The sequence below is a fragment of the Notamacropus eugenii genome, chromosome 3 (genome assembly GCF_028372415.1).
Source record: "Notamacropus eugenii isolate mMacEug1 chromosome 3, mMacEug1.pri_v2, whole genome shotgun sequence".
Classification (NCBI taxonomy): Eukaryota; Metazoa; Chordata; class Mammalia; order Diprotodontia; family Macropodidae; genus Notamacropus; species Notamacropus eugenii.
In genome coordinates, this window is record NC_092874.1 from 309744039 (window position 1) to 309886408 (window position 142370).

Consider the following 142370-nt stretch of genomic DNA (forward strand, 5'->3'; position numbering starts at 1 on the left):
GGGTAAGATGGTGAAGGGCCATAGGGCCCTCCTGTCCCTCCCAGAGGAGAGAGGTTGGGTATAACCTATGACTGTGGGCTTGGGAGGGACCCCAGACCTTCTCTGGAGCCCACAGGAACACAGCTAACTCTAGAAGGGAGGGAGCTCAAAGGTCTGTTAGGCAACCCCTTCAAATGACAGAGGAGGAAAGGAGATCACAGAGACCTAGACTGGCTAAGGTTGGCTGGGGCAGAGATGGGCTATTCATGGTGACATTCCTATTCCAAATGCCTTTCCTTGTAACTATTGTGTATAAAGGGTGAAAAGGGTGAGATGGCTTGGGAACCTCCCTCCCTCCAACATTCTCTGTTCTAAGGCCTCTCCCAGTTCCAACATTCTGTGTTCTCTGTTCTAAGACCTCTCTCAGCTCGGATTTTTCCTTTTCTAAGCCCCCTCCCCCTCCCACCTTTCCCCAGCTCTGACATATTCTTCTCTTAGATCTTCTTCTGCTCAAATAATCTCCCATGTAAGAGCCTTCCCAGCTCCGTCAGTCTGTTTTGTGACCTGAAGTTCCTTCCAGGTATGTCTCACTGTGATTCTTTGGGGTTGGGGAGGAAAAGGGGTGGTAAGGAGGACTCAAAGGGTTTAAGGGGATTAGGGAGGGATCAAGCAGCTCCAGCCATGAGCTGGCTGGGGGTGGGCGTGGGCCCTGGGAGGGGGAGAGGGAGAGGGATTCCTTTGTGGGGCCAGAGCTTCTTCCAGTTCTCAAACCTAAAGAGAAAGTGGTTGGAGGGTGGGGGTGGAGGGAGGAATGTTGGGGGAAAAGGATTCAGTCAGCTGGATCCTGGGCAAGAAGACTTTCCTCTTGTTGGGCACACACACACTCACACAGACATACACATCGACTCAGAAACAATCTCTCTCTCTCTCTCTCCCTCCCTCCCTCCCTCTCTCTTCTCTCTCTCTCTCTCTCTCTCTCTCTCTCTCTCTCTCTCTCTCTCTCTCTCTCAGCTGAGGATGAAACTTCTCTACAGGGGTTCTGAGCTCCGTTCCCTCCCCAAAGACAAAGGGCTTTTCAAATCAATTCAGTTGTGGTGAGTTCGCTTCAATTCAGTTCCATCCAAAGCAGCCGCCTCATTCAACTGAGTTCAGTTGCCCTATTCCATTGCCCTATACCCCATTTGTCTTTATTGGCCCCCCTCTGTGAGCCCAGGGCTTTCTGGGGGTGGGGTTGGAGAGACAGGAGAAGAGACAGTGCCTATTCTCCTTTTTCTCCTAATCTCTTTTTGGAGGGGGAGAGGGTGGGGCTGGGGCTGGGACACCCTCCCACTGGAGACTGAGGCATTCATTGCAATATGAATTGGAAGGAGCCTGATCAGCTAGAATCCCTGCACCCCAGGCAAGCTCCTCTTCAGCTGCAGGGCCCAGGTTCCCCCTATGGCACAGGGGATCTTTGCTAGGATTGGAGTCAGGCAACCTAAGGCCAACTGAGGTTGAAAGTTCCTGGAAGAAAGGCCTGCTGTCTGTGTTTTGGTCTGTGTACCAATACCTAGCCCAGCTCTCAGCACCCAGTAGGGATGGATGGATGGATGGATGGATGGATGGATGGATGGATGGATGAATGGAAGAGTCCTGCCTCAGATGGTAGCAACTGTATGACTACATGAATGACATGACTGTGATTTAGAGGAGGGTGAAAGGAGGGAGGGACAGACACAGAGAGACAGAGAGATGGAGATAGGGAGAGATAGATTTAGTTTAGTCAGTAAAATGGGGCCAATAATACCTTCATAATAATATCAAAACCTTGCTGTGAGGTTCAGCTGAGACTGCATGTAAAGGGTGTTACTAGCTTCATTGTAGTAATTGTTATCACGTTTAAAATGCTCATTGTAATTGTTATCATGTTTAAAATGGAGGCTCCACTTTCTGGGCTGTCAGAGTAGCCAGGTTATGAGTACATCCAGAAGGAGATGTACAGAACTGTTCATGGAGATCCAGAAAACCTGGTTTCCAGGAGGGGCTCTGGTCCTTCCTAGCCTAAGAACCTTGGAGCATGACATTACCCTCAGTGGACCTCGGTTTTCTCATTTGTAAAATAAGCACCGGCACTACCACTACCACCGCCACCACTACCTGCTACTACTGAATTCCTGATAAATGCTACTACCTCTATTATTATAATGGCGATTCCCTCTCCACCTCACCCCCCTGAAGATGTGGCCCCCTGGCCGGGGAGATCAAAGAGAGCTGAGCCTATGGGTATGGAGCAGAAGAGAGACACTCCCCCGCCACACACACACACCTAGGTCCTGGGTAGGGGGACCAGGGAAAGCTGTGGAGCTGGCCTGCCGAGGCCGTCACCCTCCCTCACTGGTTGGTGTGGTTCTGAGCCCGACCTGATAAGGAGGGAGATGGGAGGGTGGGGATGGAAGGGAGAGAGGGAGGGAAGGAGGCTGGGCACGCGGAGGGACGGGAGAGGGGGATCCTCCTTCCCCCGGGAGCCAGCGAACAGTGAAACCTCTCCAGCTGCCAAGTCCTCCCTCCACCCCTCTCCTACCCCCCAACCCGCCTGCCCGGCCGCCCTCCCTGGGCTCCCCTCCAGCCTCTAAGGAGGTGGGGCCCCTTCCGCAGGTGTCCTCCCCCCTCCCTCCCCCTTCCTCCCTCCCTCTTTTTCTACCTCCACTCGCCTCCTTCCTGCTCCCCCATCCCCTCACACCCTATTTTCCCACTCACATCTGCCTCCTTCCCTCTCCCTGCCCCCATCCTACCCTACTCATCATAAGAGACCGAGATTGAGGCCGAGGACTGGGATACTTAAGGCACAGGGCAAGCAGAAGCCCCTGAGGGAGAATTATTTAGGACGTTGAATCTAGGAAACTAGGGGAGAAAAGGAAGAAAGGGAGAGAAGAGAGAGGAGGGAGGGAGAGACACAGAGAGACAGAGATAGAGAGAGATAGAGAGCCGCTTCTACCTGCGGCCGCAGAGCTTGGCAGGCAGCTCCTCCCCAAAGAGAGTGCGCTCCTTCCTTCCCTCCCTCCCTCCCTCCCTTGTTCCCTCCCTCCCTCGCTCGCTCGCTCTCCCCTTGGGCAGCAGGAAGACAGTCGGGCGGGCCGGCAGACAAGTAAAGGCACATGGGAGGGAAAGAGACTGGGGCCGGGACTCCAGAGCGCTGAGGAGCCGCAACCACGGCCCTGAGCTGCGCGCTGCCATTAGCGCTGGGCTCTGGCCGAGTCCCTGTCCCTGTTCTCCATCCCAGTTCCCATTCCTGTCCCACTGCCCACCCCCAACCCCAGGCGCTTCCTTGGGGGCTCGGGGCCGGTTCTCGCTGCCCCTCCTCCTAACCTCCCCCCCTGGCTGCTCCCACTACCGGGGTCCCGGTTCTGCTCTGCAGCCAGTTGAGCAAATTATCCTGGGACCCCTCCCCGCCTGCCAGGGAGACGCCCTCCCCCCCCCCCCGCCCCCGTCAGTCTCTCCCCCCCCCCCTGCCCCGCCCCCGGGCCAGTTGACTGCTCTGTAACCGGGGCGGGCTGGCCTCAGGATGCCGCGGGCAGGCTCACCATGGTGGTAGGGCGCGTCCAGCGCCCGCCTGTGCCGGTCCTCGTAGCTGCCGCTGTCGCTGTCCTGTTTCCCAGCGCGGGGCTCCAGCCCGCCGCTGCCTAGCCCGAGCCCGAGCCCCGCTCCACACCTCGGGGCGCTTCCCCCCGCCCCCGCCCCAGCCCGGCCTCCCTCCCCCGCCCCAGCTGTTTATGGCTCAGTCTATCTTCCTGGATCATGCACAGAAACTTTCGCAAGTGGATTTTCTACGTGTTTCTCTGCTTTGGCGTCCTCTACGTGAAGCTGGGGTGAGTGATCCGGACCAGGGGCCCGGCGCCTGGGGGATGAGGGTGGGTCTCAGGAGATTCCCTTGTGGAATGTTCTGGGGTTTTAGCACCATCCCGAAATAAAACGCTCGCTGGTGGCCAGAGAACGCGCGGGTCAGGGGATAGAACGCTCTGGTCCGGGATGGCACGCGCCGACACTGGGATAGAACGCCGGCCCGGGGATGGAACGCGGGCCCCAGGATGGAACGCACAGCCCTGGGGATGGTACGCGGGCCCGGGGACAGAATGGGTCGGTCCGGGATGGAACGTGGACTCGGGAATGGAACGGGCCAGTCTGGGATGGAACGTAGTCACCTTAGGTACATTACCCTCTGCACTTCCCCCCACCTCTTCCCCCCCCCCCCCACTCTCTGCGTCCCGTCATGTTCTCGGGTCCACATCTCTACTAGCAGAATGAGGTGCTCCTCACCCTGGGAGAATCGGGGGGAGGAAGAGAAGCCTCCTGGACCGAGTTAGAAGCAGCCTCGTATTCGGGAGCTGGTCTAGATCGGCTTATCGCTCCCGGGGAGCTGCCAGGGTGGGTTCACTCAGTTGGATCCGTCTGCTTAGGACTACGTAGCAGGCGGCGGTGTCTGATCCTGCATCTCTCTCTGTCTCTGATCCAACCTGGAACCAGAGTCGTTCCACTGTGGCGGCGACCGCAGCCGAGCCTGGGGTTCCCCGGGGAACTGTGGGCCCTTTCACGGGGGACTGAGAGGCAGAATACTAGCCCTAGATCCGGAGACCTACCCATGGATCGAGCAGGAGAAGAGGGCTCTCAGAGAGGCTAGGGAGGTGGAGCTGTGCTTGTTACACGAGGCAGTGTGAGTGTTATTATGAGTGTATGTAAGGTGCTGCAGGCCTAGACACCATCCGCGTCTCTATCCATCATTCAGACGTGTTGAAATTACCTTGACAACTCGTCGGTCTGGCTTGGGGATGAGAGGCGCGCGGGCCACCTCCTCAGGCGGGGTCTCCTCAGCCTGGACGCCTGGGTCCCCCGAGCGATCTCCGCCCCCTGCCACTGGATCTCTCCCTCTGGTCCCCGGGATGGCCTCTCTGGGTCCTGGGATGGCCTCTCTGGTCCCCCAATGGCTTCTCTGGTCCCCGAGATGGCCTCTCTGCGTCCTGGGATGGCCTCTCTGGTCCTCGGGATGGCCTCTCCGGTCCGTGGGTGCCTGACTTTGTCCCTGCGGATCTTTCCCGGTGCTGGACTCAGGCTTGGAGTTTGTGTGGCTCTCCCCATCTCTCCCTTCCCCGGGCGGGCGCCCTCATTAATATTGCTTGTTGCACTAGGCTACGCCGACGAGTCGTATTTCCACATTCCTGAGCCCAGCCGAGTCCTTACCTGTTGAACGGCAGGGAGCTCCTTTTCGCCAGATTCGGCCTCGCTGCTGGAGGGGGAGGGGGTGCAGAGAGGGAGAAAAACAGAGAGGCTCGCCGCACGAAGATCTCGAGACCCGGAGGGAAAGAGAGAGATCAAGAGAAAGAGAGAAACAGAGAGAAAGAGAGGACCAGGGGAGGGAGCGAGGAGAGAGAGTAGAGCCGAAGAAGAGAGGAAGAGAAAAGCTCAGAGGGCGAGAGAGGGAGAGAAAAGGAGATCAGAGTCTGACTGAGCGAAGCGCTCTCCTGGGTGGGGGCGGGGGAGGGGGGGCTGCGATCACATCCATACTCCCTAGGCTTGTCAACAAATCACAGTTCCCAAGAACCCCAAGAAATGGAAAGGAAAAGAGGAGGAAGAAAAAGGGGACAGATAAAGGAAAAGAGAGACAGACAGTGAAGAGAGAAAAAGAGAGGGACAAAAAGGAAACCAGAGACAAAATGCCCATGTAAATGACCTCGGGCAAACCTTGCATAAGATCTAGCTGCTAAGGTACGCCCCTGGAGCAGGGCTGGATGGTAAGGGGCTGTGACAGATGGAGAGGCCTGGGACCACTGTTCCAGGGAGGTCCCTTATTCGGGAACAAATGAGAGTGGTCACCCAGAGATAATACCCTAGAGACCCCTGAGGACAGGAGATTGTCCTGGAGAGTCTTGTGTGGGAGGATTCTCCCCAGGGGAGTCTATTTGTCTGTTTGGTTGTCTGAGTGCCCTTGGTTCCTGTGGTCTCTGTCCACCAATGGCTGAGCCAGTCTGGCCAGTTGAAGAATCCTGGAGAAAGTGGGGTGGGGGCAGGGTTTGCCAGGACAGGCCTCCTGACCCAAGATTCCCAGGGTAAGAAGACTGGAGCTTCTCAGACTTCTAAGAAGCTGACCTCTGGGACCTCTAGCTTTCAAGCTCCAAGTCTTCTGACCTTGGAGGAGCATGGCACTCTGCCTCCTCTTACAGTGGAGTGGGGATCTGGGACACTTGCACGACCTTAGTTCTGCTCTTTCTTCCACATGTGACAAGAAAGCACTTGCTAAAACTCCAAGTCTCTAGCCATACAGGATGATAGGAGCTTCCTCTTGGAGAGATTATGGAGAGAGGGGGAGTTGGAGGCCCTGGAAGGACACACTGCTGAAGGACCCTCAATGAGAATGCCCTCCATCTTAGAGAAGATCTGCATCAGGGGATTTGGGGGAGTAGGGAGAGAGAAAGAGAGATATGGCAGACTGAAGGCCAGAGAGAATCCTAGAATCCCAGCATCTCCACCTGTGCTCTAAGGACCCTTGGAGGACATCTGGTTCAACCTTTATCTGCCACGCCCCCCCCCCCCCCCCCCCCGCCCCTGCCATGGCAGGCTTACAATACTGAGGAATTCCCTATCTATTTTCACCTCAGGCAGCCTTTCCTGGCACAGAGAACAGTAAGACATCAGAGAGATGAATATAGACAAAGGGGAAGAGACAGAGATGGAGAAGGGGAAGGAAGAGCATGGAGAAAGAGAAATACAATGGTCAGAGAAAATAAAAAGAGAAAAAAGAGTGAGACAAACAGGAAAGAGAAGAGATCAACAGAAGGAGAGTGGTAGAGACACGGAAAAAGAGAAGAGAGATGTAGAAAGAGGAGACAGGAGGGGTGGGAGAGGAAAGAGAGAAGTGACTGTCTAGGGGATACCCTGGCAGGCTTGTTCTTAGGTGTGTGGGCAAACGTGTGTGTGTGTCTCTGTGAGTCGGAGGAGGTGTATGAGATAGAGCCGAGGAGGAGTTGGGGGAAAGCTCGGACCAGGAGTACCCCCCAGTAAGCCACCTTTGTGCAGAGTTCTTCCAGACCCCGAGATCTCCGAGGTGGCTTGGCCAGTGGAGCTCCGACCTTAGGAAGACAAGTCAGCCTCAGACACTCACTAGCCCCGTGACTCTGGGCTAGTCACTGGGCTGCTCCTCTTTGCTCTGTAAAAGAAATCCAAACAGCGACTGGTTTACAGCAGGTCTAATTGGGAGAGTCAAAGGAGGTAACACATTTAAAGTGTTATCGAGCTGTTAGTGGCAACGAGGATGATCATGGTCCAGGGGGTTCAGTCCACCCTATTTATAACAGCAGCTTAGTGACTCCAGACTGGTTTAGGGAAAATCCTGCTTCTAGGATGGCCTCTGCTGGCTCCCTGAGTACTCAGGGAATGAAAAGGCATGGAGTCCTAGGCCAGACTGAGTCATATGGGCCAGGGTCCAAGCATGGACTCCAAGCTCAGGGAGAAGATGGGGGGGGGGGGGGGCGGGTTAGACAGGTGTCACGAAGAGAGGAAGGACTTTGGGAAACATGGTGATTCAGCATACATCCATACCATGCACACATGGCCACAACACACACACACACACACACACACAGAATTAGGATGTCCCAGTGGGAAGGGACCTCAAAGGCGTCCAACCATCTGGAACCGGACCAGGGATCCTTTTTACAGCATGCCTGAAAAATGGGCATGCAGCCTTTGATTGAAGACTCCCAGTGAGGATGGCCACCTCCACTCCATCTGGGTGAATTCAAACACATATTCACAGGACAATGCATCAATACAGACTCGAATAGACACATGCAAACCTGTCAGGAAGGAAGCTGGTGGAGCAAACACAGTCCCTGAGTCAGGAGAGTCGAGTTTTTGTCTTTGTCCTGCTTCTCCTTCACTGTGTGACCTGAGGCAAGTCATTTTCCCTCACTGACCCTCAGTTTCCTGCTTTATAAAGTGTGATGGTGTGAACAACTGATCCACAACTTCTCAGCTCTGATACTGCCTGTTCTGAGCTCTGATGTTTGAGTGTATTGTAAAAATGACTGAATTTAGAGGTAAGAGTTCAGTCCAAATCGTTGGCTCACGCCCCTCCTCTGTCTAGGTCTCATTTCCTCACCCATGTCAGGCAGAGAAGTTCAATTGACCCTGTTTCCCTGATCTCTGGTACTCTCTGTCCCAATGTTCCTTCCAAGTTCTTATGGGCAGGTGAACCCTGTAGTTTTTCCAGCTTCTATTCTCATTTCCTAGCATCATGACTTGAACATAAGAAATATTTTATACCTATTTGTCTTAATTTGAATGTTCTGTGAGTCTCAGCCAAGACTCACCCTGTCAGGCTGGGGGTTACCTTTCCTTGGGTTTCTTTTCTTCCTTTCCTGACTGCCTCTTCCACAAAAGACCAGACTAGGTTTCTCCTCTCTGGGAACCCTGGAGCCATCTTTCCACTGGAAATCTCCTGGATATCAACCCTTCAGATCTGCCTACCATCCATCCATCTAATTATCCATTCATTGCTGGATCAGGCCAAGGAAGGAACCCAGATGGCAGCTTGTCATTCTATATGCTCAATCCAAAGGAAACCCCAACATGTAAACTTGAAGTACTTCTGGAAAGCCTGGTGGTTTGGGGTTGTTGTTTAAGCTGGGCCTGGAGAATGAAGGTTATCCCTCTAAGTTCTGGTGAAGTGAGTGGAAGGAACACAGTTACCAAGTTAGCTGTGTGTCATAGCCAAGTCATTTATCTGAGACCCTGAAGAGTCTACAAAAATATCTGTTAAATGGGAAGGCTGTCTTTTGCAGTTTTCATTGATGAAAAGGCTTGGTCCCATGCTATAGAGATGGGAGCTGTGGTGGTTTCCTAAGGAAGTCCTCCTTAAAAAAAAATGAATGAATATATAAATGAATGAATGAATAGATGACCCATTCCTTCCTGCTCCAGAACAGGAGGACAGTGGGAGAAGAGGCTTACCTCACTCTAGCTTATAGGAGGGGACCTGGGCTTTTAGGGAGCTGGGTCTGAAGGGACCTAGTAAAGTCAAGACCCTAAGAACTGGAAAGGGAAAGGGGAGAGACACGGCCCTGCAGGGCTAACCACCTATCCAGTGGTTGCCCTCTCTGTCCAGTTCCCTGGATCATTTTCTCTCCAGTCCTTTAGATTAAGGGAGATGTGGCCAGACAAAACATGCCAGAGGTTTTAGAGGATCCCGTAGTCCCTGCTTCTCCCCTCTGAGCCTCACTTTCTCCATTTGTAAAGTGGAGGAATTGGGAGTAATCCTTGTGCTCCCTCTTGCTGAGTCACCAGGAGCAAAGTGTTCTGAGCACTTTAAAGTCTTAGAGAAATGAAGGTTAATGCTGTGGCTTTAGCCAGACTCTGAGAGATACCTGAGCTCAGCCTAGAGCTGGTTTCCCAGAGGACATCCAGAAAAGATCTATCTGAGATTTAGGAGGGTGGGATTTTATTGCTTTAGTCATGTGTCTGCGTGACCTGCACAGAGTTTTTTCCCCTTTCTGGGGGAACATGCCTCTGAGAATACTTAGTGAATCTGGCCTAGGTAGGCAGAGTTTTACCTGCACATTTACTTCTGCCTATTTTGCTGGGTAAGTTGAGGCTTGTTTCTGAGTGAACCTGACTTCTGCTCACCCAGAGACTGAGAGAAAGGTAGGCTGCCATGTCAGAGGAGAGGCAGCCATGACAGATGCCCCCTATCCCAGGGTACTGCTCTGCAGCCTGGGTGCTTCCATGACCCTGGGCCCTTCCCTAGGGCCTGGGGAAAGTTTAGGGTACTGTAGTGTGACATACATAGAATTTAGAGACTGCAGGGTTATCACATCCATTCACCCTTTCTAGCAGTAGGGAAACAGATCAATTGATGGAAAAGTGACTCACAAAATGTTGCAGCTTACTCTGTAGGGGAGATGGGGTTGAGCCGTAATCTGAAGGATTTCCCTTATTTGGGCCCCAAAAGGTTATAAGGGGCCTCGATTTGAAAATATCTGTAGGCTAGGAGTTAAGAGGCTGTAAGAGGGAAATCTAATTCGAACCCCTCCCTTCTAGTCCCAATTTTTCACAATGTGATTTTCATTTCCAGAGTCCTCTTTTCTGTCTGGGCTTTAATTTCACAGTCATTTTATGGATGAGAGGCAAAGGTTGACAACCTATGTCTTCTTTTGCCATGACCTGCAGTGGGGAGCCAGGGAAAGGAAGGGAAAAAACTTTGGATGGTCTGGAACCCAAGGGCAAGGATTTGGGATGCGGGCAGCCTTCCAGCTTGGCCTGACTGGACCCTGGGCTGGGATGGAAGAAAAGTCCCTGAGCCCAGGCCTCTCCAGGGCCTCAAGTGGCCCACCAGACACTGCCTGGAGCCTCCCAGACATGCCACTTTCCTGGACCTCTTCTTCTCGGACACGTGCGGGGGAGGGGGTAGGGGGATTGCAGTTAGGTGCCAGAATCCAGCCAGCCTTGTCCCCAAGGAGTCAAGGGCACCCGGGGATCTCGGGGGGGGGGGGGGGGGGGAGGCGGTGCGGAAGGGTTGCGAGCGTGACTCCATCCCTGTTTCTCCATTGTCACCCACCGTTCCTTTAAAAAGACATTTGAGAGAATGAACAGACCTGGAGGATTGGCTCCATCCCTCGAGGCTAAAGGCAGCTCCCTCTAAACCTGAAAAGACTGAAAGTAGAGGGCGGAGGGAGAGAGACACGGAGAGGACAGAAACAGACAGAAACAGACATAAAGACAGAGAAGAAAAGGAAAAGGCACGAGAGAGTGAGAGAGATAGAGAGGCAACAGAGATAGGGGAGGCAGGGAGGAGACGGGAGAAATCCTGCCTGTCACACTCGCACGCGCAGATACAGACAAACAAGCGCCCCAGCACAAGCATATAGGCCGGTGCACTTGGCAGCGGGGCCAGCGTCCGGTCCTTCTCTGGCGCGGTGGGAGGGAGTGAGCAGGGAATCGTCTTGCTCCGAGTCCGGGTCGGGCCTGACCGCGGCAACGGCGGCAGCGGCGGCAGAAGCAGCAGCGTGTCAGGGACTGCCCCTGCAGCCCAGGCGCTCCGCCTCCCCGCGCCCAAGCGCCACGGGCGCAGCGCTATCCCTCTCCCTGTCCCGGTCCCCGTCCAAGTCCCTGGGGGCGCAGCGGCCAGGCCCAGTAGCTGTCCCTCTTCCTCAGGCCCGTGGGGGGTGTTGGTCCCACGGGCGCTCCCGGACAGCGATCGCTAGTTGGGGCCTGGCCGGGCCCCGAATGCCTGGCCCAGGGCAGCCCCTAGGGCTACTGGAGCCTCCGCTGCCCTGCCCCTCCCCCCCGCACCACTCATCCCTCCCCTCCCCGCACACCTCGAGCCGGGAGCTCTGCGCTGAACCGGGGACCGGGAGAGCCTGGGATCTGGGCAGCCCGGGAGCCGGGGAGCCGCGGAGCCGGGGAGCCGGGGCGCCGGCCGCCTGAGCCCGCCATGCTCCCGGTCTGCCCGCACAGCGCTCTCTTCTCCATCTACTATCCGCAGATCTTCCTCACTCTTACCAGTGGCAGCTACCTGTAAGTCTCGGCCTTTGCATCTCCCGCGCCCTCCTAACCTCCCTTTCCCCTCCTCGGGTCCCCAGGATTTCGCAGGGGGCCCCCACTGATAGCTCGCACCTATGCCTTTCCCAGGCTGTCCTGGCGCGGGGAGCAGCGCTCAGAGATGGTTGCTTCTCCAGGGTCAGCAGGTACAGGTCTTTGAGGTGGGGTAGGGGGGATTGGGCTCAGGAGACCGAGCAATCGAACCTCCCCCCCACCCTCTGCTCCCGCTTAATAAGCTTTTCCCTTCAAAGGTTCTCCTCTGGCCCGAGTAAATGAAGAGAAGCCGAAGCAGCCCAGGAGTGGGGGGCTCAGGAGCGTGCAGGGTCTTGTCTCTGAAAAGGGCAGTGTTAGTGTGTGTGTGTGTGGGGGGGGCGCCTAGGCCCTTTCTGGTCCTCGGTTTCCCAGGATGGGAACTGAGCGCGGACCCCATCCCCTCCCTTCCCCCTATCGCTTCGGGTGCGGGGTCAGGGAGGCAAGGACCAATCGGAGGCGTAGCCCTGTCCTGGAGCGCAGGTGAGCCAAGGAAATCAGGCACTTATTTATGGTCCCTTCTCACTGTGAACGGTCTAGGTTTGGGGTAGGTGGGGAGCCAGGTAGGCAGAAACGGCAAGGCACCGGTCAGTAAAGGGGACGGGGAGACAGGGCTCTCCCGACAGAGCAGAAACCACCCCTTTCCCCACCTAGAGGAAGCAGCGTCACCTGTGGTCCGTCAAGGAGGGGACTTCTGTCCAGTCAGTCAGCCCAGCAGCCCAGCTTCCCGGGGACCCTGTCGTGTCAGTCGCGGGGAGAGGCGAAGCTCTTTCTCCGACCAGAATAGGGCAGAGGGTCTGCACGGGGCCAGGGGCCGCAGCGCCTCCCTCCTCGGAACACTTGGTAATGAAGCGCACGTGGCTGGCCCGGCCTTTCCAAGACGTTTGATTGATGGAACCTTAGTTGGCCAGGATGGGAATGGGGATGAAGATGAGGAAGGGGAGGAGGGCGGCAACCGCCGAAAGGGTTGGACTTTAGTGGCACAGTCTTGATTAAACAAACAAAGCCCACCCGGTAGGTTCTTGCCTCAGTCTCCTGACTTTGTCTCTCCGGTCTGGGCTAGCTCTCCGAGCTCTGCACTCTGGAGCCTCTAGAATGTCTGCTTTGCGTTGCCTCTGTCTCTCCCTGGGGTTCTTACTCTTTCTAGGTCATTGGCTCAGCCCTCCTTCTCGGTCTCTGTCTCTCTTCTCTCTGACTCTTTCTGGTTGTCTCTGGGTCACTGTCTCTCAGGGTCTCTCTCTGGGGTCTCTTTCTGTCTCCTGGGTCTTCCTCTTTCTCTCCTGGGGTCGCTCTGGGCTTCAGACTCCTTAGTCTCTAAAACAGGAGTCTGAGGGAGGGGGTTGGAACTAACCCTTTGCCCTAGGAGGTGGGCAATGGACTGAATGCCTAATAACTCCCCCTCCCCCACTCTAAACCGGGACCATTTTCCCCCTCCAACCCCTACGAAATTACTATCCTACCAAGTTTTCCTTCTATAAATAGTCACAAATCTTGAAACAAAAGTTTTCAACCGCACACCAGATGCTGGGAGGCTGCGGTTTCCCTTGCTGTGTGACATAATTATAAGGTCCGAAATCGGTGCCCCAGCCCCAAGGCCCAGTGGCAGAGGCAGAAGCCCAGGGCCTTGCAGCTCTGGCTGGGGGCAGGGCAGGGCCACTAAGGAGGTGACAGCTGGGGACTTGGAGGATGAGGGGGTGGGGCAGAGCGCCAGGATCAGCCCTGGGACCAGGGAGGCTTGGAGCTCATCAGCCCTGACATCATGGAGAGGCTCTCAGGCCAGTAGAGCTGGAAGAGACTTCAGAAGTGGGTCTAGGCCAGTTCTCTCATCTTACAGATGAGGAAACAGAGGCTTGGTTGGAAAAGCTCTGCCCAAGGTGAGCCAGGCCATGGCAAAGTCAGACCTTGGGCCAGAGGATGAGTGTTCTTTTCACTGCTTGGAGTCTCAAAGCTCTGGGTTCAAATCCAGCTTCTGATATTCCCAGCACAGTGTAGTCTTAGACAAACTACTTCCTCCCTTTGTAAATCAGAGGGCCTATCTCTCAAGAGATTATGGAAGTCTGGGCTAGATTCTCACTCAAGCCTGGGGTGGAAGAATCTCCTTCCATCCCCAGCATGGACGTCTATTCCCTCCTCCAAACAGGAAATCAATCCACCCCAGGCTCTTCTTTTGCTCCTTAATATTTCTCTGAGACATAGGCACTTGGAATTAAAGTCCCTCTTCTGAGCCCACTCTGGGTCTGCCCCAATGACTGCTCCTTCAGCCTCACAGACTTGCCCAGAGTGGCTAGGACACACAAGCTCTGCCTCTCCCTGGAGCCTTTGTAGATTCTAATTTTTGAGAGTCAGTTTCCCCACCAATAAAATGAGCAAGTTAGAATACATGACATCTTACAGTTCTGTGTTCTCTGTTCCCTCCCAGCTCTGACATTCTACGGTCAAAGGTCTTTTCCCACTCAAGCATCCTCTGACTCCCCAGCCCCTCATCAACATCTGTACGTTTTCAACTCTTACACTCCCCCACCTCCACTCCCAGCAAACCAGAAGAACATGGCAAATAAGCAGGCTGTCCAGGCCTGAGGGCAGGGTCCCCACCATGCCCCAGCCAGGCCTGAATGGCTTTCCTGGGAGAGTCCTAGCCCACTGCCTACCTAGATGGTCCATTTGGTCAAAGCCCTTCCTACCCATGGAGGGAGGGAGCTTGTTCAGGGTCCCAAAGGGAGCAGTTGTCAGAGGCAAAAGTGCAGCCAATGATCTGGAGTCTTCTGAGTCCAGGGCCATGGTTCTTCTCACTTCATCACATTGCCTGAGGGAACCTTATATAGTTAGAATTGTTCTCTTGATGTACACATGGGGAAACTGAGACTGAGGCTGGGGATATACTTTTCTAACTTAAAATGTCAAAGCTGGGAGGGATGTAGAGCCATATAACTCTAATCCCCTAATTTGACATTTGGGAAAATTCAGGCGAGCCTAGAGAGGGGGAGGCTCTTGGCCAGGTCCCCTTGGGATGCTTCACTCAACCCCTGCTGGCCCTCTGGGCTCTAGTCCTGGACAAAGTCCACCTGTGGGGAGTGTGGGAAAAATCTCCAGGCTCCATGAAGGGAGGCCAGCACTCTGCAGTAACCCAAGAAGCCTGCCCAGAATGTAGGACGGAATTCTAGAGCTGAGAGGAATCTTCGAGGCTGCCTAGTCCAAGCTCCACATTTTACAAGCACAGAAACTGAGACCCAGACAGAGGACAAGAGTGCTCCAAAGTCAGGGAGCATCAGGGGTGGAGCCTGAACCCTCCTTGCTGATTCTAAGAACTCTGTTAGCAAAGCTATTTTGTCCCTTCCTCAGATTCAATGATGCCAATCATCAGTTATGAGCAACTAAGTGGTATGATAAAATTTAGATGAGTGAGATATGGTTCCTGCCCTCTGACAGTCCCCAAGGGAGGGGCATATGATATCCACTTAGGGAGAAGTCCTAAGTGCATCCAAGAATCCTGAAAATGGGCCCGGGTGAGGCACTTACCAGTAGGAAAGTGTCTTCTCTCCCTCAGCTTATATGAGCCTTATATGAGCAACCTTTGTATCTATGGAAATCAATGGAACAAAACACTTATTCTGGTTGGCTATAAAGAGAGGGAGACAGCAAGAGTGAGCAGCCTTGGGAGGTAGTGAGCTACTTGTCACTGAAGGGATTCAAGCCCACTGGGCAGGACCACCTGTTAGGAATTCTTTAGAATGAATGGGCAGGGGGGTTCAATTGAGAGAAGCAAGGCAAAGCATGTTTTAGATTGTAAAATTTCATATAAATGCCAGTCCCAGCCTGAGCTTGTATGATTCTAAGATTAATTGTAAGATTCCCTTAGGAACATGGACTGTCCAAATGCAGATGCCCTTTGGTATGTTAAAACCTGCTTTATTTGGATTTCTCTGTCACACACTATTGAATGTCCAGGGACTTGGTCCAATCTCCTTTTGTTATTCATTTTTCTTTTTCTCTGTTCTCTGGGCTCTTTTTCTTCCCTTTTCTGGGTACCTAGTGTTCAGTTACTGCAGAATCAGAGTCTGAGTATCAAATCTTAATTTTTGAGATAGGTTACAATAGGGGCTTGGACTGGGAGATGTGGATCTCTATGGTTCTATCTCCCCTTGGTGGAGACTGATTGGGGATTTGTCCAGTTATGTCTTGAGTGGATGTCCCCTGAGCTCAGAGAAATAGTCTGCCTGTCTCTGAGTAGATAAAGAGAAGAATGGTTCCTCAGGAAGATTGTTTGGCAGAGTCTGAGGAAGGCAAAGTTGTGGGCATGAGATCTGATTCCAAGGCCCCTCCCCACTCTAGCATTTTCAGTCCCCAGTTCTAAGGTTATTCACAAATCTGGCATTTTCTGTCTTCTGTTCCAAGGATCCTCCCAGCCCTGACTTCCCTATGATAAGGCCCTTCCTAGCTCTGTCAGTTTGGGTCCCTTTCTCTGATCCTGTGATTGCCCGCTGGAACCGACTGACTCATTGGGCTGACAGGATGGTTACTCATTGACCACCTGGGCGCTTGAGAAGTGGCTCAGAGTCAAGGGGCAACCTCCTCCTGTTACTGTCTCTGAAGCTGCGGCTTTATTTGTCATCGGGAACTGGGACTGGCAAGGAGCTCTCTTGGCAGCAAACTCCAGTGGACAGAGCCTGTCCTGGGAGGCAGGAGAGCTGCCCTTACTCTGTTGTGTACTAGCAGGGGGACCTGGAGCAAATCCTTTTTACTCTACTCCATGGACATGCTCCCTCTTCTGCCCAATGAGGAGGTTTGAATTAGATGAGTCTCTTTAATGTGCTCTGATCTTCTCTGTTCTCCTCTCTCTCCCAGTTCTAACGCTCAGGGCTATATGTTCTTGGCTCCTTCTAGCTTTGAGATTCTGTTGTGAGCTGCTTCCCAGCATAGACATTCTCTGTTCTCTCCTTGGTCCCTCCCAACTGACAGCTGGTGTCTTTGCCTTGACATTTTTCACTGGTTGTCCCTCCATCATCACTTAAGAAATGTTGCTGTTTTTGAATCATTTCAGTCATGTCTGACTCTTTGTGACCCCATTTGGGGTTTTCTTGGCAAAGATTCTGGAAGGTTTGCCATCCTGGTTTCCCCAGTACCCAGTGCCCTTCCATCCCTACCTACAGCTATACATGCTAGGAGGGGTTGAGAACAGAGAATGACCGGCCTGTGAAGGGAATTCAGAGATCACCCAATCCATGCCCCTCACATGACACATCGTAGGAGCTAAGTAAATGCTTGTCAATTCATTCATGGATGCAATCGAGGCCCAAGGTGGCAGTAAACTCCCAGGAAAGAGGGGTGCTCTTGGGGATCCAGGCTCAGAGACTTCTAGACACACAGAGAGATCAGCGCTCCAGCAGAGGAAAAGCCCTGGACTTGGAGGTTGAAGAGTGACCCTAGTTGTCACTCACCTGTCACTCTCTGAAAATCAACAGCTGCTCTCCTCCTGTCCCTCCATCTCCCTGTCCCTCTCTCCTTGGATGCTTATGAGCACAGTGCTTTTATATCTTAAAACACAATGGGAATGTTGGCAGGGGCATCTGAGCTGGGCAGGGAGGGATGGGTAGAGATGGGAGGGAGTGTGAACACAAGGTGCAGGGCAGGGGAGGGGAGTGGTTAGTCCTCCAGGCTGGAGCATCAGTCAGATCTGTGAATGAAAACAATGGGAGACAAGGCTGGAGAAATAGGGTGGGACCAGATTGGGGAGGTCGTGGCAATTTAGTTGGGTTCCTCTAGTTCCTGTGTGACCTTGGCCAAGTCCCTTCCTCCATCAGATCCTCAGTTTCCTCCTTTGTAAAATGATTAGGAAAGATGGCCTTTGAGGTCACTTCTATAGGGCTGGGATCTTATGGAGCCCTGCACTTCCTCCTCTACAGGATGAGGGGAGGGGAGTAAGCAGCCTCTGGGATCTCTTTCATGTCCAGAGCTAGTGTGATATACTCTCTTCCTCAGTGGCTTTATGCCTTAGAAGAATTTCAACCCAACTTCTTCCATCTATTACTTCTTAGGTAGGTGGCATTGCTCTGTGTGCTGGGAGTCAGGAGACTGGGGACTGTGCTCATATTTGCCTCGAACTCTCCAAGTGCCTTGAGTCAAGTGACTTGACCTCTTGGACCTTAGATTCCTTCTCTGGAAAATGGGGACCAGAGCCCTTGTCTTGCTTCTATCACAGGGTGATTTTGAAGATCCAAAGTGGGAAATGGATTGGAAAGATTTGCAGAGTGCAGTTCACTCATTCAATTCAATAAACATTTATTAAGCACTTCTATGTTCCAGGCACTGTGCTAAGCTGCTGAGGCTACACAAAAAGGCAAAAAAAACCAGTCCTTGCCCTTGATGAGCTTATTGTAAGTTCATAGTGTAAATGTCATAGATGAGGATGGTGAGACTGATAATGATGACAATGTCAGTCCTTTTCTCACTCAGAAAGGACCTTTGTGTTATGTGTGACCTCATCATAACATCATCATCTCTTCCTCTTTCTTCCTTCTCCTAATCTAGTGATGTTCTGGGAACTATTTCTGAGCTGGATGAAATGACTTCCTCTTGTAGTTGAGTAGAAGAATCAGGATGTAAGCTCACTGGGGCAGTTCTTTTTTTTCTTCCAAATTTATTAACTTATTTGCTTTCAATTTTCAACAGTCACTTCCATAAATTCTAAATTTTCTCTCCCACCTCCCCCACACTCCCCAAGACAGCATGTGATATTATAGGAGTTCTACACATACATTCCTATTAAACATATTTTCATAATAGTCTTATTGCATAGAAGAATTAAAACAAGTGGGAGAATCCATGAGAAAAACAAAAAATAAAAAAAGGAGAAAATAGTTGCTTCATTCTGCGTTCCAACTCCATAGTCCTTTCTCTGGATGTGGATGGCATTTTGGGGATGTTTTAGGTTTTAGGTTTTAGGTCCTTGCTTTGCTGTGAAAGGCTAAGTCTATCAGAAACAGTCCTCACACACTGTGGCTGTTACTGAGTATAATGTTCTCACAGTTCTCATTTCACTCAGCATCAGTTCATATAAGTCTTTCCGGTTTTTCTGAAGTCCAGCTGTTTGTCATTTCTTATGGCAAAATAGTATTCCATTACGTTCATATACCATAATTTCTTCAGCCATTCCCTGATTGATGGGCATTCCCTCAATTTCCAGGTTTTGGCCACCACAAAAAGAGGTGCTATAAATATTTTTGTATATGTGGGGCCTTTTCTCACTGGGACAGTTATTGCAGCACACAGGTTGGGAGTAATGTTTGTCTCATCTCGTTCACATCTCATGATTTTGGTTTCTTTTGTTAGATCTCTGTATTTTAAACGCTTTTCATTTTGTGTAGCTTGAAGATTCTCAGTATTTGGATGACAAAACTTTATGAAAAGCATTGTTAGATCTCCATGGATTAACATGATGCTGTCCAATTGGGGGCAACCAGGTGTCATCATGCTTTTGTCCCAGTTCAGTTTGCTGGTGGATTTCTCCAATATATTTTGGGGCTTGTACTTTCTTCTGAGTTGCAGCTTCTCTTCTATTCACACAGGAAAGATTGCTACAGCTTTCAAATGGCTCATTCTTGGCACAGGCTCATGTCTTGTTAGCTGTTTGGTAGATGAGAAGTTTTAGCCACTCACAGTGATGGATTGCCTGTTTTCCACTATTTCCTTCCCTAATCCACATTGACCAGTAAGTCTGGGCTCCTCAGTGAGGAGCTTTCTGTAATTCCCAGTGTTTATGACCTGATCCTGAATCACTATCAGAAAAAGCAGATCTCAGGGTCTCGTTGTTCAGGCCTTCTTTGTCGATAGGATTCATTGAGTTCATGTGGATGTTACCCTTTAATTCTTCTCTTGGTTATTTCATAGGTTCTAATGGGAGGTAAAACTGTGGTCTCAATTTGACAAATGAAAGTAAATCAAGAAGTATTATTTCTTAAATTCTATGATAAGTGCTGGGGGACATACACTAAAAGATGGACAGCTCCTTCTCTATCAGAGAGTTTATGTTCTACTAGAAGGGCCTAAAGGAAGTCTCCCACCCCTCCCCCACTGCCAGCAGCCTTTGCTCCTGCTCAGGCTCATATCTCTTCATTCCAGTGCTACTTTTTATAAGTTTATCACGTGATCTTACAACATCTCTCCATCCTCTCTCTTTTTCTAGCTATCTTAGGGTACAGACTCCTATGTTGCATTAATCTTGAATGTGGTTTGGGGACAGTACTCTTCAAATCTGTTACGGCTCTTTCAACAGTTGGGCATTTTGGAGAGTCTGTGTCAAGACTGGTATTTTGTAGGTGATAATCGCTTTAAGTGGGATCTTCAAATTTAGCTTATTATTATGTTCTTTTGTTTTGGGATCCTAATTTCATTGGGGTAAGGAATTCCCCCTGACAGTTTCCTGGGGCACTGAGAAGTTGTGACTTGCCCAGGGTCTCACAGCCATAGTGAGTTAAAGGTTGGACTTGAATCTGTATCTTTCCAATGATGAGGATAGCTTCCCAACTGACAAAAAAGTCTAGGCTCAGAATGGGAAGGTGACTTGTCCTTGGGCACACACCTAGATCTTGGGTTCAAGCCCTAGTCTTCTGACTCCACATCCATTGCTCTTTTTACTCTGCTGCCTCAGGTGGAAGAAAGAACCATCTCAGAAGCATTCTTGACTGATGGTCAGGCAGCCCCCAAACTGGGACTCAGAGAGGGGAAGAGTCTTGCCCAAGGTGTCACAGCTCCTCAAAAACAGGACTGGGATTCGAACCCAGGATCTGGGGTGCTCAGTCCATTCTACACACATATGTGCTCTTAGGATCAGAGAAGGGCCATCACCTTCCTCCTCCTCATCTCCTTCCCAGACAGAGCTGGGAGTAGAAGGGAGGGCCCCGTCCCTCCGTGGTCCTAGACCAATGTCAGACTCCTCTGGACAACATCCCTGGCAGGTGGTCATCTTCTGTTATAGGGAGCTCACTAGGACGTCCCCATCCACCACTGGACATCTCTGATCATTACATCCAGTGGGAAAGGGCCTCCCCGAGGTGGTTCCCTCTTCTGCCTCCTGGGCCAACAGGAGCAAGTCAATCTCTCCTCTATAGTCTGGCCTGTCAAGAACTTGGAGATGTCCACATCCCCATCCTCCCTTTGGCCCTGATTTTCTTCCAGGCTGAACAAACCCAGTCCATCTGCAGAAGATGACAGTCTCAAGGCCTTCCCCTGTTGGTCGCTCTTCTCTAGCCCCATTTCCTATTCATCTCTTCCTGCCTGAGCCAGGCCTGACATTTTGTGGCTCCTGGGTCCTTTCCACAGCCCCCTCCCTCCCTTGTCAGATGAGACCCAGAGAAGGGGTTCCAACCTGATGAAAGGGTCATTGTGAGGCTGGGCCAGGCAGCTCCATGAGGACAAAAACATCATTTGTCTTATCCAGGAGCTATGGAGGAGTCTCCACTCTGGGCCTCCCAGAGCCTGAGGTCTGGAAGACCTAGTGGGGGGTAAGGGGAGTGTAGTCTGCTGGTCTAAGTAAGGAGAGGAGGCACCAGCCTGTTCCTCTGGTCGCAGCCCAGTCACTCCAGCAGGACCTAGGGCAGGCCTTGGGAAGCCTCTGCTCTACAGGAACAAGGTCACTGGAAGAAACAATCAGACTGGGCCAGAACTGGAAGGAACACCACAGTCCAGGACCTAGGAAAGGTGGGTGAGCAGAAACATGGTTTCACTCCTGGGGTAACCTCAAATGAATCACATAGTCATAAGAGACTTTAGGCTTTGGTTTCCCCATTTGCACAATGCGGGAGTGGCACCAGGTGATTGCTTAGGACCTTTCCAGCTTTGACTTTGTATATTCTCAGGCCCTTCCCAGTACTGGCATTCCCTATCCTTAGGCCCTCCCAGTCCCAGCTCTGCCATCCTGTGTTCTAAGTCCTCTTCCCCCTCTGATATCCCCTGTTCTCAGGTCCATCCCACCTCTGACCTTTCCAGTTTTGAGGCTCCTCCAAATTCTGAAATTCTTTCTTCTAAGCTCATTCATAGATCTGATAGTCTTTGGTTTATATCCTGAGGCTGCTCCCATCTCTGGTTTATTAGAACATAAACAAGTTCTAAGGCTCTCCCATCGCTGACATTGTATGTTCTATATTCTAAGGCCCTCCCACCTCTGGCTGCTCTAGATGATACTAGAGCCCTCTCCACCAGTGAGGGGCCAGGAGGGAGGTTCAGCCTTAGGGTTCAGGAACCTGATCTAGGAGGAAGGTGCTGCTGCATTTACCAGAGATGGCCTTTGTAGTTTCCCTAACCTGATGAGTCACCCAGGCCACTCTGTAGAGCACTCAGAACTAGGCAGAGGCCAGCAGAGAGGGTGGGGGTCATGGCCATGATCCAGTGTGCTGGTGGAGCTGAGCTGAGAAGACTCTGCTCTAGGGGGTGAGACATGACTTTCTAAGAGATAGAGTCATCCCATGATGACAGGGGAGATATCAAGCCCCTGCCATAAGAAGGGGTTCAGCAAAGGTTGCCTGGCCAATTGTCGGTGACCTTGGGAAGGAGATTCCCAGCCCAGGTCAGACTACACTCCAATGAACCATCATTTAGTGGTACCTAGTATGGGCACATGGAAGGATGGGGCAGGTGCTGGGGCTGCAAATTGAGGAGAAATATTGAGAGGAACTTAAGGAACCATAGAGTGTGGCTGAAACATAGTGTGTGGGACAAGACAGGGAGAATTGGACTCCATCAGGGAGAGCCTTCCCAGCCAGGCTGAGCAGCAGGCACTGAGAAGGAGCCCTAAGGGCTGTGAGCAGGGGGTGGATAGGGTCAGATCTGTGTTTCAGGCAGATGTACAGAGGATGGGTGGAATGTAAGAGAAGAGATTGAGGGTGGGAAGGCCAATTAGACTCAATTACAATAACATCAGAAAAGGTGATGAGTCCTGAAGTAGCATGATGACTTGGATGGTAGAACTGACAAAACTTAGCATCAAGGGAACCTGAGAATCATGTCTCTAGTAGAAACCCTCATTTTACTGATGGGGAAACTGAAATCCAGAAGTGAGGCAGCTTCCTCACACAGAGATGGGGCCATGGGGTGAGGGAGAGCAGCACTGAAACTGGGTCCATCAACAGAAACTGGAGAATTGGGGGAGAGCTGGGTTTGGGGAAAGGATGATGTGTTCAGTCATGGACCTGGTCAGTGTGAAGGGTCATTGGCTGGAGCCTGCCTTCAGGCAGTCTGGAATTGGTATAGGGGAGAGGTCCCCCAGAGAGATAGAGGCAGGAGTGTGCTGATGAAATGTATGACAACAAGGGCGTGTGTGTATGTGTGCTTGCATGTGCATGTGTGTAATATATGCAGTAACACACTTGGAAGCTTCATCTGCATCATTAATAATAATCAAATAAAATACAAAATAATCAATTGAGCTCAGCTCTGTAGCAATTGCTGATTCCTGAACTATAAATGCTCCTGCTGCAAAACTGAACAATGGCTCCTGGCAAGGTGGTCACATCTGTTCCCAGCGCACCCCTCACTGCAGGTCTGTTCATTTGATCAGTTCGGCCACTGGAGAAGATGAGGCTGGAGAGAGCAGAAGGAGAGTCTCAGGGCAGAGCCTTGGGGCATCCCCTCTTGTCCTCCACAGACACAGAGGGCACAAACTAAGCAGCAGTGGGCAGAGAGGTAGGAGAGCAGTGGCACCCAAGCCAATAGGAATTTGTTTTGTGCTTCCTGTGGGCATGGTGGGGAGGGGTGTGTGCATGCTCTTTCTGGTTCTGGTTCTGGTTCTGTTTCCTGTGCCTTGCATCAGTCACATGAAATCTCCTCAGGTTCTTCTCTGAGTCCTTCCTAGTCTTATGGTGCAGGCCTATGTCCAGTGGCACTAACAATGCAGATTGGACACACCTGGGACTACCAATGACACATTTTCTCCAATCCCCAGTGCCCCGAGCAGGTTGGTGGCTTTTCCATGTCAGAGTGCAGAGAATCACTGAATTACTGCCTTCTACAACAGCTCAACCTTTCTCTCTCTCTCTCTCTCTCTCTCTCTCTCTCTCTCTCTCTCTCTCTCTCTCTCTCTCTCTCTCTCTGTCTCTGTCTCTCTCCACATTCCTGCCCCCCCCTCTGAAATCTGATTTTCCTAACACAGAGTCAACCCTCTTCCCCTAATTTTACAGAGAATAAAACTGAGGTCCAGACTTGACCAAAGTTGTTATAAAAGACACACCTTGAGATTTGGTGGAAAGGGTGTGGAGCACTGGAGTGTGAATCCTGGCTCTATCTTCTAACATCTGGTGGATTTCTGTTCACTTCTCTGGGGCTCAGTTTCCCCATCTGTAAAACAACTCAATGGGTAACCCATAAAGTCCCTTCCAGCTTGAAATCCATGCTTCTCCTATTCAGTGTTATAGAGGGATTCTTGGTTGGCCTTGGTGATTTCTGGAGTTCTTCCCAACTCTGAGGTTCCTTGATGTCATCTATGACTTTGGGCCAGTCTTCCCACCTCTCTGAGTCCCATTCCGCTCATCCTTAAAATGGGGGTGACTCTATCTCTACTTCCTGGGCAGTTATGAAGAAAGTTCTGAATCAGAAGGCCTGCAGAATGGGACCAGAGTCTGCCCCTTGGCTGGGCCTGGCTAGGCAAGTGCCAGAGGCTGAGGGCAGCCCCACTAGCCCAGGAGGCCTGGCAGGGCCTCTGATCTGCAATGGTGGTTTCCTGTGATGTGGACGCTTGTCCCCTGGGAACCAGTGTATGGCCACCAGCCCTGAGCCCAGAGCCACAGGACAGGCTTGCTGCCAAGGGAAACCACCCTCAGTGATGGGGTTGGACATTGAGGCCAGGACCAGAGGACTTCCCAACCAGCCCAGGCCAGCTCCCCAATTCCCAGATGAAAGGCTAGGTGGCCCACAAGCCTGTCCACCCTCCCCCCAGATCAGGGTGCTGTCAGAGAGGCCAAGCAGCACATGTGAGATCCCTCTGCTGAGGTCATGTGGAGCACTGGGAAGTGGCCTTTGGGGACCAGGCTTCCATCCAAGGAATGTCTCTTACTAATTAAGCAAGTCAGTTCTCTACTTGAAGAGTCTGTTCCTTCTTCATAAAATCATCAGATGCATCCTTCACTGGATTTTTGTGTGGATCTCAGGATGCTGTCAGAAACTGGGACCCCTCCTGCAGCTGCTGTTTTTACCATGATCATCACTAACTGGTAATAGCTACAATCACTGTTATTATCGCTGTGATTATTTGAATTCCTGTTCCCAGAAAACAGACTGGCTGAGCCAAGGAAGCTTTTTTCCCTTCTTGCTCTGTCTGCTTTCCTAGACTCCCAGGCCCTCAGTTTCCCCCAGATCTCTCTTGGTCTTTACCATTAAAGCCTCCAGTATATCATGGATAGAGGGATGGTCACGGTGTCAGGAAGCCTTGGGTTCTAATTCTACCTCAGACATCTCCTGGCTGTGTGACTCTGGATGGATCACTTCTGTCCACATCTGGGCAGCCCTCTGAGACTCCAAGTTATGGAGTAGGTGCTTCCTCCCTAGCACTTCCCAATCCCAATGCAGGACTAAAAGTATGAGGCATTTATCTGGCAATGGGCATCTGCCAAATGCTTCACAAATTTGTACTAATACAGTTGAAACCCAGAACAATAATAAGGCAAAATAAGAGAAGTGATAATCCCTTACATCTGCATAATACCTGAAGGGAGTAAAGGCATGTCCACCTCCATTGTCTTCTCTGACCCTTCCCCAGCACATTCCAGAAACATCAAATCAGTGATTTTTCCATCCTTGCCTGGAATATTTCAGAATGAATTATTAAAGGGATGGTTTGTGAGTATTTAGAAAAAGAAGCAGTGATTGTCAGGAGTCAGCCTGGCTTCGTCAAGCACAGGTCATGCCAGATTGCACTCATTTCCTTGTGGAACAAAGTAACTAGACTGGAGTGTGTTTGTCCTTCGTTGTTGAAGAAGACCATGCCATGGGAGAAAGAATAACATGACTTGTACTTGACTTTGTTTTGAGTGAGGGAGGGCTGTGCAGGTCACCAGCCTCACTTCTCTTCCAGAGCCATCTGAATCCAGTGACCAGGTATTCATCAGGATGACTGGAGATGACCCAGGATGAGGCAATTGGAGTTAAGTGACTTGCCCAAGGTCACACAGCTAGTGAGTGTCAAGTGTCTGAGGTGAAATTTGAACTCAGGTCCTCCTGACTCCTGCACTGGTGCTATATCCACTGTACCATCTAGCTCCTTAGAGAGACAGTCTGGCGAAACTGACATCCAACAAGGGGAAGAGATTCGAGGCAATGGGAGGACAGCCAAGCCAGACTGGAGACTTCTGGCCTCTGGCTCCAAGGCGACCACTAGGAGAAGGAAGGTGCCTTCCCTTGGGTCAATGAATGATTCCCTGGGACCCAGAAGAGAAACTTCCTGGAAGAGGCCTCAGAGAGCTCCAAAGCCCTCTCTGGCCCACTCAGTCCCTTGCCAGCCTCATGTCCAAAGCCTTCTCTGGTGCACACAGCCCTCACCAGCATCATGTCCCTATCCATCCTTTTTGAAGAATGAAGGACGAACAACAGCAAGCCTGCCCTCTTACCAACAGCCCTGAGCAAAAGTGATCATCCCCATTTTACAGAAGAGAAAAATGAGGTTTAACCAAGAGGTGAAGCTGCTCGCCCAGAGCCACAGAACCTCAGCCTTCTGGCAATGTCCATGTTCAGTTGCAGCTCATCACCATCATGAGAAGCTCTCCATTAGTCCAACATCAAGTGTTTAAAGATTAAACAACTGCTGTGTTTGGTCCAGTGCTAGGCACTGTGGGGGGAAACAAAGAAATAGGATCATAAAATCATCAGTAACACATTCAGACACGGGGGTTGGGTTCAGTTCTGGGAGCCACAGTTCAGGATGGAATCTGGTTCCATCCAATACAGGTTTCACCACCTGTATTGAGCTCTCTTGAGCTACTTTTCTCCATCAAAGGGCCCAGCATGGGAGGGATGCTCCACGAATGTGTGTTGAACCACTTGGATGAATCTAGCTGGGGAGACAGGACACAAGCCAATGAGCCCCAGAGGGAGGGGGCACACCCTGGGAAACATAGTTTGAATCCTGCCTCAGATAGTTTACTGGATAAAGTAATTCATCTCTCTGAGCCTCAGTTACTGAATCTGTAAAATGGGAGTGCCAAGGCCACCTGTCTTCCAGGACTGGTGGGAAAGTCCAAAACAATCTGTAACTTGCCAGAGGAATGTGAATCATCATTCTCAGTGCTGTTTATTGTTACTGCCCATGGCAGAGCCAGGAGAGACCTTGGAATGAAGAGAAGAGACTTGAGTTCCCAGGACAGTATCAAGCTATCAAACAGTCAAACTAGACTGGAGATGGGGGAATGAATGGCCCAGTCACAGTATACCTGGATTTCAGCAAAATATCTGAAGAATTCTTTTAGGCTTCTGTGGTGAACAAAATAGAGAGGTGTACTCTGAAGATAGTAAAGTTAGATGGATTTGAAACTGGTTGGGTTGATGTCAACTTGGAGGAAGGTCTGCAGCAGCATGTGTCAATGCTCTGTGCACCTGGCTTACCATTATGCAGTCTAACACTTTTATTAATGATCTGGATGCAGGCATGGTTTGTATTCAGATGACACAAGGCCGGGAGGGAGGGAAATCAGTGACCACACTGGACCATGGAATCTGGATCCCAATGGATTTGTACAGACTGGAATTAAAGAGGAAGGATAGTAAAGATAAACATGAACTCTTTATACTTATGAGCTTTAGAAATCTAAGCTAAGGAGGGAGTGGGATGCAGTGATTTTAGTTTGCCTGAAAAGTGCTTAGGGGTTTCAGAAGACTGCTAGCTCACTGTGAGCCAATAGCAAATCATGGTGGCCAGCAGAGTCAACAAAATGAGGAGTGCCATTGAGAGGCAGTGTTTGGTGTTGGGGAGGTGAGAGCATGCCTCTGTTCTCTGGCTCTGTCATACTCACAGTGATGGTCAGACCCTAATTCTTGGGGTTGGGTTCAGTTCTGGGAGCCACAGTTCAGGATGGAATCTGATATGGTGAGCAGGTCCACAGGTTAGCAGCTGGTATGAAGACAAGACCCATGCTTTGGGTGAAATTGGGCTGAACTAAATGAAGTTGTTTATCCTGGAAAACAAGATGTAGTGGGCATGAGGCTGGGACATGATAGTGATCTTTCACCAGATGAAGGGTGACCAAGGAGAAGAAAGAGTCAGCTTGTTTGGTTTGACCCCTGGCAGCCTAACAATGAGAGACAGATGCAAGTTATAGGATGGCAGATTTCAGAATAACCCAAGGTAATATTTCCCACAGGGCAGAGACATGAACCGTCTCAGGAGACAGCACGGCTGCCCATCCTTGGAAGTCTGCTCTATAATCAGAACCTGGGAAGCTGGAGGGTGGGTTAGATGGTACCTAAGGGTCCCTCCAGCTCAGAAACTGAATCTGTGATCATAAGGGATAGCAGGAGACAGATGATGGTCTTCATTTAAGAGTGAAGAAAACATTCCAGAGAGGGGAATGATGACTTGCCCCCAGTCCTGAGATAATTAGTGGTATATCCAGGTTGTCCACCTAACTATACCATTCTCTAGTGTCCATCACTCCATGTCTCCTGACTTCTAAGTTGTGGCTCTTTGGGGAGGGAGGAGAGAGAGGGAATAAGCATTTATATCACACCTACTGTATGCTGGGCCCTGTGCTAAGCCCTACACAAAAATCTCATTTTATTTGGCTCGTGCTGACATGAAACTCTAGGATTCTTCGAAGGGGAAGCAAGAACTGAATAGGGTATGAGTCAGTGAGCATGGCCTTCAAGACCTAGCTACCTGGTTTGAGTTGCTGCTGATTCTAGGGGTAGGTCTGCACTAAGCCTTAGAAAGAACCTCCTCTTGTGTGCAGGGAAGACAGGATCCAGGAAGATGGTCAGCTTGGAGAAGGGGAAGGTAGCTGGGCTTAAAGACTGACTTGGTGTGGTCTCAGATGGGAAGCTCTTGGTCCATGGAATTGAGGCCGGTTCATAGACTGGGCAGGGAAGGGCAATTGAGGAAACTTAGTGGGCTTTGTCATTGTCTGTGAGCTAGGTCTCACTCATAGAGCTTCATTCTTTGGCAGGAGGGGTTGGGAATTTCCAGGGCTGTTGACATACCTCTATTCTCACCTGAAGTACAAACACTGATTCTAAAATCAGAGTGCTTTCTCTCTGGGGTGGCCCTGGTGATCCTGGGTCCCAAAGAGGTCAAAGTGAGCAGGACCAGCCACATTCCCTCTCCTGTGAAGGGCCTCCTACTCACTAGCTCTTTTCCTAAGGAAGCAACCAGCTCTCCTCTCTTCACCCTCCCTTGGTTTTCCTGCTGTCTAAAGTTGCTTTCCTTGACTGACATCTACTCAGTGGCCTTCCACTCACACATTCAATTAAGATTGATGGTTGTTTTCTAAGTTATCAAGCACCTTCTGTGGGCAGAGCTTAGGACCAGGACTGGAGGAGATCCAAGGCTTATATAAGAGATAGTCCCTACCTTTATAATCTAGCAAAGGCAAAAGTCAGCAACAGAACTCACTAGAATGCATGTTATATGCTAAATGTGCCAGAGAGGAGCAAACCAAAGGCTGAGCAAGGTCTACTAGCTAAGGTCATGACTAAGCCAGGGGATCAGGAAGGAAGAGAATTCAACAAATAGAAATGGGAGGGCAGAGCAACACAGCAAAGAAGAGCCTGTATGGTGAGAGAAGGGCATCTAGTTTGACTGGGATGGTCATTGTGTAGCAGGGAGTCACAGAGGGTACAGCTAGAAAGGTTGGGCAGGGCCTGAAATGCCAGGCAGAGGATTCGAACATTGCCCCAATCTCCCCTCCTCCCTGAAGTGGCTTCCTCCGCTTTTTGCTTAATCTGTTTCTAGTATTCTCTGTCTTAGCTGCCACCCTCTCTGGGCTCTACCGCTCACCCTTAAAGGTCCAACTTGAGCCTGTGTCCTCCTCCATGGAATCCTTCAGGACTATCCCACCACAATCATCTATTCTCCTTTCTCTCTACCCCCCTGAGGGAGCATGTCATCAGCCAGGTAGTATTTTGGCCCCAAATAGTAGAAAGAGTCTTCTATTTTAGAATCAGAGAGTTTGGGTTCCAATCTTCACCTTTCTACTTCCTTAATGAGTCAGTCACCTTGGGTAAGTCCCTTCACCTGGGCAAGTCCCTTTATCTGGGCAAGTCCCTGGACCTCTCCAGATCTCATTCTCCTCCTTTTAAAACATATTTATAATTGGGCTTTATCTCTTACTTCTCTTTTAGCTTTAAATTCATGAATCTAGTCTTTCCAGATCAATTGGGAGCCTTATGAAAATAGGGTAATGACACGTTATCCCATGGTGCCTAGCAATTGATCCATCAATGGGGAAGCAAATATTTATTCAGCACCTACTATGTTCGTGGCACCATCCAAAGTGAAGATTGGTGCTCAAGAATGTCCCCTGGATCAATGAGTCAGTCGCCATTACTGGACACACTCTCTGAGGGTTGAACATATGGGAAAGTTATAGACTTTTAAGACTGGATGGGAATGTGGGAGACCAGATCTTATTCAACCCCTGGTCTCTTGCTCCACAAAGCTCTGGCCCCAGAGCCTTAGAGATGGAAGACTTTCCTAAAAAAGACTCCCAAGGCACTGGGGATCAGGTAACATCTTGCGGTTCCAGGGTAAACTGGAGGTAAGCTTGGGGCTGGGGGGCAGTCAAGGGATGCTGAATGGGAGACCCTGAGCAAGAGTACAGATAGCGTCTGATCCACTTTGAGCATCTGGCATGGGGTAGAGTGGATTGTCTCTGTATTACAGAAGCAGCTGAAGAGAAGCAGATCAAGACATGCCTCCAGAGTCAGGAAGCCTGGGTTCAAATCCTGCCTCTGACATATTCTGGTTGAGTGTCCCCAAGCAAGTCACTCAACCCCTGGAAATGCTAAGATTATTCATTGCAGAGCAGGTGCCAATTTGCATTGGTGGAACACCTCATCTTGAAGTTCCCAATATAATGAAATCGGGCTCTGGACAAAAAACAAACAAAAAGTCAGGGATAAAGATCCCAGTGTCACCAGGGCTATGGTGGGGGCCAAGGGAGAGGATGGAGGAGAGGCATTTGCTAAGCTAGAAACTCTCTCTGACCACTCTGACTCTCACAGTCTCTCTTAGATCTCAGAGACAGAGACATGTAGAGTCCCCTGAGAAGCTGTGGAGGCCAACCCACTCATTTCACAGGTGGGGAGACTGAGGCCCAGGGCAGAGAAGGGACTGGCCAACAAGCCCCAGGGAGCCTGTGGGAGAGCTGGCTGCCCGTCTCCCAGGCCTGAGCTTATTCCGTTTGGTGGAGATTCCTTTGATCCCAGACAGTGCTGCCTTTCTGCCTCTCTTGTTCAGTTCACCACTTTTCTGCTTCCTTACCTCTTTTGTCCACATTCCCAGCATCTGGGATTAGAGCTGAATGGCTCCTGTTATCATAGCCACTTTCCCCCATCACCTCTTGGAGTCACTGAGCCTCAGCCCTGGGAGGGACCTCAGGGACCTGTTAGTACAATTTCCCAGACTGGCCTGGGAAACAGCACTCAGCCATCTAGTGGGACTTGTAAGTGACCTCTAAAGGTTAAGCCTTTCCCCTCTCCAATTGGGCTTGGCCCATACTGGCATTGGCTGGGCTCTCAGCCCTTGTCTGCTAGGGATTGGAGGATTTGCTACGAGTAAGGGGCTAATCCATCATGCTGGGGAATGGTGGCCCTCCAGCACTGGTCAATGGTAAGAATTAACAAGGCAGATAGAGAGATGACTTAAAGCTGAGCTTTCACACAGAAAGAGCCAGGTACTTGCCTTACTCCTTGGGACAGAGAGTAAGGCAGAGGGAAGCAGAAGTTGTGGGGAAGAGCTTGGAAGAACTAAAGACAAAACCCTCTTTCCTCCTTCTCACTGGGAAAGACAATGAGGCAGCTGACTTCCTCAGAGAGGTGCTGCTTTAGCAGAGCTGGGGAGCCCTGGAAAGATGGGAGATTCTCCTGAGTCAGATTCCCCTGCTTTGATCTCATTGTTGGGCTGGAAGGGCAGCTCGCTCATCCACGTTCCCACCTTTGGTGCAAGAATTCTATTTCAGATCAGGGCCTCTGTAGATTCATTCTTTGGCCCCTCCTTCATTCAGAGAATATTTAAATGCCGGCATGGGGGTGGGGAGGGGGGAAGGAAGCAGGGGAAGTTGTCCATTATCAGACACAGACTCCTCCTTGCCTGGTGGGGGAGGATGAGGCATGAATACATAACTTCTGCCCAAGAACACAGGCTGGCACACTAGAGGCACAATGTGCTCTGTGGCGGGAGAGAGCATTACCAAATTAGGCCATCAGGGGAGGCTTCCCAGAAGAGGTGGTCTTTAAGTTGGGCTGTAAAGGCTGTGTAATAATTCAACAGGTGTAGAGAGTGAGGCATAACTTTCTAGGACTTAGAGACAAACCTCCAACATATGAGAACACAGGATCAGCTTGGAAGAGTTGTCCAGCTTGCCTGGAGCTTAGAAGATGCTATGGGAGTGCAAGGAGATGTGATTGGCAAGTCAGGGGGCCTTGAATGTCAGGCAGAGGAGCTGGAATCTTACTCACATCAACAGGGCAGTTTCTGTGCAGATGAGTGACACTCGATCTATATGTAAGGAAGATCATTCTGGCCATCACCTGAGGGGCAGATTGGATGAGGGAGGGTAGCAGTGAGATGATCAGACTGAAGGAGACTGGAACACCCTATATGGGTGTGATGAAGGCCTGGAGGAAATTGATGGCAATGGGAATAGAGTAGGGGACCAGGAACATCACTGAAAGGGTTGGAATGGATTTAGACTATCCCTGGGCAGAAACCTGCCTGTCACTGGCAAGGCTGGTCAGGTGGGGCCTCTCCTTCCCATTCAGTGGGTTCTAGTAAAGACCAATGGGTGGGTGAGTGAAATGTGCTTGTGAAGAGCATGAGGGAGTGGAAGAGAGAGGTTACCCTGCAAGGTACAGATCTGGAGTCTTGGGGTGGGGTCTGGCAGCTGGCAAAACAAATGGTTCTCCTAATGGGAATTGTCAGCCAGTGCCAAGAGGATGCATTTCCTGAGCCAGGAGACTATTCTTAGGCACTGGGCATCTCCCTGAGAGAGTGTGAGAGCTGAGAGAAGCCTGAGAGCTAGGGATGTCAGGGCTGGGAGGGGCCAGAGAACAGGGGATGTGAGGGAGCTTCTGATTACAGACTTCACTACCTGAGGACACATTCAGATTTTACCTAACCCTCATGACTCCCTGTAGTGGCTAGTCTAGTTCATTCTCTGCTCACAGTAGACCAGACGAGTCATGAATTAGAGATCCCCTAGTCTCTTCCATTGGCCTATATTAGCATCAACTTTTTGAGGCAAGGGATTGAAATATTAAGATCTTGATTTTATGGATGAGGAAACTAAGGCCCAGAGACTTGATAGTGTCATGCTTAGGGCCACATGGTGAGTTAGGGGCCCACCCAGGATGTGAGCCCAGGTGTCCTGGCTTACCTTTGGTTTTGCCCAGCAGGAAAACCCTGACTTCTCCTCCAGGTCCTCTCTAGGGAGCTGGTGGCCAAACCACAGGGCTGCTCCTGGGCCCTAGTCCGAGCAGGTGGCTGGGCTCCCAACATGCCTAACCACAGCATCCAGGCTCCTTTGTCTCCTCTGAGCTCTGAGCACTGAGCTCTCTCCACTTTGGGTGGCCTGAGATCTCCCTGGGGAGGTGGAGAGGAGCCCAGAGATGGTTCCCAGCATGGGGAGAGAGAGAGCCCACCCCAGCCCCTAGCCATCTCCTGGCTGACTTCTCTAGCTAGCTCTCCCTCAGGCATCTGTGTGCTCCCAGGGAGGGCTGGCCTGGTTCAGGTGGCAGATGCACAAGGCTCTGCTTCTCTCTGGCAGAAGCTGGTTGGAGCCCTGCCCTTTGACTGATGAGAAATCCTGGGGCCCTCCCTGGGCTTTCCAGGAAACTTGGCATGTACAAAGGACACAAGACTGAACACAGAAGAAAGTGGGAGAGAGACACTGAAGGAGAGATGTGGTCAGGGAGAGAGAGAGATGCTAAGACTGAGACAGTGACAGAGAGAGAGAGACTGAGAGAGATATTGAGAGAAAGAGTGAGATATATATATATTTTACATGGTGGGGGGGGGGGGGAACACCAGAAGCATTCAAATACTGAGATTCCACTGGGGTGGGACCCAGATCTCTAGACACTGACCAAAGCAGACATTGAGATATGCCAGGGATTTCTCCAGCAGTGCTCTTCCCTGAGACCAGCTTTGAGGGCTGGGGATGGGGCTGGTCTTTCCATTTCCATCACTGTGGTCTCAGAGGCTCTACTTTCCTCCCTGTGCATCAGTTCAGAGGAGTCTTTCCCTACTTCTCTGGATCCACCAGAGTTATTGTTTCTCCAGCTCAAGGAAATTCTTCTGCCCCCAACCCCCAGTGTCTGCAGCTTTCCCCCATCCCTGGACATTCCCTTTGGGTGCAAATTTCCACAGGGACTTCCTTTCTTCTGTCTCTGACCCACCTGCCTAGCAAGGGGATTGTAGGGGTCAAAGGCTATGGGTATTTTGTGACTTGTGTTTATGAGGAAGGTGTAGTGATCCATCCTGGGAGTCCGATTCTATGGGAGGAATGTGTGAAAGACCATGGAGAGGCAGCCTAGTTGAGGCACACGGGAAGTGCCGGTGGTTATGAGCAGCCTTGAGAAGCCCAAGGCAGGAGACTGAGAGTTCTGTTCAGGATTTAAGTCCCACATTCCTGGCATGCTGCCCGAGATGGGGGTTGCTCCCCCCCCCCCCCGCCCAGCTCTCCTTCCCCTAGTTCCCAGGTCCTAGGAGGTGGGGAGTGGAGGCAGCCAAGGGGGTGCCTCATGGGGCCTGAGTGTGCACATAGGGTGCCGTTGGAAGGGTACCTGAGCTCTTTCCTGGGAGGGCGGGGCAAGGGTGGGCTGGAGCAGGGAGGGAAGGGAAGCTGCTTTGGGCGGTTCAGACCAGGTTCAGGCCAGGTTCTGGGAGTTCTGTTTGGCCCCTGAGGGCCCTGGCTTGGGAGGGGATCTGAGAGGAGGGTGCAGCCCAGTGTGGTGTCTATGAGGCCCACATGTGTTTGCCCACAGGCTGATGCTATCTCTGCTGTGTTTATCCAAATGCTTTGATCTCCAGTTGAGTGACCCATCACTATTTTTATGTGTTCTGAATAATTTCTCAGTGCCAAAGACCTGACATTGTGTGAGCTGGAGAATGGTAGAAGACACATGTGCATAGGCCCCTGATATGCAGCAATACTCATCCATATGTACCCTCACGTGATCACCCAGGGCATGCAAGGGCACATGCACTAGTATATATGTTATACACATGTTCACACAGAGATATGCATGCCCTGCTGTTACACACCCCATATCCACCTACCACACACAGACACATAGACACACACACACACACACACACATACACACACACAAAACTGCTTTCTTTGAATATCTAATCAGAGACTTACTACGACCCTTGGACCAGAGATGCCAGAGGTTACAAGACAACCCCACCCAGGGGTCAAGCACTAGTATTGGCACCATTACTATGAAGGCTTTGAGGAAGTTCTGGAATCCAGAGCCAGGAGGTCTCTTCAAGATCCCAGGGAGCAAGGGATTCCCATTCCTCTGTAAGACACCTGCCGGGTGGGCACCCATCTCCTCAATCAGAGCAGGTTTTTCTGATATGACTCTCCTGGATGTCTCTTTGTGAGTCCTCCTCCTTCCACCCCCCTCCCCAGTACTTCCCTCTTCACTGCTGCTGATCCTGCCCTCTGAGTTCCTCGAGTTCTTGAGGACACACCCAGGTCCAGTTCTCTCACCAGTCCCTCCGTCATTGCCGAACTTCTACCGTGTGAGATCCATCCTCATCAGAGAGAAGGAGATCTCCCCCGTTCCTCCTGATGTACCCTCAGCAAGAATTTCCTGCTGAGCCACAGTTGTGGCTCAGAATGTGAACCCCTGTCCCCTATCTTTTTCAGACAAACTGCTCTCTGGTCCCTCCTTTCCTGTCTCAGCCTTGTGCTGTTGACTCTGAGTCCAAGTGCTGGAGGTGTCATTAATCTCTCTTTCAGTTCATCTTACTAGATACACTTTGCCACTTACATCCTGTCTCACTCCGGGCAAGTCTCTGACACTCTGTGGGCCTCATTGGTGAAGTGGGGGATGTCACCAGAGGTCTGTCTCTTCCAGCTTTCCACCCATGACATTAGATGAGATTTGGTCCATCATTCTTGAAATCTTTTTGGATCCTGACTCAGCCAACATGTTGGCTACCCAGCACAGATTCATGGCAATTTGATCAGTTTTCCACCTATGATGCTGTGCTAATCACCTATAAAATGCTAAGCATCAGAGAGTTAGCTAAGCACAGATCCCTGGAGCACTCCCCTAGAGACCTGCTTCAAATTGACACTGGCTAATTAGTGATTTCTTGTTGGGTCTACCCATGCAACCCATTCCAAACTCAACTAAGCTGTAGTCTAGGCCACATTTCTCCACCTCATTCATGGACAACATGAGAAATGGGGCCAAATACTTTGTGGAAACATAGGGAGACTTTCTCCATGACCACTTCCTTATCTACTCACATGGATTCCCCATCCCAAAGGAAATCAGGTGAATCTGGCTCTGCTACCTGGGGTAAGGGGCTCCTCTATGGGTCTTGCCTCCAAAGACCCATGTCCACTCAAGGATGGTAGTGTCCCAGTGTGTCTCTGCCCAGCCTGCTGAGGAGGTTGTGGCTTGTCTTCCCACCAGCACCGGTCAACAAGCACAGAACAGACCACAAACTATATGAAGACACTCAAATAGTAATTACCCAGTGTCAGAAGCCCTGGGGTCAGCTGTTTTCTCTCCTCTCTGCACGAAGATGCAGACAGGACCCCACCAAGCAGCCTGGGAGTGATTAGCTCTCAGGATTCTGAAACATGGGAGCTGAAGGGCCATCAGAAGCCGCCTCACCCAACCCCCAGTTTCTGCAAAGCAGGAGACTGAACCTCAGAAAGAAATGATTGATCCAAGGTCACACAGCCAGGATATGGCAAAGGCAGGAAAAGATTCAAGGCTCCCGACTCTGGTTTCAGTTCTTTTGGATTCGAGGCAGTAAAAAAGACACAGAGGTCATATACTCCAACCCTTCCTCCAGCAAGGGGGCCACGCCTCAGCCTCACCACCATCCTTTGTCTGCCTAGAAGGTTCAAGGCTCGGCAGTTCACTGCTGGCTAAGGCATCAGTCTGTGGAGCTTCCCATGAGCCCAGTGAAGCTAAATCTGCCCCTTCCCACGAGCCCCACCTCACAGTTAGTACCTGTGTGACTCTGAGCAAGTCCCTCCCCTTCCTGGAACACCATCTCTCATCTGTAAGATGGCAGCGCAGACAGATAAAACATTGGCGAAGCCCTTGTTACATTCCGGGGCCTAGGCTGAGCACTGGAGACACATGGCAGCAAGAAGCAAGACAACCCCTGGCCTCGGGCAACTTTCATGCTAATGAGGGGGAGACAGAACAGCCAGGGGACAGAGAGATGTGGACGTGTAAGGAGTCTGGAGAGTGGATGGGGCTGGAGGGAAGAGAGCAAGTCTCAGCCCCTCTTGAAATGGTACCCCAGGCTGGAGCCTGGCCAATCAGGAGAAGGCATTGGTGCAGCTGGCCAATCAGGAGAGGGCATCAGCGCATCTGGCCAGTCAGGAGCGGCAGTATCTCCAGGGCAGGAAGGTTGCAGCTCAGGGTTTGGATGAAGAGGGCAGGAAGAATTTGAATTAGAGACAGGGGTGTAGGTTCCCCATCCCTGGACTGTCTTGGAGATCTCTTTAAGCTTGAAACATTGTGGTTTCCCTCCTAATCTATGGGTTGAACACAGCCTTTCCCCTCCCCCAGGCCCTGCCTAGTTCTTTGCTGCTTGTGATGAAATCTCCCCAGGGCCTTGGACTCTCCAGACGCCCTGATCCACTGATCAGATTCATCTGCTTCCAGAGCTGGGACGCCCCAAACGGTGCACCAGGCAGGGTTCAGTGGCATCTTCTCCTCCCGTCTTGGGCCCTCTGTGTCTTTGCAGGGCAGCCTCAGATTGTAGTCTCTACTTTCTTGGATTTCTCGATCAGAACGCACTTCTCCTGAGCATGTGGTCCATATGCCCACAAAACCGCGGATCTTCTTCATATTGTTGTTATTCAGCTCCTTAGTCCCTATCTTGTGCGTGGAAGGTTGATTTTTCTGAAGCAGTCCAAACGCTTTACATTACTTCCTCTCATTTCATTTGATTCATTAAATGGTACTCATTACAACCTTCTCAGGTCCTGATTCTCTCATGCTCCCTATCTCCCCCAGGTATTGGGGAGACAATCACAGATCATCCTCTGAGCTCTGTGGCCTTAGGTTTACCTGGTCCAGGGCCAGTCTCTGCTGCCAGTCAGTCAGCCACCCACCAGCCAGCCTTGCTTTCTGGTGTCATCCCAGCCCCAAACAGGACACATTTCACCTGCCACACCAGCCCAGGTTCCCCCATTCAGGCCCTCCCACAGGTCTGCACCAAATAGTGACTGATGTCTAGTGGAGGAAGGTGGCACCTTCACAGGAACCCCCAGCTTTAGGGATAGTGGTGCTGTGGTGCTCAGAGCCTAGACCAGGAAATCAGGTGACCTGGATCAAACCCATCTCTGCTCCTACCAATCTGTGTGCCTGAGGTAAACCACTTCTGCTTTCTTGGCCTTAGTTTCCCCATCTATAAAATCATGAGGTGGATTAGATGATCTTAGAGGTCTCTTCTAGCTCTAAATATTTCAAGCCAATTTATTTACAGATGGTGGGGTGGTAGAGGTGGAAGGAGCATTTAATAATCATTTTCTAGGGGCTAGATACTTTTCTATGCCCCAGGAATACAAAGATGCACAGTATCCCCTCCCCTCCAGAAGTCATCTTCTACTAGGGAGATCTAGCAGAGAGTAAATTAGAAGGAGAAGCTTCTGGGGGTGTGAGGAAAGGCCTCAGGTAGGAGATGGCATTCACACAGAACCTTGATGGGAACCAGGAGTTCTAAGAGACTGAGGTAAGGAGGAAGAGACTTCTAGACATGGCTGCTGGCCCACGAAGAGAGACAGAAGGTGGAATGCCACATGTGGGCCACAGAAAGTGGGCCAGCTTGGTGGAAAAGGGCGTGAGAGGTCAAGTTATTCTGAGGGGGAAGGTCACCCTTTTGAACTCTTTAACTAGGTTCATAGAATGCTAAGAGAGCTGCTACCTGAGTTTCAGGCTGTCAGTGTCACCAGTGGGGTAAAAGTCATTTGTTCCACTTGGCCTCTGAGAATAGAACCTAGAGCAAAGGGCAGTGAATTCAGGCTTGTGCTGAGCAGAATCCTCTCTAATAACAGGAGCTCTCCATAAATGGAACAGGCTACTGGGGATCACTTGAGTTCTTCAAGCAAACATCACAGGGTAGTAGTTAAACCTTATGGTTGTAGTGCTGTGTTTGGAGTCAGGGAGGCCTGGGTCTGAATCCCACCTCTGACACCTTTGAGTTGTGTGACCTTGGACAAGTTACTAGACCTTCCAGAGACTCAGTTTTCCCATCTTTAAAATGGAGAAAATTGTACTTGCAGCTCTTAGTGCATAGAATGTTGTTTTCAAATAAGGCAATGTGTGGAAAGCCCTTTGCAAAGTTTAAAGTTCTGTAGAAATGTCAGGTGTTATTGTGATGTGATTGTGATGAAGGATATATTGTTCAGAGATAGGTTGGACTCACCAGTCAACATATGGGGGTCTTTCCAACTCAGAGACTGGAGGATTCTGCAATCAGCAGTCATTTCCTTCCATCCCCAACAGATTTCATTTGATTTTGTCTATTTCGTTCTCTTCTGTCACTTTCTGTTCTGGGTCATTCTATTCCCTGGCATATCATTCTGTTTTCTTTCATGTCACTCTGTTACACTGTATCCCATTTATCAAGTTCCATTCCATTCCAGGCCATTCCATTCTGTGCTATCCTGTTACATTGTATTCTGTTCTCTTCTGTTTTATTCCATCACATGTCATTCTGATACATTGTATCCCACTTTATTCCCTTCCATTCCATCCTATATCATTCTATTACACCATATCCCATTTTGTTCTTTCATGTCATTCTGTTACATTGTATCCCATTCTCTTCCATTCCATTCCATCCCATCCCATCTGTTCTGTTACATTGTATTCCACTCTTCCATGTTGTTCTGTTACATGTTTTAATTCTATTAGGTTCTGTTCTATTGCATGTCATTCTGTAATCTTCTGTTCCATCCTCTTCCATCCATTCCACTCCATGTCATTCTGTAACACGGGATTCCATTCTCTTCTGTTCTGTGTTGTTTCATTACATTTTATTCCATTATCTTCCGTTTCGTATCATTCTGCCCCACTGTATCCCATCCTAGTTAAGTTTCATTTCATTGGTTCAATGTTGTTCCATTAATTGTATTCCATTCTCTTGCAGTCCATTTCTTTCTATGACATACTGTAACATTGTCTTCCATTGTCTTCTGTTACATTATGGTCAATCTTATTCTGTTACATTCCATTCCATTTTGTTGCAGAAACATTCTGTTCCATTTTCTCAGTGTGCCCAAGCAGTACTGGGTGCTACAGGGGACAGACAGAAAAAGAAGTGACCTCTGCTTCCAAAGAGTTCACAGTCTACATAAAGAGATATGACCATTGGTGAACCATGTAAAATATAGCACCAAGTGTTATTTACACAGTATGGAGCCAACATTTAAGCCCTGTTGGTTAGTATGGGCTTGAGCTGTTAGGGAAAACTTTCTGAGGGGAGTAAGTAGTACTGGGCCTGGTACTGAAAAGAAGGGCAAGATTGGAAGAAGTGGAAAGCGCTGGGGAAAAAGATAGAAGAGCTCGGTGAAATCAGCCCTTTCAAGGTGGACTGAGCTAATTGGATCCCATTGCCTTATTTAATAAATGAGGAAATAAAGGTCTGGAGAGGGCAAATGCCTTGCCCAGAGCCAGCCTAGGCCACATCCATCTCATCCCCGGGGCCTTTCCATTTTGCTGTGCTGATCCTTGCCAGCAAATGCCATAGGAAAATGGGTGATTGGGATAGGGCCAGTAATAGCAGTAGCTGCTCTGAGTTTACTTCCTGCACGCACACTGGATGTTCTAGGCAGGCTCCACTTCTAACAGTCTATTTCCTCTCCCCATCTCCTAGCCGCCCCTCTTCCTGCTTCCCCTGCATAGTGTTTATCACCACCGAAATCCACACGGTCCCCAAATAATCAGTTAGGTAAGAGATAAATGAAACAGCTTGGCAGACGGTACCCCAGCCCACATTTGGTTGGCAGAGGCTATGTGTGCCTCACCGCTGAGACCATTAGAAAAGTCACTGATTCAATATAGTATCTCCTTGAGTCCCACCTCATAACTTTGGTTTGTGTTCCTGTTATCTGTAATGTCCTCTTTGCACTCCCTCATGAAATTGCTGACCATCCCAGGGTCAGTTCACAGCAAATGCGGGATTTGAGATTTAAAGATTGAAGGAATCCTTTTAGAGATAATTTTATCAACAGCCCTCCCCCCATAAAACAGAGGCAATTCTACACCCTGATGATGAGAGAAGTTGCCAGGAGTGGTGGCAGGTGCTGAAGTCTTGGCTCCCTCTCTTAGGGATCTCTGCTGAGCTGCAAGTAGGGCTGAAGCCGATCAGGTGTCCACACTGTCTACCACCAGGATGTCAGTGGCAAGGGGGCTGCCAGGCTGCAGAAACAAACTGACAAGGACAATCAACAATGGGTTTGGACCTCAGAGTGGCTGCTGCACCTCTAGCTTGGGCATGATATGCAGAGCCAGGCTCCAAACAATAAGCACATGTACGATAAAAGCCAGAAAAATGGAATGATTTCTTATCATAGCAGGCCCACTGCCCATGTGAGACACAGAAGGACTTAAGGAACAGTGCTGGATTCAGAGCCAGAAAGACTCGGTTTCAAATCCTGCCCCAGCTATTTCCGTCTTAACATTGGGACCCTAGACAAGTGAAACTGTCTGAGCCCTGGTTTCCACATGTGTAAAATGAGAGACTGAGACCAGACGGTCTAGTTCTAACATTCTAGGATCCCCTTTGATCATCAGTGGCTACTGAGCCTGTATCCCTGGGTAGGCATATTTCCTCCTCTGTCCCTGGGCTATGCTACTGGCATACTGGGAGAGGCCCAACCCTAGAGCTAGTTGGGCCTGGGAGTCTGGGCTGGGGTGGGGAGATAGTTTGATGCTTAATTAGCACAGAAGCTTGGCACATAGTAGGCTCTTAGTAAATGCTATTTGACTGACTGAGGAGCCAGCAGGGGAAAGCCTCCAGTGCTGGACTGCTCCCCACTGCTGGCCTTGTACGCCATGCTCTTTTCCCTGAGAATGCTGGAGACCAGAAAACAATGAGGCCTTGGGCACTCACCTAGAAAATCAGAGGAAATGAAGAAGATTTGGAGTTCCCTAGGTCACTAAGGTGGGAGAGGCAGGGCAGGATGGAGTGGGGAGGCATCTGGCAAGACCTCTGTCCCCCCATTTCACACCCCAAGCTGTGTGATCTGAGCTGGAAGGGATCAGGGAGAGCAGCTGGTCCCTCACTTCCCAAACAGGAGGCCACTTCCTCTGGAGAGTTTCTGAGGAAATGCTGATCATGATGAGTCTACTGCCTAGGGCTCCTTGGTGTAGTCTGGGAAGGACTACAGAGACCACCTCATTTGATAGTCCCAGTGGGGGAAAGGACTTTGCCTTGTTCCAGAGGTCCAGAGGTCCAAGGCCTCTTCCATTAACTGATGGGGTTTTGTGCTTTTCCCAGAACATGCCCCATCCCTTCCTCAAGGCCCTGACATCTTGGCAGGCCTTTCCTGAGCTTGAGGACTTGACCTGGACATTGTGCAGCTTCTGGTTTAAAGTGATAGTCACTGGGGATAATCATGCCTGGTTCTGCTGCCTCAGTGGAGAGAGAGCCCAGTCAGATAGGCCCAGGTTCAAATCCTAGCCAATTCTAGTTGTGCAACCCACCCAAAAGAGATGGGGCAGTCATAAATAGCTCCATGCGAGATGCTGGATCTCTGGTTCTAGAGATAGAAAACCTGCCCCATTCCCTGTCTCTGACACTCACTAGCCATGTGTGTCTTCCCCGGGCCTCAGTCTCCTCAGATGTCACATGGATGGATCAGGCTCTGTGGTTTCTGTGGCTACTTCTAGCTCCAGTCCAGGGTCTAGTAATTGCCTCCCTTCTCTTGGCCTCAGTTTCCTCCTCTGTCAGTGTCCTTCTCTTGGCCTCAGTTTCCTCCTCTGTCAGTGTGGCTAAAGCTACCTGTCATCCCTCCCAGTGACTGAGGTTCAATGTGGATGAAAAGTTTTGCCAGCTTGCAGGTGCGCCAGTGAAGGGCGTTGGATCCTTCACTGGGGAGCTTCAGGCATTCGCCTTGTTGTAGGCAGCAGTGTCTTGGCTCAGCCTCCTGTGCGATGCAGGGTAAGTCAGCTGGATGCAGGCAATGTGGGGGAGGACCTCGCTGGTGAGTGTACTGTTTGTAAAAGGCCTCGGGCTAGCTCCAGGCTGTGCCAGGAAGGCCTGATTGGCCCCAGCCTCCTGGGCCTGGGCGCTGGGCACAGGGCCCACTCCGGTGTGTTTGCGAAGCTACTTCCTGAATGATCAGGCCCACTGTCCGCCCTCCCCTGTCTTGGCCAGCAGGATGGAGCGGCAGATTATAGCATTCTTCACATAGTTTACTCCAGGCAGCCAGGGAGGGGAAAATGTACAAGCAGCAAAGGGTGAGAAAGGTCCAGGCGAGGCCTGGAGGTGAGCCCACCTCGGCCCTTGGGCTGCCCTGGTAGGGGCATGACAAGGATGAAGAGAAGACGGGGCTCCCTTCCACCTTCTCTGGCCAAGTGTCTGGTTTAGGTTGACCCTAAGGTTGGGTGGCCATCTTTTGCTGAAGGAGGTAACAACCACCCTGTCTGTTCAGCAACTTAGCTCAAGGATGAGCATCTATGGGCCCCCTGGAAGGCCTGAACCTCTGACCTCTTAATCCTGTCCTATAGGCAGACTCTCTCCTGGATGCTCAGTGGCTATTACTCCTGGATGACTGCTTTGGGGGACTCAGATTAAGGGGTCTTCCAAATCCCCCACCTCTACCTCACTGAGGGCCACCTGGTGCTCAGAGGGATGCTCACAGGCTGAATTTGTTCCTTGTCACCATCTTCCCTGTGGGCTGGGCCAGGATATTGGGCTGATGATAAGACTGCTTCAGTCCCCAAGCATGTGTGAGCTAAGGAGTCTGAGCTCTCCCTTCACTGTATCCTAGTGGTGCCAACATTGATGTCAGTGAAGGGAGGGTTTTTGAGAGAGGTCAAACAATCCTTGATCAATGTAGCTTACCCCTGGTTGACCCCTTCTATGTGCAACAAGCCAGGTGGACTCTTGGCCCCCACTCCCAAGGTCTAGCGCAAGTCTTTCTGCCCTGAGGAGACCTGGCTCAGCTTCCCACCCCTTACCAGCACAGCCTTCAAGAGCCTGCAGACCCCTCTGCATTTCCTCAAGTGTTTGGAAATGCATATATATGGTTATAACCAGTGGTAGGTAGAGTGATGGAGTCAGAAGTCAATCAGCCAATCAGATTTATGGAGCCTTGGTGAGCATGCAGGAGGTCCACTGTGAAATGCTGGGGATGCAGAGACAAAAGTGAAATGAGCTCTAGAGCTGCAGAGGCCATTTCATCCAACCTTGTAACTTAACAGATGAGGAGACTGAAGCTCAGGAAGGTTCCCAAAGTTTCATAGATAGTAAGAGGCAGGAGCAGAATATGAACTCAGAGCCTCCGACTCCTTAGCTGGGTCTCTTTCCTCTGGATCACGTTGCTGTCAATGAGTGTCCTTTCTAACATCAAGACTGGCTATTTGACCATGACCAGATCATTGGTCTATCCTCTCAGTGTCCCCAGGAACCTCCGTAGGACTAAATGTTGGAGACTTACATTGGCAGAGAGATCCAGGAATCCCCAGAGAGGGACTTGTACATGAGACCTTACTTCATGGTATGGCCACAAATGCCCCTGCTTGATCTCTCTACAAGGCTGTGAGCTCTCTGAGGGCAGGACCTAGGATCTGTCCATCTATCTTTGTCCTGTAACCATGTATTCATGGGTGATTAGAGGGTCTCTCTTGGCTTGACTCAGTGTCTGAGTTAGTGCTGTTCTTTGTCCCTCATTCTCCAAGAGGAGGCTGTGGGTCTGATGAACAGATGCAGTTGGTCATGAGGAATACATGAGGGGGCTGGGTTCAGGGCAAAACCTCAGGCTTACTTCTGCAGACATCTCGTGGACCTAACATACTCTGCTGATGCATGTGGTGCTGGACTTCCCTGGGAGGAGCCAAGGGCCAGAGCAGCCCCAGCAATAAGACAGGTCCTCCATGGTGTGCAGATGAGGCTGACCAGCAGCTCTCTGCACAATCCCTCTCAAGGGCCCTGCAGAAGTCTTTGTGTACTTTCCCAATTCTTCTCTGATTGGACCCTTACCATGGTACTGGGAGGGAGATAGGGAAAGAATTATCTTTATTTTATGGGTGAGGAAACTGAGACAGCAGATGAATGAACTTTTGGAGATGGGTCTTATATCAGACACAGAATGTCAGAACTGGGGGAGAGCTTTAGAACAGGGGATGTCAGAGCTGGGAATAGTCTCACAATAGGAGATGTTAGAGCTGGGAGGGACCTCAGAACACATAGAATGTCATGTTAGAGCCAGGATGAACTTTAGAACAGAGAACCCAGGATGTTTCAGGGTCCTGGGAGGACTGTCCTGACAAACTTTTTGAGCTGGGAGGATCACTGTGATCCAGGGTTGGAGCAAGTACTATCCACCCTACTGGCTCTTTCCCTGTCTCCATTTGAAGTCTCCCCCTTAGTTGTGTCCCCACTGCCAAAAGTTGGTGGTGAGGACAATTGCAGGGATTGGTTTCAGGACATCCAGATGCCAAAATATCAGGAGCAGGGAGGGAGTTGCCACTGGATTTGCATCTGGATCTAAAAATATTCTAGTGCCTTTTGGAGGGTGTAGATCTTTCACACATCTGGAGATGGACCCAGCTATTTCTCTAGATCATGTGGTCCAGCACATCCTTTGGTTAAAAATAAAACTAATAATAATGAGGGAAGGACCATGTGACTCAGGAAGATGCCAGGGTTCCATGACATTCTGTGACTGAGGGAAGTTCTGGCAGCTTCTGAGGTTCCAGGCTGTGTATAGGGAGTTCTCTGGAGCTCTGTTTTTAAGCTCTTCAGGAGGCAGTGTGATCCAGTAGGTGGATCACCAGGCTTGGCCTCAGAGGACCTGGGTTCAAATCCTGGGGCATTCCTGACTCCCTGTGTGGCTTTGAGCAGGTTCCCTGGGGGCATTGAATTGCATGGTCTCTGGGGGTCCTTTTCTTCCTCCAACATCCCCCATGAGATTGGGTTTAGGGGAAGGCACTACTCCTCCTTGTCTTCTACAAATCCATTAGGTTCCTTGTTCCCTCCCAGGGCCCAAGGGGGGCCCTTTGATGCCAAGGCTCTGAATTTGGTTTGTCTGCTCTTTGAACCATTGGCCCTCAGCCACTTGTGGCCAGACTCCTGTTTGGAGTCTATCCAGCTTGGTAGGGCATGTTAGGACTTGTCTCCTGCAGGTACAGTTCTTTGAAGATCCATGGTTGCTCCTCCTCATCCCTCTCCATCCCCCCAGAATGGGGAAGCAACATGGGAAGAGAGATACTGGAGCCTTCCAGGGTTCAGTGGCACTTGGGGGGATCATTGAAGATCCTTGGGGACTGCTTCCCTTGAGGCTTTAGATGTAGTTCTGTGAAATCCAAAGGGGGGCTTATTGGGTGTCTTCCCCATGAGACTGGGAGCACCTTGAGGGCAGGATCCTCTCTTGCCTTTCTTGATCAGCGTAAAGTCCAGGGCCTGGAATATAGTAGGTGCCTGATAAATGCTTGTGGAGAGACTGACTAATATCTTGAGGCTGTCCTAGGAACCCAAGTCTCTTCTCTTCGTTCCAAGGTCTCTCCTGGCTCTGCCATGGGAAGTAACAATAAACAGCACTGAGAATGATGATTCACATTCCTCTGGCAAGTTACAGATTGTTTTGGACTTTCCCACCAGTCCTGGAAGACAGGTGGCCTTGGCACTCCCATTTTACAGATTCAGTAACTGAGGCTCAGAGAGATGAATTACTTTATCCAGTAAACTGTCTGAGGCAGGATTCAAACTATGTTTCCCAGGGTGTGCCCCCTCCCTCTGGGGCTCATTGGCTTGTGTCCTGTCTCCCCAGCTAGATTCATCCAAGTGGTTCAACACACATTCGTGGAGCATCCCTCCCATGCTGGGCCCTTTGATGGAGAAAAGTAGCTCAAGAGAGCTCAATACAGGTGGTGAAACCTGTATTGGATGGAACCAGATTCCATCCTGAACTGTGGCTCCCAGAACTGAACCCAACCCCCGTGTCTGAATGTGTTACTGATGATTTTATGATCCTATTTCTTTGTTTCCCCCCACAGTGCCTAGCACTGGACCAAACACAGCAGTTGTTTAATCTTTAAACACTTGATGTTGGACTAATGGAGAGCTTCTCATGATGGTGATGAGCTGCAACTGAACATGGACATTGCCAGAAGGCTGAGGTTCTGTGGCTCTGGGCGAGCAGCTTCACCTCTTGGTTAAACCTCATTTTTCTCTTCTGTAAAATGGGGATGATCACTTTTGCTCAGGGCTGTTGGTAAGAGGGCAGGCTTGCTGTTGTTCGTCCTTCATTCTTCAAAAAGGATGGATAGGGACATGATGCTGGTGAGGGCTGTGTGCACCAGAGAAGGCTTTGGACATGAGGCTGGCAAGGGACTGAGTGGGCCAGAGAGGGCTTTGGAGCTCTCTGAGGCCTCTTCCAGGAAGTTTCTCTTCTGGGTCCCAGGGAATCATTCATTGACCCAAGGGAAGGCACCTTCCTTCTCCTAGTGGTCGCCTTGGAGCCAGAGGCCAGAAGTCTCCAGTCTGGCTTGGCTGTCCTCCCATTGCCTCGAATCTCTTCCCCTTGTTGGATGTCAGTTTCGCCAGACTGTCTCTCTAAGGAGCTAGATGGTACAGTGGATATAGCACCAGTGCAGGAGTCAGGAGGACCTGAGTTCAAATTTCACCTCAGACACTTGACACTCACTAGCTGTGTGACCTTGGGCAAGTCACTTAACTCCAATTGCCTCATCCTGGGTCATCTCCAGTCATCCTGATGAATACCTGGTCACTGGATTCAGATGGCTCTGGAAGAGAAGTGAGGCTGGTGACCTGCACAGCCCTCCCTCACTCAAAACAAAGTCGAGTACAAGTCATGTCATTCTTTCTCTGATGGCATGGTCTTCTTTGACAACGAAGGATGAACACACTCTCTAAGGACAAATTAAGCATAACACTAAGGGAGTTGTTCTCTAGGACCCTTCTCCAGCTCTAAATCATCCCAGTCTACTGGGGTCCCCAATAACATCTTCCCCTGCTCACCTAGTCCTCTACAAATATCCCATATTGGATCTCTCAAGGTTTCCCATTCATCCACCAGAAGCCTAAATGCCCTGGGGGATTTTCTTAGCCTTGAGAAAAGAAAAGGTTGGAAAAGGAAGCAGGTAGAAAGAGAGGAGAAGCAAGTGGAAAATTTGAGGCCCCTCCCTGAGAACTGAGAGCTTGCTCCCTTGCTCTGACCAAGGGCTGGGGGATGGGGGAGGCCAAACACAAAGCAAACCAGCCTCTGTCTCACCCTCCTCCTCAGGCTGTGCCCTGCACCAAGGCTGAAACCCAAACCACCTAATACCTTGGCAGAACAGCTCCTGGCCCTCGGGATTGGGGATGGTTGGGCCCCTTAAGTGATACTGTGAACAGGAGCGATCAGTTACCGGGAAAAATGCCTGGTATGTGGGAGAAGCAGGGAGCCCCATTGCTCTCTGCCCAGTCCTGCTTTCCCCCCAGGGGCCAGTCCCTCTTGGCTGGTGACTGCTGTCACTGCAGCCTGGGCAAGATGGCCTGGCCTCAGACAGACATGGAAGAGGTAGTCACATGGGGAATGCTGAGAAGGTGCCCCCCACCAACTCTCCCAGTATCACAAATTGAAGAATCTGGTTCTCAGAATGGCCTGGGACCTAGAATATAGAACATGGCTTGTCAAAGCTGGTGGGGGGTCTAAGAACACAAAATGTCAGAACCTTAAAACAGAGAATGGCAGAATTGGGAGGGGCCTTGGGGCATCACTAGATGGATGGATGGAGAGAAAGAGATAGAAAGAAAGGAAGAAAGAAAAGGAAGAAAGAAAGAAAGATAAAAAGAAAGAAAAAACATTAAGTGCTCATTATGTGTCAGGCAAGGCACTAAAGGCAAAAGCAGGCAAACAGGATGGTCTCTACTTGTAAGGACTTCACATTCTAATGGAGGTCACAACCCATAAGGGATCAGGAAAGAACACAGGATGCTCAAGCTGGAATGAAATTTAGAGCCCAGGATTTAAATGCTCAGAGAAGCTTTGTGAATCATTCACATATACAGAGAGGGAAATGGAGGCTCAGGGACTGGGCCAAGATTGGCTTGGCTGCTTGGGTCTCTCCCCCTCCCTGTCTGCTCTCAGAGGCATTTTCCCAGGTGATCAAGACTTTACTTCCCCAATGACAGTTCCACCTTAACATTTAAATCCTCCTGGGAGAGGGAAGCTGACCCAGCTGAGGCAGGCCCTATCTAGGGAGCAGTCAAGCTAGGGGAGATAGCAGGGGGTAAGTGGGAGAGAAGGGAAGCATAGAGAAAGTCAAGTCCCAAAGAACACCCTCTATCCCCAGCGCAGCCTTCTCTGTTCCACATTGTTTTTCTGAGGGCTGACTTGGAGAATACCCTCATTGGATAGGACCCCCTTGGCTCCTCTGGGAGAGTGACAGGGTAGAGCTCACTACCTCCATTTTCCAGATGAGAAGAAAGAGATCCTGTGAGAGCAGGTGGCTTGTTCAAGGTGGAAGGACTGGAATTGTTGGCATGGTATACCAGGCTGCCTTTCAGGGGATGCCCAGTGACTGGGGTGTAAGGCAAGGAAGAGAAGCCTGACAGAGAGTTGGAAAAGGGAAAACTCAGAAAAGGAGGCTCTGACTCAGTTACTCATCACTCGTCTCTCACAGATTGAAGAGACTGTCCCAACCAGATGAGCTCATCCGTGGTCTGTGGCCCACAGAAAGGAGAATGGATTGCCTTGGGTAAAAACTACAGATTCTGGCTTGATAGAAGAAAATGGTCTAACTTGGGCTTGTGGTACAAGCGTCTTGCTATGGAGTGAGCTCCTCATCCCTGAACTTTCCAAGTAGAGGCTGAGATCTCCCAGAGGAACAATTTCTGCTCAGAATGGGTCTCCTGAGAGACAAGGCTGGAAAGGATCCAGAGGTGTCTGAGACTGGCTCACCATTTCACAGATGAGGACAGTGAGACTCACAAGGAGCCCATCCAAGATCATAGAGGGATGAGGGAATGCTGGGATTCTGGAGTCAGTTCTATAATTCAATCCCAAGCTTACTTTATACCAGCATGTCCCTCTCCTCTGGACACCATGGAAGCCAACCCCTTCCTACTGCTTCCTTTCCCCCATAGAGAAGAAGCTGTGTCCAAAGCCCATAGACAAAAAATGATCAATCCCAGGGTTATGGAGCTGGGTGGGCCCTTCAAATCTGTCTGGATTATTGTTGATTTGAGAATGCAGTACATAGCATTTCCCATGGTGCACCCAGGCCCCAGTCCTGGGGCCTCAGACCCCAGAGAGCAAGAAGGTGGGGAGAGAGAAGTTGAGTGTCCAAAGCTAAGTGAGCAGATGCAGCTGGGGCTCGGACTTCTGTCCACTCTCCCGTGCATTCTCTGGGATCCTTTAAGGAGACGTCTTGCCCAGATGAGGCATAGAATTTCTCCTGGCCTAGAGAAGTCACTGACAGCAGCCCTGAGCCATGGCTCAAAGATTCTCTTCTGGGAATCTGGTGGAGGACTCATATTCCAAGGGACTGGTGGATGACCTTTGTCTCCAGTCCTTTCTGGACATCTTGGAGCTCAAGCATTTATTCAAAACCTCTTATGGACCAGTTCCAGCTGATCTAGCTCAGGACTGTTGGGAGGAAGGATGGGGATGGTGTCAGTGGGCATCAACCATCGATAGAGACTCCAAACATTGGCAGGGCTTGGGACCCTCTGCCAGGCATCCCATGTGGTCCCAAGAGGGGAGGGGCTTCCCCTGACTCTGGGTTTCCAGTCTGGGGAAAGCAAAGCGGGGAGAAGGGCCAGGCCCCTGGCCAAGGCAGATTCATTCATTCATTCATTCATTTGGTTATTCATTCATTCACTCGGTCATTCTGTCATTCGTTTGTTTAGTTATTAATTCACTCATTCTTTCGGTCATTCATTTGATCATTCTTTCACAAAATGGCTAAATTCAATTCAATCAATGCCTCCTGCACAAAGAATTCACTCTTTTCTTGGATTTCCTTACTGATTCATCAAGTTTATTTAATCATTTGTTTTTTTCTCATCATTCCATCCATTTCTTTCAAAGGATTTCAGAGGATATAGGACTGAAAGAGGCCTCCTCATTTTACAGATGAGAAAACTGAGGCACAGAGAAGTGAAGTCACTCACCCTGTATCACTTGCTGATCCCTGTACCCTCCCTGCTTCCAAGTCATTCAATCCCCCATTCCTTCACTTTTTTCTCACCCACTCACTTCCTTCATCCATTTATTCCTCTCAGAGAGGTTTTCCTGTCACCTGTTGTGGGTTGGGCTCTGAACTGGTCACCGTAGTGGATGTAGAGGAAAGTAGTTCACTCTTGTGTGTCATCCGCACTGGAAAAGGATCGATGACATCAGATATTGGAGTCAAGGTACAGTGTGTCTGACAGTGGCTGCTCAGACCGATGTGAGCTCAGAATGCTCTACTGCAGGTGGGGCACAAATGATCCATGTGAACATTTGGGGTGGATTCTCTAAATTTGTGCATTTAATGTTTCTTTTGAGCTGTTTCAATTCTGCTTTGCTCATACAACACAGCACCTTCTCTGATGTAGCCATGCTATGCTGAGTGGTCCTGTGCCAGTGTCTCCCATGTCACACAATCAATTCCAAAGTTCTTGAGAGAGACCTTGAGAGTGTCCTTGTATTGCTTCTTCTGGCCACCATGTGATCACCTGCCCCACATGAGTTCTCCATAAAATAGTCTTTTTGGCAAGCGTACATTTTGCATTTGAACAACATGGCCAGTCCATTGGAGTAGGGCTCTCCGAAGAGAAGTTTGAATACTTGGTACTTTAGTTCAAGAAAGGACCTCAGTGTCTGGTACTTTATCCTGTCAGTTGATCTTCAGAATCTTCCTAAGACAATTCAAATGGAAACAATTTTGTTTGCTGGCATGGCACTGGTAGACTGTTCATGTTTCATAGGCATACAACAATGAGGTCAGCACAATGGCTCTGTAAAACTTCAGTTTGGTAGTCAGTCTAATACCTCTTCTCTCCCACACTAGGAGATAAAGACTAGGTCATACATCAATCAGCCACTTGTCCTTACCTGGGAGAACTGCACAATCTCAGAGGAGAAAGAACCTTCAGAGATCAAGTACACTAAACCCTGCCTGGTAGGACAAGAGCAGGGAGGGACACCAAGGTCTGCAATCAAACTCTATAAGTTCTCTGGAGGATTTGAATACTCTGAGAGGTCTGGGGAAGGAGGGGGTCAGGAAAACCTTCCCAGAAAGCTAGTCTTAGAAGAATGACACCCTGAGGATTATGGAGCTCACAGTAACAAATTCAGGAGGGAAGATTCAGGACTGGGAGCAGTCCTGGATGAGGGAGCTGACATTGGGCAATCAGTAAGACCAAACAAGCCAGGAATGCTGGGAGATGGGCAGTGATGGTGTCAGTAATGACCTTCCTCTTCAAACGTCCTATGGTCAGACAAGAAGCATTGATTAAGTACCTACTGTGTGCCAGCCACCATGCTAAGGACTGGGAATACAAAAAAAGGTGAAAACATGATGTCTGATCTCAAGGATCTCCTAGTCTGATGTGGAGACAGCAAACAGCCAATGCAAAGTAGTTGTAGGCAGTCTAAATAGGAAGACATCTCATCAGGAAAGCACTACCATGGAGGAGACTTGGGAAAGGCATTCTAGCAGAGACTAGAACTGGGAGACAAAATTCGTGGATTAAATCCTGACTTTGCCACTTATTACCTGGGTGACTTTGAACAGTCTCTTCCTTTCATTGGGTCTCAATTTTTTCACCTGTAAAATGAGGGCTTGGTCTCGGTGACCTCTAGGTCTACCATTCTTTGGCCTCCTTGGCCTTCAGTGTCTCCACCTGTTACAATGGGGAAGGGTAGCTTTCTCCAGTTCTTACAACATCCGTGTGGACCGTGTGACCCATGAGCAGGAAGAGCACGTGATCTCATTAAATACTGTCCTCCCTCCACCATCTTTGTCTTCTCCTTCTGTGTCATCCACAGTGATACCCTCCAACTGGTATTTGAACAGTGCTCCAGAGTTGGTTTGGTTTCCTCTCTACACCAGTGCAGCACAATGCATGCTAGCTATCCAGACCCTCTTGTCCTCACTCTATTCTGCTGCTGATGCCCCTTCCACCATCATCAATGAATCATCCCCGATTCCATGATGCAGCTCACCCATCCCTCCTCAGCTTCTTGGGTCATTCACTGGTGTGAGTTTCCTGGGATCATGACAATCTGAGGTCCATGCCCAGATGGCAGCACTGGACCCTGAGGGCAAGCAGTCACTATGGTTTAGGATAAAATACATGATCTGTGCCCTGCTACCTTCCAAGGGGAAGGGGAGGGAGCCTGACTAGATAACAGTCTGTGATAAAGGTCCAACAAGGCTACTTTGATTGTAGGCTTCTGGGCCACTGCCTGATCATCTCATCTTTCTTCTCGTTACCCCACAAAACTCTAAGTAATAGCAAAGGCACCGAGCCAATTTCACAGAGGATGTCCCTAATTGAGCATCCACTCTGCTGATGAAAGACAGGTCCGACCAAAAACAAAGTCAGAAAAGGAGAGAGTATCCAGGGGAAGGGAGGTGGTCAGCCTCCTGGTTCTCTGTCCTCTGCCCTGGTCTGGTCACCTCTGAATAATGGCCAAGTCTGGAGTGAAACTGCCCAGTGTCCTTTGGCACTCATGAGGCAGTGAGCTCCCCTTCACCCTAGGGGCTCAGCAGAGACTTGGTGGGAATATTGGAGAAAGGATGCATGGGTGAGATGGACAGCAGTCAGACCAACCCTTTAGATGGCGCTCTTGAGAGCAGGAATTGTTTTTGGCCTTTCTCTGTCTCCCCCACACTTAGCATAGGAGGCATTTCATAAATATTTATTGACTGACTAAATACCCTCTGAATCATGGAGTCAGTTCCTTGGGTGAGATGGTCCTGGGAGGCAAAAGCCCCAGGTTTTATGTGACCTCGGGTCAGAGGTGTACTAGGGCAAGGTGATGGGGGCTTGGCCCAAGGGAAGAGACATCTGAGAGTGCCCAATGCCTCTGTACAGCAGTGCTCCAGGCTTTGACACATAGCAGTGGCATTCTTTATTCTGTGCCTTAAGTTCTGACTTCAACATTAGGTGCCTCTAGTGTTTAACATGAGGACAGAGATGCTGAAAATGCTCACTAGAGTGGAGATGTTTTTAAGAATAAGAAGTACATTGGTGACCTCCCTGAGCCTCCATTTCTTATCCATTAGATGGGGCTCACAATTCTCAGCTTTATGGCCTGGCCCACCAGCCTGAGTCAACAGCAGGCACTTGGAGAGTCTGGCTTGATGATGATGAAATGGCCCCAGCTGGTTGAAGGGACACTTGGTCTGAGGGTAGAGTGAGCAGGGTTTCCCTCCCTATTTCCCTCCTTGCCCACTAAAGGCACAAACTCTTTGGATGCCCAGGTCACCTCAACACATTGTCCTCAGAAGTCCAGACCTCCCCAGGTCTTACCTCTCCCTTTCCCTGGACTTCTCCACTCTGAGTCCCAGCATCTGCCTCAAAGCTGATAAGAGTACCCTCGGGGGTAGGCAGTAAAGCTCAATGGGTACAGCCCTTGTCTCCCTTAGAGGTAATACACAAGTAGCCTGACCTGGATGTCTGCCCACTTCTGAGACTCCATGATTATAGGATCTCTGAGGTCCTAACATGTCTAATTTGCTGATACAGGTGGATGAGTTCCCCCATCCCCTTCCCCTTTCACCTTACTCCTCCGTGATTCGAGAAGCTTAGACCAAGCAGCCTCTGAGGCCCTTTTCTGTTCTGGCTCTCTGATCCCCTGACCCTATAGAGCAACCAAGAAGGCTTCCTGGAGGGGGTGGAGTCTGCCCCTAGCTTTGAAAGCAAGGAGACTTTGGCCAGGTGGAGGAGAGGGAGGGAGGGAGACTGGCATTCCAGATGTCTTCGGGGAGCTCATCATGTGCCAAGCTTTGAGCCGTGCCAAGCCCTCACCTCCTGGGCCCTCCACGCCCCAAGCACCTTAGCTCTTGGTATGCATTGGAGGCTGGACACTGATCCCCCTGAGACAAAGCTCAGGTAGCCTCTGGGAACCTCCCATGGGGGGAGAGGTTCCCTTCTGTTTTGTAATGTGCCTGAGCTCTCAGCCTTGGGAGGCAACCAAGAAAACGGCCGTAAACAAGTGACTGAGAGGGAAGGCTGTAGGGGAATGAGGGGGTGGGGAGAAGCAGGAGGTGTCATAGGAGAACTCCAGCTTACTCTTCCTTGGCCCCTCTAGCAGAGAGTGAGGCTCTCTCCCGAGGGCTCTTCCCTATCTCTTCCTGAGGGCTACCACCTCTGCTGGTGGGCAGGTGAAAAGTGCTGAGGGTGCAGTAATCAGGCACTCTCCAGGCACCTGAGGCTAGTTGCAGTTGGTATGTCCTTCCCCTCCCCCTTTGTTCCTTAGGCTCCCACTGGCTCTGGCTCCCAAGTCTGCAGTGGCTATTTATCAACCCTGGGAATCTGGGTAATTATCTCGTCAGTGAAGTGAAACTCTAGGATCCTCCCAGCTCTCAATCAACTGAATCTAAGATCAGTCTGAGTTTGAGGGCCAGTTCTGCCCCTGGTCCATTATGAACTTCTCTTCGGAGTCCCAGTCTCCCCACCTATAAGTTGAGGATGAGCATCCTACCTCACCGGCTTGGGATGTGGTTCCAAAGAAATGAGCTTTAAGGACTTTAAAAAATGTCAGCTGTTGCTGATTTCAACTGAGGACTTCCACATGATGGTGACCAGTTAGTCCTCTAGCTCCATCGACTCCATCATGGTTAATGTGAACAATACCCAGCTCATCTCAGCATTGGCTATAAATATTGGCCACTAATGTCAGTAGAGACTACCTAGCTACTGGAAATATCATACAGTCTGAACTGGAAATTAATTCAGAGGTCATTTATTCCAGTTCCCTCATGTTACAATTGAGGAAACCAAGGTAGATAGAGGGAAGTGGTACGGATGACCCAATTAAATAAAGTTCTTTGCTTGGAGGTTGTTTCTATTGTCTTTTGTCCTTCCTGTGAATGTTACAGTCTGAAGGAACTTTAGGGATCACATAATGCATCAGCCCTTTACAGAATTCACCTCAATACTATCCCTAAGGGGGTCTTATCCAGCCTCGACCTCAACATCTCCACTGAGAGAGAGTTGAGCTCCTGCCAGAATCGGTCCATTGCATTGCTGGACAGCTCCACTTGTTTCGCCAGCTTTCCTTATATCGAGCTAAAAGTTGCTTCTCTTCAAGTTGCCCCTAAACTGCCAATTCTGTCCTCTGGAGCCAAATAGGCTAAAGTTAATCCTTCTCTCACCTGATCTCACTTGGAATATCCAAAGATAGCTCTTCCAAAGCCCTCTCTTCATCATAGTAAAAACCCCTCATTCTTCGAATCAGTCACATTCCACCAACCCTGACAAATCCTTCAGAGTTTTGCTGGCCAAAAAGCAGAGTGAGGATTACACATGGGTCCTTAGCCATCTTGCCATCCATAGCAGAAGCATGAATTTATTTACATTGTTTTTTCCCTCACCCAGGATATTATTGATTTGCTAATACATAGTATCAATACTGAAATGATAATCCCTCCACTGACTTCCTCTGCTGATGACCCTCTATGCCATAGAGGTGAACTGGGTTCCCAAAGCCTGTGCCAGCTGGGCACGAGTGCTGCTAGGTCCTGCCAAGCTAGACAGGATTGAAGCATAAATTCTGCATGTTGGGTATCCTAGAACCACTTTAGAGAGGCATTCCATTTTGACCACGATGACTCTCAAGCCATCAATCAAAGGACTAGGGGGATGAATTCTGTGCTAGGGATGGGCAAACCACCACCAGGAAATTATGTACCCTTGAGGCATTCAAATATTGATCCCTTGCATTCACCTTGAGTTTCTATTTGAAAGCTTTATTTTATCCAGGCTTTTATCTGGCCTTCATAATCACAGATGCCCTGGAAAGAAGGTTGGCCAGTAGGGATTATCTCCATTCTATAGAGGAGACAACTGAGACTCTATCTGGAGGAATGTCTTGCACAGGGTACTAAAGCTAGATAGGAGCTGAGTTGGGACTTGAATCCAGGTCTCTGGACTTTTATCCTAAGATTTTTTACATGACACCTGGATAAAAAAAAAAAAAGACAGAAATGAGTGAGTATATGAGCATTTCCTGCACCTCTGGGTTATTGCTGACCTTGGCTTTCAAGGGACTGGATGAGGGCAGAGCAGACTTTCCCATAGAGCAGCCTATAGGGGTGGTGGGGATAGATGGTGCCAGGTCATCAAGGGGGTGGGGCCACAGAGGGATGGAAAGTTTTCTGTATCACTTTCCCATTCTTCCATGGCCACTGCCTTGTGATTCTGAATGATGACTGATAGAGTCTGGTGTGTGAAAAGTTTCCATGAGAAATCTCAGGGTGGAGCCCATGATTGGAGTGGAGGTTTCATGCTGAGCCTCTTTTAAGTGTCCCCCAAGCCAGCCCTGAGTTTAGAAACATCTTCGGCAACCAATCAACAAGTATTTAGACAACTCAGCCCTCACCCTTCTCTGATCAATCAGTTATCAACTAATATGTATGATATGATTAATAGTGCAAAATCTGGTCCCAGATTTAGGAGAGTCCTGAGTTCAAAGTCTGTCTCTGACACTGTGTGACCATGAGCAAGTCAGTGAATTTGTTTCCTCATCTTTGAAATGAGAATAAGACTATCCATATTCATGTGAAGGTCATGTGGCTCTAATGGCAACAGAGTCATAGAAATGCCAGCTATTTCTGTGAAGTCCTATGTGGAGAGATGTGGAAAGAAAAACTCTGTCTTTGAAGTCAGAAGGTTTGGATCTTAGCTCTGCCTCATTCAGCCTGTGTGACCTTGGGTGTCACTTCCTCACTTCCCCAAGCTTCAGGTTTGTCCCCTACTAAATGAGGAGGTTGGACCAGCTGTAGCCTCCTCCAGTGGTGACCCCACTCCCCATCTTTATGACCCCAGCACCAAAGCTAGAGCCTTCTACATGAGAGGGACTCAATGCATACTCTTAATGGCTCTCAGCGCCCACCAAGGTAACCAGCACACTCACAGTGGTTAGCTGAATTTCATGTTCCAGGCGCTGACCACAGTGAAGTCTGGTGTTTCTGAGAGTTCATGACCAACTGAAATATAGTTCTTAGCAGTTCTTCACCCTTTTTGTGTCTCAGACACCTCAAGAGATCTGTTGAAGTCCACAGAGTCCTTCTTGGAGTCATGTTTTTAAATGAATAAAATACATAGAATTGCAAAGAAAATAAATTATATTGAAATGCAGCTAGCTAACTAGATCGATGGATGGATAGATAGATGAATGGATGGATGGATAGAGAGAGATGATAGAGAGATGAAGAAATATATATAGTGCATATATATGTTTGTGGACTCCAGGTTAAAAACTTTTAGACTGGCAGGTCCATACTGCGTACCCTCCTGAGTACCTATACCTGTGCTGACACCAGTGGAAGAAACAAAAGAACTTCAAGTCCTGAGAGCTTCTGACAGACTTGGTCAATAGAGAAGCATCATCAAAGATGCAGCTGACCTCATAGTCCAGAATTGTCTCATTGTTCGGTCCTTTGTTACCCTCTGCACCTAAGACCTCAGGCAGCTCACAGCCCAGGCCACTACATGAGATTATCCCAAGAGACAAACATAAATTCACATGGAAAGAGAACAGGGAGCCAAGGCGCCCAGAGCTGCTCTAGAAAGCCTCTCCTACTGCTGTGGAGCTTTCTAGCTGCAGTATCAGGACCAGTTGAGGTGATGCTGTCAGGATATTAAAGCCAGGGAGTAAAAGAGAGGCAGGGGAGACTTCTTTGTGGCCAAGGGGAGGCTGGAGCTGTGCCTGCTTTGATCATCTGCTTACAGGCAGCTTCAGAGCACAAGAAATAGTGGGGCCATTATTCAGGCTGTTGGCAGCAAGTGCTGTCTCCCTGCCCCCACTGCTCAGTGGTGTTTCCTCCCTGACTGTGGCAGCAGCAGAAGATGACAGGGTCCCTGCTTTGGAGTTCTGTGGCTCTTTTCCAGTGCTGACCAATTTCCTCTCCCAAACTGAGGGGGTTAAAATGGAAGCTGGTTTCCCTCTACTGGAGGATTTCAAACCGAAGCTGGTGGCTATTGATCAAGGCAATCCTCATTCAGATCTGGGCTGGACAATATGCTCCTGGAAGCCACATCTAGCTCGGAGAATGTGTGATTGGATTTGAGTCAAGGTGCCTGCAACTGTGATCCTGCAACATTAGTCAGAGTGTACGAGGGGTAGTGAGGAAAGGAGAACTGACCTGTAAGCTGGGTCTTGGAGCAAAGGAGAAATTTTACCTGATAGACAGGAAGGAGGGATTTCAAGTGAATGAATATAGCTCTCCTAAAGCCCTGATCACATTTGCCTTGTCTTATAATTGTTTGTGTATGTCAAAAGATGTCAGAACTGGGAGGAAGCTAGAACAGAGAAAGGCAGATGTAAGAGGAACATTAGAACAGAGAATGGCAGAGGGAACTTAGAAAAGGGGATGGCAGAGCTGGGAGGGGTCTGAGAACAGGGAAGGTCAGAACTGGGAGATATCATCCCTGGGTGATATTTCTCCATTCTCTCAGGTATAGGTCTAGAACTCTGTGGGAGTTGAGCTCTATGGAGGCTGGGACTGTGTCTCCATCTTCCTGGGTTCCCCAGTGCCCAGGTCTGAGCCCTACGCAAAATAGGTGTCTAATGCTTTGCTGAGCTGGCGTGGAGGGAGATGAAGGATGAGGGCAGCTGTGGATTGTCCTATTTGGTTGAAGCCAGGAGCATGTGGAAAGGAATATGATGAGGTGAGGCTAGAAAGCTAGGCCTTATTCTAAAGGGCTTCAAATGCTGGGCACAAGACTTGGACCTTGCTCTCCTCATTCCTAGGAAGCTCCTGGTGGATTTGCAGCTTGGGTACAATGTAGCCAGAGCCAGGATGAAGAGGGGAAATCAATTGTGTCTCTGCTACTGGCTGTTTCTGCCATCTTGGGCAAAGTCTCCTCCCTTCTAGACTACGGTCTCCTCTTCCATAGAATGAGGGGGTTGGATGGTCACAGGCCATCATAGGATCATAATTTTAGAGCTGAAAGGATCGTAGAGGCTATTTTGTCCAGCCTTCTCATCTTACAGTTGAGGAAACTGAGGCACACAGATGACGTGACTTGCTCAAGGTTACATAGTTATTAATTGTCTGAGGCAGGATTTGAACCCAGGTCTTCCCTGCTCCAAGTTCAATGGCCAGCCCACTCTAGCAGGAGACAGAGTCCAAGTTCCCAGTTAGCTTTGCTTTCCTTTAGGGCCCAACTTCAGGAAACCTTCGAGGAGGTGGTGCTGGTCATTACTCGGGGTCAGAACCACTCGTCTGCTGTGGGCCCCTTCCCTCTCCTGTTCACTTGCTGTGTTGTCACTGCATCACCATCCTCTGGGCTTGGGCCATCCTCTTTCAGGGCAGTAGGTTCTGAGAACTGAGACTGAGGTCTTGGGGATTCTGTGAGAAACAGGGAAGGGTTTTCGTTCTCTAATAGGTGTGGGAAAGGGAGAGACTTGGGAAATTCCTGGGAAGCGGAGACCTGGTGCAGTGGCGCAGATGGTTCATCTCTGGGCCTCCTTTCCTTCCAGAAGGTGGCCCAAGAGAGTTGGGCCAGGTTTAACCCAGCTTTGCTTCTTTGGTTCTTCAGGCCCCTCCCTCCTGGATTCATTTTCCAAGGAGCTACAGTTACAATGGATTAAATCCCCTCCTCACCTTCCTGGCACAGATGTTCAGTGACAACAATGATGCAAGGGCCAGGAACTGCCCTACTGGAGATTCTAGAGACATTGTAGCCAGATAAGATGGGGAGGGGGGGAGGGGGGGCACCTGGAAGGCCTTGACTTTCACCCATTCCTGGTGATGCTGAAGAAACAGGTCTCCCTCCTTATGGGAATTACCCAAATCCCTTGCTTTCCCACACATCATGGAAAAACATTACTTTGTTTCTCACAGAATGCTGAAGGTCCCTCCCAGATGGGATGTTCCATGTTCTAAGGCCCCTTCCTTCTCTTTCATGGATAATCTGTACTCTAAGCATCCTTCTGACTCTAGCAGTCTATGACTACATCACTTAACCTCTCTAAATATCAATTTCCTTTCTTGTTGAATAGACATAATCTCCCTCTCTCACCCTACTCCTATCTTCCCCTCACAGGGGTCTTATAAGGATCACCAGTGCTCCTCAACGTGGGAGGACTGTCAGTCTTACTTTGTTTACTGCTTCTTCATGAATGACAGGTCTAGGCTTATAGGGTCTCTGGTCTGAGGTGGAATTTGTATGAGACCAAAAGGGATTTGTCCCAAAGTATTCACATGGAGGAGGTGAGGGTAGGGGACCTGCTCACTGCTGCCCCCAGGCTCATCTTTGGGGCCTCCAATGTCATGTGTAGGAATGTGCCTGGTCACCACCCCAGGGTCCAATCACTGGGTGCTCCCCTCCTTCCCCTCTTGACCCCAGCTCTTCAGGCTCTTCTCTGGGGGATGCCCTCTCCCACATACTTGCACCCCAAAGTCATCTGCTCTGTGCCTTGTTCCATCCCCATCTCCCCTTCCAATTTTACTCTGGGTGTGATTAGGGCTAAAACCTGTCCTGATTATAGCCACAATTACATAACTCTCCATGTGGCTGTGGCTCCATCATTCAGCATTGCTTCTTGGGAACTAGACTCTTGATTGATGGCAGATCCTCACCCCCTTTCCTCTCCCTCCCTCAGAGCTCTGTCGTCTGTGGTGGCTTTGGGAGCCAACATCATCTGCAACAAGATCCCTGGCCTGGCCCCCCGACAGCGTGCCATCTGTCAGAGCCGCCCCGACGCCATCATTGTAATTGGAGAAGGAGCCCAGATGGGGATCAATGAATGCCAATACCAGTTTCGCCATGGCCGATGGAACTGCTCTGCACTCGGCGAGAAGACCGTCTTTGGGCAAGAGCTTCGAGTGGGTAAGGGCTGCCTTTGGAAGCTGGCCGAGTCAGATGGAGAGGGAGGGGTAGGAAGCCCATCTTAGAATGGCTCTTTGCCTCTTACTGGCCTCACCTGGATGAGCTGCAGAGGGGAAACTGGCATCTGGCCTTCTGACTTCTCATAAAACACTGTCCCAAGAATTCCCTCATCTTATTTGTTCAACTAAGACAGTCACCAGCCATCCCGTGGCATAATTCTGTGACCCGAACAATATGCTAACCATTCCACTGCCTTATTCTCAAACAAAACCACATGCAAATCATTGAGCTTCCTACTTTGGCTGCTCAAATAATGCAGTAACCATCTTACCTCCTGATTCTATAACTAAAATTAGTGCATAAACCATCCTAATTATAGAACTGAAATAATACACAAGCCTTCTCACATCTTTTATTTAACTGAAAAGATACCCAGACCACCACACTTCCATATTTTTCCGAACAAAATAAACTATCAACCATCCCACTTATTTTTTAACTGGAATGCCTCCCACTATTCCACTTCCTATAGTTATCTGGAACTCCATTTGGTTCATCATCTGTTAGACATCTATGTCTCAGTTCCTTTTTTCTCCAATTGAAGTAAGACCCAAGCCTGCTCGCTTTCTTTGCCTTGTATATCGACTTGAAATGGCTCAGAAACTTCTTGTAGGAGATATCCCTCCTCCACCTCTCTGTCCCCTATTCAATGCAGCCATTTCTACATTTCAGTGGCAAGGATGACCCTTCTCTGAAGTCTCCCACCTGAGTCTTTGCTCAAGGACAGACAAGCTGGGGATTATCTTTGGGCCAATCATCCAGTTTGGTTGGAGTGTCAATTGTGCAGAAAGTAGTAGTATAAATTAATACGAACTTTGGGGGGACTTTGAATTCCAGAGCAAAAAGCCTGTGTTGGATTCATCCAACAATGGGCAGCTATTGCAGGTCTTTGGCCAGAGGAATGGGGTATGTGGGGGAGGGGTATGGGGGAGGCATGCAGGAAAACCTGACTCAAGTACAAGTTGGGCAGTATGTTCTATGGATATCCTGGGATCTCACTGTTTTCACAGCAAATCCCCATCATCAGAGACCCTGGTTCCTCATTGGCCTGAGCACTCAGAGATGGGGGAATGCCTTTAAGCTAATTATTCAGGTTCTCTCTCTCTCTCTCTCTCTCTCTCTCTCTCTCTCTCTCTCTCTCTCTCTCTCTCTCTCTCTCTCTCCCTCCCTCCCTCCCTCCCTCCTCCCTCCCTCTCCCCCCCTCTCCCTCTCCCCCTCTGTGTGTGTGTGTGTGTGTGTGTGTGTGTGTGTGTGTGTTCTGACTTGCAAAGATCCAAGACATGAGAGGTGAGTGACATGCAATAAGGTTGGAAAGGTACAGTGGAAGCCAGGTGGCAAAGGATTATAGTTGTCAAACAAAGAAGTAACTGTAATTGATTCTAGAGATAATAGTGAGCCAGAGGAGTTTTTGGGGGATCCACCATCACTCACAGTCCAGACATATGCACATAGACCCATGCATAACCTTAACCCTCCGGCTCTAACCCTAGCTTCACTTTGGTGAGTATGTAGAGGCCAGATCAGAGAGAAAGACAGGAGACTGGAGGCAGGGAGACCAGTCAGGACATGATTGCTTTAGTCCTAGATTGTGAAACATAATGAGGCATGGCCCTCAGAACTTCTGTTCCCTGCCCCTCATTGCACTCTCCCTCTCCTTTCTCTTCAGCCTACACTGGACCTACCATCCCTTGAACTGTATGCACCATTCTCTCCCTCCCTCATTTGGCCCATAATTACTAATTACACAGTTCAGAGTAGTAGGGAGGTCCCAGGAAGACCCTAGGAAGACCTATGTTGGAGGCCCAGCTCTGCCACAATTAGCTGTGTGACCTAGGGCAAGGCTCTTGCCTCTCTGGGCCTCAGTTTCCCCATTGGTAAAATGGGGGGTTGAATCAGCTCCACCAAGTCCCTGCCCGCTCTCAGGTTCTGAGTCAGAGGAGAAGAGCCAGGCTTTGGAGTTTGGGATGTGGGCGGCCTGATCGATGTAAAGTCTGTGGGTGGAGTAAACTTTCCATGCCCTGTGGGTTTGGGAAAACCCTGTGCCAGGCTGCTTGGGGGCACTTACTTAGAGGTGGAGAAGCTCGTGGGTGATGTCAGCTGCTCAGCTCTGCTCTGCTCTGTTCCTCTCCTCATGTGGGGCCCAAGGGCGGCCTTGATCCCAGATCTGGCTGAGAGTCCCAGCTCCTGGGGCCTCTTCCCCACCCACCTTGGCCACCCACTGTCTCTGGTTTCCTGTCTGGACTGTGGCTAATGGGGGATCCCCCCAACTCACGAAAGACTGATTGCCACATCAGGGACCACCTGGAAACTTTGGCCAGGCATTAGATTCGAGGTAAGACCTAACCCAATCAGGAGCCTGGGGTTCTAACACCTGCGGTTACACTGGTTAGCTGTGTGACCTTGGATAAGTGTCCCAACCTCCTCCTCCTCTCTCCAAAGTGAAAGCTAGGTCAAATGAACCTTTCCAGTATCTTCTGATTTTCCCAGTTCTGTGAATTTATCAAAAGTCACTAGACCAGGCATGGGGCCTTGGGCAAAGAGAACTTGATCACAGACACCAAGGTAGTAGGAACTGAGGGACTTCACACATGATCCAAGGGAGACCTACAGCAGAGGTTGCTGGACAAGATTAATCTTTGAGCCTGTTATGTGACTAGTATTATTACAGCCATTTTACTGTAATGTACAGTAAGTGGGGAAACTGAGGCTTGGAGTAGGGAAGAGATTGGATACTGGGCACAAAGCTAGCAAGGCAGATCTCTGTGTTATTTCCTTATCATGTGACCACATCCCCCCCCAACCTTCTCTTCTCTCAGGCAGACTTCCCAATTCCTGCACCAGCAACCAGGGCAGTAGGACACAGCTCTGTGGAGCCAAGGACCCTGCTGCCTCTCTCTGCTGCCAGGCAGATGCCATGGCCTAAATGGGGATGGGTGACTCAGAGGATGACAGAGCCTCAGATGTCAGAATGGGGGTGGGGAGCAGGGCTTCAGACCTAGAAATCCCTCACTTAGACGTCCAAGGTGGGTTTGGACAATGGGTTATAAGTGCTTGGGTCTTTCACAACAGCCCCTTCTGTGAGACCCAGCCTGATGAATAATTGCGGAGGCTTGGATCTGCTGGGGAGGCCAGGAGAATGGGAATCAGGGGACCCAGGACCTAGTCCCCTGCTTGCCACACTGGCGTATCAGATGCAGATCTGGGCAGCCCATTCTAGGTAGGGCATTGCCAAGCTAGGTGGGGCCTGGACAGGGGAGAGCGGAGACCTGAGTACCAAGGAGGGGTCAAGTGCTGTATTTACATAAGCCACTATTGAGAGGCAATGTTGCCTGGTGGCTACAGCATCAGCCTCAGAGCACACATCCTGGCTGGGTGACCCTGAGTAATCCTCCCAATTGTATTGGTTCAATGTCAGAGTTCCCCACATCAGTGGGATCCCAGGGCCAGGTCTCCCAATGTGATGCTGCTTACGGTAACCTGGAAAAAATCAGACTTGACTTGGTAAGAGGATCAAGAAGGAGAGGAGACAGGGACAGTCTCCAAGTACCAGAAGGATTAATAGGTAGAAAAAAGATCCATTTTGTTTTGCTGGTTTGCAGAGGACAGATCAGAAGCCAAGGGGGCAAAGATCAGGAACTCAATGTTAAGGAAAGTGCCTGAATCTTCAGAGTTCTCCCAGAGTGGAAGTAGTAAGCTCCCTGTCCCTGGAGGTCTCAACAACAAGGCTGGGGATGTGATAGAGAGGACTCCTGCTCAGGGAGGCATTGGATTGGAGGCCACTAAGACTCCATGACTTAACTTCTGCTTGGGGGGGTCAGCATCAGGACTCAGGCCCCTGGGTCAGGGGTCAGGGCTCAGGCTCAGGACCAAAGGAATCAGAAATGGGAGGGCACTATGTGCTTCATTTTTCAGTTGATGAAGTCTAGACAGAGAGGTCAGTGACTTGGCCAAGGTTACATAGGTATGAATTATTCCAGATTGCAGTATACTGCAATCCTGAAGCCTCCAAAGCAGCCTCTTTCCAGTGAACCACTCTGCATGTGATCAGGACTTGGACCGAGTGCCCTCAGCTTGCCTGGGGCTTTAAAGTCCTACAGGGACTTTCTTAGAGGCTGACTTGGGAAGCTTGGTGACTGCTAACAGTGGTGGAGTTGCCACAGGACGGGGAGGAGCTCTTAAAGAAGCTGGTCCCTTCTCTCTCCCCAGTCCAGAAGGTCAGGGCCTCTCCCTCCAAGGGGTACCTTGAGCTGTGCCCATCAGGTGGCTGCTACAAACATGACTAGGCATAGGAGACACTAATCCAACCGGTTCACATGGAGCAGGCTGGGCTGGGCAGGACTGGCCAGACTGTGCCCCCACTGAGTCTGCTGCTGGCTGTGGGGGTGGTGCTCTGTGCTGGGGGACTCACTCTGCCCAAATTTCGGACCAGAAGCCACCTGCATTTCAAAGTGGCTCTCTCTTTTCCTCTCCCTTTGTGTTTTCTTGATCCAACCTTTAGGGTAGCTTCTAATTCCAGGCAGAAATCAGGAGACAAATTAGGTGTCAGGGAACTCTGAGAAACTCAGAATGTCAGGGCTGGAAGGCCCCTTCGACAACACTGGGCACATTGCACTCCCATAAACTGAGGCTCTGAGCTGAGAAGGACCCTGCCCATGAACACTGAGGGAGCAGGTAGTCAGTCAGGCAGTCAACAAACCCCAATGGCAGCCTGAGAGGGAGTCAGGGTCAGAATTATCATCCCCATTTGACAGATGGAGAAATTAGGTGACATGCCCAGAAACAGCAGAGGAATTAAGCCCTCTTTGGATGGACAAATGAGAGGCAGTTAGGGGCCAGCTCCTAGATTCCCAGGCCCTTCTACCCTACCTATGTCTAGGGAGGGCCTCGGGCTCTGGAAGGGGAAACTTGCAAAAGAGGGCTGCTCCCTGGGATCCCATGCAGACTCGGAATGGCTCCACACAGTAGGGCTGCAGGGAGATCAGAGGGTTTGGAACTGGAAGGGGCCCCTGAGGACCAAGCCCGTCATTTTGAAGATGGGGGACCCAGGCACAGAAAGAGGTCCTCATTGGACATCACATAGCAGGTGGGTCAAGGGCAGGGCCAGAGGCAGCCCCAGTCCTGCTTCATCCACGGTCCTAACTCTTCCAACCAGCCTTCCCAATGGGTTCCGTTCTTGGCCGCCCTGAGCAGCCTTTTCCCCAGTAGTAACTGTTTCATAAACACTGAGTCATCCCCCTCAAATCTGGAGCTGCCTCCTGCACAGAGCGTGTGTGGATGCCCTGAACCCTTTGGCTTGGGGTGAGGTATTCATGCTCCACCCCCACTCAATGCCCAGGGCAGCCTTCAAGCAGCCCCTGGACCCTGGGACACCTGTAAGTGCTGAGTCACAGTGTCAGGAGAGTCAGGCAGCTGGGAGGTGGAGGCTGGCCAGCTCCCTCTCTCTTACTTTCCGATGCCTGAAATTCCACTATTGGGGTCTTACACCATATAGCAAATTTTAAACCAGAATCTGGCCCCAGTGACTCCAGAGAGGATGGAGTAAGGGTGTCGAAGACGTCTTCCAATCCTGCCTTATGTTCTAAAGGTTCTCTCAGCTCTGGCATCTCATGTTCTCAGCCCCTCTCCCTCTCCACCCCAGCTCTGGCATGGGGATTTGGGTCAGTCACTGACTCCTTACCAGCTCTGCCAGGTCCAGGGACCAAGGGTGATTTTTCAACCCTCTTTTAAGTGTGGCTGGAGACAGTGAGGTTTGAGGTGGGGAAAGGCTCCACCCAGGGTCAAGTTTGGAGGGACCCTTGCCAAATGCATGCCCATCTCCCTGCATTCTGGGCCCTGGCTTCAGTCATTGCTGCCATCCCCCACTCCCCACCCCATGAGAGCTGGCCTCCTCCAACCTGGCATTCAAACATTAGCTAGTAATGGGCTCTCAGCAGGTGAACTGGAGAGGTTAAGAGGCTGGGCATTGCTTTCTGACCATAAACTGAGCAGCTTTAAGCAGCTTTGAAGTCTCTTGGCACTCTCCAAGAATCCTCCTGGAAAGTCAGGCTGCTCTTTCAGGATCTAGTGGTTTCTGAGCACCCTCCCCAAAGGCCTCTGGCAGCTGAGATTGGGTTTTCCAGAAAGCCCTGCCTGCAGAGTCCCCAGACACAGAGAATTTGGTGGAGGAAGCCCTGAGCCTGCAGCTCCGGGCAGGGCCTGGGCACCAGCACTGTGTCTCCCTGACCAGGAGACTTAAGGAAATCAGAGGAGCTAAGACTGGGAAAGGGGAGGAGGAAAAACAAAGCTGAGGCTCCTACCCATGGCCTGAGTCCCCAGATCCAGGCCACTTCTCATTCCCCCCACTCCCTCTGGGGCTACAATTCTCCTCTGGGTCTATTTTCCCATTTGTAAAAAGAAAACTATCATTTCTGCCCTTCCTTGCACCTAGGACAATTCCTCATTCAGTGACTTTGTTTGGGTTGGTTTTCCCATCTGTGAAGAACAAAGTTCTGAGTTGTCAGGAGGGGCCACACAAGACCCTGGGAAGACTAGGGTTAGGACTGACTCCTTTCTGCAGGAGACAGTTGTGCTAAGGGCTGAGGATCACTCTTCTGAGCCCCTGGTGCATGAATGATTGGATCAAAGCCCTGGAGTCCAGAGAACCTGGCTGGGCAAGCTTGGACCATGGCCATCCTCTCTCTGGGCCTGTTTCTTAGTCTTTAAAATGAGGCTGTGGCACTCCTAGGCCCCTCCAATTCCCTGCCCTTAGGGTGTGGGCTAGATCAGGTGACCCTAGCAGCACCTGTGGGTGACCCAGGGAGAAATGGCAGGCATTGTGGGAACAGACACTTCACACCTGGCTACCCCTTGACGAGACCCCTCCAGACTGGAAGGTCTGCAGTGTGCCTTGTGTTTTCTGTCCCAAGGCATGATGGTATTGGAGGGCTCACTGAGAATCACAGTCAAAACGTTCATACATGCATGGGCACAGGCTGGAAAGGGGGTACAAGTCACAGGTGTTGTCCCCTTCCCTATTTTGGTTTCTGTCTTTTAATCCTGAGAGCTTAGGACAAAACCAAGCACATAGTAGGTGCTTAATAAATGTTAGTTGAGTTATTAAAGCTTAAAGCTCCTACTTCCCTGGCTCTTAGAGGTTTATAAAGCACTTTCTTTGTAATAGCCCTAGTAGGTAAAGCCTATAAGTATGGCTGCTCCCATTTCATAAAGGAGGACACTGAGGAGAAGGTCATAGAAATCATAGATCCAGTAAGTGACAGTACAAGGATCCCTAAGTGAATGATCAAGGCTTCTTCCCCTCCAATGAAGCTGCCCTCCCTCCAGTATTCTAGAGCAAGTGACTAAGTCAGCTCTGGAGAGGAGAGGCTGGAGGCAGGGACACTGATTGGGTGACTGATGCAATAATTCTGATGAACGGATGAGAGCTTGGGGGAGGCTGCTGCTATTGTGGGAAAGGGCCAGTGAGGAGACTCTGCCTACTCCCCTGTCTCCTGCATGGAGAGCTGGTGTCCACAGCTCAGCAAGGACTCACTGCAGAAGCCCAGAAAAGGCTCACTAAGGAGGCAGCCATGCTGCTGATAACTGAGGACATCTCTCTTTGGGAGAGCCTCTTGGATTGGGGGGAGGCTCAGAGTGGATTTGGACTGTCTAGAGATGAGGCTCAGTGTGGGCACTGAGAGGAAAGCTAGCCCTGTCAGTGAGCCGGGAGGCCTGACTTTAAGATCCAGCTCTGCTCTCAACTTGGTTCAGGGGGCACTAAGGGCCTCCCCAACTCTGGAATTCCCCATTCTAAGGCTCCTCTCAAGACCAACATCCCCTATTCTGAGACCCCTCCCGCCTCTGATTTTCCTTGTTCCGAAGCCCCTCCCAGCTCTGCCATCCCCTGTTCTGTTCCTAGCCCTGCCATCCCCTTTTTTTCAGGCCCCTCCCAGTCTTGACATTCTGTGACTCCGGGATCCCTGGGTCTCCCAATAGCTGCTGTGCTTTGAATGAACCCAACTAATTAAAAACAAATGAGTAGGGCGCTGACCAGAGGCCTGGCATGTTTGAACGTGGTGTGACTTTTTAGGATCCCATATTTATGATCACATACTAGGAGGTCTTATGATGGAGACGCTGACTCAAACTTAATCAGGGCAGCTGGCCCGGAGGCCTCCCCTCTGCTCCCTGTAGGAACTTGTGGCCATCTCCAAAGGCTATAAAAAGGTTTCCTGGGATCTGCTCAGTGCACAGGGCAGGCAAAGAAGGGGGCTGGGTCTGGAGGCCTAGTGGCCCAGGTCAAGCCCATCTGGGAGCTGAGGCCAAGGTTCCTAGCTCCATGCCTCGGTTTCCCTGTCTATCATATAAAGGGCTCAGATCAGCTGACCTCCTATAGTAAGTGCAGCTGGAAGAGTTTCCCCTTCTCTGGGTGCTGTTCTCAGCCCACCTTTGCCAGGATCTCCGGGGACACTCAGCTGCCATTCTAGAAGCCTCTTCCCATTTTCCTCACTGGCTGAGCTTTCTGGCCCAGTCCAACATGTATTCATTATGAGCCTAATTCAGGCAGACCCAAAGACCAGAGTGAAACCTGGTGCCTTCCCTGCTGTGCCCCAAGGAATTCCCTCAAATAGTAGAGACAATGTCTCCCATGTCTTTGGGACTTTACATGGAATCTCATCTGGGCCCAAGAACGGCCCTAGGAGGGAGGCCATGATCCTTCTCCCCACTTTACAGATGGGAAAATGGAGGCTAAGAGCTGTTCAGTGACTTGCCTCCGGTCATGTCAGAGAGCAGCTGAGTGGTCCAGTGGGTAGAGCACTGGTCTAGGAGTCCAGAAGTACTGAGCTCCAAGACAGTCTCAGCCACTGGCTAAGCTGTATGACCCTTGGCCTCTAAGCCTCTGTCTGCCTCAGTTTCCTCAACTGTAAAATGGGCCTAATAGTAGCACTCACCTTGAAGGGTCATAGTGAGGATCAAATGAGAAAATGTTTGTAAAGTGTTTAGTGCATAGTAAATGCTATATAAATATTTATTGTTGTTATTTCTATGATTGGATTAGCATCCAGGTCTTCCTGACTCCACGGCCAATGACATTATATCAGTTAGCTGCTTTGGTGCAGTCAATGGAGGGGAAGACTTGATGTGAAGTTAAAGACAGAATGAATAGTAGTCAAAGTAGAAGTAGCAGGTACTTCTGTAGTAGTAGTAATAGTAGTAGTAGTAGCAGTAGCAGTAGCAGTAGCAGTAGCAGTAGTAGTAGTAGTAGTAGTAATAGTAGTAATAGTTGTAACAGTAGTAGCAGCAGTAACTCCTTTGCCAGTACCTGTTGAGAAGTACAAAATATCTTTCCATGGTAACCTGCCAGACAGGAGCCATAAGGGCAACCCATCTCATTCTCATTGACACTTCTCTGCCCACTGGCCTCTTCCCAGTCCCTGACTTAGAGAGACCTCCCTTAGCACTCTCTGTCTCTCTCTCTCTATGTGTATATAATTCCATCCATCTATCTATATCATCTATCTATCTCCTATCTCCATCCATCTTTGTCTTCTCATCCATCATTCTATCTCCTTCTTCTTCCCCTATTCTCTCTCTGTCTCCCTCTTCCCACCCTCATGATGGCATGGGTCACTTCTAGCCCTAACAAAACAAGACTCACCCCTTTCTCTATGCTGGTCTCACCAGAATTGATCACAGGGCCTTGAACAAATAGGGGATTGATAAATAAGTTGTTTTTGAATCGATTTGGAGGTCCCAGAAGGACAAGAAGTGAGGAACTCAGTAAGGCAGTCAGCAGATAGAGGAGCCCATGAGTCTAAGTGGGTCAGGACCCAGGGAGTCAAGGTTCAGGCCTTACCCAGCTTTAGAGAAGGTGTATGTGGGGAGGAATAAGGTGGCTAGATGTTCCCTTGGGCAGAGCAAGTCTTCTCTCTTTTACAAGCTCAGATTAATTAGTCAACACTGAGTCTTTGTTCACATCCCTGTGCCACACCCCTGGGAAGCAGTGCCTGGAATGAATGTGCCCCCTTCTCTCCTCCTCCCAAGCTATAAGAATCCTTCATGGACAAGCCCATGAGTCCCTCTTCTGGATGTCTGCTGTGATTGAGAGTGGCAGGAGCTGAAGAAGGGAGGGAGAGAAGGAGGGAAGGAGGGAGGGAGGGAAAGAGGGAGAAAGGAAGAGAGGGAGGGAGGGAGGAAAAAAACCAAGCATGTATTGAGTGCCTACTGAGTGCCAGGCACTCTTCCTAGCACTTTACAAATGAACTCATTTGACCCTCAAATTATAGGTGCTATTATTATGTCTGTTTTACAGTTGAGCAAACTGAGGCATTCAGAGACTAAGTGATTTGCCTGTGGTCACACAGTCAATGTTTGAGGCCAGATTGGAACTCAGGTCTTTCTGACTCCAGACCCAATGCCCTATCCACTGAGCTACCCAGCTGACTCCCTGGCTCTGGATTCAAAATCCCTGACATTTAAGTACATGTGTGACTTTGGACAAGTCATGTAATTCCTTGGAACCTCAGTTTCCTTATCTGTAAAATGGGCCTTTGAGGTCCTTCCCAACCCTAATGTTCTTGGCTCTTAAGCCAGTTAGATGGCCTTCTGGGGCTCCAGCTCCTGGATTTTAGGGAAAAATGCCCTAGGCCGTTCCCTCAGCTTGTCACCTTCTATTGGAGATCTGGCTTTGGCCTGGGAAAAGGGGGGACAAATCCCAGGCCCCTTTGGCCCATTGGCTGCAGGGGACAGAATTGTGGGGGAGCAGAGAAAGCCCGGCCAGACCCACAGGCCTTAGAGATAACCCAGAGTGAGTTCAGTCATCTGTGGCCTCAGGGAGCAGACTGGGGGTACTTGGGAAAGGAGAGGGGCCTGGGAGGCAAAGTGCAGAGAGGTCTGGGCCCTTCGGTCTCCTCCAAAGTGCCCAGCCTGTCCACAACTTCTACCCCCCTATTACTCCCCCCTCCACTTGCCTTTTCTTTCTTCTCTCCTTTGGTTCCTATCTACCTGACCTCTGTTCCTCATTCTGGGCCTTCATTCCAGAAGGCAGGAAATGTGGCCATGGAAGTGGGCTTTGTGCTGGTGAGGGGCTCAGGGCCTGGGCCCCTCCCATGCCTTTCCTTGTTTCTCCTAAGTCCAGGACAGACAGGTGGGTCCTGGCTCAGGGTCACTGAGCCCAGCCTGAGCACCATTTCCACAGGTGGCTGAATTCAGTTCGTGTTAAGCTTGCAACTCAGGACCTGAAGAGAGCACATTAGAATGAGCGGAAAGAATGCCATCCATCCAAACCTGCCTGACCAGAAGGGGAAGCCTTATGCTCAGGGGACCATGTCAGGGAAGGTTCACTTCTGAACTCCTCATTCCACAGCTGAGGAGACTGAGGCCGGGAAAGTGGAGGGGCCTTGCCCAATTACCCTAGGGGTGTGAGATATGAGCAGATGAGACTAGGAGGGATCCTCCAGAAGCCTCTGGGGACACAAATGTGACATTTCAGCTGGAAGTCAGTGAGAATAAAGACGTCATTGTTTTCAATTTCACAGACTCCAGGTTAAAGTTCCTTCTCCGGAGAATTCCCATTGCTCTCCTCCCCTGCCCCCAGCCCCAAGTGACCTTGGGCAAGTCACTCTGGGCTTCACTTTCCTCTTCTATAAAACAGGCTTGGTGGTGAGGGCCTCAGGTGTCCTTATACTTGAGATGGATCCTATGGATTCCCCTAGTGCCAGCAAGAACCACTCAGGACATGGAGGATCAGAGAGGGCAGTGACCTTAGATATGATCCAGTCTAATCACTTCTGTTGACAGAGGAGAAAACTGGTGAAGAGATTGATTTGCTCCAAATCAAATAGCTAGTAGGTGGTACAGCCAGTATTTGAACCCAGGTACTATGGCTGGACTCAATGAGACCCCAGGTGTGAAAATGCTTTGTAAGGAAATTGTGCTGATGATTTAGATAAGGATGAGATGAAGCCACTGGAGATGGAATCCAGGAGGGAGAACTTGCTGGATTGGGAGTTTGGGACCTGAGTTCAAATCCTGACTTTGCCACTTACAGCCTGGGTGACTCTGCCTGCTTTCTCATCTGGAAAGCCTAGTGGTTAGTACTAGATGACTTCTCAGGTCCCTCCCAGCTTTCTATTTGAAATTCCATGATCCATGAATCATGATTCCTGAAAGACTGAGCGTGGGCCAAGGGACACAATCTTCAAACCTTGCCTGGGGTGCAAAGAGGCCCTAAAGGGGACTACTGTGAGGAAGAGTTAGGGGAGGTACAGGGTCTAAGCCCTTAGAGCATAGAGCTGGAAGGGGCCTGAAAACAGAGGATGGTAGAGTTGGGAGGAGTCTGAGAACAAAGGATGCCAGAGCTGGGAGAAGCTGAACAGATCAATCCAACATCTTCCTTTCACAAACAGAAAGAGTGGGGGTCACCGAGGTCATTCTTATCTGAGGTGGAAACCAAACCACAGCCCAGGGCTCTGTGGTCACCACCGTTCTCTACTGCCTTGATTTTGTGGACAATTTCTGCCAGGATGAGTTTGTTTCTCCCAGGAATAACTTCCAGCTCTGTGGTCCTGGTGGTCCCACATCAATTAAATGAAGTGAATCTTAATTTGGCTAATCTTCCCTTGAGGTCTCCATGACCTGATTTAGAGGCAGGTACACCCTCCCATTCATGCTCTCTCTGTCTCTGGTTGTCTCTCTTCGCCTCTGTCTCCATCATATTACATGCATATATACATACATTTGTGTGTGTGTGTATATATATATATATATATATACACACACACACATATAAACACATACATACATACATTCATATATATGCATTCAAATATAATACATTTATACATACATGTATAAGGCAGGAACTGTGTTTTAGCTCAGCTGGATGTTCTCTAGCTCCTCGCCCATTGATCTGACCCACAGTAAGCACTTCAGATTATATATGCAGTGTCCAGGGTGCTGGATTGAGAGCCAGTCAGTCAATGCACCTACTGTGTGGCAGGCATCGGGAACAAAGAAAGGCAAAAGTCCCTGCCCTTGAGGACACTACCCAGTGGGGGAGAGAACATGCCAACAGACACATCCAAGACTAGTTATGTACAGAATAAATAGGAAATAATTAACAGAGAGAAAGCACTGGCATGAGGAGGGACTGGGGAAGGCTTCCTATACAAGGGGGGACTCGAGTTGGGACCCAAACCAGGGAAGTCAGTAGTGGGAGCAGAGGAAGGGGAGCACATGGGACAGCTAGAGAATATGCCCAGAAACTGAAGGATGTTCATGGGACAGCCGAAAGACAGGGGCAATAGATGGAGAGCCCATGTTGGTGAGGAAGGTGTGACAAGACTGGAAAGACAGGTGGGGGCTGATTTAAGAAGAATTTTGAAAGAAAAGTAGAGTATCTTGTATGTGGAGTAGGGAGAGGCTCTAGGCAGGTAGATTTCCCCTCCCACCCCCCAACTACTGTCATAGTCCAGGCCTGAGATTCCAAGGGTCCTGAAGGTGAAGTTCTGTGTCCCGTGAGAGATAGTGAGGAGCCCAGGCTGACTTCTGGACTGTGAGTCTGGGGTCTGGGAGGATGCTGATGCCCTCTACTGTAATAGGAAAGTTTGGAAGTGGGGGAAGTGGAGGAAAGAAAGAATGTTTCAAAGATCTGTGTTCACAGCTCGCCTCTGACACTTTCTAGCTGTGTGATTCTGGGCAAGTCACTTAATCTCTCTCTGCCCCAGTTTCTTTATTTTTGCTTGGCCTTGAGGACCTGCAAGACTTGTCTTTTGGGTAGAGGCTCCATGAAGCTGGGAGGATTGACCCTGGTTCCTGAAGGAGGCCAGGGGAGCCAGGATGGGGTGATGAGGTGGGAGAGCCTTATAGTGCGATGTGTGACCTGATCTGTGAGCAGAGAGAGCCCCGAGTCACTGATTTCTATGTTCTAACTGGGAATGACCTAATGATGAAGGACACTGGCTGTCCCACCTGGGAGGATTCTCAGAAGGGCCGATGGGTGTTGTACACTTCAGTTACCATTTCAGGAAGTGGATCCCAGAGTAGGTCAGTGACACGTTCTAGGTCTTTCCAATAGCGTCAGAGCTAGAACCTGTGTGGGAAAGTTCTTAGCTGGGGCCTGTCCAAGGTCCTGAGTAGCCAGCCTCGGGCCTCATCTCTTTCTTCCTCTTCCTCGCAGGGAGCCGGGAAGCTGCCTTCACTTACGCTATCACGGCTGCTGGCGTGGCCCACGCGGTCACCGCCGCCTGTAGCCAGGGCAACCTGAGCAACTGTGGCTGTGACCGGGAGAAGCAGGGCTACTACAACCAGGAAGAGGGCTGGAAGTGGGGTGGCTGTTCAGCCGACGTCCGCTACGGCATCGAGTTCTCCAGGCGCTTTGTAGATGCGCGTGAGATCAAGAAGAATGCCAGGCGACTGATGAACCTGCATAACAACGAGGCTGGAAGAAAGGTGGGACTGGGAGGTTGGGGGGAGGCGTGGGGCTGGGGAGGGCTCATGAGGTCGGGGAGGGGGCCAGGGAGCTGGGGAGGGGGCCAGGGCTGGGGAGTGGGTGGTGGAACTCGGGGGTGGAGGGGTGGGGAGGAAGCTGTGGCCTGAGGAGGGGGCCGTGGGACTGGCAGGCCAACCCACATCACTAGCACCAGCTGGGACAGGGCCTGGGGCAAGTCACTTTAGTAGGAAGGCACACACCAAACTGTCTCTGCCCACAGAGGTCTTACTGACTACTGACTTGAAAGGCTAACCACTCAATCCACAAACATTTATTAAGTGGCTAGGCTAATACAAGAGTTAGGCAGTCCCCGCCCTGGAGGACCTTACATTTCCCTATGCTGTCACAAGTTTTAGACAGAATTCTTGAAATGATAAGGAGAGTGACCCAGACTTACTAGGGAGTAGTAGCCTGGAAGAATGCCAGAGGAGGAAGGCCCTGCAACACAGGCCTCCTTCAATTTCCCCATTTTAGGTGAAGGAAGTGACTAGCCCAAGGTCCCCCAGCTGGTCAACAGCAGTGCTGAGATTCAAAGCAGGCTCCCTGAAAGAGAAGCACACACCACCTCTAAAAGAGGAGACAAAAGCCTTTGCCCCTGGTGAGTTCACAGCCTCTCCAGGCAGACCGAGCTCATAGGCATGATGTAGACGGTGTAGGCTGTGGAGCCAGGAAGATCATTCTTTACATCTTACCTTTAACACTAGTTGTATGTCTATGGACAAGTCCCATGATCCCCCAGCCTTAATTTTCTTATCTGTAAAATCGGGACAATAATAAAGTCAGCACCTCCCCATTTATGAAAGGTGTTTTGAAAACTTTCAAGTGTTTTATAAATGCTGACTGTTATTCCTTATGGTCCCAGTCACCAGGGCCCAGTCGCCATGTGGCTTCCACCATGGCTCCCCAGCACTTTGGGAGCCAGGCCTCTTGCCCATGGAGCCTTTAGAATACTCAGAGGCAGCTGGCATGTCCTGCTACCCTCAGTCCAAGTTTGTCCTTCCAGGCTCCTTTGAGTGACTGTGGAAAGCCTGGTTTGCATTCTCTTTACCCTTCTCCTCTGGATGCCCCTTGCCTCCTGTGGACTGCCCTAAAATGGAAGTGGCAGAATCTCCCCCCAATGAAGGATCTTTTTCCAGCCTTTTTCATTCTGAAATATGGGATCCAGCATGAGTGGAAAACAAGAGAAATGAATTGCTTCTTAGACAGTGCCATGAAAAGCATGCCCCGGCCCCTAATTTCCAAGTGCATATCCCCAGAAGGATGATGATCATTGAGGGCCTCCAAGGTCACTCCCCATTCTTTATATACTCTTATCTTCTCAGGCCCCTCCCAGTCCTGCCATCCCCTGTTCTCAGGCCCCTTCCAGCTCTGACATTTTCTTAGCTCACTGATTTCTCAGTTGCAGAGATCATCTGGTCTCCCCTTCATTCCATGAGGTTAAATGGGTCAGAGGATGCCCTTACAACTGTCATTGGGGATGATTTATAGAGCCAGAAGGCACACGATCTGAGGGATAGAGAGGACTAGGGAATCAGGAGACTAGGGTTCGAGGCCCATTTTGCCACTAACTTGTGTGGCCTGGAATTGGGCAGGGACTATAGTAAAACTCCCTCTGAGCCACCTACTCCCCTTCTCATCCTGAGCCTCCATTTTTTCATTTGGAAGTTCCAGTGCTAAATACATGCTTGTAGGTCCTGTGTCTTCTCTAGGATACCCTCAGTCTCTTTTGCTGTAAAATGGGCGCCATTCTCCTTGTCCTGAACGGATTGGCAGTTAGGAGAAGGTACTTTCAGTAGTTAAATGCTGTCAATGGTTCCTTCACACTCCCATGATCCCTGTGACTGTGACTCTGCCTTAGTGACCATGGAAGGATATGGGGGGCAGAGCTGGTGCTCAGATTTCCCAGCAACATCCAGACCTGATAGTACAGCCCCTCCCCAACAAAGGCCCAACTCTTTCCCATATTCTTTTGGTTTTGTTTACCCAGTTCCTCTCACAGAGGCTGGTGCCAAATAAGGGACTTCCTCAGTGCCTGATGGGTTAGACGGGATGGTGCTAAAAACTCTTATAGGATCCTTAGCCAGCCTTGAGGAGGCCTGGCCCTGCCTTCAATCTACTTTTCTTTTTTAATTAAGTTTGATTGTTTTTCCAATTAACAAGCATTTATTTTCTCCTACCTCCCCTCATCCCAACCAAAATGGGGGGGGAAAGCTTGTAAAAATATCTGAAGTCAAGAAAAATCCATTTCCCCATTGGTCATGCCCCAAACTGACCCCTTCATTGTGCACCCTGGGTGTAGCACCTCCTTGTGCTCCCAGAGGCCCTGGTGGGCAGTGCCCGTCGTCACAGGGCCTCTGGGACTGGGGCGGGCCTATGTGTGGGGTCTGAGATCTCCCTGAGTTGTTGTTGTCATTGTGGATGTCATTACGGTGTGCATTGTTACGTTAGTGTGTGCAGTTACTGTGTGTGTTGTTGTGTTATTGTGTACATTGTCACTGTGCATTTGTGCTTCTGGCTCTGCTCACCTCACTGTGCATCAGTTCCTACCAGTCTGAGGTTCCTCTGAAACGCCACCTGTGGTCATTTCTTGACACACAAGAATATTCCATCACATTCCTATGCATAATTGGTTTAACCACACCCCTTTGAGAGCTCCCCTTTCATTAACCACTCCCCACTGATGGGCACTCCCCAGTTCTTTGCCTTCACAAGAACAGCTGCTATGAACAGGTTTGTACACATGGGTCCACATCCTTTTCCTTTTCTCTCTCCAGGTTATCAGCCCGGCAGTATTGATGCTTCTCTTCACCCCTCTCACCTCTGGTGCCTTCTGCCCATACCAAACTCCTGGGGGCTGGTCACCCACTGGGGGTGTCTCACCATGGCCAGCCTTCTCCCCTGTGCCTCAATGGTCTTAGCTGAATTTCAAGAGAGAGGTCCAGTCAAGGTCATAGAATCTCAGAGGTGAAAGGGACCCCACAAAGCACAGGGTATTTTGTCTAACTGCCTCATTTTACAGATGAGGAAACTGAGGCCAAAGGATGGAAGATGCTAAGCGGCCTATATCCTCCATCTCTAGAAGTGGCATCCTTTCCACTCCCCTCCACAGGGCTGCTGGCACGCTGTAGCTGCTTCTGCTCAGCCGGAGCCCACTTTTGCAGGCTCAGGGAAGTGGACTCTTGTCCCACCTTCCTTGTGTCCCACCTTCAGGCAGGGCAGCCTAGCAAAGTCAAGGATCGGCAGCAGAGACAGGGAGAGGCTTCTGAGGCTGACTTTCCCTTGGGGCTTCCTGGCTTTCCTGGGAGGCAGAAGGCGCTGCCCCCCAAGGTTTGACTTGAGTAGATTCAAGGTTTGCTCTCAGCTGCCTTCCCTGAGACGAGCAGAATGGGAGGGGGCAGGGTAGAAACAGATCTGGGGAACCCCACTGGGAAAGGGTTGCTGTCTCTGAAGGCTGATTGTCTCTGAATGACCAGGGGAGACTGGCTTAGAATTTCTAGCTCCCCTGGGAATATTGGCTGAATAGAAATGGGATGGGAAGACCTGATCACAGAATCTCACAGAGTCCCCAAGTGGGGAAAGGCCTTAGAGATGTTCTCATGGACCTCCCTACTTTACAGACTAAGACACTAAGAGAAGCAAAGTGACTCCCCTGAGGTCAGAGGGGTCTCAGAGCCTCCTAGCAGATCTGGTTTCTTACTCAAATCCAAGCTTCTTTCCATCATGGCACCAAGGTTCGATTTTCCCTTCTCAGTCTCCTCTTCCTAACTCACTGAATTTACCTTCGACTGAAAAGCAGGCTCTTAGGCCTGGGAGGTGCTGGGAAGTTGTTCTTGGTCAAGAACAAGGGGGTGAAGTTAGGAAAGGTTCAAATAGATATTGCCTCATTCCCTGAAATTCCAATGAATTGTCTAGTACCTTCCCGTCCCTGGGCCTCAGTTTTCTCATCTGTGGAATTAGGGGATTCTTCCAGTGTGAAATCTCTGATCTGATCAGTCTTTTGTTCTTCAGTCAGCTTTCAGTCATGTCCAAATCTTCATGGTCCCATTTGGACTTTTCTTGGTAGAGATAGTGGAGGGGTTTGCTATTTCCTTCTCTAGCTCATTTTATGGATGAGGAAACAGAGGTAAATAGGGTAAAGTGACTTGCCCAGGGTCACACAGTTAGTAAGTGTCTGAGACCAGATTTGAACTCAGGTCTTCCTGACTTCCAAAGCTCTATCAGCACCAACTGGCTGTCCCTCCATCATCCTAGAATCTGACAAAGCAGTCCTAAATCTGCCCTGGAGGGTTGAAAAATCCCCTCCCACCCTGGATGAGAGTCATCCTGATGAATATCTGGTCACTGGACCCATTTGGCTCAGGAGGAGAAAGTGAGGCTGGTGACCTTGCACAGCCCTCCCTCACTCAAAACAAAGTTAAGTGCAAGTCATGTCATCATTTTTCTGATGTCATGGTCTTATTCAAAAACGAAGGATGAAAACAATCATAGGAGAAGCTAAGAAGGTCCATCTCACTTGTCAGAAACTTTGGTGCCAAAGGTAAAGAGAGAAAAGGAAGGGCAAAGAACATTTATAAAGCACCCACTGTGTGCCACACACTGAGCTAAGTACTTTGAAAATGTTATCTCATTTGATCTTCACAGCAACCTATCAGGTACATTTATTATCCCCATTTCACAGTTGAGGAAACTGAGGCAGATAGGTGAAGTGACTTGCCCAGGGTCACTCACCCAGTGAGTATCAGAGGTCACATTTGAAGTCAGGTCTTCCTGATTCTAAGCCTAGGGAATCCTTTCCAGCCACGCCCCAGTTACAAGTGTTTTCTTCTGACTGAAATGAGCCCTCACTGATTTTGTGGGGTCCTCAGGATCTCTCAGGGGAAGCTCCTGGTTCCAGAATCACTCCCCCCTGATCCATCTCACACCAGAGAGCTGAACTGATGGTGGGACTGGGAGCTCCTGGGGAGCATTCTCAGCACTTAGTACAGTGCCTGAACACAGTAGGAGCTTAATAAAGGCAGGCCCTCTCTCCACTAAGCCAGGCAACTAATAGATGTTGGTCAAGTTGAATGAAGGTGCTTTGGATCACAGGCCTCAATCTGGGAGGGGCACTGGAGGAACCCAAGCCCTTCCTTTTACAGATGAGGGAACTGAGACCGAGAGCAAGTAGGGGCCAGCTTGGAGCCATGGGGTGATTGGAGGGAACCGAGGGCCAAATGCCCCTAAATACCCCAGGCTCAGGCAGGTGCCACTATCTCTGGGCCGTCGTCCTGAAAGTCATGGGAAAAAAGTACTGCACATTCTTGGAACCTGTGATCACTTCATGGGGAGACTCTGGCCTGAGCTACTCACCCAAGCATGGCTGGGCTGGGCTCCTGGTCAGGCCTAGGGCTGCCCAATCACTTTCATCTGCTGGGTTTCCTCCTTGATGGTAATGTGAATCTGAAATTGGGACTGGTGGTGGAGAGAGAGAGACAGAAAGACAGACAGAGGGAGACGGAGAGAGAAACACAGAGAGAGACAGAGACAGAGAAAGGCAGAGAGGCAGAAACAGAGATGCAGAGAGAAGGCATTAATCCCCATGCATGAGACTGATGAGAAGAAAGCAAAGAGAGAAACTGAGCTGACACTGCCCAGAAGGCTGAGTCAGTGGTGGCAGATACCATCACAGCAGGGCCGCCTTCCAGTCGCCTTCCTGTAGGTTAGGAATCCTCCACCCTACCCCTTGCAGCAGCTTCGCCTCCATAGGGTACTCCCAGGAGTTGAAAGCACCCTGGGCCTGTTTGGGAGCTAGCCCCTGACAGAGATCTGGTAGTATCCTATGTTATTGATAAGGAAACTGAAGCTTGGTTTTTCCAGCACTGAGGATTTGTCCAAACCAGTCCAGACCACAGCCCTGGATTTACAGCAATTTGAGACTCGCACAGTCTAATCTGGATCCAAGGATACAAAATGGCAGAGGCTTTAGAACAGGAAAGATCAGAGCTGCGAGAGATCTCAGAATTCATCCAACCCCTCATTTTACACAGGGGGAAACTGAGGCCCAGGTAATAAAGCTCAAACAAGTAATAAATCTCAGGACTCAGACTCACTTTCAAGCCTCTTTTCAGTCTATTGGACAAAATAGATTTAGGATTATCACAGCATTATTTCTGACATGGAAAGGATCCCCTTACTACAGAGAAGGAAACTGAGGCCCACAAGTCAAGTGATTTGCCCAAGGTCACATAGCCAGAAAGTGGCAGAACTAGGTTTTGAACTCAGGTCTTAAAATTCCAAATCCAGTGCTCTTTTCCCCACACGAAGTTGACTTAATGTGGCCACACAGAACTTCCTGATGGCCCACAGATTGTCCTCAGTCTTTCATGATAAATCCAGAAAATCATGTTGATTTTCACTCTGGGCAGAGACTTCCACAGAGCCTGCAGCCCATGTGCAGGCCCATGCCCAGCCCTGTACCCAGGCCCATGCCCTTAGTGATAACCACTCGATTTTTCAACACAGGATCTCACAAGAACCTCATAACTGTCTCATAAACAGTTAAGGCCAGGAGCTGGCTGACATTGGACAAATCTACTCCTTCAAAGAGGGAGGAAGAGGGACAGCATTCCATTGTACAGTTTCTTCCTCTGTAAAATAAGGCGGTTGGGTCATGTGGTCTCTGAGGTCACTTTCAGGACCTGGAGTCAGGAAGACCTGTATGGAAATTCAAACTTAGACACTTACTTGTTTGGCCTAGAGGCCGATGGGCTACCCGAGCCTTTCTTACCTGTCACAGGTCTTCGGAGATCAGCCGGATAAACACGTTGAGAGAAGAGACTTTCCAGAGTCGAACAAGGGTTAGGCTTTATTCAGGTTCTTACTTACATGTGCAGGGTGAATTCTTCCTCAGGAGAGAGGAATCCTCCTCCTCCCAAGGGGCAAGGATCGTACAGCAAGAGGATGGGAGCGGGAGAGGGGGGGGACCCTCTTCCCTCCAAGGGCCTCTCAGCACGAGGAGTGCCTTCAGGCTTTCCTGTCCCTACTTAAGCTCTCCCACCACATAGTTTCCACGTGAATACCATGCCTGCTCTCAGCCCCCAGCTAGTCAACAACAGGTGTGCTCAGACCACGGGCCAATCTCAAGGGTGGGATGCTCTCCCCAGCAAGTTTCCCACTGAGAAGAGGTGGAAATACACGAGATAGCCCGTGTTTCACGCCTCAATTCCCAGCTGTTCCCTGGGGGGCCTCATGAGAACTCTGAGGTTTAGAGGTCCTCACTTTTACCTGCCCGAGACTGTCAACGTGAAAACTGAGCTTACACCCCCAACACTTACGAACTGTATGACCTTAGGCAAGTCACTTAACTTGTTTCAGTTTCTTCATCTGTAAAGTGGGAATAAATGAACACTTACCTCCCCGAATTGTTGTAAGGATAAAATGAGATAATATTTGCAAAGCACTTACAAACTCAAAGGCACCCGATAAATACTTGTTTTGGTGGTGGTTGTTAGACCTTTTCCAGCTCTGATTTTGTTCTAAGCCCCTTCTGAGCTCTGACATTCTCTGTTCTAGGCATGCTTAGCCTGAGGCTTTGTCTTGTTCCTGTTCCCCATGATTGGGATGGGTGTGGGCTGGCTGCCATCCCTACAAGCTGGGGTTCTCAGAGGGAGCAGGGTGAGGGTGCTACTGGGCAAGGGAGGAAGCTCAGCCTGCCTCCTCACAGCTGGAATGGGCCTTACTTCTCAGCATCCTCACATCTGTGTTGGTGTCTGCTAGGCACACAGCAAGACAAGCAGATGTGATGTCCCTGGATGCCCAGCACTGGGCAGAACGGGCCTCCAAAGGGGCTGCAGTCCTGGGCTTGGCACTGGGGGGGACTAAGGGGATGTAGAGTTGAGCTTGGCACTGCTTCTTCTAGGTTGTGGAATCCTATGCCATGGGCTCCTCCCTGCTCCACAGACTGTAAAATGTCAGGACTGTTCTGGGCAATCTCCATCCCTGTGCACTGGGCTGGGGGGGTCTCCATCCCTGTATGTTGGGCTGGGCTGGGCTGGGGGTTGCCCATCCCTGTGTGCTGGGAGGGTCTCCATCCCTGTGGGCTGGGCTGAGCTGGAGGTCTCTGTCATTTCCCTTCATGTGAGTCAGGGGGCTGCAGGGCCCACCACAGAGATCCTGGACATAGGCACTCAGGTTCTAATTTAAGCTCTGCCATGAACATCACACATGTTCTTGGGCTAGTGGCCACCTCTTTGGGCTCAGAACTATGCAGCCAGGACAGGACAGGCATTTTATGATCCTGCCAACCTGCTAGCTATCAGCGAATAAACATTTTTTAATCACCTACTGTATGCCAGGTGCCATGCTAAGCATTGGAGTAACAAAGAAAGGCAAAATCCAGTGACTTCCCTTGAAGAGTTCACAGTCTGGCTATGTCACCTTAGATGCATACCTGCCTCTCTCAGAGCCCCAGTTTCCTCACCTGTAAATTGGGTAGATCTTTGGTGGTCTGTTGTGAGCAGTTAAGGGATATAGTCATGGGCATGGCAGGTACTAGAAGTAGCTGGTGTACCTGATAGAACACTGAAGACCTGAGTTCAAATCTCATCTTAGCCCCTTCTTAGCTGACCCTGTGACCCTGGCAGGTCACTTGTTAGCACCCAATCACCTCACCATGGCCCCCTCCCAGGGTGATGGGGAGGCTCCAGAGACAAAGTCTGCAAAGCCCATCATCTACCCCCTTAAAGCTTCTGTGATCAGTTTGGCCAGCATACTCTTCTGTGGGACAAGGCCTGCCTGACTCCTTCTGACTGGTTATTGTCATTAGCATCATTATCTGGCCCCAGCATGGACAAATGGGCCCACTGTCAATTCAGTACAAAGTCACTGGCCCCAAACCACTTTTCCTTCTCTGTCCTGCCTCTCTCCACAAATGTTACCAGCTGGATTTGCTGTAAATTTAAGTTTGCAAGTTACATCACCATCCTATCATCAAAATCTCCTACTCTGCTCACATCTGAGAATGACAGCTATTGTTTCCATTTCATAGATGGCAAAACTGAGACTGAGAGAGGCCAGGTAACTTGCCTAGGATCACACAGCTAGGAAATATCCTGGGAAGATTGCACCCAGGACTTCCACAGACATCCAATGAGAAGCCTCTCTGGATCTCCCTAGAGGACAGAGCTAGTGCAGGGCTCTTACCAAGTTCCATGGAACCCTTGGATCCCTGAGGGGGCCTATAGACTTTCTCAGAATCATGTTTGTCACAGCAGAAAACAAAATCCATATGATTATGAAGGAAACCCAGTATTAGTGAAAATCAAGGTGCTGGTTTTTCCTGTTCAATCAAAGACCCCTGGAATCTATGTGGGGACTCCACACCAAGTACCACTATACTAGGTGCACTTCAAGATCTTCTCAGCCCTGACACAATTTTTTAAAAATAATTTTTAAATAACAAAAATTTATTTTCTCTTATTATCATCTCCTCACCATGTCCCCATTGGGAGAGAAGAAAAAAAAAAGACAAAACCCTTGTAACAGACATGCATAGGCCATGTCGAAAAGCATATTTCTCATTCTGCCCCCAAAGACCAATGCTTCTCCTAAGACTCTCTGTCCCAAGGCCCCTCCCAGAAGTGACACACCCTGCCAACGGCTGCCATGTTTCCAGGGCTTTTTATCTCTCTTTGTCCTCTCAAGTCATCAAAGCTAGGAAGATGAGGAAGTGAGAAAACTGAGGCCCAGAGAAGGGATACAGCTGTCCATGGTCCCACATTAGTCACTGGGCTATCCAACTCAGGGCTCCTTAGGCCCTGCTCTGGGGTCTGTTTCTCTGAGCCCCTGCAGTTGGCACCACATGCCCCTGGTCCTGCTTGGAGCTCCCTGGATGCCCTGACAGTCTCCCATCTCCTCTGTCCTTGACTGACTCTTGGTGCTGTCTTTTAAACAAGGGAAAAAGTCATGGACTGTCCTGGGAAAAATAGTTCTGGTCTGAGAGTGAAGAGACTGTGTTTTATGTCCAAGGCCATTGCCTGTCCTTCATTTTTGAAGAGAACCAATGTCTTCACTCGCACATGAACTGGACAAAAGCAAGGACGAGATGTACAGAGTCATCAGCATCACTCTGTACTCAAGTCATCAAGTCCAGAAGCAGCACAAAAGCCAGGATGGAGCATGGGTGATGGTGTGGATGCGGTGGATGACATCTTCCAACCTTGCTGTCCAAGCTCATTGCCCACTAACACCATAGAATAACGCTGTTGAGATGGAAGGAACCTCAAAGTCCGACCCCTTCATTCTGCAGAGGAGGAAACTGAGGCCCAGGGACTTGAAGCAAGTGGTCATACAGGTACCAAGTATCAGAATTCCTGGGGCAGCAGAGACAAAAGCAAACAAGCCAGACTCACCCCACCTTCTTCAACTGAGCTGGGGAGTACTTGCACCCTCCTGCAACCTGCCAGACCTCTCTAGATGTTTATCATTATAATTATAAACCATTACTGGTGTGATTAACATCCCTTCCAGCTATGAAAAACTGCTCTCAGAGACACTCTTCTGTTCTGCTTTTGGAGAATGATCTTTCTTCTTGGACATCCTTATAGAGGGGAGAGAAGGACCTTTCAGGGGCCTCCCTCCACTTCCATTCCTTCCTATTCTCAGGGGCCAGCCCCAGGGTCAATTCTTCAAAGTGGTCCCTGGATATCAAATGGAGAAATAGCCAGGCAAATGGGACCCTCCCCAGGTGGAAGAGTCGCCCTGGGCTGACCAAGGTTAGCCAGAGGCCCTGGCGGATGATGAATGGAATTTTTCAGGAGCTAATGATTTTCCATCTTTAATCAGGCATGGAGCTTGGCAGGAACTCTTCGATTTTGGTAAATGAGTACCTTGGGGGTCAGGGCTGGCTCTGGGAATGGAGGAAGAGGGGAAGCCCAGTTGTCATGTCAGTGCTCTGAACCCCCAATAAAGGGAAACTGTGAAGAGCTAATCACAGGCTCATAGGAGAGGCGGCTGGAGGTTCCTTCAAGGATCTAAGGTCACCTTGTGTTTAACAGACAGAGGGGAGGGGGCTGCCTGAGATCAGCCAAGCACTGGGTGGCAGACCTGGTCTGACACAAGACGGAGCTACCACACCCAGGTGACTGTGGGAGATTTGCTTTTCCCCCTGCACAGTTGCCTGGGCTTATCACCTGGTTCTGCTGGTTGGGCTTTTAGAGCTGAAAGGGTCCAGAGATATGCATTCTCTATGCTGAGCAAACCCTCCTTCCACTGTTCCCACTGCACCATACTGCCTCAAACTGACCACGGCTTTTGACTAGTTAAAACGCCCTTTCTGGTGTTTCTGGGGCATCACACAATATTTGCATCCCTTCTCCCACTGCCCCTACACTCAATGTTCTCATTCCCATTTTCCAAGTGAGCACTCAAAGGATTTAGGTGATTGTCCCTGGAGAAACAGGAAGAGAACTCAGGTTTCAGACTCCAAGAGACACCAGCCTTCTCTTGCTGTCTCCAGGGGCTACCTCTAACATCATGACCATAAGCTGATTGAAGGCAGGCTTGTTGTACACCCAGTGCCCTTCCCAGTACCTAACACACAAGGGTCACTTAATAAATGCTTGTTGGACTGAATTGAATGGAACTTGGAAAGGGAAAGAGAGAGTAGTCAGATGGCCACCATCCTGGTGTGTTCCTCCAGATCCTGAAAGCCCTGACTGGAAGAGCTAAAAGCCAACTGAGATGTCAAGGTTGCGGTAATCATAATGATGGGGATGGGAGGTGATGATGGTAAAGATGGTTGTCATGATGACAGCAATGGTGCCCATAGGAAGGTGCCAGTGGTGTTGAGGGTGATGGCACAAGTGAGGAGAATGTTATTGATGGTGGTGGGAACAATGGCATAGGATGAGTGGAAAGATGGTGAAGGAACTGTAGTGATGTTGAAAAGGGTGGTGATGAAGGTTCCTATGCTGAAGGGGACAGTGGGGAGGATGGTGATGGCTGTTCTGAGGATGAGATGATGGTGCTGAGAATACTGACAGTGAAGATGGTGAGAATGGGAGCCAGTAAAGGAGATGAGCCCTGTGACCACATGCTAATGCTGGTGACTGTGAGGATGCACATTCACAACAGCTCATATTTCTATGAAGTCTGAGACTTCGAAGATGCTCTCTCCTACCAGTCCTTTAAAGGACTGTAATGCTTACTATATGTCATCATGAGGAAACTGAGGCACAAAGAGGTTAAGCACAGGCAGTAGGTGGCAGAGCCAGGACTGACTAGGCCTCCTGACTCTAGGCTCGTTCCAGAATACCCCAAAGTGTGAGATGTTGGAGAGAGCACTCTCTTGGGAGTCAGAGGCAGCAACAGGAGACAGTGCATGGAGCCCGGCCTGCAGTCCAATCCTGACTGCTACTTCCTATCTGTGCGACCTTGGACGCACAGCTCTGGGACTCAGTTTCCTCATCTGTAAAATGAGGGGGTTGAACTGGATGCCTTCAAAAATCTCTTCCAGCTCTACATTTAGACTCCTGGGATCCTATGGGTTGAAGCTGTGATACTTCTGACTATATTTATGACCTGGGACAAATCACTTCAGCTCTATGCCCCTCAGTTTCCTCAATGATAAAATGGGTCAATGGCTTCTGAGATCCTTCCCAGCTCTGATGTTCATATCCCTTGTTCTAAAGGCCTTTCTGGTTCTGACATTCTCCAAGGACAAATCTAAATTTCCTTCTGTACAGAATACATGGCCAATGGCCCAGTCACTAGATTGTGGGACTTGGAATCAAGAAGACCTGGGTTCAGATCCTGTCTTTGATGTCTTTGGTCTCCAGGATCTCAGCAAGTCAGCGACCTTTTCTGTCCCTCAGTTCCCTCATCTGTAAGATGGGATAATTACCTTCAAACTTCTGTCCCACAAAAGGATTTGGGGCTCCAGTGCACAGTGAGGAAGGACATACATTCTGGAAACACTCAAGCTCTGTTCACTTCCTGGTGTGTAGAATGATGGAGGTAGCTCCTGTGGGGATCCTTTCACCTGTCCATCAGTGGCACTGCCACCACCATCCAGATCTAGGCTTTCATCTGCACAGGGAGCTCCCCCACACCACACCCCCATGCAGACCACCCCCTGCCTTACAACTCAGAGTCTTGGAGAGTGGAGAGGAGCCAAGGCTCTCAAAGAGCCAGTGATTTGCCCAGGGTCACCCAGTCATGGGGTGACTGAGGCAAAGCTTGCCCTCAGGGCTTCCTTGGTTCTCTAGCCACTAGGCAGACTGTCTCACCTCCAGCCATTCTCATCCTCACTCTGTTCCAAGAGTGGGTGCCCTCCAGCTGAGCTCTTGAACCCAGGGCCAGCTCCCTTTGGGGCCAGCTCAGCTGGGGGAATGCAACTCCATTGTACTTAAGCTGACCTGGTTTTGAATGCAGACAGAAGGGTGAGTCAGCTGCTGAAGACAAAGCTGGAATGTGCACACCAACCCCTCCTAAACCAACTAGAAATGATTTGTGGATTATCTGTTGTTTGGGGATTATCCAGCCCCGGCTGACCTCTTTGAAAGTTGGGGGAGGGGGAGGGGGAGGACCAGTTCCCAGACTGGAGTGAGAGAGAGTGGGCACTAAGAATCCTGGCTTGAACTATGAACTTGATGGGGCAGCCTCACCTCATGGATCAACAGAGCCTTTCAGGTAGTGGGAGAGGAGCAGAGATTCACAAGTCTGTTGAGCATCCCCCAAGCCTTTGTTCTGGTTCATGCAAGACCAACTGTCCAATAACTGTGTGATTTGGAGCCTTAGTTTTACCATCTGTATAATGGTAAAAGGAATCCCTCACATTTTGGGCTGTTCTGAACAACGACTGAGATATTTGAGATAAGAAACTTTTCCCAGCATTTACTAACCATGTGACCCTGAGTGAGTCATGAGCCTCTCGTGTGAAAAGTGAAGGGGCTGGGTTCCTTTGAGCTTCGATCCAAAGAAAGACCAGACATGATGAAGGTAGTGCTGAAAAAGGTTCAGGGATGGCTGATGGAGCCTCCTGGACACACAGCTCAGGGCGCTGGGTGGCCATTTCCAGCCCCACGCACCGATTAATTTCACATTCTTCTGTGGGCAAAATAATGTCTGTTCCCTTTTCTGGGCCTCAGTTTTCTCATCTACAAAATGAAGAGATTGGCTAGTTCTTCACTTGAGTCAGCAAGCTGCTTCTTGAAAAGAATTTTGATAATTGCATTTCAATATAATTGGTTTCCTTTGCAATCCTATGTATTTTATCTTAGCATTTAAAAACATGATTCCGAGGAGGGTCCCGGGCTTCAGATTAAAAAAATATGAAGGTTAAGAATCACTGAAGAGGTGACTCAGGTCTCTCTCAGGCTTCACATTCTGGGTCCTGGACACTCATGTCTGGAGCATTCTACATTAGCAGAACCCTGTCACTCCTGAGTGTCTATGTCGATACCCTTCATTCTTTATTCTAAGGTTCTTTACCATCTTTAATATTCTCTGCCCCTCCCAGCTCTGACATCCCCTGTTCTCAGCTCCCCCCCCCAAGCTCTTATGTCCCCTGTTCTCAGGCCCCTCCCAGCTCTGACATCCGGTGTTCCCCCTGCTCCCCCCGTTCTGATGGTTCATATTTTATGTCTGTAGTTCTCAGTCTCTGTGTGGCCCCTGGAACAATGCTGTTCTTTGCCACAAAGAATCTGGCACACAACAGAGTCAGGAACCTGGTCTGTGTCCATGAGGTTCCAAGTGGTAAGTTCTATGTAAGTCAGGTAACATTTATCAAAACTCCCTCCAGGTGAGATGCCGTGACCCGTGTCTTCCGGGCGGGCCGTTCTGTGTCTCCCGAGTCTGACATTCTCAGGCCCAGAGGTCTTAGTGCGGATAGTCTTCGATCTGTGCCTGGATCGTCCAAGTCCGCCATACATCATAGCGTCAAACGCTGGCTGGGACATAGCGGACATCATTGGCCTTTTCCTACGCCTATTTTACAGGCCCAGAGGGAGAAGGTCCTACTAAGAGTCACCCAGGTAGTAAATTGATGATGGGGCTGGGCTTTCGGCCCACTCGCTCCCCGCCCTCCTCCGTCCTAGGCACTGCGGCATCCGGGGATTCTGTGTCTCCGTGATTCACGTTGCCAAAGGTGGCCATGCTTCTAACCTCCACCCCGTCTTCTCCTCGTTCTCTCGTCCCTTTCTAGGTCCTCGAGGAAAGGATGAAGCTGGAATGCAAGTGCCACGGAGTGTCGGGCTCGTGCACCACCAAGACGTGCTGGACCACTCTGCCCAAGTTCCGGGAGGTCGGCCACCTGCTCAAGGAGAAGTACAACGCGGCTGTGCAGGTGGAGGTGGTACGGGCCAGCCGTCTGCGCCAGCCCACCTTCCTCAAGGTCAAGCAGCTGCGCAGCTACCAGAAGCCCCTGGACACGGACCTGGTCTACATCGAGAAGTCCCCCAACTACTGCGAGGAGGACGCGGCCACGGGCAGCGTGGGCACCCAGGGCCGCCTGTGCAACCGCACGTCGCCCAGCGCTGACGGCTGCGACACCATGTGCTGCGGCCGCGGCTACAACACGCACCAGTACACCAAAGTCTGGCAATGCAACTGTAAGTTCCACTGGTGCTGCTTCGTCAAATGCAACACGTGCAGCGAGAGGACCGAGGTGTTCACCTGCAAGTAGGCGCGCAGAGCCGGGCCCCAGCCTAGGCAGACCACCACCGCCTGCCATCCAGCCCATTCCAGCATCAATTTGCACAGCGAATCCTCCGGAGGGCGTGGACCTTGGGCCCCCTTCGGTGCCGCCCCCGCCCCCGCCCCCTACCCCGGTTGGCGTCTCCGCAGGCCTTCATTCAGCAGAGCACCCGACCGCGACGGGGGTGGGGGTGGGGGTGGGGGTGGGGGTGGGCTGGAGGGGGTGAGGTACTGTCCTCACAGTCCTCTAGCGCTAAGTCGGCTCCGAGGGGGAAGCTCCTTGGGAATAGCTTCCCAGAGCACTCTGGAGAGAAGAGCACATTTCCCGCCTATCTCCTATTTCTCAGAAAAGATAGAAATGAACCCCCTCCCCAACTCCCGAAACCTTCCTGTCTTCCCTTCCGAGAGAGAGAGAGAGACAGAGAGAGAGAGAGAGAGAGAGAGAGAGAGAGAGGGAGGGAGGGAGGGAGGGAGGGAGGGAGGGAGGAAGGAAGGAAGGAAGGAAGGAAGGAAGGAAGGAAGGAAGGAAGGAAGGAAGGAAGGAAGGAAGGAAGGAAGGAAGGAAGGAAGGAAGGAAGGAAGGAAGGAAGGAAGGAAGGAGGACAGTGTTATGAGTGAAAGGATCAGCTAGATCGGGGTTGCTACTTGGTACTGCTTCAGGTGTGCGGGGGGACGGGGGTGGGGTGGGGTGGCTTGACACCTTCTAGAGAACAGACCAGGACTTGCAGGGAAATGAGCTGAAATGGACAAAATGACACTGTCTTAGATGAGGGAAAAAGCAAACGCTTTCACCAATGACCTGAGCATCTGGTTGACACGCGAATTCAGACTGAACAGCCCAAAGGATTCTCTGTGTTCAGCGTCAGCGCCATTCTGAAGCGCCACCGCACAGCAGCGTCCTCACTCCGTACTAACCAGCAGCTTGTTGGACTCCTTGACTCCTGATTCCTGGACTAGGTTGTTCCCAAGGTCTGTTGTGTTGTTGTTGTTGTTGTTGTTTTCGTTCAGTGCTACTGATCTGTAGCCGCCAAGTTTTGGACTTTAGAACTCCAGGCGGGGTAAAGCTGGGATTACAGATTCTTCCCGGGGTGCCATCCCCTTGTCCCTGAGCCCTGTGAGACCAGTCACTGGCTTGGCCATCCCCGGGTGCAGAATGCACCCAGCCCCAAGCCAAATGGAAGATGAGCACTGAAGAAACACTGAAAGAATCTTTCAGCAATGACCGGCCTCTCCCCTTCCTCCCACCCCAACACCATCCTTCGAAATCATCTCCCAAATGGTGCTTCTTGAACCATGACCTCTCCCATCTCTGGTTCTAGGCCCTGGTACCTGCCTGTTGCCTTCCAAGTCAGCATTAGTCCAAAGGCAGGGAGGAAATATCTCAGGATGCTTTGCCTGTCCAGTGATCTCTTCTCCCCTTTCCCTCCCCCCAGGACTCACCTTTAAGGAATGTCTAAAGTCCTAGTTCTGGGAAATCCCCTTTCCTTTATCCTGATGTGAAATAATAGTCCCATTTCCAAAGTCCACCCCTCATGGCAAATCGAAGACAGAGATGATAGTGTGAAGGTGGCCATCCTCATTTTACAGAGGAGGAAACTGAGGCTTGGAAATGTGAAATGTCTTTCCCAAGACCATGAAGCTAATAAGCACTGGAGTCAACACTTGATCTCAGATATCCTGGCTCCAACTCTAGGGATTTTTCCATCAGAATACAGAAATTCAAAGGGCTCAGCCTGGGTCCAGGGCTTTGCAGGACAAGCCTGGTAGGACTGAAGAAAAGGGCCACAGTGGTGACAATACAGAGGGTAGCACACTCTGCCTCCCCTCCCCAACTCTCTGCTACCTCTCAAACTGGGTCCCCAAAGGGAGTCTAGAATGAACCTTATGTGAAAAGAGGTTTAATGAGTTTAATTGGAGCCTCTCGGACAAGGGTCAGAGTGAGTAGGGTCCAAGAACTTAGAATGCCAGAGCCAGGATGAATCTTAGAACCCAAGCTGTCCTAACTGGAATGGACCTAAGAACCCAGAATATCAAAGTTGGAAGGGATTTTGGACCCTGGAATTTCAGAGTTGGAAGAGATCTTAGAATCTATAATTTCAGAAATGTAAGGAGCCTTAGAACCTAGAATGCTAGAGCTGGAAGGGACCTTAGAATCTAGAATTTGGGAGCTGAGAGGACCCTTGGAACAAGATGGCAGAGCTGGGAAGGACCTTAGAACATGGAATATCAGAGCTGGGAGAGCTCTTTAGAAGAGAGGATTCCCAGTCAGAGCTGGGAAGAGTCTCATACTAGAGAATGCTACTGAACCTCAAAACCCAGAACATGAAATGTTAGAGCTAGGGCAGCCTTAGAAAACAAATGTTAGATCTGAGAAGGACCTTAGAACAGAGAATGTCAGAGCTGGAAAGGTCCTTAAAACATTCCTGTTAGAATCTTCCAATACAGAAAGTCAAACCTGGGAAGGATCTTCACATGTGAATATCAGAGCAGAAAAGAGACCCTGAGAGAGGGTATGGTCCAAACTCACAATTGTGTAGATGAAAACAACAGGCTCAGAGGAGAAAGATTTCCCTGAGTTTACATCGTCAGGTGGAGCTCAGCTTCAGAGTTGCTTGGGTCTGTCACCCGATATCTGCCTCTGCCCAGCTACATTTTTTAAAAAAGACACAGAAAACCATTCTCAAGTGTAGCCTTCCTTGTTCTAGTGCTGACTGATCAGCAGCAGGGCCCCAGATCCAAGAGGGGGGGAGAGCCTTGAGATTTTTTTTTTTAAAAAAACAGAAAGTCTTAGGACTCTCCTGCCTCTGACAATTCACCATAGCCATGATTATCCCCATTTTACAGAGGAGGAAATTGAGGCAGGAAGGGGATTGATTTGCCTAGTGAGTAGCCTAGGTGGCACTCACCTAGAAATCACATTCAATGTCAGTCCTCATCACTCCAGGTACCCAGTCCCACATTATTCATCTTCAAATTTAAACTTGTCCTTTGGATTTTCATGTGGGGGTCCTTGTACACTATGATATCATATCCTGTCAGCGTGTTCTTTTGGGGGAATGGGGCAAAGCTGCCCAGCTCCAGGAATGCCCCATCTCCTATAGATTGTAAATACCTTACAGTGGCCTTTCTTAAGGAACCCAATTAAGTTATATTATTGTATATCATTTAAATGTCTATAGAGTACTTAAATTATTGTGAACTACACAGAGGAAGGGAGGAGCAACCAGACCACCCCTCTCTTCTGAAGCTTGGCCTGAGGCAGTCCAGGCATCTTCTCCACCCAGAGTGAACTATTGGCTCTGTGGTCCTTGAACACCTCATCAATTCAGCTACAAGAAAGAAAAGCGGAGGAGAATATTTGAAAACAAGGTTTGAAAATGTTTTGGGGGAGTCTAACCTTGGACCCATGGCCAGCATCTGAGGAACTCCATGGCCTGACAGGAGTAGCATGCCATCCAGGGTGGAGGGGAGGAGGGGAGACTTGTTCCTGGAGAGAGTGGCCTGACGCCTGTGCTACCCTCCTCCTTGACTGGTTCTGGAACAGTTCGCCCATTCCCTCCTCTTGTGTCCCTCTCCTCCCCCACCAGAAGAACATATGGTGGTCCCACCTTCAAGGCCCCCAACAAATTCAGCTGCCCAGCCTGGGAAGCAGTGAACACTAACAGAGCGCAGAATAATACTGTATGTTATTAAAGGATTTTCCACAAAGACCACCTGTTTGCCCTTGTTCAATCTCACCCATTTATTGGGTCACAGCTGAGTTCAGAGCCCAGTGGCCTTGTCCCCTTCCCCAGGGGAACTACAGAACTGAGACCCAGAATGTATGAAAGCTTCCAGTGCATGTAGCTGTGCGCTGAGCCAAAGACGGGCCTGCCTTCAGAGAGCTTTTGGGGAAGACAAGAGTGAAGAGAGCTCGAAGCAGTGGGAGGGGGTGGGGAGAGGTCAAAGGTGCCAGGCTCAGGGGCACACTTTTGACAACCAGACCCTAAGGGACAGGACCCAGCCCGGGCCTCCCACCAAAATGTGTTCTCCTAGAGTTCGTTCAGTCCAATCCCCCATTTTACAGGAGAGGAAACTGAGGTCCAAAGAGGTGGGATGATGTACCCCAGAAGGTTAGTGACAACCTGGTCCTTTCCATAGGCAATTCCTCACTTCCCTCCTGGCTTTTGTTTCCGTGCCTCTATGGCTCATGTAAGTCCTTCCAGGTGCTCTTTTTTTTTTTTTGCAGTTAGTTTCACAAATTTTTTTGTCAAATGATGTGATGCCATATTTCACTTAGTCTAATGAAGCATGGTTGACATGGTTTTTTTAAATTCATTTTTCAAAATTATTTTATTTGTTTTCAGTGTTCTATAATTTACATTTTCCCCTCTCTCCCCTTCCTTCACCCCTGCCTCCCCATTCCCTCCCCAAGACTGCTTGCAGTCTTATATGAGTTCTCCACATACATAGTCTTAAATAAATTTTCACCTTAGTCATGTTGAATAGAAGCATTAAAGTGAATGGGAGAAACCATAAAACACAACAAAAGAAAACAAAGCATAATACAAAATAAAACTTCCAGGTGCTCTTGATGGTGAAGGGCCTGGCCAGTGAGAGTCCAGTCCTTGTGGACAGCTCAGATGCGGCCCCTTCCCTGTGGGGCAGTGCCTCAGCATCCAACAGGGAAGTTTGGAAGCTCTTTCCTAATCCTATGGGACCCAGTGGTTGGGAGGCTCTTCCTCTGTCTCCAGCTACTGCTCTTTGGGCCGTGACACTGAGGCAGGTTCAAGCAAACAATTGTGCCCAGGTTCCTGTTTTAAAGTTTACAAAGTGTTTTCCTCCTAAAAGCATAGGGAGGCAGGGGGAATAAGTTCTCCCTATTGTAGAGATGGTGAAATTGAGGCTTATAGACAGGAAATGACTTTCCCAAGATCATGAAGGAAATGGGGCATGATTAGAGCCCAGGTCTCCTGACTCCTGACACTGTGTCCATCCACCAACCAACCTTAGCACATGCCAGAGCCAGCTTTGGAATGTTATGCCCCTCCTCCTTCTGCAGGAATTGGTCATTCTATGCCCTTTAAAAACTGAGAGAAAAGTTTGGAAAGAATGCAAGCACTGGACATGCAGTAGGAACTTAATTAGGGTTGACTGGAGGCTGTAAGGAACAAGAAAGGGGGAGGGATCCCTGGCTCCTGGAGCCTTGGGGGGAATTCTGCCATCTTCCAAAAATGGGTCCTCAGTTTCCTCTTCTGTATAATGGGGATAAGCAGGCAGCTGTGGAAAGGACGGTCCTCCCCTGCCTGGAATTCCCCCACCCCCCATCACCACTTCTGTCTGGGATCTGGGTTCATGCAACAAAATGAATGGCATTCTTTTTAAAGGCCAGAAACAATGTGGCCAGGCCGGTTTGGTCACTGGTCCTGTTCTCAACCCCACCTGGCACAGGGCTGCTTTCTGATTCAACAAGTCCTGTCCAATGGGTACGACAGCTCAGGCTGCAGGAGGCCAGGTACCCTTGGAGCCTGCTGCTAGGCAGGCCTCACTCACCAGCCCTGCCTCCCAGGCAGGCCCTGAAACATGCCCAGTGTACACCAAAGACCCCTCGGCCTTCTGCCACCTTCTTCTCTGGAGACCTTTTTTATTCTTTGTTGGATAAGGGGGTGAGGCCTGGAAGGGGAAGACCCAAAAAGGGACAGCCCTCTGCCCAAGGGTTCCCTCCTTTAAGGAGCTTAGCTCTGGGCTTACCCTAGGAGAAGCCTTATCAGGCTTCTTTCACTCTCTGATTCTGCGCCCACACCTTCGAGTAACTACAAGGAAATGGAAGGAAAGAAGGAAGGAAAAGAGGAATAAAGGGAGGGAGAGCAGAAAGGAGGGATAGAAGAATGAAGGTAGGGAGAGAAGGAAGGTTGGAGGAAAAGAAGGAGAGAGTGGGGGAGGAAGGAAGGGAGGGAGAGAGGGAAGAAGAAGGGAGGAAAGAAGCAAAGGAGGGAGAGAGAAGAAGGAAGAGGGGAAAGGATGGAAGAAAGGATGGAAGGAGCGCAGGTGAAAGGAAGAAAAAAGGAAAGAAGGAAAGAAGAAAGGGGGGATGGAAAGAAAGAGGAAAGAGGAGAAGAAGGAAGGAAGGGGGGATGTGTGTTCATCTTTCTTTGCCAAAGACCATGCCATCAGAGAAAGAATGACATGACTTGCATTTGACTTTGTTTTGAGTGAGGGAGGGCTGTGCAGGTCACCAGCCTCACTTCTCCTCCAGAGCCATCTGAATCCAGTGACCAGATGTTCATCAGGATGACTGGAGGTGACTCAGGATGAGGCAATTGGGGTTGTGACTTGCCCAAAGTCACACTGCTAGTGAGTGTCAAGTGTCTGGGAAAGGAGAGAAGAAAGAAGGAAGGGAGGGAAGGAGGGAAGAAAAGAGGGAGGAAGGAAACAAGTAATTATTAAGTACCTACTACGTGCCAGGAACTGGGCTAAAAACTTTATAGTATTATTTCATTGAATCGTACTCACATTGGTAGCTGGCTGTCAGAGCACTCCCCTGGTCCCCTCCCTAAGTTGGAGAAAGTGAGGCAGCCCCCAGCATAGTGGATTGACCTTGCCTGGTGAATTTGGGGGAGGTAAAGATGGGCTGCTATCTCCATCACTAGAAAGACCTCCTGAGTCTATGAGAGCATGGCTCCATGAAAGAATTCTTCTTAAATGAATGTCAACAAAAACGAAGGAACAAGCCAAGACAGAGTACACCAGAAAGAGAGTGATGGCTGGGGAGGAGCTGAGCAGCTGGCCCTCCACAAAGGCTTCATAATGGAAGTGGATAGTGGAGGAAAGCCAGCTCAGGACCCTACAAGGCAGTGGGTCAAGGGAGGGCACATGCAAGGCCTGGAAGATGGTCTGTATCAGAACCCCCGCATCATGTTTGGCTGAACTATCTCTTGGGACAGGCTGCAGGCAGACTGGGATCGGCTCGAAAAAGCACACAGAGAGCTTGTGAGGCCTCCTGTGCCTTAGGAAAGTCCTCAGACACACACACACTTATCCATGCTCACATACCGGCACACAGTTACACAATCACACACGTCTGAACACGGGTAAATGCAGACATACACAAACATCCTCATAGACACTGAAACACTTACCCAAGAGACACACCTAATCCCACACACTCAAATATAGACGCACATAGATACCACTCCCAAATACTACACACACACATGCACACACACACACACACACGCACACGCACACGCACACACACACATACCAAGGCTTCTTCAGGGAGGAGCCCCGACAGTCCTGGAGTCTGAACTGTCCTGTATCCTGTGGGCCTGCCTGTGGCCAGACCCACCCCAACCTCAAGAGGCTGTTTGGGGTCAGCAATGCCCAGCCCCAAGGTGTTTGCTTCTCTCCAGTGACTGAGAGCTCACCTGAGCTGGGAGGAAGCCGTGACTTCCTTCAACCATCTCCCATCAGATCAGGTCATGAAACCTGCTGACTCATCAATGGTGAGGAGCCCAGGGTTATCTGGATGGGCAACTATCACTCAGAATTTCATTCCCTCATCTGTTAGATGAGGGGTGGGGACACCCCTTCGGGTGAGTCTGGCTCCAAAACCAAGCCTCATTCATGGAAGGGACTAGAATGCCAATGTAATAAAGACCTGAGAAGAAAATAGACATTGGAGAAGAAATGAAGAAATGATGTAAAGGGAGAAAAAGCCTCTGGCCTCTCTGGTGACCCCAGAACAGACTCAGAGAGTAGGTGAGAAGGGAGGCTCTGGGACCTCCACAGAAAGAGCCTCAAAGTCAGCTTGTCGGGTATAAATGGTCACCACCCTTACACCCAGTGTAAGTCGGGGTGACTGGAATGGATTTCAGCCTCAAGCACTGGGAGTCTGAATGAGGATCAGCTAACTCCCAGCTATGAGCAGACTCCCCTCTGGGAGGCGGAGCCTTGGGGGGGGATTGGGAGTTGGCTGGAGGGGCATAGAATAGGGAGGAGAGTGAAGGGTCATCTGATCAAGGATCCTGGGCACCAGCTTGTCCACACACCTTAGTTTGCAGATTGATGCTTGTACTACGTATTTTCAAATATATATTTTACTTATATCTTTTGTTTTGACATCACTTATGGTTCCCAATGGATCCAGCCTCTCTAGATAACCTAAAGAAACAAAATCTCTTTTCAATCTCTGTGTTCATTTCTCTCTCTCTCTCTCTCTCTTTCTCTCTCTCTCTCTCTCTCTCCCCCTCCCCCCTATCCCTCTCCCTCTCTCCATGTCTCTCTATTCTCCCCCAACTTTCAACAACCTAATGAGGGGATCCTTCAGGGATTGTTATTTACTGGTTCTGTCAGTACAACCTCTAGAGGAGTCACCCCGAGTACCCTGGTGACCACTTACACCCAACAAACTGACTGAGGCTCTTTCCCTGGAAGCCCCCAGAGCCTCTGGAGGAAGGGAAAGGGTAAGTGACCTACCCAGGATCACACAGTTGGATCATGAATCCAGATTTTCCTGACTCCTGAGATTGGCCACACTGCCTTTCATCAGTAAGATGATTATCCCCAATTTAGAGATAAGGAAACTGAGGCTCTGAGTGGTAAAGTCACCTATCCTAGATCTTTCTGAATTTCTGACCAGTCCTCTCTTATACTATACCATGAGGCTGGGATGCACTGCCATGAATGCTCTTCGACTTACTCAATCCACAGTGCTCACTGGGTGCCTCCTGCATACAAAATCCTGTGCTGGGGGCTGTGGAAAAGTGAGCCAGAGGCAAAGAACTGTGGACCTGGTCTGGGATCCTGAATCTGCCCTGTTGCCCCTCTGGGCCTCAGCTGTGCTCCTCCAGGCTGGATGGTTGTGGCTCCTACTAGTGTTTCTGAATAAGGGAGATGTTCATCCTTGGGAGCCAAGCCACTAGGGGTTCTAGTGCGGTGGTACTGGGCAGAAATGTGAAGTGGACCAGAAGGACCCTAAGGACCTCACCACTGCTGCTCGTGCCAGACTCAGCTGTATCCCCAAGGTCAGAGATCTTCTAGGGAAGCCCAGGGGCAGAAGGTCTCTTTCTGCACCCTGGGCCATCAGCTCCTCCATGGGGCAGCTTTGTTATCACCAATCTCAGTGGTGTCCTCCCTCGATCCAGGCCTCAGACCTTCCACCCAAATTCGAGTGAAGTCCAGGGTGAGTGGTGGTGGAGAGAGCTTGGGAGACTAGAGAATGGTCTCTTCTTCCCTCCACCAACAAACCTGCCCCCCTCCTCTCAAAAAGCACATGTGTGAGTTTTGCGCTTGATCTCACCTGTGGGAGCTGCCCCAGCCTCATCATCTTGTAGAATGTAGCCCATCCATCTAACCTGTTGAGATCTGTCTAGATTGATGACTTGCTATGTGTGAGGAGAAGAAAAAGAGATAAAGGGAAGCGGGGCTGGGGGTAGATACATTCCTGAGACTACAGTTAGGAAAGCCCTCTGTGATTCGGTGAACCCACCATCTCCCCCAGCTTCAGACCACTGGCCAATTGCACCAAGGGAAACTAGAGAGAGGCTGCTTCTATAGAAAGTCCAGAGGCCTTTCCAATCTGACACTAATTGACTGGACAACCCTGGGCAAGTCACTTCACCATGCCAAACCTCAGGTCCTCTTCCTTCATATAAGGGTGGTGGTCATTGAGTCAGTTGACCAATCACTCTCCCTACCACCTTAGAGTAAGATGCTGAGCCGTGACACTTTAATAAAGTGAGGACATATCTCAGTCAACCAATCCATCAGACTTCAGACTTATGTGTAAGAAGTCTTTGATGAATTTCAGATGCCTTTGAATGCCACTGGATGACGTAAAATCATGTCAGATAGGAAATCTGTTCTAATTGGGTGAAGAACTTGGGCATGCCCATGGTTCTTCTCTAAAATTCCAGACCAGTTCAGAACTAGGGGAATCAAACATCAAGAAGCTCAGTGGTGGGAGCCATTCCAGGAAAACCCCTCAGAAAGAACCCTTTGGTGGGGGCAGGGGGAAGGGAGATGAGCAAGCCTTGGTTTCCTCCTGTCCCTCCCCTGTCAGTGACCACAGTAGGATCTTGTGAGCTTTGGGGATCCTAGTGCATTCCGAACTCATCTTCCCATGAGCATCCAACACCCTTGGAGCATCTGGCAGATGTGTCTGCACCAAAAGCCAAGGATAGATTGGACAGATTCACAGATGCACAAGGAACCAGACAAAGAAATTATACATGAACAGCATCTTGAGGACTATAGCAAATGAGTTTATCATCCTTTATCATATATGCTCTCTAGGCAGGATCCTAGGTTCTCCTGTATTCCATATGTACTTGGGGAATTAAAAATTTTTGAGAAGGATGTTTGTTCTTATTGTACTACCTTAGGAAATACTCCTTTTAAAAAGTCAACGAGAACTGGTTGATTAACTGATATCAGCTGATAATCATCGGAGGAAGTGCACCGATGGGGGCTTGTGAACAACATAGCAATTGAAAAACACCCCCAACCTCTCACAGCCACCCCCATCACCCTGAGAGGACTTAGTAGCTATACTCTGAAGACCCAAAGCCCTCAGTCTGAGGGGAAGTTGAGAGAATCATTCTAGAGCATGTTCTACATGGAAAATGAAAATAATGTCTGGTGGTGAGGCTCACTACCCACCTCCTTGCGAGGCTGCAGCATGAGATGTGCCAATTCAGGAATTTGTTTTGTTTGATTATGTCTGTTTGTTTTTTCAATATGGAGAGATGGGAAAGAAAGAAATTAGATTTTTGTTCATTGAAAAAAATGTTAAAATTTTAAAAACATAAAAATGAGAATAATATTAACACTCACTTTAGAATTACTAGAATAATAATAACAGTCCCAGGGTTTTTATCCAGCTCAAAATAGGGGCTGTAAGCAAAGTGCTTTGGGAGTCTCAGGTGCCTTTATAAATGTTATCGACAAACATGTTAAACACCATAGGGTGAAGCACAGATTTCTGGGACATTTCACTGGGGCTATTGGGGACAGTGTGCTATAAGGGAAAAGACATTTACTCTGAAGTCAGAGGAGCTGGGTTCAAATTCAACTCCTGACACTTACCTGTGTGACTTTGAACAAATCCCTTCCCCTCTGTTGGGGCTCAGTTTCCCCACTGATAAAATGAAGAGATTAGGCTAGATGGCCTCAGAGATTCCCCTTCAGCTCTCAATCTACAATCCTATGACATCCTTTCAAGTTGACATTGAGCTGTTAATGATTATTCTTTGTGTCCTGCCATTTAATCAGATCCCAATCCACCCAACTGAACTACCATCTGGCCCACATTTCCTCTCCTTGTCCCCACAGGCATCATAAGAGACTGTCCAACGCTCTGCTGAAATCCAGGTAAACCAGACCTACAGCATTCCCCTGATGTACTAGTCTAGTAACCCTGTCAAAAAAGAAAATGAGATTAGTCTGGCATGACCTACTCTGGTAGAAGCCAGGCTGGCTCTTGGGAATCTCTGTTTCCTTTTCTAGAGGTTCACTAACCATCTCTTCAATGGTGGAGTCTAGTATTCTGCCAGGAACCAAGGTCAGCTTGCTTGTCCTGAGCATGAAGACCCCATTCTTTTCCCAGTTTTGAAAATCTGGGGAAACTGTCCTTCACAGTCCTTTAGCTCCCACTTCCAATTTCCCCAGTCTTCCAAAGGTCACTGAGTCAGAGATGAGTAACCACCATGGACCCTTCTGAACCTTTGTCCACCCACACCACCTCCTTTCACACTATTAAATACATACGACTCAAAGACTTAGAATGGAAATAGACCTCAGAGAATGTGTAGTCCAAGTCCAACCCGAAGAGTGAGTCCTATCTATGCACTCCAAGTAAACTCAACCTCTGCTTGAAGACCTCCAGTGACAGGAAACTCACTCCCTTCCCAAACAGCCCATTCCGCTTTTGGACAACCCTAATCCCATTAGATAATTTTCCTTACCCTTGACCAAAATCTTCTTCCTATTCCCTTCTTTCTACTGGTCCTAGCTCTTCTCTCCAGAGCCAAGAACAAGTCCAATCCATTTCCCACAAGACAAGCCTTCAGTTGATGACTCTCTTATCCTTCATTTGGGACAGCTAGGTGGTGTAGTGGATAGAGCACCAGTGCAGGAGTCAGGAGGACCTCGGTTCAAATCTCACCTCAGACACTTGACACTCACTAGCTGTGTGACCTTGGGCAAGTCACTTAACCCCACTTGCCTCATCCTGGGTCATCTCCAGTCATTCTGATGAATATCTGGTCACTGGATTCAGATGTCTCTGGAGGAGAAGTGAGGCTGGTGACCTGCACAGCCCTTCCTCACTCAAAACAAAGTCAAGTGCAAGTCATGTCATTATTTCTCTGATGGCATGGTCTTCTTCAGCAATGAAGGACGAACACACTCTTATCCTTCCTATGTCTTCTCTAGGCTCAACATCCTTGGTTCCTTCCACTAATACTAGTCTCTGCTCCCCAACCATCTCATCTTGGCTGTCCTCCAGCTTGCCAAGGCAATTCCTAAAATGTGGTGTCTAGAAGTGAACACAATACTCTAGACGAAATGGACCAGAGTAGGGGACCGTGGGACTCATAACTCCCTTGTGCTTGACCAGAGGCTTCTGTTAATACACCCCTAAGATTGCATTAGCCCTTTCAGTTAACATGTCACTTTGATGATTCACATTCAGCTTAGAATCCCCTAGAATCTCTAAGTCTTTTTATAGTCATTTGTTTTCTAGCTATACCTCCCTCCACCAATCTGCTGTATTTGGGCAATTGATTTTTTGAACCCCAGTCTAGGATTTTAGATTTATATCTATTGAATTGCATAAAATTGTCTTCTACTTAATTAGTATCAGAAAAAGAAATGTTCATTTCTTTCCCCATATGCGGTCCCCCTCCACTCCCAATCCACCTTCCCCATGTCAGACCTGTCAGACCTTAACGTTGCTGCACCATTGCTCCACTAAAATCATGTTTTCACCAATTCCACAAAGATTTCCTCCACTCATTCCCTGGAGTTGTCTCCATAAACGTTGAAATCTTGGAAACAATAGCTACCTTGAGGTTTTCTAGACTTTATTGTTCCCATATGAGGGCTGCAAACTTCTTTTTAGGACCATGGACTCAGGAACATAACTCCTGCCTTCCTCCCTCACCACCAGCAGCATCCCCCCATCACCTCCACGGCTCCCAAATCCTCCCAGTTCTCCTCCTTCCCTTTTGATGGCATCTTCTTGAGTCACCTTTTTTACTGGGTCATCATTCATATCCTAACTCAAAACCCTGGTGTACCACCCTCTTCTCTGCTGCCTCCATACCCTCTCTCTCGGTGACCTCTTTAGTCCTCATGAATTTCATTAGCCTCTTTCTTCAGATGAATCCCAGGGTTCTGTCTCAGTCCCATTCTCTCTCCTGAACTCCTGTAGATGCCTATTAGATCCAAATGTATGTGTTAGTGGCACCTCAAATTTAATTGCCTCTGGTCTCTCCCCACTCCCATTCATAAAGCTGGCAATGATTTCCCTGAAGTTCAGACCCAGTCCATGCCACCCTATGCAGTCAATGCTAGTGGCTCCCTGTGCCATCTAAGGTGCATCCACCTCTGCTTGACATTTGAAGGCTGTTTCCATCTGGCTCCCACCTGCCTTCTGAGGGTATTACCCCTTCCCTTCACACACCCAGGGTCAACCTCTCCTCCACGTTCCCTGTAGATGACAATCTTCCCCAATCTCTGGGCTCTTGTCTGGGCTGCCTCTCCTGCTTGGCATGCCCTCCTTTTGGGAGACACAGACTGCCTAGTTCTCAGGCCTGCTCAAGCACCTTAAGTGGAGCAACTCAGTCTCTAGAGAGAGTGCACTCTCTCTACTCCAACTGTGGCATGAGACTGCTAACCCTTTAGAGTCTAATTTCCCTAGGCACAGGATTGACCTTGTCACCCTCATGCTCAAACGCTTTCAGGGACTCTTTATGACACCTTGGCCTGCCATTCAAGGCCTTCTACACTCGGGCTCTCACCAACTCTACAACTTTGTTTCCTCACAGTCTTCCCTCAGGAGTTGTGTTCCAGCTGGATGAGGCTCAGTTCTTCTGTGAACAGAATGTGCCAAAGTATCTTTGCAATGCCCTGAAACCCCAGTGTGATGGTGGCTCTCCCTCCCATTGCTGACAAAGCCCTTCCCTTCCTTCAAGGCTTAGCCCAGGGGCTACTTCCTTCATGAAGCATCCTTTGATTTCTCACCCCCACCCTGAGCTGAAAGCAATCTCTTGTCTCTGAATTTTCACAGAATGCTGGGTCTGCACCTCAGTCTGGGCCTGTCATCCTCAACCCCTCTCTGTACTAAACTTTTTCATGGGCATCCTGTACTCCCCTCCTTGCTCCAGACTGGATTGTTTGGGGGAGGCAAGGATTAGGCTTTAGGGAAATTCCTTGGGGGGGGGTGATTGGTGGAGGATGGATTGGAAAACAGAGAGACTAGAGGCAAGGAGACACATGAGGGGGCTATTGCAATGGTCCAGGTGAGAGGAGAGAAGGGCCTTACCTAAGAGTGGTGGCTGTGTTAGCTAGCTCTGGGACCCTGGGTGCTAAATAAATGCTTGTTGGGATATATAGTAGGCACTAAATAAATGTTTGTTGCTTAACTAAAGCTTTCAAAAGTCCAGATTCATTAGCGCAAATGCAGCTTCCTCATTTGTAAAATGGAGATAATAACTGAACTGAGCACTCCAACCCCAGGGCTATTGGGAGTGAGATCATGTACAGAAAGTGCACACTGGAGAGCACCATAGAAACATCCCTGCTGTTATTGCCTTGATATCTCCAGCACCAATCCCAGAGCCTAGCACATGGAAAGGGCTTAAGAGAACAGAACAGACCTAAACAAGAGAAGGAGGGGGCACCTGACCTCTGCCTGGAAGGGTGGGAAGGGAAGGGAAGCATTAGGAGTCATTATCACCTCATTTGCCATCATGAGCAGCCTCAACAGCATCAACCTAGGGATGAGTCTGGCACAGAATACCTCCCCCATGCCAATTTCCATGCCAGGGAAGGACAGGGTAGCTTCCTCTCTGAAGCTTGCACACATACAGAACTGGTACACTGAGAAGTTAAGTGACTTGTCTAGGGTCACACAGCCAACAAGTGTTGGAAGTGAGATTTCTTGACTTTAATGCCAGCTCTAACAATCACCTTCACTATCACCATAACCATCATGACCATCATCACCACCATCACCATCACTATCATCATCACCATCATCACCACCATCACCATCACTATCATTACCACCATCACTGTCATCATCACCATAGTCACCACCATCACCATCATCACCATCACCATCACCATCACCACCATCACCATAGTCACCACCATCACCATCACCACCATCACCATCATCACCATAGTCACCATCACCACCATCACCATCACCACCATCACCATCACCATCACCACCATCACCATCACCACCATCACCATAGTCACCACCATCACCATCACCACCATCACCATCATCACCATCACCATCACTATCATCATCACCATCATCACCACCATCACCATCACTATCATTATCACCATCAATGTCATCATCACCATAGTCACCACCATCACCATCACCACATCACCATCACCACCATCACCATTACCACCATCACCACCATCACCATAGTCACCACCATCACCATCACCACCATCACCATCATCACCATCACCATCACTATCATCATCACCATCATCACCACCATCACCATCACTATCATTATCACCATCAATGTCATCATCACCATAGTCACCACCATCACCATCACCACATCACCATCACCACCATCACCATTACCACCATCACCACCATCACCATAGTCACCACCATCACCATCACCACCATCACCATAGTCACCACCATCACCATCACCACCATCACCATCACCACCATCACCATCACCACCATCACCATAGTCACCACCATCACCATCACCACCATCACCATCATTATCACTTTCACCTTCACTGTCACCATCATCCCCTCATATTCTTTAGCCCTTTGCAAGTAACAGACTGGGGAAGTAGGTGCCACTATTCTCTCCATTTTACAGATGAGAATGCTGAGATTCAGAGAGGTTGTGACTTTTCTGGAGTCCCACAGGGGGCCAAGACTCAAACATGGATTTTTTTTCTCCTGGGTCCATCCATCTCTACCTCTTCAGTATGCTATCCTTTTATGATGAGGAAACTGAGATCCAGTGAGGGAATGGGGTTAGTCCAAGGTGGCACAATGGGAATCATAAGGTCTGGCATCTTGTATTCCAGTCCACCCTGCACCTTCCCATTGTCAGGTTGGAGTGGAGCTATGAGGAGGAGAATAGGAAGATAACCTGTGTCCCAGGACAGACCAAGATTCTGGAGGAGCCTGAGGGGTTGATTGTGGGTGTGGACGTAGGTGGGTGGAGGACAGGTCATGGGACAAGGGTGGGGTGAGTTTCTATTTCTTTCCCCACCTTGAAAATCTCCTCTTTATGCAGAATGGCAAGAATGGTTTTCCTTGTGGGGCTAAAGTCCGAGACAGGCATTCCACAGCTGGGCTGAGTTGGGGAACTGAGCCCTGGGACCACAGAGAGCCTGGTCACAGGCTGGGGGTACTGTCCAATCTGCCTCCCACAGAGGTCTGGGCAAAGCTCACTGAGGTACCTCAGCATAGGACATCTAGAAGGACCATAGGGACTCTTGAGGCTGGCATCCTTCATTCTCCTGGGAGGAGAGGTCCAGGGAGAAGGGATGGGTTAGTGTCATTAGTGTGCCAGCAGCAGAGCCAGGACTGCAACTGAGGCTGAAATGAGGACGGGGTGAGTCACTGGCCCTGTGGTGGATCTGGAGGGAGGGAGAGCCCCAGGATCTGGAGCTTGAAGGGACATGGGAGACTGAGTCCACCCTTCCCTTCATTGATGGGTTAAGTGAGGTCCATAGAGGCCCCCAAGTCATAGGAGGAGTGAGGACTAGAAGCAAGAGCTCTAGGTTGGGGAATTCATCCCATCCCAGAGCAGGAGTCCCCTCCTCAGCCTCCTGACTTCAGCCTGGAGGGAGGGGAATTTACAACCCCCATGGCCCAAGATCTGAGTTTGAATTCCAGGACTTCCCCTTTCTAACCACAGGATCTGAGGGGCAGTGGGACTGAAAGAGAGAGAGCACAGAGCATTTGGAGTTAGGAGGCCTGGCCTAGGTCAGAGAGACCTCTTGGGGGACTGAGAAGGAGTAGCCTGAAGGATGCTGAGCCTAAACCTGGCCCCCTTTATAGTGGGCAAGTGGAAATCAGGCCACTGACTGTCTGACTGCCTTCTGCGGCATCAGCTCCCTTTTCTATAAAATGGGTATGATGAGATTGGCACAAAGTCTCTCCACTGGAGGCTCCAACTCCATAAATATTAGCTGTGTCAAAGGTGCTTTGTGACTATAAAACTCACCTTTTGTAGAGGAAGCTTCCTTCTCCCTATCCCCCAGGTTCTGGAGAGCCCCCAAAGTCAGGCAGGCCCAGGACAGGCTCCCCACTATGCCCATGCTGCCTCTCAGTATTAGTTGGACTGCTTCTGCCTCTACTCGGAGACCTCTGCTGAGGGAGCCCAACCTCTCCTGTACAGCTCCCTCCTCTGGACAGCTCCTTCTGGAGGGCATCTTCCCAGACACCTGCCCCCTTAGAATCCCTTCCCTGCATGAACTGTGCCCCAGCCCCTGAGGTCAGAGTCAGAGCCACTCCAGTCTCCCCCTCCCCCTGCCCCTTTCCCCTGCATCTTGAATGCCTATGAAGCTGGGGCCACACCTGCTCTGGGCTGGCCTTCGAGGCCTCCACAGGACTCAGCGTCAACATGTCTTTTGTCTCCTAGGAATGGGCGTCCTTAATCCCATAATAATTTTCTAATGCTTTTCATACTCCTGTCACTGGCAGTTAAGTCAAAACTTGGCACGAGACGCCTGATGCATCACACCAGGGATTGCACAACCAACCTGGCGAACAAGAAAGGGAGAAATCCTCCAGGTGTCAAGTAGAAGCTTGGCCTATTTTTAGCCTCCCAATATGCCGTCCCCCCCACCCACCAACAACACAAATATTTATTTTTATTCTTAAAAGGGCTTGGAAGGCTGGGTTTCCAACCTAGAACAGGAATTCTCACTATTGGGGACAGTTATGGAGCTCAGGACCAGGCTTTCCTGACCTTCGATCCCATAAAGCCTTCCACCATACAAGGTGACTCACTTGGGGCTCCTGGCCCCTCCACTCTTGGCAGAAGCACTGGGTTCACCCTTGAAGAACTTCTTTCTTAAAACCAAGAGGCTTGTGTTGGCCTCCACCCAGACATCACCTCTGAGGACAGTGGGATATAGTTTATTAAGCTTCCCTCCCCCCCCCCCCAAAGAAGCAAGAGCCTGAGAAACCATTGGATTTAATCTATATTTATCACTTGTAAATACAGTAAATGGGACTTCCATCAATGCCCCAGTCAGCAAGGACCAGGGTGACAGGAGACTCTCCCCATGTCAGTGGGTGATCCCCTTCCCCACACCCATGATCTCCCGATATAGACAAGGGGCACCTCAATAGTGAGAGGAGAACTGAGAACTTGAAGATGGGTCAGAGACAAGGGGAACTAGCACATAGCCATGGGGAGGAGAGAGGCCTGCCTGCTTCCCCGGGACTTTGAGCTGCCCACTCCAGCATCAGCACACCTGGCCCATCTACTCTCCATTCTTGCACCATTCATATCTCCCTCCACTTTGTAGCAATTGGCAGGACTCAGGAGCCCTTAGCACTGGCTGAACATTTGCTGTCTACACTACTGTCTCGATTTTGCTGACATGACCCAAGAGTCCTTACCTGAAGCAGCTACCCTGGACAGTGGCTAGAGCACTGAGCCTGAAATCAGGAAGACCTGTTTGATTCTTTCCTCAGATACTTGTGGGCTATATAACCCTGAACAAGTCATTTAATCTCTGTTGGCATCCATTTCCTCATCTGTAAAATGGGGATATTAATAGCATTTACCTCCTAGAACTGTTGTGAGGCTCAGATGAGACAATATGTATTTGTAAGGCACTGGAGAGATGCTTGCTATTAATAACCTTCTCTGACTTTGCCCTCTGTCCCTCTGCCAGTAAATCCTATTTTCCCTCCAAACAGTGCCTGCATCTCAGAACCATGACACAATGAAAAAATAGGTCCATTGTGAGAAAACACAGTGCCTGGAACCGCATAGGTACTTACAAATGTTAGTTGACTTGACTCCTTCTTTTAAGAATATGAGCCCACAGCATTTTGATTAGGTGGATATGTCCTATATGCTGCCCTTGGTTAAAAATATAGCAGTCCCTGCAAATTCTTCTGGGGAGATAGGTGGTCTGTAGGCACCCATCACAAAACATCTATTAGAATATTTGTGATGTAGTTACATCCTGGACTCCCCAGATACATGGATTATTTGTAGGTACATATAGCCTCATCCCTTTGCACTAGGACTGTAGCATTCAGGTCCTAATGGTCTCCCTTCACCCTGCCTCTCCTCTCCTATTCCTCTTCCATGGAGTTCCTAACCTGATCTTCCTGAAGCACAGATCTGACCTTGCCACTCCCCTGATCAAGTACCTTCTGTGGGCTTCCTGTTGGGTTTAAGATAATGACTCTTTTTGCCATTTAAAATCCTTCCTAATTGGATTCTAGCAAACCTGACTGGCCTCATCACAAAATACTTCCTTTCATGCATTCTGGGCTCTGTTCAAATTGGCTGATTGGATGTTCCTCATGCAGGAAATTCTGGAGCACTCTCACCCCTTGGCATTTCTCCATCCCTCTGAGAGACTCAGCTTAAGCATCACCTTCTCCAAGAGGCCTTCCCTGATTCCTCCATTGTTAGTGACCCTCTCCCACAATCACTGCATTCATTGATCTGTGATCCAATTAAGGAATCTCAGAGCCACAGGAACAGAGCTGGAAGGGAGCTTAGAAGCCATCACATACAAAGGCCAGGAAAAGAGAACCCAGAGTGAGAAGTGGTCCTGCCCAGGTCTCTACCCAGAGAAGAGTGACTGAGGCAGTCTTTGAACCTGGGGCCTCTGGCTCAGAGTCAATGTCCTTTTCACTGGGCCACTTTGGTGGATACACAAGGACAGTAGAGTTAGCCTGCCCTCCTGGGCTCTAAACTGGATCCTTCAAGGCTTCTTGTACCCTGTATCACTCAATGCTTGTGGACTCCCAGAGCAGCAGATTTCTGTGCCTCTGTGTCTGTGGTCAGTCAGGGCAGAGAGAGTGAAATTAAAGCTGCGCAGTTTCCTTCCTCCAATGCACTATCTCCAGCGGGTTCCAAGACTATTGGTCACCTTTGCTTTCTTGAGTCAGTCACCTTGTCTCTTCATGTCACCAATTATCTACACCCACCTGAGGCTTCCCTAGGGATTCTGAAAAGTGGAGTCCATGGGATCATTTGTCTCTAGGCACGTTGGTCCTCCTGAACTTAGAACTCATGGGTGGCCAATTCTGGGAGCATCCACTTGAGAACTCTGTTCACAGACCACTTTAATGCTGAGTATGAATCAGATACAGGGGCTCATTGCCAGAGAGACCCCTATTCAAGAGTCAAGAAGACACAGATTTGAATCCTGCTGAGGGTACCTTCTAATGATGTGACCAGGATAAGCAACTGTAGCTCAGAGTCTCAGTCTCCTCATCTGTATAATGATACCCTAACATTGTTGTGAGGAATACGTGGAGAGCCTTCTACGGACTTGACAAGGCTATGCCTGGAGTGACCAAAATCATTATTATTTAGGTGATGGCCACTCTGAGAGTACAAAGCAGTAACTCCCCACCCTAGGCCTCCAGGCTGGCAGCTTTGTGGATGTTGATACTACTAGCACTCTAGCATCCCCTGCTGAGGCCCCTCCCAGACCTGACATCCCCTGTTCTAAAGTCCCTCCCAGCCCTGACATCCCCAGTTCTCAGGTCCCTCCCAACCCTGACAAGCCCAGTTCTAAGGCCCTCCCAGCTCTGTCATTCTAGCCTCTTCCCCACCCTGACTTTCAATGACAAAATCTTGGATACTTCAATTTCCTACAGACGTCTTCGTTCTCAGGTAAATAGCTCACCAGGATTCCAGGCAGTGTTTCCTGCTGACCGGATGGCCTCGCTAATTGAAGGCATGGTGCTGCATTAGTTAACGCAGCAGAAGAAAGTATTTATTATGCTTGGGGTTTGCTCCTCTGCCAGCTTGAGTGTGACAGTCACAGGGTCCCTGCCTGACCCCATAAAGGGCTCTCACGTCTGCTCTGAAGGCCACTCAGATGTGCACGTGGTGAGCCAGGCAATACTCCTGGGACAGCCCCATTTTACAGATAAGGAAGCTGACTGGTGGTCGTCTAAGAGACAGAAATAGGTTCAAACCACGTCTTCCCTCCCTCATCATCCTGCTTCATGCATGGGCAGGTGAGCCCCGGGGGAGGGCCTCCCTCTGCCATGAAGCTGCCCCTCCCCATCAATGCATGATAGTGATGGGATCCTGAGGAGTGACCATCCCAGGGGAATAGAAAGTGACCTGGCCCCCTTATGCTGCCTCAGAAACAGGTGACCCCAAACTAGGTCTGTAGAATGCCACCTTCCTTCCCCTCAGTCCCCAGAGCCAGGTTGGAGCACCCCCATCCCCGCTCCCATGTCAGCACCACTCTTGGCAAAGGTCTTGGATCCAGACTTTAGATGCTGATGAGACTCCAGTAAGATAGGAAGGGATCACCCAGAATGATGGAGGGAAAGAAGAAGGGGTAATCAGCTCCATGGAAGACATGGGCCTGACCACTCAGATGTTGGCTTTATCAGGAAGGGTTCCTGGAAGAGGTCGCTGGGGAAATTTCATGGATGGTCTTAGAATGCAGAGTAGGAACGTCAGAGCTGGGAGGGGCCTGAGTACAGGGGAGGTCAGAGCAGGGCTCAGAACATGAGATGTTAGAATTGGGAGACGATTGAGAACGGGGGCTATTGGAGCTGGGGAAAATCATGTTAGGTCATCTCTCCAGTCTATTCATAGTATCGTGGGATAGACAAACTGAGGCAGGGTCAAGGACTTACCCAGGGTCACACTCAGTCACTGGAAGTGACTGAGGATCTGGCGCTGGCATCAGGCTGTGTTCCGGAGGTTGAGGGTGGGGCCAGCGGCTGTTCTGGCTACATCAGGAGCCAGGCCAGCTGCCAGCTACCCCCAACCACAGGAACCCCACATCCCAATCGAAGAACTCAGCTGCGGATTTGGCTTTGGCCGCTGCCCCAAAGAAAGGGGTGTGGATAATGCCGGGGGTACACTGCAGACTCCAGGAAAGGGAAAGAGTCCAGGCCTGGAGGTGGGGGCCCTTCTGCATTTGCCCTCTGACTCCTTGTCTGCTATGGACTTTCCCAGACAGGGAGATCAAAGGGATCAGAAGCTTAGGACCACACTTAGAACCAAAATAAATAGAAGTCCTGACCAAAGCTGATGTCACCCATGGGCCATGGAAAGCTGCTGGGCCCCCCTGTCCCACCCCACCCCATCCTCCCCCTCACCCCAAGCTCCCCACGGCCTTCCTGGGCTGCCTAAAGCAACAAACAGACACACTCGCTCTTCTGACACCAGAGACGGTGATGGACTGTGGGCTGATTCAGGGGCCCCAGAGTGGGTCTGGCCAAAGGGGAGGGGATGGGAGGGAAGCAGGACTAGGGCTGACATCTGGGAGACTGAGATTCTAGGCCTATGAGATCTTGGGCGGCTCATACTTCTCACTGGGACTCTTTTTTTCAGCAGCAAAACTAAGAGATGGAAACTATGTCCAGAGTCCCTCCTAGCTTTGTCATCCCTTGCTCTCAGGCCCCTCCCAGCTCTGCCATTCCCTGTTCTAGGTTCCTTCCCAGTTCTGACATCCCCTATTCTCAGGCCCCTCCCTGCTTCATGTTCTGTGTAACTGGTATAACCCTTGTCCCAAGATCCATTGGTATGAATCCTCTCCTTTTTGGTGGAGATAAAGGGCCTGCCCTATGTGGGAATGAAGCAGACTTAGTGAGAGTTGAGAGTTTCGATTCAGACTGTCCCCTTTGGGGGCTCATCAAGTTTGGGGTCTTATTTTTCACTCTTCAAGCATCAAATCTCAGCTTTGAGCAATGCTTTGGGAGCTTCTGGCTTCCAGCTTGGAGAGAAAAAGCAGACAATGTCAGTCCTGCTTCAGGTTGGTGAAAGAAGACTGGGAACACATGAGAGGAGTGACAGGCATCTCCACCACATCCCTATTCCCAGCTTTGGCCCCCAGACACCTTAGGGGGGTTGCCCTTGGGGGAGATTCAGTATTCCCTCCCTTCAGGAACAAAATGACATTTTCCCAAGGGAGAGAGTCCTACATCCCAGGCGACTAAGAGCAGACTGGAGCTCAGAAGATCTCCATTGGGGAGCCATTGGGGAGAGAGGGGAGAGACAAAGGAGATGTCCTTTGGGGGACATAGAGCAACAGGAGGATGAACCAATGGTCATAAATGTAACAGAGACCTGGGAGACTGCTGTGTTCTTGAAGAGAAAGAAGGAGAGGACATCTCAGCAGGCTCATCCAGATGTGGTAGAAACTGATGAGATGACAGAAGGAAAGGTCATTGGCTCTAGCCATGGATCACCTTAGCCAAGGTCACCAGTGAGCTTCAGTAAGGCAGGAAGGTGGGAAGCCAAATTGTGAGGGGAAAGGAGTGAGTGAGAAATGAGGAAAATGGGCTATCTGTGTGAATCTAGACAAATGGAAGAGAGAAAAGAAAGATCTGTTCCTCCCTCTCCTTTTTTTCTCCTCCCCCCTCTTCTTCTTTCTGCTTCTTTCCTTCTTCTTTTCTCTCTTCTCTCCCTCATCCTCCTTCTCCTCATTCTTCTTCCCTGAGCACAGATATAATTCAAATTTCTTAGTTTGGTGGCTTGATGTGTGTGTGTGTGTGTAGGGGGGGGTATTGATTGTGTCACCTCACTTGAAAGCAATTACATTTGCATGAATCAATCAGAAGTAGGTATGACAGGAAACCTGTTCTGATTGGGTGAGTGATGATGTAGTCATGCCCCAAGGAGATGGTGTAAAAGCAGGGGTGGGCTTAGAGCCAAGACAGGACAATCTGCAAAAGGAGAAGGAAGAAGTAGGACTTTGAAGGGGTCGAGAAACCTGAGGAGGCCCAGTGGTCTCAAGGACTCTCAGTGCAGAAGACTTGGGCTGCACCACCAGCTTTACTCACTTGCCCAAACACAGAGGAAACATCTAACCAAAAACTTATTTCCCCAACCCCCCTTGCTTGTACCTAGCTGGCTAATAACAGAAACTCTAAGACATCCTGCCTGCTTCTTTACTCAGATAGTTCCAGGACTCTGAATTGTGCCTCAATCACAGAGGCCAGAAGTTAACTCTAGATAAATCCCAGTGTAAATTAAGGTGGAGAGTCCAGCCTCTGCTGAAATGTTAGGAGTTTTCCTATCTGGGACCTCAGAATCATTGTAATTGTACTCCTAATTTCTCTATTACTATAAATTCCCTAGGTGTATAGAGGCCTGGAATCAGGAAAACTTGAGTTCAGTTCAGCCTCAGACACTTACTAGCTGTGTGACTCTGGGTAAGTCACTTCACTCTGCCTCAGTTTCTTCATCTGTCAAATGAGCTGGAGAAGGACATGTCAAACCACTCCAGGATCTCTGCCAAGAAAACCCCAAATAGGGCCATAGAGAGTCAAACATGACTGAAACAACTGGACAGTGATATAAACTCCCTAAAGCAAGAAAGGAAAGAATGACATGGACCTGAGAGGTCACTCCATTTCCCTAGGGTTTGACAGAAGATACTTATTGTAACGAGGTGTCACCCTGGCATCCCAGTCCCTCTACTTGCAGCTTTCTATCACACTGAATTTTTGTGCACTATGACCTCTCTCCTCTGGGAATGCTTTTTCTTCACTTCTTTCCCTGGCTTATGGTCACCTTCTCACTCTTAGAGTTAGGGAGGTGATGAGACCTGTAGCTTTCACCCTTTCCTGACCACTTCTTCACCACTATGTGTCCATCTGAGCACTGGGGACTGGGGAAAACACTGGTGAATCAGCATGTCTCCAGAGGAGGAGAGTGGAGACCATGGGATCAGTCAAAGACAGCAGGGGTGTTTGGTGTGAAAGAGAGAAGACGAAGCCAAACGAGAGCTCTAAAGGAGAGGCTGACATGTAGAAGAGGGGTCAGGTGGGATGATTTGGCCCACAGCGTAGAACCAAGAGCAGTGGAAGCTGAAGTCAGACTAGGTTTCCATGCAGGGAATCCCCACAAGGAGCTGTTCCAAAGTCAAAGAGGCTGACTTGAGACATGGCGAGTTTACCATCAATAAGTGTCTCAAACCCAGGTCTTAGAACCTCAGCAGCAAAGGACCTTTAGTGTGGAGTCCAGACCTTGGACTCAGTAAAGAAACTCTCCCTTCTAATGCAGGGCAACGCCTTCCGTGCCTTGTCTTAGAGAGGTGCCAAGAGCCTTGAGAGGTAAAGAGGTCGTCCCTCACTAATGCTCTTCCCACTGTGTCTCCCCACCCCTTCAGGGAGCCATTCCTTCCTAAAGTCATTATGTCATAGAACCTTAGAAGCAGAGCCTGATCACCACAGTTGGGCTTAGTCCTCACAATAACCCTGTGGGGCAGGCACTTCTGTCCTCATTTTAAAGAGTTGAAGGGACTTACCCACAGTCATGTAGTTAAGAAGAGTCTGGGGGAGGATCTGAACCTGGGTCTTCCTGACTCCAGGCCCAGCTCTACCCACCACACCAGTGTTTTCCAACAAGCTCCAGTACATTAGAATCTTAGGTTTGCACAACCTTGAATTCTCTGAATTTACATTTCCTTCCAAATGGGAGTCATTGAGGACTTGATATCAGTCCGAGGAAAGATCATTCACAGATGTCCCCAAGGATCTGTCCCAGTGAGATTTAACCTTTTTATCAGTAACTTGGGTGAAGATTTTGAAAATCTGTCCTAACTGGGAGGAAAAGCTGGAACACTGGGTGTCAGCGTTGGCTCAGACCAGGTCAATGGACGAAATCGCCTAAGATGGAATTTAATAGGGATAAATGAAGTCGTAAACTTAGTGAGCAGAGACGGTTACAAAGAAGCCAATTTTGACTCCATGTCAGAGCTGTCCCAGAGTGGAAGTGGCTGCCTTGGGATGGGGCAATTTCCCTACTTCTGGGGGTCTCTGGAGTGAGAAAACCACTTGTCACAGATACTGTGAAAAGAACCAGTCACACTCTGAGGTCCCTTCTAGCCCAAGGATTGTGTGCTTGTGTCATTGCTAGGAAGCAGTGGGCAGAGGGGCAGCTGCCCACATTTCCATCACAGGCACCCCTAGGACTGGAAGTTTCCCTTGCTTGGCTCTCCCTTCTGGTTGGAGGGTAATAGGCCAGGTACCGAACTCCTCCCAATGCCTTCATTTATGGAGGGTGGAAATTGGACTCAGCTCACTCTACACCTGCTTGCTTTCAACTCCATGGAACAAGATGCCCCTGTGCCGGGGACCCCCTGGTGTCCTGTCAACCCCTCCCCTACCTCCTTTGATGTGCTGTTTCCCACTTTAGACTGGAATCTCCTTAAGGGCATGCATTGTCTTTCTTTTTATTGATTCTATCCCCAGCACTCAGCACAGCACCTAGTACATAGTAGGTACTTAATAAATGTTTATTGAATTGGATTGGCCTACTGCCCAACTGACCTCCCTCAAAGGACCAATCAAGAGGTGTGACTAGTCCTCTTATCCAAACACAAGCTGTTTCCTGGGTGATGTTGTCTGCCTTCCATCCAGCAGTCAAAAGTTCTATGACCTCCTCAGGTTGATGAAGAGATTGTTCATACATTGTGATAAGGTTATGGGAAAATTCCTCAATACCTAGTGTATTTGATTGATTAAGAGTAGGGGTAGAGCCCTCATGCAAATATCCAGCTGCTGCCACAGACTTGGGGACCCAGAGGAATAGCTTCTTGTGTGGCTTCTCTTTTCCCCAAGCTGTGGTCCAGAGAAGAAATACTGGGTGAATGACCTTGGATCCTCTTCCTCCCCCCTCACATTCTCCTTTGCTTTTTCCTCTTTCCCTTCCCCCTCCTCTTCTTGCTGTGTTTTCTGCTCCTATCCCTCCCCTCCTTCCCTTGAGCCACTGCTTCCCTCCTCCCATTCCTTCCCTCCTTAACCTCAGAAGAGCTATAGAAGCAGGTCATTGCTGCTTCTGACCACACTCATTGGGCGAAGCCCTGGTTCCTGCTGCTGCCTCATCAGCCCTGTCTGTGGTTTGCTGAGCTCCTGTGGAAACTTCTCCGCCCAGAGGCTGGGCCTGTGTGTGTCACACATGCTGTTTGTTCAAGCAGCCAAGAGCCCACTCTGGTCAGACAGCCATGACCCCCAAAGCAGGACCTGAGTCACTTCCTGACTGGGCTCATGCACAGACCAGGGGTCACCCAGTATGGGTTCCTTAAGCTCACTGTATGTTCAGACCTGGTCAGGCCCTTACAGGCCTCTCACGCCAAGCATTGCCTTCATAGAAACTCCCACTAGAGCATCCCTTACAACTCATCATTTGAGTTTACACGATGGAGCACTACCTGCCTCCTGAAGCAGCCCTTTCCATTGCTGGATAGTTCTGATGACTGAGAAGACCTTCCCTACATATGTTAAGCCAAAATCCACCTTCTGACCCCTTCCCCTCTCTGCTTCTGGTTCTACCCTATTTTGGTCCTGCAAAGGACTACTCAGTGGTTTCCTCCTCCACTCTGGGAGAGCCAGCTTCCTCAGAGTCAGTGGAAGGATCAGGATTGTGAGCCCTGTTCCCCATGCTGTGTCACATTCCATGATGGAAGTACAACTCAGATCTCAGGTGTAAGTGTGGAAGAAGTGACTTCAAGAGCCCCTGGCTGCCTCCTCACATGCTCTAATTTCTCCATCTTGAGTTTGTGGTTGATTTCTGTGAGTTCTGTTTGCTCCCTTCTGCTTCTCAGGGACTCCTTTCCCAGGACGTGTTTTACAGTTTCTGTTCTAATCTGTTCATTCTTCCAAATTTTTCCTCCAGAGCTCTACTTTCATCATTTTCTTGCTTCATTTCTTCCATCCTGTCTTGGAGCCTTAGTGGCTATGCCAGGCTTCTTAGTCCCTTGTGAAGAAAGCCCCCAGCTCTTCTACATTCTCTTAACCTGGAGTATTTCTACAGGATCACTCGGTCAGTCTGTTACCAAGCCATGGTTAAGCATTGGGAATAAATAGAGAGCAAAGACAAGGTGCCTGCCCTCAAGGAGCTCCCAGTCTAATGGGAATTACAATGTGTAAACAGCTCCATGCATACAAAATATACAAGAGGTCAACCAGGCAAGAAGCATTTATTAAGTACCTACTGTGTGCCAGGCACTGGGAATACAAAGAGAGGCAAAGGACAGCCCCTGCCTCAAGGAGTTCTCAGTCTAATGTAGACTCAACAGGAAAACAACAAGGGGAGGAAGTGTCAGAGAGGAAGGAGAATAATCTAGCCCAGAGTCAGGAAATGGAGGGTCTTGTTGGAAAAACAGCTGGGTGCCAGGGTCCTTGCATTGAAGGGGGGAGGAGTATTCTGTGTGTGACAGGCAAGAAGAAGGAAAGGTGAGAAGGCTCCAGAGAGGAAGGGGCTTGGAAAGCCAGACAGGAGTTTATGTTGGATCCTGGATATGATTGATAAGGAGCCTCTGGGGTTTCCTGAGTAGGGGTGATATGGGGACATCTACACTTTAGGGAAGATCAGTTCCTTAGCTATGCAGTGGATGGGCTGGGGGTCGAGGCTCTCGAGGTAGGTAGACCCACAATAGACTGACAGTAGACGGAGCACAAGGGGATGTGGGGGCTTCACCTGGGTCTGGGGGACTAGGAGGAGGATGGTTTCATTTTCCCCTGTTTATTCTTAGCTCCAGTCTCAGGACCTGGACCGGGACTTTATCTCTAGACCAGGTTCTGCCCCCACTGTAGGCTTAGGTGGGATGCCTAACACTCTTGGATAGGCTCTGGGGTCTGGACATCTTTGACCTCCTCAAATTCCAAATGGGGCCCCCCTCCCTCAGCCTTGACTAGGGCAATCTCTGGCTCCCACTTCTATCACCTGGTGACCTCACCCTAGCCCTTTCTTCCTTCACTGCCTTTGCAGCCCTCCCAGGCCCAGGCAGACCCTTGGGGATCAGTCTGGCTCCCCTGAGCACCTCTGCCTCATTTCTGCCTCTTGGCAGAGTCCATGGACAGCAGCAGAGGGCCACCTGATTTCATGCTTTTGGGAGCCCCAGTCTGGCCTTCCCCAGTATCTCTACCTGTCTCTCTCCCCTAGCACTTTCACCTCCTCATCAGGGCTTGTCCTAATCCCTTTGTCCAGGGCCAAGACTTGCTGACTTGCAGCCCATTTACTCTGGATCAGGGTGGCTTTCACCCCACTTTCTTCCTGGCCCCTCACCGTGTACCCCCAGGTTTCTGACTGTCCCCTTGTGTCATTCCAATCTACCTGAGGATGCCTTTCCTTTTAGGTATATTCATCATAGCTTTACCTAGTGCTCCATTTTATCATAGCTGGGAGGCTTATCAGAGGAGTGAGGTTCAGCACAAACTTTCCCTTCTGGGGCCTTTATCAGGAATATCTTCAACCCCAGTACACAGGGAATTCCCTGAGGGCAGGACCCTAGCCTACTATCTCCTTCACACTTTGAGCTCCCCAAGGGCAGGCCTCCTTTGTCTCTTCCGTAGTTTCTCCTCCCAAGACTATAAACTCCCTGAGAGCAGGATTAGGTCCGTTTCTCTTCTGTCTCTTTTCGAAAAGAAACTTGCCCAGGGCTGTGTGTGTCCTATAAAAGCAAGGTCAACCTCCAACCAGAGTAGGGAGGGAAGAGGACTAAGGGATGATCTTCACCCAGAGGCCTCTCCTCCCCAGCTTCCCCAGGCAGGCCTTCCACAAGACCTATTCCAGCTGCCTTGCTTTCTCCATCTCTCCCATGATTTGGATTCTAAACCAGCTTGATAGTTTATAGATGACCCCATTCCCAATTCCTGTGCAAAAGCACTTGACTTCCAAGGACTTTGCTCGCTTAGTTTAAAGCAGTGATTCTCAAACTTTTTGGCCTCAGGACCCCCTTTCCATGGTCCATAATTATGAACGACCCCGCCCTCAAGAACTTTGTTCATGTTAGCTGCATCTACAAATATTTACTCTATTAGAAATTAAAGTGTCAGTGTCATCATGAAAATCATTTTGGCTTAGTAGACTTCCTGAAAGGTGGTCCCCAGACCACAGGTGGAGAACCACTGGTTTTAAAGCCTAGGATTGAAATGAATTGGTCTGGCATCTGGGTTGGGGAAGCCTGTGTGAGTAAACCAAACCACCACCACCCCTTACATGTGTCTATCTCAATCTCCTGAGAGCTCCCAGAGGGCAGGACTAAATGCACACCTGCTCTTCCTCTGTCCTCCCAAATCCATGGCTCTCCAAGGGCAAGCCTGGGTTGGCCCCTGATCAGCCTTAGGAGGGCAGCCCCACTGTGGGCACTCATGGTACATGAGCTGACCTGAATTGTATCAAACGTGGATTTCGACCTAACAACGTAAATCCCCTAAACTTGAGGAACCAGTTGTAAAGATGAATTTTTTCCGTTTGATCCCTCTTTACCTTCTCTGGCTTTCCCCCAAGAGCTTTGTCCTGAAGGGAGGTCTCAGAGGGTCCCGCTTGCCTGCCCCTATAGGCTTCCACTGTGGAGATGGTAGGGCACCGGCCTGGGCATCCTGCCAGCAGCTCAGTTTGCTTGGGACACTCAGCTGCTGTGTGATGTTGAATCTCTGGTTTCTCCATCTCTAAGAGGAAGCGCCTGTGGTACAGCCTGAAAAGTGAGGCAGAATGACTTATCCTCCATCCTCCCCCTGCCTGTTCTCTGTACAGCATCTGGCCCAGCAGCTGCTGCCTCCTCTGCCACCCCTTCCTCCTCCTCCTCGCAGGTCCTCTCTCCTCCTGAGGTTTTTATGGTGCTCTTCTCTCCTGCTTCTCCTATCCACCAAACTGCTCCCTCCCTGTCTCCACGGTCCATTCTAAATGTGTGGCTCTCTGTGTCTCTGCCTCTCTTTCTGTCTCTGCTTCTCTGAACTCAATGATCCCTTTGGGTTTAATTGTTAAACTGATCCCAGTCTCTCTCCTGAGTCATGTCTATCAGACGTGTCCCCCTCGATGCCCTGTGGACTCCCCAGCTTCAATCCAGGCCAGGCAGAACCCCCTGCGATCCCCACTGGCCCCACTAGCTCACTGCTGTCCCTGCTGAGGGTAGTCTGGTCTATTGGAGGGGTCTGGAGAAGCAGTCAGAGGACCCGGGCTCATTTCTGACCTGCCAGCTCCAGGCTCATTCAGGAGTCTGGTCTGAGCTGGCAGAGACATTCCCTTGGCAGGGAACACCTTGGAAATATTCATGACAAGTGGTCATCCAGGAGGGAGAGTGGGTGCCTCCTGAAATGACCCAGTCCCAGACAAAGCATCTTGTTAGGACAATTTTCATATATATGGCTGAGGCCAGCCAGTCTGAACAGTGGCACCCCTGCTCCTGTGCCTGACCTTTGGGGCTAATTCTTCAAGTACTGGGAGACAGAATGGGCCTGATATCCCCCCGTTATAGTATGAGTTCTCTGAGGGCAGGCAAGGAGAGCTGTCTCTCTTTTGTATAAGTGCCAAGTGCTTAGCACACTACTTGATCCATGGGAAGTGCTTAACAAATACCTTTTCATTCATTCATTCATTCATTCATTCAAGTATTCTCTTCTTTGGATCAAACATCACTAGAGAGGAGGACTGGGTATGTCTGACCCACCCCTACAAGGCCCCAGGCTTTGGCCAAATCACTCCAATCCAAGCCTTGGTCTCCCCATCTGCACCGGGGGTCATGACTTTTGCATTTCTTACCTCTCGGGACTCCCAAACAGCAAGACCTGCCCCCTCTCAGGACCACTTCGAAGTCTCAATGGAATCAGGGCAACATCCTGAATGTGGGTCTTACTGACTGGCTCATGTTCCCAGGAAGAGCCTGGCTACTGCATGTGGTGGGCCAGGCCTGTGATTACGGAGAGCTTGGTGGCTCAGCCAGCGATGAGCTCAGGGTCAGCAGGCAGTAACCACACCAGAAGGTTCCTGTCATTGTGATACAGCCTTTTGGGACTTGGGAAGATGCAGAGCGAAAGGCCTGACCACCATGTGGGGAGCTTGGGAACCCCCCCATAGGGAACGTGCCGGGAATCAGCCAGGCCCATCTCACCACACTGGAGAGGCCAGGAACGAAGGAGCTTTCTCACTGAGGCAGCCCACAACCCCCCTTTCCCAGGCCCTGGACAACAACATCTGGCTTCCAGTTGTCCATTCATTTTGATCCCCTAAATCAGCCAGGCTCTGAGTCTCAGAGGGGCCCCAGGGCTTCTCTGAGGGCACAGAATAAAGGGTGAATGGGGCTGGGCTATAATACCCAGGCCTTGTTGCTGCCCAGCTCCAAGATTTCAGCTCCTTCATGTTGTTTCCCGGCACTGCTTTGTTGGAGTAGAGTTTGTCTGTGATCTGAACTCCCAGGAAGGGAGTGTGGGATTCTGAAATTCAAAGCTGGGACCCTGAGAACTTAAACTTCTTCAGATCCAATTTTCTGATAGGGGAGGAATCTGAAAGAGAGGAGGAAAAGATGTTCCCAAGGACTATGGCTTTGGGAGCTTCTCTTGGGAGATTCAGAAGAGCTGGATGGACTTGGGGGCCCAAATCCCCCTTATCCATCTGGTCAAAGGGTCTATAAAGAAGCAGAGGAGATTTGAGTCCAATCGTCTGACTCTAAGATCAGGTTTCTGGCCTCAGCCCACCACGTTAGCTCACATGAAAAGCTGGGGATTCTTCTTGTTGTCTGTGAACCAGCATGGTGATCCTATCTGCTGAGACCCAAATCAGGACAGGTGGTCCAACAAGGGATGTTCCTTTCTCAGACTCATTTAAAATGATCCTTTCTTTGAAATGGGGTTGAGAGACCCAGGGGTCATTTCTGAGAGAGGAAGAGAAAGGGCATGGTGTATTCCCTCAAAATGGCAGGGCTCAGCTGTACCAGAAAGGTTAGTCTGGCTCGAGGATACCACGGGTCTGCCAGGTCGGTCTGTGACCCTTAGAAGCAGGAGCAGGAGAAGGCTGGGCTCCAGGGTGTGCCAGGAGGAGCCTTTTTATCCTGAAGAAATGAGTTGAGGTGGGAAGGATGGAGCGATTGTCTTCCAGGATTACAAGAGCTTCTATATGGGAAAGGGGTTAATACTGTGTACTGAGGCCTGGGAAGGCAGGACCAGGAGCATTGGGGAGGGGGGGAGGGGCAGGGTGCCTCGCGGAGGGTGTGTGTGAAGGGAAAGCTACAAAAAGGCAAAATGAGATTTCCTGTCAGGAAAACCATCATATCCTAAAGTGGCCCTGGCTGCCTAGGGAGGCAGTGAGCTAACCCTCCTTGAAAGTTCTCAAGCACAGGTGGGGTGATCACTTGTTAGGGGAGTTCCAGAAGGGATTCTTAATCAGGTATGGTTTAGACCAGCTACTGACTATGATCATTTCTACCTCTGCATCTGATTCTAATGGAATTCTAATGGGGATCTGAAGTTCAAATCCAGCCACCACTTAACTAGCTGTTTTAGGAATATTCTGAAGATCACCTTGAAAGATAAGGTCCTAGATACTGCAGTCCTTTCTTGAACTGAACTGCCAAACATTCAAGTTCTACTCCAGACAGATGGGCTGTTTGGATGCAAAACACATGCTTGCCAAAAAGACTCTTTTATGGAGGACTCACACAAGGCAAAAGCTCACATGGAGGTCAGAAAAAGAGACACAAGGACATTCCCAAAGTTTCTCTAGAGAACTTTGGAATTGATTGCATAACAGGAGAGACACTGGCACAGGGTCGCCCAGCATCAAAGAAGGAGACTTGCAGAAGCTGAAAAGAAACAGATGCGCACATCTGGAGCCATCCCTACCTGAATGTTCATTTGGGTGATCTGTGCCCAGCCTGTGGGAGAGCCTTCTGGGCTCCTATGGGTCTGATCAGCCACAACCAGATGCACTATACCTTGACCCCAACATTGTGATGTCATTTTGGTTGTGGTGTGTGTGTGTATGTGTGTGTGTGTGTGTGTGTGTGTGTGTGTACCATGATCCTCCTCAACCCCAATGCTGTCCATCACCTTGATCCCCAGCTCACATGATTTTAAAGCTCTCCTCAGGCTGCCCAGTTTGAGTGCCAGCATTCTGAGTGATGGTTCCTCCCTTGGTTAGGGTGAATCAGAAGAGGAAGCCCAATTAGGAGATTGGGGAGGGCAGGTGGGTACACCTTAATGTTTCATATCTGCAATGAGCCCCTTGACCTTTCTTGTCAATGCCTTGCCCCAGATACCATGGGAGAGAAAGTACTCACAAAGATCCATGGATGGGAAGAGGATGAGGAAACTCTCCTCCTCCATCACTCCTAGATCTACTGAGAGACCTTTAGGAGCCCTTAGGGCTTCTGAGGCTAGGGTGGAGATCAGAAGGGTATAAGATCCCAAGGTGTGGAGAAGACCTAGAGTAGGGTTCTTGTGGACACTTCCCTAGGGTGAGAGTATGTGGTCACATTCTCCTCTCTGCCTCTGAGGAAAGTAATTGGACAAAGAAATAGGTTGGCACGGGGACTGATGGGAGTCTCACCAGGGACTATAATATCCCTCTAATATCAGGTTGAGTGAACACTAAAAGGCCCTTTCTGCTGGGAGCTGAGGAGACCTGCAGGCCAAGTAATGCAGGGGATGTGACAACTTTGGTAAGAGGCAGGTGAAGTGGGGGCCCTATCCGACATGGGCTGCAAGTGACTGAGACTGTACACTGCTTATTGGCAGGTGTGGTTGATTCCTAGGAGTTCTGACTTTGTTTTGTTCCCTGCTTTATAGCAAACCTATTCATTCTATATGCTTTGTGAACCTGTGTGCTTGTGAGGGAGGTGGTGACTGCAGTGTGGTGGCAGAGGAGTGTCAGATATTGAAGGTCCTAGATTATTTGAGTTGGGGCAAAGGACCTAGAGAGGTAGAAGTTTCCCAAACACTCTCTCTCTCTCTCTCTCTCTCTCTCTCTCTCTCTCTCTCTCTCTCTCTCTCTCTCTCTCTCTCACACACACACACACACACACACACACACACACACACACACACACACACACACACACACATGAATTTGTCTTTGTATTTCATCTCAGTAGGGAGCTAATTAAGGTAGCTCAAAGGAGTGAGGGAGTAACAGCTGTACCTTGGCAGCTAAGTGGAACATGGATTGGGGAGGAGAGAAACTGGAGCCAAGGGAGATGCATAAAGAAACGAAATTGTGATAGTCTAGGTAAAAGGCAATGAGGTACTGGACTAGGGTGGTGGTGGGGTGAGTAGAGACAAGGGGACCTAAAATGGCATCACTTGGGACATTTTGGGTATGGGTAGAGTAGGAGCATGGGAGAGAATGAGAGTGGCAAGCATAGGTGTCTGAGAGACTAGGGAGGAGAGTATGGAATCCTGTCAGAAGCCTCGAGGTCCCAACACCCTGCAAAGGACTTTTCACTGATACAGATTTTATTTTACAGATGCTAAAACTTTGCATGGTGCAGAAAGCATCCAAGATGAGCAAGCCCTGGATTCTAACCTGGGGCTTGGGCTGTGAGACCACCAGAACACGCTGTCACCTTGAGCTTAGGTGCTGATTGGAGTTTGACAAAGCCCACGGCACATCCTAGTCTACACCAGAACAAATAGTTATGTGAAGATTTTGATGAATGAGAGGGAGACACACACAACCAAGACTTTCATTGTGACAAAGGAGGAAACTGAGGCCTAGAGGGCAGGCCAAGTTCGTGGCTGACCAGGAGCAGATCGCTTCATTTCCTGATTGTGCCCCATGGGATTGTAAAAAGAAGAGTTGTATTTTAACCAACCACAAAATGACAGTGTGCTGCTAAGTCATTTTTTTTGTTGTTGTTGTTTTGTTTTTAACAAGTTAAAGCCCTTGGACAGCCAGCTCTGGAGGGAGAGGTCTTGAGTTCAAATCTCAGCTTTGCCAATGACTCCTTGTGTGACTGTAGACAAGTCACTTCACATCCTCAGCCTCAGTTTCCTCCTCTGTAAAATTAGGAGTTGGACTGAATGAGCTCAAAGGTCCCTTCCAAGTCTAAATCTATGATGGTGTTAAGTCCAGCAACTGTTGTCCCCATTTTACAGATGTGGAAACTGAGGCACTCAGAGATTGGGTGGCTAATTGAGGTGGCACCCAGAGCCAGGTCTCCTAACCCATCTACAACTCTCAGGAAAACCACTGACTGTGACATAGTCAAAAGTGAGGAAGATTTGGGGCCCAATGTGGTCTCTGTCACTAACCAGGCTGTCTCAGAGAAATCACTTCCCTGCTCTGTAAAATGGGGGCATTGGGCTAAATGGCTCCTGGGGTTCAATCCGATGCTGAGTCCTGGGAATTATGAATGAAGAAATGGAGGCCACTGTAAAGACTGAGGGGGCCCTGAGCAAAGGGCCTAGGGAGGGAAGGAAGGAAGGAAGGAAGCAAGGAAGCAAGGAAGCAAGGAAGGAAGGAAGAAAGGAAGGAAGGAAGGAAGAAAGGAAGGAAGGAAAGAAGGAACCTTCATAACAAAAGTTCATGGTCAGGCAAAACACATTCCCACACTGGCTACATCCAGAAATGCTGTACTAGGAATACACCAGCTTTCTGTCAGGAGGTGGGTAGCATCTTTCATTATGGGTTGGGTCTTCCATCTGCTTCTGGGGGGTCACTTCTGAGCCCCAGTCTCTGATCCTGTGACTAAAAATCTGACCCATGTTCCACTCAACCTGCTCACCTGAGTCTTCCAAGAAAAGTCACTGAGCCTGTAGCCTAGGAACATCCTTCTCCCCTCTCTAGGGTTCCTCAGTTTCTCTATCTGTAAAGTGAGGGGAAAGAATTGAATAGTCTCTAGAGTCAATGAGTGGGGCTCAGGATAGCAGGGGCTGAATCCTAGCTTTTCTCCTGATCCCCTTGGTGAGAAGGGGCAAGTCCTCTCAGGGTATGAATTTATCTAAAGTGAGAGGTTTGGTTAAAGGGTCCCCCACTCCCTGGGTGGGCAGAAAGGTGGGAGGACAGGCAGTCAGGTAGCTGGTCGAGTAGGTGGACAGGTCCCTGACCAGCTGGGCTGAGGAGCTCTGAGAGGGGACCAGCAGCAAAGGTCTTTCCCATAGTTAGCTCCAGCAGGTGGTTCAGGTCCAGAACTGGCCCACTGAGGAGCCCAATGGCTTTATGTCTGAGGATTAAGACAAGGGCCCAGCAGTATCCAAAGGCCTCAGTGCCCTTGACCTCAGCGCCCCACTCCCCCAGGAGTAGGGATTAACCCAGGCCACTTTCAAACTTGCCCCAGGTTTTCAGAGGCCCCTGGTCTGGAGAATGGTGGCCTGGCTGGGATTCCTTCTGGGTCTTTAAACCACACAGAGCAGACAGGGAACTCAATGTGAGAAATGCCCTGTCTGAGGTCCCTGGGTTGCCTCCCTCCCCTCCTTCACTTATTGACATTCCTTCCATTCAGCCCCCACCGGCTCCCAGAGACAGTGGCCTGGACACCTCTGAGACCACACCTGGCAATGGGAACTGCCCTGGGCAAACCAAGTGGACAACAGCCTGATTCCCAAAGGGAGTCTCCTCAGGCTGGGCAGGCCCAAATGTGGCACTGGAAACATAAGAGCTGGGTTCAAATCCTGGGTTCCTGGGGAGACCCTTTAGCCTATCAGAGTCTTGACTACCTTGGCTCTCGAAGTCACAGTATCCCATTTGTGGAGCTGAGTTGATTTCTGCCAATCCCTCCACTCTCCCAGATCCTAGGATTGGGATCCAGCCTTGGCTCTTGAGACACCCCCCAACCTGGCCAATGTTTCCACTTCTGAGTTTCTGGGGAGTGGGGAGAGTGAGGTGTGTAGGACTTGTCTATGAGGATGAAGGTGGTTGGGGGCAGGGGAAGCTTGGAAAACTGTAAGGTGCCCAATATAGAAACATGATGGAATGTAGAGGCAGGTCCCTTGTCTAAGTCACCCAGGCAGACAAGCAGTAACAGGGTGAAGTTTGAACCCAGCTTCTCTGGCTCCAACATTGCCTTTCTTCTTCCATCCCTAACCAAGGGTCCTGCACACAGCAGGCACTGAATGTTTGCCGATTGATCATAGATTGGGTATGTGCAGCAGACTGTATTTCCTTTCTTGTCACCATCCTCAAAGCAAGACCCAAGACGTCACCTGAAGCCTCTTGCCATGTCTGGGACCTACACATAGTCAATTGGGGAGTCATTTGAGGGGAGCCTAGCCTGTCATGGGAGGTAGCTTCATCTACAGAAGGAAGGCATCTGATGGAATGGCCTCTAAGGTGCTTTCCAGCTTTAAAATCATGACCCCAAAGAGAAACCAAATATGGCACAGAGGTGGGGAGACTTGGGTAGAAGATCTGTGACATTCCAGACAAGTCCCACCTTCTACACTGGATTTATCCCACTTGGTGTACATTAATTTTATATTGGGGTGGCTGGGTGGTACAATGGATAGAACACCAGGCCTGAAGTCAGGAAGACTCCTCTTCCCCAGTTCATATCTGCACAAGTCACTTTGCCTTGGTTGACTCAGTTTCCTCAACTTTAAAATGAACTAGAGAAGAAAATGGTAAACCACTCCAGTCTCTTTGCCAAAAAACCAAAAACAAACAAATGGGGTCATGACTGAAAAACAACTGAACAACCACAAAAGTTTCTATTAATTCTGCACTTATATGTGTCCTCGTCACCTCCATTTGAATGTACTTGTGTCCTCAGCACCTAACAGGCTGGCACACAGTAGGTGCTCAGTAAATGATTATTGGTTGATTTACCGTCTAGTAGGCTCTTCAGAACTCCAGGGCTTGATGCAATGTGGTCCACAAAAGGGAGGATTCTGAGACTATTGTAAGAGGAAATTCCTCTTCCCCTGGGTCTCTGCTCTGGATGTTTTCTGTGACTGTGAAGAATCCCTTGGTTGGGTGTACAGCTAAACTTCTCCATGAAATTATTCCCTTCTGTGTCTGTGTGCTTTTTTTCCATCCATTTTCCATTTTTCATCTTTGATAGCTTGTTCAAATAGGTCAGGTTGGAGTGACTTGAATTGCGCCCAGAGAGCACCTCTATCGGTACATGGGTCTGGGGCAGACAGTGAAGATGGGCAGTGGGGCCTCCTCCCATAGGAGGGAGACACCCTGAGACTCCCAGAATCCCCCATAGTGGTCGTGTGGTTCAAGTCATAGGAAGTACATGAAGAATTAGGATGGGTGGCAGATGGGCAAAAGAAGCTGTAATATGGCAGGAAGGTCATCAGGATGGATGGTTCTTCTCTGGCTGTGCACAAACCATGCCTCTGATGATACATTTTAGTTCCGGGGGCCAGACTCCTTGGCTCACGACAAACAGACTCATGTCTTTTGTGGAAGCCAGGATGAATTCCCTTCTCTGGGCATCTCTCCCCGCCTTTCCGAGCTTCCAAAGCTGCCACAGCGGCATGCTCATCCAGGACACAGGAAGGTGACGTATCTGCAAAACCTTCTGGGAGCTCTTCTGGTCAGCTCCTTTTCTTGGCTTCCCCCCAAGTCCTTGGTAGAGGAGACAGAAGCCGAACGAGTGGATTCTCCTCTCAGGGGCTTCTCTTTCAGCTCGGATCTTCCTCTGGCGCTTCCTTCACATGTAACAAACAGATATGCCTGATCTAGTGGGCATTTTCACATTCCCTGACCTGTTCAGTCCTTATGAGCATTTGAGCTCCTGACACGAAGGTTTTGGGCCTGGGATACGCTTTAGTATTCTCCCAGCAGGTTCTAAGCCCCTTGGACACAGGGCCATCATGGTTTGTCTCTGTGACCTAGTGCGGGATATGGGCCAGTTAATCAACATTTGGTAAGCCCCTACTAAGTGCCGGGCACTGTGTTAAGTACTGAGTATACAGAAAAAGGCAAAAGACATTTCCTGCCCTCAAGGAGCACACGATCTTATGGAGAAACAGTGGGCAGACAAGTCTAACAAAGGGAGTCATGTACAGGATCAATAGTAAGTGATGAAGAGGGCTGGGACAGGCTGCCTCTAGAAGGCAGGGCTCTATCTGGGACTTCAAGAAAGCCAGGGAGGTTGGCAATGAGACAGGAGGGGGACTGAAGACCAGAGAGAAGGCCCAGAGTGAGACACAAAGGCTGCTGTTTGTGGCCCCGGGAGGGGGACAACCTATGAAGGGCTTCAAATGTTAAGCGCAGCATTTTGTATTTGATCCTGGAGGAGCCACAGGAGTCTATTGAATGGGGGTGTGACATGGTCAGATCTGAGTTTTAGGAAAAAATCAGCTTCCTAAGTACAAGGGGGAAGGCAGAACTATGCAGCAGTGTATCTGAAAAAGATCTGGGGGTTTCCAGTGGACTCCAAGCTCCATATGGCCAGAAGAGGATGCCAAGTGACTCCAGGAGGGTGTTCAGAATGAGGAAGACCTCAGGTAGAGGCTAAATATGGTATCAGGGGCTGTCCTCCAACTGGGCAAGATCTCAGACACCCTCTGGGCCAGATTTCTCATTCTACATGGAGCAGGAGCAATTGGCTGGTACCCAAAGCAAAGAAACAAAGGCTTTCCCAGAGTCACAAAGACTGAATCGCAGAGCCAGGATCTGAACCTGGGGCCTCTGGCCACACTGCTCTCTGTTTCTTCTCTGGCTGGGCCTGGGCTTCAGGCATTCTGGGCCCCAGGAGGTTCTAGGGCTTGGCCATCTCTGCTGGCCTTTATGGGGGACGGTGTGGGGCAGAGCTGGGACCATTCCTACTCATGCAGAGGGAAATCGCTGAACCTTCCCTTGGCAGCATTATCCAAACACTGCTCCTGGGACATGAATCCCTCCCAGGGCATTGTCTAGTGCCTGAGAACCAGAGAGGAGAGGCCCAGCACACAAAAGGGTCGCTGACGAGTCCATTTTCACAGCCTGGCTGAGAGAAATGCCCAGAGCAGGAACAAAAGATGCCCAGAGGCCCAAGGCGACTGAGCTGGAAGCTGTGGCTTAGTCATGGTCCTGTTGCCCAGGAAGGCCTGGGGGTGGGGCCCCAATGGGGGGCCCCAGACCAGAAACTTCAGGCCCAGGACTTAGCAACAGGGAGGAGGTCCCCTTTCCCCCTTTCCTCCCCCCCAGGACCCTTTGAACACAGAATGTCAAAGCTAGAAGGGCATTGACAAAGGAGGAAACTGAGGCTGTGAGAGCCCTGAGGCAGCAGTCCAAGGTTGGAAAGTCTCAGAGCAGAGAATGGAGCCTCGACTTTCTAACCTCAAATGCACCAATCAAGAATCATTCCCAGGGAACATGAGCTGAGGCCAGTCCTGTGCCAGTCAACTCAAAGACCACCAACGAAAACCTGGGCAAGAGACAGGGGACTGGAGACGGCAAGACTTGGGTTCAAGCCCTACTTCTAACACATACAGATTTGGGGGGGGGGCAGAGCTGAGCCTGCATTGGGAGAAGGGAAGGTCTCATGGGGGTGCTCCCCACACATACCAGTGAAGCCCCAGTATGGGACAGGACAAAGTCAGGGTGGTTGCCCCTGCCAACAGTCACTGGGCAGCCGCTGTTGGTCCTGTGCCATCAGGAGGATCTCTGGGTTGGGGGCCACCTTGGGTGAGTGCTCTCTTCCCACCCCCACCCCACTGCTTTTTCCTTATGGCCTGAACCTGTCCTCCCAACCCTCTCTGTCTTCCCAATGATCCCTGAGCTGGACAGGGAAATTGGTCCCTCTGGGCAAGGCCAATGCCAAGGGAGCTGGCTGACCCATTGATGTGTCTTTCAGCACCTCCTAAATAACTTCAACAGCACCATGTCTTCTGTCCAGGGTCACCTGGCAGTGCCAGTGAATCACCTTGGGTCACTAGGCACACTGCTAACATGTGGCCCCAAGGTCTGGGTCTGGGGCCCAGCACAATGCCAAGGGCTCCTCCTTCCACCAAGAGGCTTCAGGTTGTTCATAATTTCCCCATCATGCAAACTGGATTAGCCAGGATAAGATGAACCCTCCAGCATTCATTCTTCCACCCAGGAAAGCATCTGCTCTCTTGGTCCTTGAATGTGAGGAGGCTTGGGCAGAGCTGGGAATTTTGGTGCCCCAGCCTGTGAACCATCTGCACCAAACCCTCCTGGAGATGGGCTAAGGGAGGTCAGGAGTCAGGCTGACAGGGAAGGGATAGGAACCAGAGTAGAGGCAAAGGTTATGACGGGAGAGTCTTGTCATCAGCCAAGCCAAGCAAAGGGATTTCCAAGGGTTGGCTTTGGCATAGGAGACCTGGCTCACTGGTCTCCTTACCCTCTGAATGACCTTGGGCAAATGACTTCCTCCCTGTAAGCCTCAGTTTAATCATCTATAAAATAGGAGAGAGATGTCCCCAGAGGTTCCTCCCAACTCTGGATCCAGCTGGGTGCAGACCCAGTACAGAGCTCCCTGAGGCCATCTTGCCATGGGTTAGTGATGCCAGGCCCCCCAGATAGTGCCACCACATCTCTGGCTCCTGGAGCCCTCTCTGGGACTGTGGCCTCTCCACAAACAGCACAGTTGGCGGTCCGGCTGGCCCTCCTGTCCCACATCTCCCTAGCCGGCTGGCCCATGGACAGGGGTGATTGATGAGAAAGCAGCAAGAGCCCATCCATCACACCACATCAGGTAATGGTCAGAAAGTCAGAACCAACCTCTGAGCCGCCCCCGTCCTGTCTCCAGCTGTACTCCTGTCTCTTCCCACCCGGATGTGGTTGCAAAGTCTGGCCTGTCTTTCATGTGGGACCAGCCCTCACTACTGGCTGAAAAGGCAATCCCAAGGGATCAGTCAGTCCCTCCTCCTGCACACATCCTGGAGCTCAAGCAAAGAATCCTCTGACTTCAGAGATGAGGGGGTCATCTAGTCAAACCCCCTTATTTTACAGGGGAGAGGGGTGGAGAGACTTGTCTAAGAGGAGGAGAGATGGAACTCAGACTTGGGGTTTTGGTTTCCAGTTCAGGTCTATTTCTACTACATTAAGTGCCCTGGATTTGGAGTCAGGAAGATCTGTGTTTAAATCCTACCTTAGAGCCTTACTATCTGTATGACCTTAAGCAAGCCTCTTTGAGTCTCAGTTTCCTCTTCTGTAAACTGACTTATTGGCCCCCAAGATTCCTGCCAGCTCTAGGATCCAGTGGAGTTAGTGATTCACCCTTCCCCAATGACAGAAGATGTAGAAAATGTGCAATGGCACTCAAGGCCTTTACAACCTGCCCCCTAACACCTTTCCAGGCTCACAACTCCCTCCTGGACATGAGCCTTTCAAACCACTGTCTGGGGCCTCCGGGCCATTCCACAGACAAGCCTCTCCCTCTCCCAGCTCTGAACAGTCTCTCTGGCTATCCCCCAGCCTGGCACGGCCTCCCTCCTCTGCTCCCATTACTGACCTCCCTGGCATCCTCTATACAGCCTCCCCAGCCTTTTCCCTGGGTATACAAGCTCTTCTGCCTGTGCAAGTTTGTCATTTCCCCCATTTAGTTGCCACCTCCTGGAGGGCAGAAACTGTCTTCTGTTTCGTTTTGTACCCCAAGTATTTAATAGGTGCTTAACAGGTGTTGATCGATTGAGGGGATAAGCATTTATATAGCCCTTCCTATGTTCCAATGCTGTACTAAGCACTTTACAATTACTATCTCTTTCGATCCTCAAGACAATTCATCAAGGTAGGTGCTATCATTCTCTCCATTTCACGGTTGAGGTAATGGAGGCAGGTAGAGGTGAAGTGACTTGTCCAGGGTCACATGGCTGGTAAGTGTCTGAGATGGTATTTGAACTCAGGTCTTCCTGCCTCCAAGTCCCATGTCTTACAACATCATGGTATCTCAGAGCCGGAACTCTTCAGCTCCAAACCAGACTATGCCAAGAAGGCCCTCCACAACATCCTGGCCAAGAGACCATTCAGACTGCCAGAGATGGGGAACTCACCACCTCCCAGTTCAGTAGTCTATCCTCCTGGGGAGCAGCACTCCTTTCTTTTTCCTGAGTTTGGGCTTCACTCTGTGTCCGGGTTCTGCCCCTGCCCTCTGAGAGGTCTTGTCCTCTAAGAAGCGGGTCTCAGGGTCTCAGAAGATCCCTGACCTGTGTCCTTCTCAGAGGTCCCTATCGCTGTGTCTGTTGTCAACCCAACTGGCTCAGCCTGGCCTCTCTCTCTCTTTGCAGACTATTTATTTTGGAGTCTGTGCCCAGGTCAGCCCCTGCTCCCTCAGCCTCTTCTCTTCTCCCAGAGGCAATTCTGATTCTCTGGATTTTCCCCACCCTCCTTCACGTTCCCCTTTATGTGAGGTGCTTTCCAGTTCAAGTGGAAGCTGCTGGAGGACAGGCACAGTCTTTGTTCTTGCTGCTACCAGTAATGCCCAGGCCCTAGCACAGAGGATGCACTTAATAAACGTTTGCAGAGTTGACTTGTAGGATTATTGGATCTGGAGTGTGAAGGTACCATGGACACCACCCTGGCTTTACATGGGAGGAGACTGAGGCCCAGAGTCTTGTGCTAGACCACAAGGTGGTATGCCCATGGCCAGTCAGTGCCCTCACTTCCTCTTCACAGTCCAAGGTCTCCAGTCACATCTGGTACCATTGGCTGCCCTCCAAGGTCCAGCTCTTTCTGATGCTCCCAGCCTCCTGGTCCCCTCAGGACCCTCTGCCTGGGACCCCTTGGGTCTGGTATCATTTTCTAACCCCCAGTACAATTGTTTGGATTCTGGGCACAGGCCTCTCCTTAGGTCTTTACAGCCTGGATGTGGCAGAGTGGGAAGGTCCCTGCCTTGGGAATCTGGTGACCTGGGCTCCAATCCCACCCTCCCTGGGCTTCAGTTTCCCCCTTGTAAAGTGAAGGGGTCTGTACCAGTCCTAGACCTAGGAACCTGGGTCCCCTGATGTCACCCAGGGTCTGCCCATCCTGCCTCAAAACGTCTGTTTGGCTTCCTTTCCAAGGGATCTGGGGGTCTGGTGAGCATTCATTCCCTTGCACAAATTCGTGCCTGGAGTTTGATTTATGACCAGACACAGAGTATTTTCAGCTGAAGGAAATGGAGGGCTCTGGGTTTCAGCTGTCTTTGTGCTCTCCTCCCGCGGTTACCATAATACCACGTCCTCTGCCCACTTGGAGAATGGGCTGCAGGCGGCTATTTGCTTTGGTCTTAGCCTGGAGAAGGCTGAGATGGGCAGTAACAATCTTAGTTGGCAGCAGGAGGACACCCAGGGCATGGGAGGAAATGACAGACAATACAAAGGGGATCATCTGGCCTGGAGTTGGGGCAGACCTGACCATCAGGAGGACTGAGCTGGACTAGACCTTGGAGGCCACTGGGCTCCAACCTTATTTTATAAATGAAGCTCCATGACTAACAAATGTTCAGGGCATGATTCAGACTCAGGTCTTCCTGATGTTTGAGGACTCCATTCTAACCCCAGCTTCCTCATTAATTAGCTGTGTGATGTCTGCAATGAGTTACATTTCCCTATCATCAAATGATCACCTCACATAGGAGAGGAGAGGAGAGGAGAGGAGAGGAGAGGAGAGAAGAGGAGAGGAGAGGAGAAACAAAGAGAAAGACAGACAGACAGACAGAGACAGAGAAACAGAGACAGAGAGAGAAATGGAGGGAGAGACAAACACCATTTCATTTGACTGACCCTGTGAGGCAGGCACTCTGTTCCCCAACCCTCAGGCCATGCTCTTTCTGTGTATTATCTGTCTTTTTGAATCCTTTGAGATTGGAGGGTTCCGTGGTCCATATTGGGCTTAAAGAATGTGGTCTTTGGACCATGGCACAGCTTGGAAGCCTGGACAGCACTGCAAGCCCAGGGTTCAGCCACGGGACACAGGCCCACATCAGACCTGTGGCTAAGCTGGCCCCCTTTCATCAAAAAGGCTTGCCCATACCCCTTCGTGGCATTCTCCCCTCTCCTGGACAAACAGTTCCCAGGGAACTGACAAGCCCTCATTCATCATGAGTTCCTGAGGAGGTTCAGGAGGCCATGGCTGGCCCTGAATGGGGGGAGGGCACAGACTGAGCCTTTCTGTGGGCCCACACCTGTGCTGGTCTGGAAGCCAAGGATGGTAGCATAAAGAGAGTCTGTTCTTGGAAGGCTGTGCAGGTGCCCACCCCAAGCACCCCAGAAAGACAGGATGGAAGGAGGAACCTTTGCCACTGCTGCTAAGTCCTAAGTGACCTGGGCACTCCAAATTATCCGTACTGAAGGTCAGAGGAGAAAAGCTGAGGATCTGCCCCAGGGGAGTGGGAAGGGCTTAGAACCTGGTATCTGGAGCCCTGGGTCCAAGTCCCAGGACACTGACATAGCAAGATGAGGGAGCTGGAAGGCCTTTCTTTATGGGGGCATAGCCAGAGAGAGGGGTAGGGCTGAGTGCTGGCCATACCACTGGCCCACACTGCCTCAGAACAAGTCCCTACTCTGGACTGAACTGGTTTTCATGGGGTAATTGAAGGGACTTTCTCAGAGAATGTCTGAGTTAGGTTGAAGGTTAACCCCTCGGTTCAGAGGCAGCCTCCATCTGGACGAGCAAGACAATTCTAATCCTGGCTGGGTGACTCTGGGTCCTCATTTTGAAATAGGCATAAGGATAGCTTGGGGTCTCTCTAATGAGATCCTGGATGGAAAGTGCTTCTTCAGAGAAGATCCATGAAGATTCCCAGAAGCACAGGAGGCGAATGGCTGATCCCTTTGGGGCAGGTGCCTCACCAGAGACCTCCTCAAGAATGAAGAGGAGGCCCATTGGCCATATGGGAGGTGGAGGGTCCATGGATCCTTCAGGATTATCGATTCTTTTTAAAAATTTATTTAAGTTTTCAACATTCATTTCCAAAAAATTTTTGGGTTCCAAATTTTCTCCCCATTTCTCCTCTCCCCCCACCCCAAAACACCAAACATTCTAGTTACCCCTATCACCAATCTGCCCTCCCTTCTAACATCCCTCCCTTCCCTTATCCCCATCTTCTCTTTTGTCCTGTAGGGCAAGATAACTTTCTATATCCCATTACCTGTATTTCTTATTTCCTAGTTGCAAGAACAATACTCAACAGTTGTTCCTAAAACTTTGAGTTCCAACTTCTCTTCATCCCTCCCTCCCCACCCATTCCCTTTGGGAAGGCAAGCAATTCAATATAGGCCATATCTGTGAAGTTTTGCAAATGACTTCCATAATAGTCGTGTTGTGTAAGACTAACTATATTTCCCTCCATCCTGTCCTGCCTCCCATTTATTCTGTTCTCTCTTTTGATCCTATCTCTCTCCAAGAGTCTTGACTTCTAATTGCTCCCTCCTCCCATTGCCCTCCTTTCCATCACCCCCACCCTACTTATCCCCTTCTCCCCAACTTTCCTGTATTGTAAGATAGGTTTTCATACCAAAGTGAATGTGCATTTTATTCCTTCCTTTAGTCAAATGTGATGAGAGTAAGCTTCATATTTTTTCTCTCACCTCCCTACTTTGTTCCTTCTCTGAAAAGTCATTTACTTACCTCTTTTATGAGAGATAATTTGCCTCATTCCATTTCTCCCTTTCTCCTCCCAATATATTTCTCTCTCACTGCTTAATTTCATTTTTTTAAAGATATGATCCCATCCTATTCTATTCACCCTGTGCTCTCTGTCTCTCTTTGTGTGTATGTGTGTGTGTGAGTGTGTATGTGTGTGTGTGTGTAATCCCAACAACTACCCAGATACTGAAAAAAGTTTTCAAGAGTTACAAATATTGTCTTTCCATGTAGGAATGTAAACAGTTCAACTTTAGTAAGTCCCTTATGATTTCTCTTTACTGTTTACCTTTTCATGCTTCTCTTGATTCTTATGTTTGAAAGTCAAATTTTCTTTTCAGCTCTGGTCTTTTCATCAAGAATGCTTGAAAGTCCTCTATTTCATTGAAAGACAATTTTTCCCCCCTGAAGTATTATACTCAGTTTTGCTGGGGAGGTGATTCTTTGTTTTAGTCCTAGTTCCTTTGACTTCTAGAATATAATATTCCATGCCCCTCGATCCCTTAATGTAGAAGCTGCTAGATCTTGTGTTATCCTAATAGTATTTCCACAATACTTGAATTGTTTCTTTCTAGCTGCTTGCAATATTTTCTCCTTTGACCTGGGAACTCTGGAATTTGGGCACAATGTTCCTAGGAGTTTCTCTTTTTGGATCTCTTTCAGGAGGTGGTCGGCGGATTCTTTCAATATTTATTTTGCCCCCTGGTTCTAGAATATCAGGGCAGTTTTCCTTGATAATTTCATGAAAGATGATGTCTAGGCTCTTTTTTTGATCATGGCTTTCAGGTAATCCTATAATTTTTAAATTGTCTCTCCTGGATGTATTTTCCAGGTCAGTTGTTTTTCCAATGAGATATTTCACATTATCCTCCATTTTTTCATTCTTTTGGTTCTGTTTTGTGATTTCTTGGTTTCTCATAAAGTCATTAGTCTTCATCTATTCCATTCTAATCTTTAAAGAACTATTTTCTTCAGTGAGCTTTTGAACCTCCTTTTCCATTTGGCTAATTCTGGTTTTTAAAGCATTCTTCTCCCATTGGCTTTTTGAACCTCTTTTGCAATTGAATTAACCTATTTCTAAAGGTGTTATCTTCTTCAGCATTTTTTGGGTCTCCTTTAGTAAGGTGTTGACCCGCTTTTCTTGCATCTCTCTCACTTCTCTTCCCAGTTTTTCTTCCACCTCTCTTAGTTGATTTTCAAAATCCTTTTTGAGCTCTTCAATGGCCTGAGACCACTGAATATTTATTTTGGATGTTTGGGAAACAGAAACCTTGACTTTTATGTCTTTCCTTGATGGTAAGCATCGTTCTTCCTCATCTGAAGGATGGGAGAAGATTTTTGTTCACCAAGAAAGTAACCTTCTATAGTCTTATTTTTTCCCCCATTTTTGGGCATTTCCCCAACCAGTTACTTGACTTTTGGGTCCTTTTTCAAAAGTAAGGTATACTTTAGGACTCTGTAATATCTCAGTTCCTCCAAGGTGGCACAATCCAGCATGTACACTGATCTGGAAGCAGGGAGAGATTTTTGTGTCCAGAATCTTAGCAGTTACCTTTCCACAGCCACCTGTCCTCCAGTTCCACCAAGTCAGCACTGGGGGCTGATTTTCAGATAAGCTGGATGGGCAGGGCTGCCATTCAGTGAGAGACAAAGACCAGCTCCTTCAGGACCTCTACACAGGGCTAATATTCAGCTCCTCAGTGCTCCCAGGGGTTTACGCTCCAATAATGGATGCGGGTGGCTGTATGGGCTGCTGTGTGGCCTCTGCAGGCCTCTGCCTGCTGCCAGAGCTATGGGAAGGCCCTTCTCCCTTCCCATCCAGCTGAAAAAACTCTGTCACTGACCTTTGGTGCCTGTGGGTTGAGGGATCTACAGACCCACTGCTGCTGGGACTGGAGATTCCACCCCTGATGTGTCCTCCTCCCAGAGTCAAGCCACACCATGTGGCCAAGGCTGGGCTGGGCTCTGCTCTGTATGCAGTGCAACTGACATTTCCCATGGGCCTTTCAGGTCACCCTGGGCTGGAAATCTCCTCCACTCTGTTGCTCTCCACTTCTGCTGCTCCAAAATTTGTTGAGAGTTCCTCTCTACAGGTATTTTATGGGCTGTGTGAGGAGAGCCTTCGTATGTGTGTCTTTCTACTCCGCCATCTTGGCTCTGCCCCCATGCTGAGTTTCTTAGGGCAAAGTACTTTAAAAGTATCTTACTTAAAACACTCTTGGGGAGGGATACGGTCAAAAAGACAGAATAGAGGATATGGGGGGGGGCATGATAGGATGGAGGGAAATATAGTTAGTCTTACACAGCATGACTATTATGGAAGTCATGTGCA

At 49.8% G+C, this 142370-nt stretch overlaps 1 protein-coding gene and 2 long non-coding RNA genes across 6 annotated transcripts; 2 read left to right on the plus strand and 1 right to left on the minus strand.

Annotated features, from left to right (window-relative positions):
- Positions 1-2702: 2702 nt before the first annotated feature.
- On the plus strand, positions 2703-92854 carry WNT7B (Wnt family member 7B). 4 transcript variants are annotated; one of them, XM_072596603.1, is made up of 5 exons: positions 58390-58990; positions 59825-60037; positions 61977-62203; positions 76419-76690; positions 91912-92854. In XM_072596603.1, exons 2-5 carry the CDS (start codon positions 60030-60032, stop codon positions 92389-92391), a joined length of 987 nt encoding a protein of 328 aa, XP_072452704.1. In that variant the 5' UTR covers positions 58390-58990; positions 59825-60029; the 3' UTR covers positions 92392-92854. The 4 variants fall into 4 exon arrangements, with proteins under 4 accessions (XP_072452703.1, XP_072452704.1, XP_072452705.1 ...); XM_072596602.1 differs by lacking the exons at positions 58390-58990; positions 59825-60037 and adding an exon at positions 2703-3824; XM_072596604.1 differs by lacking the exon at positions 59825-60037 and having other exon boundaries at positions 58393-58990.
- A 26736-nt stretch (positions 92855-119590) lies between these two features.
- On the minus strand, positions 119591-126472 carry LOC140496608 (uncharacterized). Its single transcript, XR_011964339.1, has 4 exons — positions 126421-126472; positions 124899-125085; positions 124346-124570; positions 119591-123281 (listed from the first exon to the last, which is right to left on the minus strand). It is a non-coding gene; the product is annotated as an uncharacterized lncRNA (long non-coding RNA).
- Positions 126473-126599: 127 nt separating this feature from the next.
- LOC140496609 (uncharacterized) lies at positions 126600-128421 on the plus strand. The gene is made up of 2 exons (XR_011964340.1): positions 126600-126763; positions 128043-128421. It is a non-coding gene; the product is annotated as an uncharacterized lncRNA (long non-coding RNA).
- Positions 128422-142370: the final 13949 nt, after the last annotated feature.

Coding starts and splice junctions, on each gene's coding strand:
- WNT7B (XM_072596602.1), top strand. CDS start 3,754: ATGCACAGAAACTTTCGCAAGTGGATTTTCTACGTGTTTCTCTGCTTT. Junction 62,204..76,418: donor TGGGCAAGAGCTTCGAGTGG/GTAAGGGCTGCC, acceptor TCTTCCTCGCAG/GGAGCCGGGAAGCTGCCTTC. Junction 76,691..91,911: donor ACAACGAGGCTGGAAGAAAG/GTGGGACTGGGA, acceptor GTCCCTTTCTAG/GTCCTCGAGGAAAGGATGAA.